Below are 142,234 nucleotides of genomic sequence, written 5' to 3'. Positions count from 1 at the left end.
CTCCAGCCCCGCCCCTGGAAAGGGCTCGTGCCCTTTTGCCCTCTTCAAAATGGTTCCGGGCTTCTGCTTTTGCGCAAAAGCGTCCCGCCAATGTAGATGCACTTTTGCGCAAAAGCGCATCGTTCGTAGAATGAGTCCCGGACCAATGTAGACGCTCTCTTGCGCAAATACTCTAACACAAAAAACTCTTGCGTTAAAAGTATTTGCGCAAAATTATGCCAGTGTAGACATAGCCCTAGTGATCTCAGCCAGTTCTGGATATACTGTGGTACGCAGTATTTCATTCTACCAATATCAAGGTTGTTGCTTTCAATGTTACTGCATATCCTTTCCTGTATTATGGGGCATAGTGAATAGCAGTGCCTAACCTACCTCCCCTGCATTGTTTGTTGCTGTGCACAATTAGCATGCCCCTTCTTTGTCTGCACTCTCACTAAACAATCACAGGTTTCACTCTCTCTCCATATGCCAGTCATTCCAGGCGTCTAATTCTTTCTGGCACACTCCTCAGAACGCTAGCTCTGCTTTCTCCTTTGAGATTGGAAAATTGGTAAGGAACACACCACTTAAGGTGAGAGCATGCCATTAATTTATAGAATGATTTTAAATCATTACTTTCCATCAAATGCCTGTGCACACTCATAGCTTGTTTGCTTTTTTGACAGCCACTGCACAATGAGCAGTGGTTTCCGTGAGCTGCCCACAATAATGCCCCATCTCTCTCCCAAGTTATTACAACTGGTTTAGAGGGAACACTGATGCAGACAGTCCTGCTGGCAAAAACACATTCCTTTGGGGGAATCTGGGTTAATTATGCCAACAGTAGAATGTTGGTCAGTTTAAGCTGCATCACCACTAGGACACATTGCCAGCATAGCTAGACTGGTAGAACTATGCCAGCAAAGTATTTGTAGTATAGATTATTTGAGCACACCCCCTGCAACCAACACACTGATGACCTAAGGAAATTTTGTGTTCAAGTCTCGAGGGGAAAAACCAGCTCACAGACACATGATGCCATAAAGACATCCCCTGAGTGTCCCTTTAGCACATACCTGGGAAAGCCCCGTCCCCCCAATAACCCACCCCACACATTTTTAATAGACAAGAATGGTTGTGTGGCTCAGTAGCCTGTGAAATGGCACAGCAGCTCCAACACTAACAATGCCACCTTTCATTTATCCCACTGCCATTCCTGTTAATTTGCACCATTTACATCAATTCCCCACTAACCCAGGAGGTTCTGCACACATGTGGGAGGGCGATTTCATGTAACAGGACTAAAAAGGGTTAGAAATGCAGCCAGCTTAACAAAGTGAGAATCATAGCATCATAGAGTACTAGGACTGGAAGGGATCTCGAGGGGTCATCGAGTCCAGTCCCCTGCCCCCATGGCAGGACCAAGTACTGACTAGACCATCCCTGAGAGACATTTATCTAACCTGCTCTTAAATATCTCCAGAGATGGGGATTCCACAACCTCCCTGGGCAATTTATTCCAGTGTTTAACCACCCTGACAGTTAGGAACTTTTTCCTAATGTCCAACCTAAACCTCCCTTGCTGCAGTTTAAGCCCCTTGCTTCTTGTTCTATCCTCAGAGGCCAAGATGAACAAGTTTTCGCCCTCCTCCTCGTGACACCCTTTTAGATACCTGAAAAGTGCTATCATGTCCCCCCTCAATCTTCTCTTTTCTAAACTAAACAAACCCAATTCTTTCAGCCTTCCCTCATAGGTCATGTTCTCTAGACCTTTAATCATTCTTGTTGCTCTTCTCTGGACCCTCTCCAATTTCTCCACATCTTTCTTGAAATGTGGTGCCCAGAACTGGACACAATACTCCAACTGAGGCCTAACCAGTGCACAGTAGAGTGGAAGAATGACTTCTCTTGTCTTGCTCACAACACACCTGTTCATGCATCCCAGAATCATATTTGCTTTTTTTGCAACAGCATCACACTGCTGACTCATATTCAACTTGTGGTCCACTATAACCCCTAGATCCCTTTCTGCCGTACTCCTTCCCAGACAGTCGCTTCCCATTCTGTATGTGTGAAACTGATTGTTCCTTCCTAAGTGGAGCACTTTGCATTTGTCTTTATTAAACTTCATCCTGTTTACCTCAGACCATTTCTCCAATTTGTCCAGGTCATTTTGAATTATGACCCTATCCCCCAGAGCAGTCGCAACCCCTCCCATCTTGGTATCATCTACAAACTTAATAAGCGTACTTTCTATGCCAATATCTAAATCGTTGATGAAGATATTGAACAGAGCCAGTCCCAAAACAGACCCCTGCGGAACCCCACTTGTTATGCCTTTCCAGCAGGATTGTGAACCATTAATAACTACTCTCTGAGTACGGTTATCCAGCCAGTTATGCACCCACCTTATAGTAGCCCCATCTAAGTTGTATTTCCCTAGTTTATTGATAAGAATATCATGCGAGACCGTATCAAATGCCTTACTAAAGTCTAAGTATACCACATCCACCGCTTCTCCCTTATCCACAAGACTCGTTATCCTATCAAAGAAAGCTATCAGATTGGTTTGACATGATTTGTTCTTTACAAATCCATGCTGGCTGTTCCCTATCACCTTGCCACCTTCCACGTGTTTACAGATGATTTCCTTAGTTACTTGCTCCATTATCTTCCCTTGCATAGAAGTTAAACTAACTGGTCTGTAGTTTCCTGGGTTGTTCTCATTTCCCTTTTTATAAATGGGCACTAGATTTGCCCTTTTCCAGTCTTCTGGAATCTCTCCTGTCTCCCATGATTTTCCGGAGATGATAGCTAGCGGCTCAGATACCCCCTCTATCAGCTCCTTGAGTATTCTAGGATGCATTTCATGAGGCCCTGGTGACTTGCAGGCATCTAACTTTTCTAGGTGATTTTTAACTTTTTCATTTTATCTTCTAAACCTCCCCCCTTCCCACTAGCATTCACTGTTAGGCATTCCTTCAGACTTCTCGGTGAAGACTGAAACAAAGAAGTCATTAAGCATCTCTGCCATTTCCAAATTTCCTGTTACTGTTTCTCCCTCCTCACTGACCAGTGGGCCTAACCTCTCCTTGGTCTTTCTCTTGCTTCTAATGTATTTATAAAAAGTCTTCTTGTTTCCCTTTATTCCCATAGCTAGTTTGAGCTCGTTTTGTGCCTTTGCCTTTCTAATCTTGCCCTTTCATTCCTGTGTTGTTTGCCTATATTCATCCTTTGAAATTTCTCCTAGTTTCCATTTTTTAATAGGACTCCTTTTTTACTTTTAGATCATGCAAGAGCTCATGGTTAAGCCAAGCTGGTCTTTTGCCATATTTTCTATCTTTCCAACGCAGCAGAATAGCTTGCTTTTGGGCCCTTAATGTCCCTTTGAAAAACTGCCAACATTCCTCAGTCTCGATTCCCATGGGACCTTACCTATCAGCTCTCTGAGCTTACCAAAATCCACCCTCCTGAAAGGAGTAGGAACAGGGGCAGAAGCCTCAGTGGAAGAGGCACCGGGATGCAGTGCCTCCTCACAGGGCAGGGGATCAGTAGTGGTGGTAGGGGAAGTTAGTCTCTCCCCAGCGCCAGGCCCTGGTGGCACACGGAACGCTGCACAGGAAGCGCATAGTGATGGGAAACAACTGGAACTCCCACCCACTAGAAGCACCCAGGGGCTCAGTGGCCAATGACTGAGGTGCTGCTGATGGCTGGTGTGACGGGGCACAATGACCCCACCACCGGGTCGGAGCCACGGTGGAGTGGCGCGGTCAGCCGCCCCCGCGCCACTGAGGCACATGCTCGAGCTGCGTGCCGGGCGTTTTAAATGCCGGCGTCGCGGAGAGCAGGGGGGAGGGAGGAGTCAGGCCGCCATCCGGGAGGACGCCAGCTTGCCCTACAGAGGACGGGAGCGTCCCGCCCTCCGAAACTACAGCCAAGCAGGCTGCGGTCGGCCCTGAAGGGGCCAGGCCCAGAGGAGGGCCAGAGGTGCGAGCGCCTGTTCCAGGAGCTATCCCAGCCGTCCGGACGCCAGGAGGACCTGCAGAAGCCACCAGGTGCGACCGGCTGGGGAGAGATCAGCCCACGGAAGGAGCGAAGAGCGGTGACCCTTGGCGTGGGTAGGAAGGGGCCCAGAGTGAGCAGAGTGACCCGAGTGGTTGGCAAGTTTCAGGGATTGTCCCCATCAGCCATGTAGCGGCGGCTGCCCCTACACCTTTAGGGCTCTGGGCTGGGACCCGGAGGAGTGGGAGGGCCCGGATTCCCCTACCCCCGCCCAGCAGTGAGACAGAGTCTGCGGAGACGGGCGGAACTGATAACCAACTGACTAGTTACTGCACACGTACTGTTCATAGGGCCGAACTGAGGACCCTGAGGGTGGTCAAGGGCAGCCAAGGGGTAAGGACTGGTGATTGCAGTAGACGGTGGACCCTGGGATTGTGCTAGGGGTCCGCACGGGGCAACTGAGGTAATCCCAATAGGGGGGCGGGGAGGAAAGGCACAGCGGGGCAATGCAGAGGTCCCTTGCAGGGAGGCCTAGGGGAGAGTGTCACAGTTGGCCTTGTCTGAAACTCTCCCTGAGGGCCTCCCGGATGCACACAGCCCCCGATGGGCTTGCCAGAAGGCAGCGGTGCACAGCTGCTCAAAGGCCCTTGCGAGCTGCTCGGCCTCTACCCTGCCACTCTGGCAGGAACGTCTCCCCCCTTGTTCTTGCTCAGATAGTGCAGGACACAGCAGGCCACCACCACCTGGGAATGTTCCACATGCTGAGGTCCAGGTGGGTGAGCCTGGTGTTGAAATGTTCCTTCACAAGGTCTAGGTGTCCAGTGCAGGGCTTCATCAGCCATGGGAGCAAAGGATAGGCTGCATGCGTCGTGGGGGATGCATGTCCACGTCCCTGATCCTGATGGTGCGGCCAGGGAAAAAGTGCCGGCGTGCATCTTCTGGAACAGACTGGAGCTCCTAAAGACGTGGGCGTCCTGCGCCTTCCCCGATCGCCCGATGTTGATGTTAGTGAACCAGCCTTGGTGGTCAACGAGGGCTGCAGGACCATTGAAAGGTACCCCTTCCAGTTGATATAATCGGAGGCCCGGTGGTCGGGGGCTGTCAATGCGGCCCCCCGTCCCACAGTTGGGGAAGCCCATGGCAGCAAAGACAGCCATGATGGGGTCCACATTGCGCAGGATGGTGTTGATGGCCCTCACCACCTGTAGAAGGATACAAACATAGACTCACATGGTTGCCATAGCCCTCAGGAGGTCCCTGAACCAAACCCCCTTCCCACACCAGGCCCAACCCCAGCTTACCCCATCCCCAGCAGGGCTTTGTGAAGGCGGGACTGCAAAAACTCCAGGGAGGGAGAGTCCACTCCCCCTTCCCTAGGGAACTCCATTCCAGCAGTTCACCACCCTCCTAGGACACTAGGAAGAGAGGCATACCTGCATGAGCACAGCCTTGACGGTCAATCTCCCCACACCGAACTGGTTCCTAAAGGAGCGGTATCTGTCCAGCGTGGTGAGCTTCTGAAGTACCACAACACGACGCTTCTGGTGGGGATGGCGGGTTGCATGTGGGTGTCCCATCGCCGGAGGGCAGGGGCAAGCCACTTGCACAGCTCCAGGAAGGTGTCCTTCTGCATACAGAAGTTCTGGAGCTACTGCTCCATGATGAGCCGGCCCCACCAGTCAAAACTGGTGTCCCAGAGTCAGAAGCAGCGGTGCACGGTGTGCAGGGGATGGTGGGAGGGGCTGTGGTGCATGAGCAGCATGTGGAGTGGAGTGAGGATGTGCCCCAGAGTGAGCTGCTGGTCCTGGTCCTGTTCCTGCAGTGCCATGTGGGCAGCCTGCAGTAACTGCACCAGGAGGTGCGGCAGCAGGTCCAAGAGCCAGTGAGTGCTTTGCAGCAGGTCCGGCTCCATGGCTGGAGTGCTGTGGTGTGCGCAAGGGCAAGCAGAGCAGGTAGTGAGAAGAGGTTGCTGTCCCTCGAGGAGGTAGGCAAAGGTGAAGCGCCCGAGACACGACTGTACAGGGGGGTCCCTTTAAGCACGAGCCTCAGCTAGCCTCAGGCAGCAGCTAGGAAGCGACTGCTGTCCTCATGCCCTGCCCAGAGTGCTTCTGAGGGGCTTTAAATGTGATTCAGGTGCCAGTCAATATGGACGCTCTATTTAGCTACAGCTCTGCGCTATTTCAATGGGCATTTGTAGTGTGGACGTGGTATTTCGAAATAGCTATTTTGGGAGTTGTTGTTCCGAAATAGTTTATTTCAAAATACGCGTGTAGTGGAGACAAACTCTCATTGTGTAGCTGCAAATTTTTCCATTAGAAAATCCAAATTCTAGCAGTTCCCAGGAAGACTAGCAGGAGAACCCTGCTGAGAAAAGGGGTAGCAATGGCAATGCCTTTCCCAGAGGAAAATCTGAATCTCTGTGCTTGGGTGTTGGTGAATCACAAAGATTCACTGAGAAAATGCAGGTATATTTGTAACAGTTACGTCTGCACACTCATTGTGATAATAATTCAAGACCTTCAGCTAGTTTTTTACACGGGTTTGCTGTTCACAGGTAACCCTTTAGTGTCCTCTTCAGTAAATAGCACCTTGATGCACGCTCTACCACATTCACTGCACTGTTGCGTCTCTGGGAGGAGTTAAACAAAGCAAGCACAGTCCTGGTAAGAGGAAACACTCTCCAACTGCTCTGAGAACAGGATGCTGCCCTGTCAGCTCCACTCTTGTCTTTGGCTCTTGAGGGTATCACTGGTCTACAATTTTTTAGAAGTCGTCTGCTTCAGAGATACAATGTGCTATTTATTATGTATGTTGATGTGCTGAATTCAAATATGACAATTAAAACAACTGATTGGCTACTGTTTCCAAGATATTTAAGTTTTTACATTTTACGTCTATGTATATTGTGTAGATAGTAGAGTTTTAATCATAAATTGTAAACCTAGGTCTTTTCATGTGTTTATGGTTGCTTTATTTCATGTGTTTATGGTTGCATGATATTTCACCCGTCCTGTTTATGTAACACTTTAAAAATCAGCAAAAAGGTTATATAAATACCCTTCTCTGTGGGGTACTGGGCGTATAGCTGATGGAATGTTTGGATAATGCACAGTCCACTTTCTCTTCTTTGACACACCTTTCCCAACTGGAGGCACCATGCAGAAGTAACAATTGCTGATATGATCTGTTGGCTCTCTCCAAATCATTGGCACTGCAAAAGGCATAGATTTCCTTTTCCTGTTCAGCCACTGGCGAAGATTTGTTGCACAAGTGTTGCAGCATATGTGTGGGGCCCACCTCTTGTCCTGATCGCCAATTTTGCAGCCAAAATAAAGGTGATAGGCTTTCTTAACCCAAAAGTTACTTCACCACAAACATAGCAGAAGTTATCTGCACTGTTCACACAAGTACGAGGCATCTCTGCTCACTTTGGCTAAACAGAAATGTGTCCCTTTGCAAAATCAAACATTGACAAATAAGAGAGCACGACACTGTACGATTTCTAGAGCTGATATAGGGCAATTTGTTCAGCGGAGTGATGCAAGCTTCATTATGATTGCATCATCCATGACTTCTGGGAATAACATGATGCAATTCATATCATGTATGACGCAATACCAGCTTCAGATTGCATCATTCATTGTTTTGCCTAAAAAGCAAGTACTGTCCAAACCCAGTCATAGATTTATTCATAGATCCAGTCAAAGATGTATTTTAGTCATTTCTGGTTTAAATTGAGATCCCTTCCCTTTATAACTCACTTATCCTCCGCCATTCGCAAGTCAAGGGTCGTATATACTGACCCAATAGCATATCTTGAAAACTAGAGCCAATCAACAATTTTAAGCATCATTTTCGTTCTCAGTGACCCATAATTAGTAAAGTTTGACTGCATTTATTTCAGAAGGACAATATTAAGAAAAAATAAAAAATAATATGGGAAATGTATAGACATGAATATATACTCTCTTTTCCATTAGCAAGCGTTGATTGGGTCTATAATTTTAAATGAATTAGATGGAGGCAAAATTAATTTAATTAACCTTTAGTACAAATGTGTTCTTATTGAACCAAACAGGCAACTGCACTGGAAACCAAGTTCCATGTTAATTTGATTACAGGCTTGATTTAAATCAAAGAGAAACCCAAGCAACAAGGAGTGTTTGGTATGCAGTGGCCACCACTGTGTGATCTCAGAACACTGTCTTTTGCACCACCATGCACAATTTGGGGGTGGGGGGGGGTGTCTCTGTTTCTGCATTGAGGCTTGGTCTACACCTAAAAATTAGGTTAACCTGGTTATGTCAGGCAAGGGTGTGAGAAAAACCACACCCCCAACCAAGACTGCTATGCTGACCTACTCTGCGTTCATGTGACACTAGAATGCTTTGGTTGATATAGCAACTGTTGTTCAGGAAGGCGGTGTTCCTACACAATGGAAAAACCTGTTTTGTCACTCTAGGCTGCATCTACAGTATGGGGTTATGCCAGCACTGTCTCCATAGTATACACAGCCTCAGTTTCCCTTCTGTATAGCAGCCAGAGACACCCTATAACCCAGTGCACCTGTGTCACGCCAACTGGACTGCAACCTTTTTGCCTGAGGGAAGAGACCAAGGACATGGATTCTGTTTATACAGAAACCCAAACAATCAGCAGGGGTGAGAAAGGCTGTCCAGGAAAAGGACAGATTGTTCAATGGAGGGTTAGCAGAATAGCATGGTTAGACAGCTGGCCTGGGGACTCTTGCCCACTGAAGTATTTGCAGTGGGCATAGACTCACTTGACTCATACCGAATTGTGAGCCACATTATGATTGCTGTATCCACCCGTGGGACAATTGGCTCGCTAAATGCCTGCACATGCTTTAGCAAACCTTCTGCCAGACAGCACTACTGCTAAATCAGGTCTGGTGGACATCTGCCCCACTTCTTGCTTATCACAATGGAACACCAGAAAGGAAATTGGATGGTGCAGGACACACACACACACACAGGAATCTTTGAGCAGCTGAATGGAAGTAACCATATCTCAGTGAACCCACTCCTTACTACTGTCAAACTGCAGGTGTGGCAGCCATTGTTCACGAGTCCCTGGGAGGGAAGTGATGGAGAATGCAAGGGGATGAACCAGCTGGATGAGTCCTCAATAACACCCACTTCTCAGAAGTCCAAATAAAGTTGGATAGCCGGCCCCAAGACAGAAGGACCAGGCTGTCCAGCATGTTCTGAGAGAAACCAGGAGACAGGAGAGTGTCACACACTGTGCTTCTCAGTGGCCCCTCCGACAGCCCCCAAAGACCACTTCTGGAGGAGGGAAGTACCAACTGCTGCAGTAGCAGAAAGTAAAGCTGTTGAGAACCTGCACCCCCCCCCCAATTCTATTTGGGTGTGTCTAGACTACATGGCTCCGTTGACGGAGCCATGTAGATGAGTTTACTAGACATAGCAAAATGAAGCGGTGATTTAAATAATTGCACTTCATTTACATCAAAATGGCCTCCGCGCTGTGCCAACGATAAGCTGATCCAGGCATACCGGATCGGTCGACAAAGGCTTCCCTTATGCCTCCTGCAAGGAGGTTTACAGGATCTGTCGAAAAAGGCTTTCTTTCTCGACAGATCCCCCTCTAGACTGCCACTTTTTGCCGACAAAGTGCTGAGTTGGCAAAATGTGGTGGCCATTTTTATGCAAATTAGGCACGGGATATTTAAATCCCTGCCTCATTTGCAATGTCGACCTGCCTAATCTGCATCCCTCTGCCGACAGAGAGCTGCAGTCTAGACATACCCTACATGTGGAGCCCCACACCCAGCTAGATTTCATGAATGCGCCCAGACCCTCTCATGAATCAAAATAGTGCAGAGTTATAGCGCAATAGCGCGTCCACACTGATTAGCGCCTGAATTGCATTTAAAGCCCCCTGGAAGCACTCCGGGCAGGGCATGAGGGCAGCAGTCACTTCCTGTAACTGCTGCCTGAGGCTAGCTGGGGCTTGTACTTAAAGGGGCTCCCCTCTACAGTTATGTCTCAGGCTCTTCTCAGCTGTGTCTAGACTACATGGCTCCATCGATGGAGCCATGTAGATGAGGGTTGTAGGCAAAGGCAAATGAAGCGGCGATTTAAATGATCGCGGCTTCATTTAAATTTACATGGCTGCCGCGCTGAGCCGACAAACAGCTGATCAGCTGTTTGTCCGCTCAGCGCGCTAGTCTGGACGCTCTCCTGCCGCCATCAAAGCCCTTTGTCGGCAGCCCAGTTATTCCTCGTGGGATGAGGTTTACCGGGGCTGCCGACAAAGGGCTTTGATGTCGACAGGGAGAACGTCCAGACTAGCGCGCTGAGCGGACAAACAGCTGATCAGCTGTTTGTCGGCTCAGCACGGCAGCCATGTAAATGTAAATCGCGGCTTCATTTGCCTTTGCCAAAAAAACAAATCTACATGGCTCCGTCGACGGAGCCATGTAGTCTAGACATACCCCTCCATTGCCTACCTGCTCCAGTTCCTGGCACTCCTCCTCGAAGTTCCTGTTCAGGGAACAGAGGCACTCAAGGTGTTCCTGTACAAGGTTGTTGCCTGGTCACCTTCTCCTGCAGCTCTTGCAGGGTCGGCAGGTGGTGGCAGCACACTCACAGCTGGTCCAGCTATGAAGAAAAGTGACAAGGGCAATCATCGCAGGAGACACTGTGCATGAAGCCTAGCCCTAATCTCTGAGCTGGCACCGAAGGTCTCAGTTCAGACACTGGCGATGTGCTTCCAGCAAGGCCATATGTTGCCTATGTAGCGGGCACTTTCCTGCAGGGTCACTGACATCCCAGGGGACCCTCACTACCCCCACGGCCCAGGGACAAGCAAGCATTGGAAGGTGCCAGTCAGGCCAGGAGCCTGCAGGTGGGAGCGATGGGGCGGCTCAGCTTCCCTCCATGTCCTGAACATCCGAGTTTAGCAGTGGTGAACTTCTATCCACAGTGAACTTCTATCCCTGCCCGCTGGATGGGGGGGAGAAATGGTGTTGGGGGTGTCTGTGAGTGGCAGATGCCACTTGCTGGAGAGAGTGCTACTGGGTTCCCCATCTCTTCCTCCCCTGGCAGGTTCCCATTCAGTGGATTAGTGTGCGCTGCATCACCCCACTTGACCAGCAGTGGATGCTGCCTGAGAGTGCAGGCATGAGCCCTTGCCATGTGCAGTACTGCTGTGAGTTTCCAAGACCCCATCCTCCTTACTGGTGGCTTGTTGTGGGAAGGTGTCCCACCACAGAGGGCGGAGTAAGGCAGGCCTGTCCAGGAACCTTGTGAGAAGGAGCGAGGGGTGTGTGACAGTGTCATGGTGCTCAGTGCTCCGGACAGGCGCTCCATGTGCACCCACGTTCACAGGCGCGTTGTATGAGCCCCAGGCCAAGAAGGCCGAGCGAGGAGCACGCAGCTCCCTTGCCGCCCACCCCCACGTGTGTATAGGGGAACTGATAGAACGCACCTGAAATGCCTTTCTCGGCTTCGTCCAAGCCCTGGGAGACATCCTGGGAGGAGGAGACTAGCTCCAGGCAGATGACGAGCTCCTGGCTGGTGGGCATGGCGTCCTGGCTGGCCTGTTCCTCCTCCTCCTTGTCATCAATGTCATTCTCCTCCACAGTCCCGCTCTCATGCAGGCTGATGATGGGTGTGTCTTGGCTGGTGTCAGGAACAGGAGGAGTTCTGACCAGCACCCAGTGACTCAGAGTTTGCCTTGCACCCTGAATCTTCTCTGGCCCATCACAAAACCCCTTTCCAGGCAAACAGACAGACTCCTTAGGTAAATGGTTAGAGACGTTCTCCTTCCCTTTGCAGCTTTCCACACATATACTATGAAAGTTATGTGTCTCAGTACACACAAGGGTAGGATCCATTCCCTCTTTGATACAAGTTTCCACCTTTGCAATAGGCACCATAACTACCTCATGCTCTCCTTTTGCCCTAGCTAAGGTAACACCCCAATCACACAGAGTTGTTTCACCCTCTTCCAGCAACACACCAGCAACAGGCAAAATGCCAGGACCAGAATTGTTTGATCACCGGGATCCTGCCATGACACTAATTGGATTTAACCAGGTTACAGCATCATTCTCCGCAGCAGACACAAACTTAGGGCCATTCCCTTCCTGGACTTCAGCTGTATCCAGAACCAACTCTGGGACAACTGCACTATCCTCACACATCACAGGCTGAGAGGTACCGTCTTCAGACACAGGACTGGAAAGAAACCCTTCCCCCATAGGTATGCTGATCGTTTTCCGGGACAGTCCCAATTTTTAATTGCCTGTCCCGATGCAGCAGTGAAATGTCCCGGAAAGCCCCGAAGCTCCGAACGCAGCTAGAAGCAGCTGCACGTTGCTGATTCCCCTCCCCCTCCCTCTCCCTCGGCTGGGGCAATAGGAGCCTGGAACATTTCCTGGAGCCATTCCCTGTTGCTCAGGAATCTGCCAATAGGAGCAGTGCCTGTTGGAAGCACATGAAAGCAAGTCAGTGGCTGGAGGGAGAGGGAGGCGGTTGCAAGGAACTGGTGTGTGGTTCAGCTGGGCTGTGGGGGTGGGGGGTGGGAGGCGCGGTGCGGGGAACTGGCACGTGGCTCAGTTGGGCTACTGATGGTTCCTCTGATGCCGACAAGTCTGTCTTCACCCATGCCTCACCCTTCCTTTCTTGGCCATCTGGCTCTGAGGATAACCTTTGCACCTTTATCTCGACACATACATAACACTTTCACACATAAACAATCCTTACAAGGACTTTCAAAGAAAAGCATAATACCACAGCATCTCATATTGGGCAAAGCAAAAGGCATTGTAAATCAAACAATTAAAACTCCAGCCTTCAGCATTCCTCTAATCTCATTAACATAGACACAATACCAAAACTCTGTCTCTCTTTACTTACTAAACTCACTAAACTTAAAAAAAAAGAAATGCATATTTAACTAAAGGGCTTGCTTGATTAATAAAATGTTAAATATGTTACTTACATTACTACATTATTAAACCTAAAATGCAAATATAAAAAGATATAACATTCTCACTCCAACACCCCATCTCCCTCTCAAATCCTGCACTCCAGCCCTATCCCACTCACTGGCAGCCCTGTCCCACACACTGAACCCCTCATTTTTGTCCCCACCCCAGAACCTAAGGGGATCCATAAAAGCCAAGGCCAGTGAGCACAGCTCCTGCTCTGGGGCTGAACCCCACACCTGCCCCTTCTACTCTGACCTGCACCACATTCTAGGGGGCAGGTCAGTCCCTTCCCCCCCCAATAGTGGACTCAGGTCTGGAAATGCCCATCGTCGCCCTCCTGGGGGACAAAGACACAGAGGAGGAGGAAGAGGAGGAGTTGGACGAGGCCAACACCATCACGATGCTCACCCTGGAGCCGGTACTCCACACCCTGGATGTCTCCCAGGCATTGTCCAAGGCTGGGGAAGGCACATCAAGTGAGTGGCAATACTTTCCCTACACACACAGGGTGGAGGTGGTGGACGGTGAGGGGCTGGGACGTGCTCCTTGTTTGGACTTCTCAGCCTGGAGATCGTGCAGCAGGCTGTGCACGTGGGTGCATGTGGAATGTCAGTCTGGGGCACACAGCCCCAGGAGGCTATACCAGAGGACCCTTGTGCTATTGGCCACAGGGTCTTGGGAGGCCTGCCACACTCCTGACACTGGGGTGGGACACCCTCCCATCACAAGCCACCACTAGAAGGAGGCTGGGGACATGGAGGCACACACACACTCAGGAGTGCTGAGCATGGCACACAGGCATGCTCGGGGCAGCACCTGCTCCCAGGGACAGCACAGCGAGGCACAGGAGCATCTGCTGCTCACACATACTTCCCCCCAGCACCCTGCCTCCCTCTCCTCCAGCAGGCAGGGATACAAGTTTTCTTCCCATGGGATGCTGCCACTGCTGGACCCAGCGTGTGCGTGGCATGGAGGAAAGCACAGCCACCCCATGGCCCCCCTCCCTCCTGCAGGATCCTGGTCTGCCTGGCACCTTCCCATGCCTGCTTGTCCCCAGTATGTGGGGATAGTGAGACTCCCCCCCCCCCGGACATCTGTGCCTCTGCAGGAAAGGGCCAACTGTCCAGGCCCCAGGTGGCCTTGCTCCAAGCACATTGCCTTCACCTGAGCCGAGAACAGTTGGTCTCAGCTCACAGATGAGGGCAAGGGTTCAGGAACAGTGTCTGCAGAGATGACTGACCGTCTCTCTCTTCTCCACAACTGGACCACCTTTGAGAGGGGGGCGGTCGACACCACCTGGGACAGCCTCCCAAACCCGAGTGACCCGCTGGTGCACGAGAACCCAGGATGAATTTGAATGGGAGCACATCTCCACACAGTGAGCCCTGCAGCACACCATGGACTGGAGGACATCCAGCTTCTGTGAGAGACCTGGCAGGAGATGCTGGAGCAGGGCCGCACCATTTGCATAACTATACAAGCACTCATCACTGGCATTGTGCCTGCCCCAGCTCCTGCTTCTTCCCCTAGCCCCCCTCCCCCTCTCCATGGCCGCCAAGGTCCCTGCACCCAAGGTGGTGGGACCACCAGATCCAGGTGCTAGTCCCAGCCTCCCCTCTTTCCCCCCTCTCCTCCTCTCTCCAAGGTTCTTTCCCCAGTCCCTCCCCTGTTACTTCCAACCCCCCCCCCCCCCAAAAAAACCCAAAGCATTTATTTTTTCCAAAACAAAAAGTGTGCTTTATTGTCTCTGTGGGATAGCAGGGGAAAGGGAGGGATATGGGAGGACAGGCACAGAAGGGCAATGCACAGGCCCCTAGTGGGGAGGTCCAGGGGAGAGTGTCACTGGGGACCTTGTGAGAAACTCTCCCTCAGGCCTCCCAGATGCGCACCCCCAGTTGATGGGCCTACCAGATGGCAGCTGTGCACAGCTACTCAAAGGCCCTACAGAGCCAGCCAGCCAGCCAGCCTCTGCCCCCGACCCTGGATTCATTATCCAGGGCAACAGAGGGTAGGCTGCATCCCCTACAATGCACATCGGCGTATCCATGTCCCCGGCCCTAATGGTGTGGTCGGTGTTAGAGAAGAAACAGGCGACCCAGGAGTGGATGGAGTAAAAGGAACTGCTTTCTTGCCCACGCATGTTTACCTTGGACATTCAACACAATGTTCGAGTGGTCACATTGTTATTAGTCAGAATCTTTTATCTATTTTAGTATGTTAATTCACGTCTATCACTACTTTCCCTAAACCTTATTTAGTAATGTTAAATCCCATAAAATGAATATCAATAAGCAAATTACTATTTATAAATGTAAACAGGGTCAGGATAAGCTCTACCCTGACATCTGGTGGTGAATTGTGGCGAGTGGTGCAAAATGACTTCAGAGGTTGATCTTGTTTGCATAGGCACACCCACCCGGCCTAGTATGAGCTCACAGCAGTCCAAATGGTCACTTTGGCCGCTGTGGGATCCCCAGTCTCTCTGTTCTTGAGGCAGGGGGGATAAAGTGTTGTTACCCTGATTATGTGAATCAAGGACAGTGGAATAGTGGAACTGTTTTATGACCGAGGGATTCGCCATCAACTAAGTAGCACTCGCTAGACAAGGGGCATGGGTTCCAAACCCAACAAAGGGGGAGAGGCTGGGGATAGGTGTTTGTATATGCCCCCCAAAAAAAATCTGAGGGCCTGAAACATCAGCTGCACTCTTGTCTCTCTCCACTGTGGAATATCAGAGCTAATTTGGATTCTATTAGGAGTCTAGTTACAGGCTGCTGAGCTGACTTCACTTTGGGCTAATGGTGCACTAGCATTGAGGCTCCTCTACTACGAGCTGAAATTGCTAAAGAACTGAAATCTGCTATGAGCTGAAATCACTGAGTACTAAATTGCTGAGCTGCTAGCAGAGCAGTTTGTGGGAATGACCCAGCGGAGCAGCTGGCAGGAACAACCGGCTGGTGGAGTGGAATGAGACGGAGAGGCAGAGCAGGGCAGTTTGCAGGATGGCTGGAGTAGCTTGTGGGACAGCAGGTGGAGTGTGGCGGAGTGACTCATGTTAAAGGCAGCAGCAGAACCTTGCGGAGAGGCGGGGCCGTCGGCAGACCACGTAAGGTGTATCAACCCCCCGCCCCACCCAGGTTGGGAGGTAAAAACCCTGCCAGGTGAACTTTTGAACCCTGTGGCGCCACTGACCCAGGACAGAGACTTTTGGGGTGTCGGACTTTGGGACTTTGGGTGATTTTTGGGATGCTGGACTCAAGAGACTCTTGGGCTGCGTCTAGACTGGCATGCTTTTGCACAAATACTTTTAACAGAAAAGTTTTTCTGCTAAAAGTATTTGCACAAGAGAGCGTCTATACTGGCATGTATCTTTGTGCAAAAGATTTGCTTTTGTGCAAAAGCACCCGTGCCAGTGTAGATGCTCTCTTGCGCAAGAAAGCTCCAATGGCCACTTTAGCCATTGGGCTTTCTTGCGCAAGAAATTAACGTGTCTGTCTACACTGGCCCTCTTGCGCAAGAATACTTGTGCAAGAGGGCTTATCCCTGAGTGGGAGCGTCGGAGTATTTGCACAAGAACCACTGATTTTGTACAGTACAAATTCAGTGCTCTTGCGCAAATACTCGCGGCCAGTCTAGATGCAGCCCTGGACTATGTCTATACTGGCAGCTTCTTGCGGAAGAACAGTCGTTCTTCCGCAAAAACTTGCCGGCTGTCTACACTGCACGAGCATTCTTCCAGAAGTAAATTTACAGTCTAGCATTGTAAAACAGGGCTTCTTCCGGAAGAGTTATTCCTCTCCCCATGAGGAATAAGCCCTCATGTGCAAGAGTTTTTCCAGAAGAGGGCAGTGTAGACAGGCAACATGAATTTCTTGCACAAGAAAGCCCTGTGGTTAAAATGGCCATCAGAGCTTTCTTGCGGAAGAGAGCGTCTACACTGCCATGGATGCTCTTGCACAAAAGCACATGCCAGTGTAGACACTCTCTTGTGGACGAGTTTTTGCACAAGAACTCTTCTGCAAAAGAGTTCTTGTGCAAGAAGCTGCCAGTGTAGACGTCGCCTTGGGGTATTGGACTCTTGGGGACTTTGGGTGATTCTTGGCTGGTGGTGGGTCTTTGCTCATGGTTTGGTCTATGAATCCTAGTTGTGGTGTTTTCCCAATTTAATGCTGATGTCAGTTACCTCATGTTATTAAAGATTTGCTGCTATACCAAGGCTCTGTGCTTGGGAGATTGGAAGAATTGCCTCTTTGAAGCTCCCAGGGGTGTGTGTAAGATTTCCCAGGTCACTGCGTGGGGGCTCGAGCCGGTTTTGCATTACGTTGTTGGGAGGGGACCCCTAGGTACTGAACCCGGCCCTTGCTGCTATTAACTCGGCCTAGCAGAAGGGTTACATATAATTTCTAATTAAATCAATAATTTCCTATACTACAAACTAACAGGTTACAGAGATTACAAGGAATCTGACCCTGAAGATGTTATGCAGAGCCAATGCGGATAAGCAAAAGACACAACAAAGTAAAGCAGCTCCATACTTATCTGGTTTCCTAGGCTACAGAACAGAGAGAGCAAGGTTATATAGCAAAGATAATACTGGTCTCAACTGGACCCTATCTTCCCAAACTACAAAACAAAAAGAAAAGGCATGTTTAAGGATAATGCTGTGGCTGACACCTGAACGACTAATGGAGAGCCATTTCAGACCTATTAATTTTTTACACCCCCCCCCCAACAGTCAGGGAAAAAAGGGCCAGCATGCAGCTTCTGGAAGACGTGCAGTTTCTGAAGATGCGAGCATCGTGTACCTTCCCCAACCACCCAACGTAGATGTCCATGAACTGCCCGTGGTGGTCCGTGATGGCCTGCAGGACCATTGAAAAGTATCCCTTCCCATTGATGTATACAGATGCTGGTGGTCGGGGGCCTAGATGGGGATATGGGTGCCACCAATAGCACCCCTCCCGCAGTTGAGGAAGCCCATGGCAGCAAAGCCGGCAACGAGGGGGTCCATGTCACCCAGGTTGATGATCCTGCGCAGCAGGATGGTGATGATGGCCCTCACCACCTGCAGAAGGAGACAAACAAACAGAGAATCACAGGGTTGACACACACACACACACACACACACACACACACACACACACACACACCACACAAAGGCACCAGGCTGAATGAAAAGAAATGCGTGGAGCAGGGACCAACTCAGTGCCTTTGCGCGCAGCTTCCCTAGGCTGTGCAATGCAGAGCAGCAGCTGGGGGGATGCAACGAATCAGTAAGCTCCTTGTAGCCCATTGGGGGGCTCGCGGAGGGGTTCCTCCCCCTCTGGGTCAGTGGGAGGCCACTCCGCCGATGTCCGTAGAGCCCCTTTTAGTCCTAGGCCTCAGGCCAATAGTGAATTGATTTTAGTATTGTGGACCAAGCCCCAGTTCATGGCGGGTTGTCAGGCAAACACAGTTTTAAAGTCCAGCCCTAGTTCAGGGAGGGGTAGCAGGCAAACAAACAGTTTTAAGGCCTGTTTGAAGCATCCAGTTGGATCCCTTTGCTCAGGGTCAGCAGTGATCCGCACTGCAACGTGCTGACCACCACTGTGGCCTCACTATACTGGGACCAGCTCTCCCTGGGCCACTTCCATCTCCCCCTCCGTGAGTACCTGGGTTTCCAACAGGTCTGCCAGGTGGCTGGGGTCTGTCGGCACTGTCAAGTCTGCTGATCCAGGCCACTCTTCAGTCCCCAGCCTCTGGTAGGCATGGGGATCTAGGCCAGTCCCCAGCCTCTGGCAGGTGCAGGAACACCAGGCAGTTATCCATTTCCTCTGCTGGCTGGGCCTTTACTGACCTCCTGGCCAGGCCTTTGATAGTCCTGGCCTTGCCTCCTAACTTCTGGTCAGGTGAGGGAGTGGGGCCAGGCTCTGCCCAAAAGGGCACGTGGAGGGGTTCCTCCCCATCTGGGTCCGTGGACACCCCCTCAGTGCTTGGCTCCAGCAGAAGAAAGAGGGTAGCTACTCCTTTCCTCCTGTGCTCTGGAGCACCCTCCCTTCTTCTCTACCCTGTCCTGCTACTGCTCCTGCTGTCTGGCACTCTCCCTGGCCAGCTCTCTCCTGTGGCTGCCTGCCTGCTTTCCTCCTGTTGCTGGCCCTCTCCCTCCAAAGACTGCTGTCACCACCCACAGCTTGCTGCTGTCTGGGGGGGGGGGGGGGCTGCTGGCCTGCCCCCCCCCCCCCCCCGAAGGGAGATGTGAGGAGGACCCCACCACCAGCACCCGCCACCCAGAGACCTCCCCTGGTTGATTGGCTGCCACCTGCCCGCTGCTGCCACAACACCTGCAACCCTGCCGAGGAGGAGGAGAACGACCACCATCTGGACTGTGGAGGGGGTTTGTTTTCTGAGACTGAGTTTTTTTAACATCTGTGCTCTAGGGGTGGTGGTAAATTGAATTGCTGTGGGGAGGGCTGGGGGCAGAGGCAGGGAGCCCTCCCCTCAGACATGGATCACTTCCATGTCGTAGTCCTGCAGGAGCCAGCTCCGCCTTGTTCTGCTGCTGGACGACTATGAGGGGGCCGGCGTAGGCCCACCCTCTGTGGTCATACCAGCCCTGCCACTCCCCTGTGGCTCTGCCCAGGGTCTCTCTGGGTGGGCCCATGAGCTCAGTGAGCCCTTCCCAGAAGGCCAGGACGTCCTTCACCCCCAACTCTCCATCCAGGGAGGTCTCCCTCTCCCATAACTCTCTCAGCAAGCCCAGGGGGCCCCTCCCCCTTCTGCACCATGGCTCAGTTGGGGAGAACCTGGTGGATCCTTGGGGTACATCCCTGTGTACAGACAGCAGGTGGGACAGGTACTCGTCCCAGTCCTGCGGGTGCCAGTGCATAAAGGCCTTCAGCATCTGCTTCAGGGTCCCCTGGAACCTCCCCACCAGCCTGTTAGACAGGGCACCATACGCTGGTGTCCAGGAGAACCAGGCCCCGTGCTTCTGCCACAAGCACCAGAGTGGGGCCGACATGAAGTTGGACCCCTGGTCCGTGAGGACCTCCTGGGGGAACCCCACCCTGCTGAAAATGGTCAGTAGTGTGTCTGCCACCGTGTCTGCCTTGATAGAGGGCAGAGCTACGGCCTCGGGGCAGTTGGTAGCCAAATTCACTGCTACCAGGATGTATTTTTTCCCTGTCCGGGTCGCCTTGCCTATAGGCCCCACTATATCTATTGCTGCCTTCCAGAAAGGATCCTCTATGATGGGCAGGTGCCTCAAGGCGGCTTTCCCCCACTCTTGGGCTTTCCGAGCCCTCTGGCAGGAGTGGCAGGCCCGGCAGTACCACTGCACAGCCGCAAATATCCCGGGCCAGTAAAAAGCCTGAAACAGCCTCAGCCGGGTGCGCCGAATACCCCGATGCCCCGTGAATGGGACGTCATGGGCCAGGTGCAGCAGCCTGGGGCGATATTTTTGGGGAACCACCAGCTGCCGCTGGACCCTCCACATCCCCACCTTCCCTGGGGGGAGCCATTCCCAATACAGGAATCCCCTCTCCCACAGGAACCTTTCCTGGCAGCGTCTCCCCAGGGGTTGAGCTGCGCCGAGGGCAGTCTGGTCCCTCAGCTTCTGTAAGGAGGGATCTGCCTGCACCTCAGCCTGGAATTCAGCAGCTAGGGCAGGGACAGAGACCTGTTCCCCCCGCCCCCCACCTGGGTACAGAGTCCCAGCCCTGCTGGGCCCCGTGTCTGCTGGGATGGGGCCCTGCACCCCCTGCAGGGAGCCTTCCCCTGGGTCAGGGTCGCCAGCCCCTCGCTGCCTCTGGCTACGGGTGGTTACCAGAGCATTGCAGGGTGCTTCTGGCCAATCCTCTAGGTCTCCCCCCATTAGCACCTCAGTAGGCAAGTGCTGGTGCACCCCCACTTCCTTGGGGCCCTCCTTGGCCCCCCACTTCAGATGCACCCGGGCTACGGGCACCTTACACGGGGTTCTGTTTATGCCCTTCAGGGTCAGCTGGGTGTTGGGCACCATGTGGTCTGGGGCTACTACATTGGGCCGGGCCAGCGTCACCTCCGCCCCCATGTCCCAGTAGCCCGTCACCTTCCTGCCATCCACCTCCAGGGGCACAAGGCACTCGCTCCGCAGGGGCCACCCTGCCCCCACCCGGTACACAGAGAAATCCGCCTCTGGAGCATCAGGTCTCCCAGAGGAGCTGGACTGAGCAGCCTCACCCTCTGAGCTGAGAGTGACCTGGAAGCCTTTGCCCCTGGGGCAGCCTGCTCCTCTTCTAGCCCCACTCAGTTAACCCCAGGAAGTCTCGAGTTGTGGAGCCTGTCCTGGTGACTGGGGCACTGAGCCCTCTTGTGGCCCAGTTGCCCACAGCGATGGCAAGTCACATCCCGTGGGTCTCCTAGGGCTGGCTCCATCTGGGAACTGGCTGTCTCTCTGGGGGGGCAGATGGCTGGACCCTCTCTCTTGGGCTCGCTCTGTAGGTGATTTCCTCCATTGCTCAGCTGAGAACTGGTCTCTGCATGATTCCCTTTCTCTCTGGGACTCCCTTTCAGACCCGGACCGGTTATCCGTGAACTCATCAACCAGCCTCCCCGTGCCATGGGGGTCCTCTGGCTTCTGGTCCTTGAGCCACAGCCTCAGGTTGGGCAGGCATGCGTCATAGAACTGTTCCAGGATCATCAACTTAACCAGGTCCTCTGCGGTCTGGGCCCCCACCCCAGCAAGATATGACTCCACAGCAAGATATGACTCCGCCAGCCAATAGAATAGAGAGGGTTTATCGCTTCTCAGAGATACAGCACGGCCCGGGTTTGATGTGGATATAGGAGTAAGGGGCAGGCAGCCTTAGACCCCTTGAGGGCAGGGGTACACAGGCTCCTGATCCCCCAGTGCTTGACTTAGTCTGTTTTCTTCATGTTCAACATGGACAGCCCTTGGTGGGTAAAGAACAGGTTAGGAACTATTTAGAAAAGCTTAAACATACACAAACCCATGGGTCCGGACTTAATGCATCCGAGGGTGCTGAGGGAGTTGGCAAATGTCATTCAGGAGCCTTTGGACATTATCTTTGAAAAGTCGTGGAGATCGGGAGAGATCCCAAATGATCGGAAAAAGGCAAATGTAGTGCCCATCTTCAGAAAAGGGAAGAAGGACGATCCAGGGAACTATAGGCCGGTCAGTCTTACCTCAGTTCCTGCAAAAATCATGGAGGGGATCCTCAAGGAATCCATTTTGAGGCACTTGGAAGAGAGGAAAGTGATTAGGAATAGTCAGCATGGATTCACAGGAGGGCAAGTCATGCCTGACCAATCTGATTAGCTTCTATGATGAGGTAACTGGCTCTGTGGACATGGGAAAGTCAGTGGATGTGATATACCTTGACTTGAGCAAGGCTTTTGATACGGTCTCCCACAATATTCTTGCCAGCAAGTTAAGGGAATGTGGACTGGATAAATGGATGGAAAGATGGATAGAAAGGTGGCTAGAAGGCCGGGCCCAGCGGGTAGTGATCAACGGCTCGATGTCAGGATGGCGGTCGGTTTCTATGCGGAGTGCCCCAAGGTTCGGTTCTGGGACCGGTTTTGTTCAACATCTTTATTAATGACCTGGATGAGGGGATGGATTGCATCCTCAGCAAGTTTGCGGATGACACCAAGCTAGGGGGAGAGGTAGATACGCTGGAGGGCAGAGATAGGGTCCAGAGTGACTTAGACAAATTGGAGGATTGGGCCACTAGAAATCTGATGAGGTTCAACAAGGACAAGTGCAGAGTCCTGCACTTGGGATGGAAGAATCCCAAGCATTGTTACAGGCTGGGGAGCAACCAGTTAAGTAGTAGTTCTACAGAAAAGGACCTGGGGGTTACAGTGGATGAGAAGTTGGATATGAGCCAACAGTGTGCCCTTGTAGCCAAGAAGGCTAATGGCATATTAGGGTGCATTAAGAGGAGCACTGCAGATCCAGAGATGTCATTATTCCCCTTTATTTGGCTCTGGTGAGGCCACATCTGGAGTATTATGTCCAGTTCTGGACCCCCCCACTACAAAAAGGATGTGGCTGCATTGGAGAGGGTCCAGCGGAGGGCAACCAAAATGATTAGGGGGCTGCAGCGCATGACCTATGAGGAGAGGCTGAGGGACTTGGGTCTGTTTAGTCTGCAGAAGAGAGGAGTGAGGGGGGATTTGATAGCAGCCTTCAACTTCCTGAAGGGAGGTTCCAAAGAGGATGGAGAGAGGCTGTTCTCAGTAGTGACAGATGGCAGAACAAGGAGCAATGGTCTCAAGTTGTGGTGGGAGAGGTCCAGGTTGGATATTAGGAAAAACTATTTCCCTAGGAGGGTGGTGAAGCACTGGAATGGGTTACCTAGGGAAGTAGTGGAGTCTCCATCCCTAGAGGTGTTTAAGTCTCGGCTTGACAAAGCCCTGGCTGGGTTGATTTAATTTGGATTGGTCCTGCCTAGGGCAGGGGGCTGGACTTGATGACCTTCTGAGGTCTCTTCCAGCTCTATGGTTCTATGTTTGCTCAGCCAAGACTAAACACAAACCCCCAGCAACTGGTCCCTTAGCCCCCAGGCAGCTCCGCCTCCTCCATTGTCCTGCTCCCAGACCCAAGGTGAATCTTTTGTCACCTGGACCCCAGGAGGTGAGACTCTGACATACTTCCACAGTGAGTCATGCCTGGCCTCTCCCCCCTCATGCAGAGATAGCTGCAAAGGGGGGGGAGACTGAGGTACACCCCCACACACACACACTACAGCACCCCCCACTACATCACACCCTCCTCCTCTGCCTCCAACCTTGCAGAGAGGAGTGGATGCTGGCTCCTGATGCCATTGGTTTCCCATTCATGTCTTGCCTCCTCTGGCGCCCTCCCTCCCTGCAAACAGTCCAGCAGGAGGGAGTGGTTGCCTTACCCATCCCCCTCCCTCCCCAATCGTGACCCCCCCCTTTTGCACCCCTGCCCTCCCTTTGGCACCCCTCTCCTCTGCTTCAGGTTCACAGAGAGGAGTGGTTGCTAGTTTCCCCTTCCTCAGATTCCCATCTGTACCCTGCCTCTGCTGGCACCCTCCAGTGGGAGGGAGTGGTTGCTTTCCCCAATCGCAAACCTGCCCCCCCACGTCCCCCTGCATCCCTGCCCCTCTCTCTAGCACCCTCCTTCTCTGCCTGCAGCTAAGCAGGGAGGAGCGGTCACTGTTCCCTTCCCTCAGTCTCCCTCCAATTTGGCACCCTCTTCCCCTGCATCAGTCTTAGCAAGGAGGAGTGGTTAGCCTGCCCCCATCCACTTCTCCAACCTTACCCCTCCCTTCCATTGACACCCCTCCCTCCCCTGCCTGTTGCCCGGTGGGGAGGAGTGGTTGATCCACGCCCTCCTTCCATATGATCTGTGCCTCCTCCACCCCACCCCCCGCTGTGATGGAGGAGATCCCTGCCCCCTCTCCCAACCCCATTGACCCCAAGGTTCCCCTAGTGCCACTGAAGATCACTGCAGCTAACCTCCCGACCCCCGGCCCAGGCTCCACCGCTGCCATGGCCAATGCTCCCCCTGATTCAGGAGGACCCTCCATTTTGGCCAGTAAAAAGGGCCATGGGAAGAAAAACGGCAAAGGCCCTGCCCGGAAGGCCAAACCCTCTGTGGCTGAGGCTGCTCTGCCTACTGTGGCCCCAACACCCGCTGCAGCCCCTCCTTCCCCCGTCGTACCCCCAACCAGCTCTGGGGGGCGTTCCACCTGCAGCCCCCAGAGCGTATGCCTAGGTGGCTGCTGCCACCCCCCCATGTGCCGCCGCATCTTCAGCCCTGATCGCCACCTCCAGCTCCATCCCTGGTGGCCAGGGCCCCTTCCCCACCCTCACCAGGAAGCACAGTGTCCACTGCCTCCTGGTCACCACCTTGCCCCACGTTGAAACATACATGTGGGCGTTGACGAGGGTGGTGGGGTCCTCGGCCATGGTGGCAGCCTCCAAATGTATAGAAAGGTCGTCTTCTTCCTTTCCTCGGTGACTGCCACCCAGGAGGCTGTGGAGAGGGGCCTGGTGGTCGGGGGGGGAGGGGGGGTGAATGTGCTCCTCGAGCCACTGGAGGACCTGGGCGTACGGGTGGTCCTCACCTCCGTCCCACTCTTCCTCCCCAGTGCTGCCCTGCTGCCTGCCCTCTCCACCCTGGGAAGGCCCTGTGACGGACCAGGCCGAGTCTTGGCACAGCTGAGGGCCTCCGCTCAGGGTGAATTGCTCAAATTTGGGGCTCCTTACAGCCCCCAGACTGGTGACCTCTCCACACAGGCCACAAACCAGTCCCACAGAGCGCTTCAGCAACCTGCCTGAAGCCTCCCGAGCAAAACCCCTCTGACACCCCAGCAATATCCGTGCCCCAGATGGCCCCGGGCCTATACACAGGTGGGGGGTCTTAGCACCCAATCCTACCTACCCCGAACAAGTTCTGTCCGGTTCCAAGAAACCAGCCACAGATCCCTGGTCAATTTACCCTCTGGACCTTACCCACAAATCACGCTGGGCCAATCCTTTAGAATCTATATCTAAAGGTTTATTATTACAAGAAAGAAAAGCATGAGAGTGAGGTTGTTAAAGAATATTACGTTACATGCACCGAATCTCCCAGTCCTCGATGCAGGCTCTAGCAGAGATGTTGCAGTTGCTGGCTTAAAAGTCCTTGTTGCGCATCCCAGGATCAGGATGGGTCCACAGGTCTTTCCGGCTCTTCGATCCCTGCACTGCTGCCTCTGGGATGAAGTGCTGAGCTGAGTCAGCCACATGGCATCTTGTGGCGGGGACCACCCGCCTCCGCTCCCTTTCCCCTGGGGAACAAAGCGTTAACCCCCTGCCCAGCGGCCTAGTCCAGTACTCGCAGCAGGCCCAGCGGCCTAGTCCAGCACTCGCAGCAGGCCCCGCGGCCTAGTCCAGCACTGCGGGGTGGGGTAGGGGGGTCCGGGCCCTCCCTCTCCACTGGACCCCAACCCAGGGCCCTGATAGTGGTGGGTGGTTCCCACCACTGGCTCAGCGGGGGATCCTCCCCCAAAACATGCTAAGCCCACTGGGGGGGGGGTTTCCCGGCCCCTTGCCCTGGGTTGCTTCCTACCCCCAATCTGGTAGCCGACGGAGGTCCCACCTGGCGATGCTGGGTTGCCGGCAGCGTCTTCGTCCGACGGGCTTGTCCCTGGGGCAGCGGCACCGGGCGTTCTGCAGCGGGGCGGGTGGCCAACGGGCGTCGGTGTTGAGGGCGGGCTCGCCCCGGGGCTGGTGGCAGAAGCAGCAGCGCCTCCTCCGGCTCTGGATCTGGCGGCAGGTCCGGCGGCGGGCCTGCAGCTTGGGCTGGAGCTCCTGCCTCCCCAGCGTTCTGCCTCAACTGAGCAGCCCAGCAGTCTTTTATAGCGAGGCTGCACTTCGAGCATGCCCAGTAGGGCTGTGGGGGAGGGGCGTGTTCTGCCCAATAAATGGGCTCCCCTTCCTCCTGCTCAGTGCGGGGCAGGTTAGCCCCGTCACACATCTTTATACATCCTTCCTGGTCTCTTCTTGGCTACAGCAGGTCACCTGGCTAGCGGCCTATCCCTGGGTATGTCTACACTACAACGTTAATTCGAACTAACTTAGTTCGAATTAGTTAATTCGAACTAAGCTAATTCGAACTAACGGATCTAGACTAAAAAAACCAGTTCGAATTAGCGTTTTGCTAATTCGAACTAGCATGTCCACATTAAGTGGACCCTGAACCAGGCTTAAGGATGGCCGGAAGCAGTGCCGGCAGGGCATCAGAGGAGGACTTAGAGCGTGAAGATGCTGTCTCAGGCTAGCTGAGGGCTGCGCTTAAAGGGTCCCGACCCCCACCCCGGACAGACAGTTCTCAGGGGTGCCCCGCTTGCAAAGCAGTCCTGGCTTGGAGTGCCCGGAGTACCCATACTGGGCACATCACACCACTCGGCCATCAGCCCGGCTGCACTTGCCGCAGGCTGCCATCTGGGGAGAGGGGGCAATCGGGGGGCTGCAGGAGAGATTCCACCCCAAAAGCCTGCAGAGCCAGCCCAGTCCGCCCCATCGGGGGCTCGTACCCCATTCCTCCCTCACCTCCTTCCACTTACCCCTCCCTAGCCCCTCTTCTTGATGTACAAAATAAAGGACAATTGTGTTCAAAAATGGAATCTGTCTTTATTGAACAAAACTGGGGGAGACTGGGAAAAGGAGGTGGGAGAGGGGAAGAGAGAGGCTGGGAGAGGGGAGGGCAACTAAAATGATCAGGGGTTGGGAACAGGTCCCATATGAAGAGAGGCTAAAGAGACTGGGACTTTTCAGCTTAGAAAAGAGGAGACGAAGGGGGGATAGGATAGAGGTCTCTAAAAGCAGGAGTTGGGTGGAGAGGGTGCATACAGAAAAGTTCTTCATTAGTTCCCATAAAGAAGGACTAGAGGACACCAAAGGAAAGGAATGGGTAGCAGGCTTCAAACTAGTAACAGAAAGTTGTTCTTCACAAAGCAAAGAGTCAACCTGTGGAACTCCTTGCTGCAGGAGGCTCTGAAGGCTAGAACTAGAACAGAGTTTAAAGGGAAGTGAGATCAAGTCATGGAGGTTGGGTCCATGGAGTGGTATTAGCCAGGGGGTAGGAGTGGTGTCCCTGCCCAAGGTTTGTGGAAGGCTGGAGAGGGATGGCACGAGACAAATGGCTTGGTCACTGTCTTCGGTCCATCCCCTCCAGGGTCCCTAGGGTTGGCCGCTGTCGGCAGACAGGCTACTGGGCTAGATGGACCTTTGGTCTGACCCAGGACGGCCATTGTAAGCTCAGGGCTCATAGTCGGGGGTCTCAGTGGACCCCCTTGATTTTCATGCAAACCTGCTCCTGGGTGGCCAGGCTGGCAGCTCTCCTGCCCTAGATGGCCACTTTCCTGTGCCTAGTGCGGAGGTCGTGGACGAGGTCCACGATGTCCGCACTAGACCAGGCGGGTGCCCGCCTCGTGCGGCCCCGGGCAGGCTCCTGGGAGCCGCCAGCCTGGTCCCGGGAAGAGGCGGAGGGCTGGGTGGCAGCGGGTAGCTGGTTCGTGCCATGCCAGGTGCAGGGTCTGCTGGCTGGGTGCTGGCAGGCTTGCACCTGGCACGGGCACCGTAGCCAGCCCGTGCCCCTTTAAGGGGTCCGGGGCCGGGAGGGGGGCAGAAGAGTTTCCCTGGTGGTGCCCAGAGTGGCCACCAGGGAAAGCTGGGGAGGGCTAGCCTCCCACTAGTTCGAATTAAGGGGCTACACAGCCCTTAATTCGAACTAGTAAGTTCGAACTAGGCGTTAGTCCTCGTAGAATGAGGTTTACCTAGTTCGAACTAAGCGCTCCGCTAGTTTGAATTAAGTTCGAACTAGCGGAGCGCTAGTGTAGCGCCTATCAAAGTTAATTCGATCTAACGTCCGTTAGTTCGAATTAACTTTGTAGTGTAGACATACCCTTGGTTAGGTGGATCCCATCTCTTCCTAACAATCCTTGTTCCTGAACAGCGTCCCATGGTCGAAGAAACCAAAGCCCTCTCTGCGACACCACCTGCGCAACCACGCATTTACGTCCTCAACTCGACGATCCCTACCTGGACCTTTTCCTTCAACAGGGAGGATGGACGAGAACACCACTTGCATTTCAAATTCCTTGATCCTTCTTCCCAGCGCTACATAATCTTCAGTGACCTGCTCAATGTCATTCTTGGCTGTATCATTAGTTCCTACATGGAGAAGTGGGAAGGGGTTGCAATCCGAAGGTTTGATCAGTTTTGGAAGACTTATTATTTATCTTTTTTTCTTGGATCTCAGGGAAATTGAGACCGGACAAGTGTCTGGAACTCACAGAGATAGGTTTTACAGAGTTTACTCTACTGGCCGGCTCCCCATCTCTGCACTCAGAGTGTTAGGCTGGGGAAATGAGCCATGACAACCCCACTTTGTATCTGAGCCATAAGCTGTACCCATGAGAGGCGCTGTACTCCATAATAGAAAAGGATGCTCTTGAGGTGAAATGGTCTGTGGAGGCCCTGAGGTATTACCTTTTAGGGAGTCAATTCATGCTAGTTACAGACCATGCACCATTAAAATGGCTCCACACCATGAAAGACACCGATGCGTGAATCATGTGCTGGTACCTGTCACTCCAGTCTTATGCTCTTCAGGTGGCACACCGGCCAGGGAAGGCTCACACTGTCAACTTCTTTTCACAGGCTGGGGAGGACAGTGAAGGGGCATACAACCAGGAACCCCTCTTAAGGTGGAGGGTGTGTGACAGGGTGTAGAAGCCCCACACCGGGAAAGCTAGGCTTAACCAGGCTCACCTGACTGAAGGAGCCCTGCCTGCACAGCCCTGCTGGGCATGCTCAGACTGCAGCCCAGGTATAAAAGCCTGGAGAGTGGCTGAGTCAGGGCTGGCTGCCGAGGAAGCAGGAGGGGCTGCTGGAGCTCTTGCAGGTGAACCACCAGAGGGACTGGAGCTGGGAACCAGCCAGCAGGTCACTGGCGCCACAGAGGACCTGGAGGAAGGACCCTGGGAGGGAGTTCAGTGGAGTACGGTAGGAAGTAGTCCAGGGGAGAGATTGTGTCCTGAGAAGCACAGTGTGTTGCCATGGGATTCCCTGCTGAGCGAGCAGCGGCCACTGCGGAGGAGAGGGCGGCAGGGTTAGCGATGGGACTCAAGACAGGGCTTACCCCAGGGAGAGGTTCTCTCTTCCCCTGCTGTCCAGCCCCTGTCTTCCCTCACCCTCCTACGGCTGCCCTTGTCTCCTGGCTCTTCTCCTATTCAAATCCAGCCCTCCTCCTCCGAGAGCTGGGAGCTTGTCATGGGGAGGTGCCGCAAGCGAGCCTGGCATTCCACCCCATCTACTGAAGGGGAGGATACCCTCCTTGTTCCTCTAGTGGTGGACATCAGAGCTGGCCCCTCCTGAGCCCCCAGACGCTTCACAGTGCCAGGGGGTGACCGCGGTGGGTGAATGCCTCCCTCCCGGAGTCCCTGCAGGGGGAGACCATGGAGGATACTCCCTCTGCCCCCTCTTTTACTGTGCCTGCTGTACCTCCAGGTTTGGGTAGAGGGACTAACGTCACACCACCTTAATGTTTACACCCTGACATCTGGCCCGGAGAGGCTCCGCTTCTTCCAGCGGGAGTCTGCCTTCCTCAACTCCCTGGATCCTCATGAGTGCCTGGTCCTGGGCGGGGATTTCAACTGCACCCTCAAGGACCAGGACCGCACGGGGACCGAGCAGTGCCAGGCCACTGCAGACATCCTCAGGGAGATAATAGACCAACACTCCCTGGTGGATGTCTGGCGTGACCTCCACCCGGACGAGGATGTGGCATTTACCTTTGTCCGGGTGGAGTGTCAAGTGTCGTTTCACTCCCGATTGGACCGCATTTATCTCTCTCGTCGTCATCTCTCTCAAGCCAACTCATCCAGCCGGCCCCATTCTTGGACCACCACTTGGTGGCAGTGACGGCCTCTAATTCTTCAGAGAGGAATTTCCACAGTAGCTTGCTGGAGGATAGTGATAGAGATGTAGCCGTGTTAGTCTGGGGTAGCTGAAGCAAAATGCAGGACAATGTAGCACTTTAAAGACTAACAAGATGGTTTATTAGATGATGAGCTTTCGTGGGCCAGACCCACTTCCTCAGATCAAATAGTGGAAGAAAATAGTCACAACCATATATACCAAAGGATACAATTAAAAAAATGAACGCATATGCAAAGGACAAATCACATTTCAGAACAGGAGGGGGATGCGGGGGGGGGGGGGGGAGGAAGGAAGGTAAGTGTCTGTGAATTGATGATATTAGAGGTAGGGAGAGTGGGATGTCTGTGAGTTAATGGTATTACAGGTGATAATTGGGGAAGCTATCTTGGTAATGGGTAAGATAGTTCGAGTGTTTGTTCATTCCTTCCCGGAGAGTGTCGAATTTTAACATGAATGACAGTTCAGAGGATTCCCTTTCAAGTGCAGATGTAAAAGGTCTTTGCTGGAGCATGTGGGCTTTGTAGTATCCTTCTGGGAATTCTGGCTGGCCTGGTGGGGGCAGCAGCCTGCCTTTCCCTCGGCGCACCGGTGGTAGGATGTTGGAAAGGTGCACGTGTGGCTCTTCTGTCGCGACTACACCTGGGGGGCCAGGGGGTTTTAGAGCTGAAGAGGCATCTGGCCACCGGCCCCAGAGATCCATCCCTCTGCAAGAGAAGCGGGAGGAACTCCGGGCCCTCGACGACCTTTGTGCCCGGGGCGCTTTTGTTCGATCCTGCATCCATCTCCTCCGGGACATGGATCGCGGCTCCTGCTTCTTCTATGCGCTGGAGAAAAAGAGGGGGGCTAAAAAGCACATTGTCTGCCTTCTAGCAGAAGATGGCACCCCCCTCACGGATCCGGTGGAGAAGCACGAGAGAGTTCGAGCCTTCTACGCCTCCCTTTTCTCCCTGGATCCAATTGACACCCACAGTGTTCTCTGGGACAAACTCCCCGCAATCAGCGCGGGCAACCAGGACTGGCTGGAGCTGCCTCTCCTCTCTGGCCAAGTTCTCGGAAGCCCTCCGTCTCATGCCCGCCAACAAATCCACGGGAGTTCTACCCAGTGTTCTGGGACGTCCTCGGCCCAGACCTTGCCAGCATCTGGCCCGAGTCCTTGGAGAGCGGGGTCCTCCCTTTATCATGCAGGCGAGCCGTGCTCACCTTGCTGCCTAAGAAGGGGGACCTCCACAACCTTCGCAATTGGCATCCCATCCCACTCCTCAGCACGGACTATAAAATCATCACCAAGGCCATCTCACTAAGATTGCGGTCCATGCTGGCGGACATGGTCCATCCAGACCAGACCTACATGGTCCTGGGCCGCACCATCTTTGATAACCTTTATCTGGTCTGGGATCTCCGAGGGTATGTCCGAACTAGGGGGCTAGTGTAGGCGTTTGAAGTTGCAAATGAAGCCCGCGATTTAAATGTCCCGGGCTTCATTTGCATCTTCCCGGGCGCCGCCATTTTTAAATGTCCCTTAGTCCGAAGTCCATGCCTGCGGCTACACGTGGCATGGAGTAGGTAGTTTGAATTAGAGATCCTAATTCGAACTACCTACTCCATGCCGCGTGTAGCCGCGGGCACGGACTTCGGACTAAGGGACATTTAAAAATGGCGGCGCCCGGGAAGATGCAAATGAAGCCCGGGACATTTAAATCGCGGGCTTCATTTGCAACTTCAAACGCCTACATTAGCCTCCCTAGTTCGAACTAGGGGGCTAGTGTAGACATACCCCTAGAGCTCGGGTGTAGGGATGGTCTGCCGTTCGCCCTCCTGTCCTTGCATCAGGAGAAGGCGTTCGACCGGATGGACCACGGGTATTTCCCGGGCACCCTGCAGGCTTTCGGCTTTGGGCCCCCCTTTGTGGGGTTTCTCCAGGTGCTGTAAGCTTCTGCAGAGTGCTTGGTCAAACTCAACCGGACCCTAACGGCACCGATCAGCTTCGGGCAGGGAGTACGTCAAGGCTGTCTGCTGTCGGGTCAACTGTATACTCTGGCCATCGAGCCCTTCCTCCGTCTCCTTCACAAGAGGTTGACAGGGTTGGTGCTCTGTGAGCTGGAGATGTGGCTGGCCCTTTAAGCATATGCTGATGACATGCTCTTTGTGGTCCAGGACCCGGGCAACCTGGCACAGGTGGAGTCCTGCCAAGCGGTCTATTTGGCAGCCTCCTCCGCCCAGGTTAACTGGGTCAAGAGCTCTGGCCTGGTGGTTGGGCTGGGTGGCAGGCGAGCTCCCTCCCACCCATGCTTCAGGCCATCCGGTGGAGCGTGGGTCTGCCGCTCTATCTTGGTGTCTCGCTGCTCTGACCCTGTCTCAGCCTCTGTGAGGTCATATTCTCACTGTAATTGTATTAAGGGACTGATTTTTTACTGTTTGCAATTACAGTGGAGTCTCGATTATCCAACCTAAACGGGACTGAAGGATGGTCGGATAATCGAAATGTCGGATAATACGGAAAATACCTTGCGGGGTCCAAGGTATTTTCCCCGTCGGCTGCAGCTCTGCAGACGCTCAGCTGCTTCATGGGGAGCCGCGCTGCCCCCGACCTCCCTTATCTCTCCCGTCCAGCTGCGGGGCACAATTGCCTTGGGTGGCCACAGGCAGGTCGGATAACACAGAATGTCAGATAATCGAACTCTAGAGTACCAAGATTACTTTTTTTCCTCCTTTTGTGTGTCCCATGTACTGTTTGTTTTTTTAAAATCTTGGTTTCCTCCCCAGTCCTCTCTTCTCATTGGTTCAGTCAATGAGTGGACTCCCTTTGCACTCTACAATACAGGTTTGTAGTCGGTTTGCCTGTCCGGAGGGGTTCCTCCTCCTCCGTGTCAGTGGGCAGCCAGTCAGTGCCCCACTCCACTCCCAAGAAGGAGAAGAGGCAGCAGGGAGTAAGAGCTGCCCTCTTCCTTCTCCCCCTGCTCCTGCTCCTGCCTCTGCACCGGCCGGAGCCCTCCCCACCCAGCTGCCTGCCTGCCCGTCTGCTGAGGACTGCTCCCCCAGATACCGCTCCAGCCACTGCTCCTTACCACCACCACTGCTACCACCACCACCAGCTGCTGCTGCTGCCTGAGGGGAGAGGGGGGGCCTACCGGCCGCCCTCCCTCTCCCCTCCACCACTCCGGAGGAGAAGGACCCCACCAGCACCCACCACCCAGAGGCCTGCCCCACCTGGCTGTTGCCCGCCTGCTGCTGCTGCTGCACCACCTGCACCCCGCCGAGGAGGACAAGGACTGCCAGTTGGACTGTGGAGGGGGTTTGTTTGTTAAGACTGAGCCTTTTATCTGCTCCTGGGGTGGTGGTGGACAGAGACACCAAGAGGGGGGCTGGGGGAGAGGCGCAGAGCCCTTCCCCCAGTCCAGCTGCCCCCCCATACCATCCCCCCCCACCAACCCTTGCACCACCAGGACTCGCCCCTCGGTGGGGCTGGCTGTTCCCCCCGTTTGTATCACCTGGGACTGTCTTGCTGCAGCAGTGGGCGAGGACTGAGCCTCCCACAAGCTCTTGTGGGTGTGCTCCCCCCCCCCTTGGACTTGGCCCCCCTACCTTAGTAGTGTCTGGTTGGGGGCCCCCCTCACCCTTGGTTTCCTCGCCCTATTCCCCTTTGTAGCAGCCTTGCCCACCCCACTCTGTTAGCCAGTTCTGTTCTCTCCTCCCTCCCTCCGTTTGCTGACCAGCCCCGCCCAGCTTCAGTTTGTTCTACCCGCCCCGCCCACATTTGGCCGGTGCTCTGTTTCCCAGCCCTTGCTTGCCTTGCCCCGCCTTGTTCACCCAATACCCCTGCCCCCAGCCTCCCAGTAGTCCTGTAGCCCCACCCAGAGTTCCGGTCCCCGCCCCGAGTGCTTGTGCGCCCCCCGCTTTTTAGTTAGTCCCCCCCCTGCACATCCCCCCCCTCAACAGCCCCATAGTCCCCTTTGTACCCCAGTGCAGCCGGCCCCCACCCTGCACCCACTACCTTGCTTCCTGTCTGCCCTGCTAGCACCCTCCTCCTCTGCTCCCAGCCTTGCAGGGAGGAGTGGCTGCTGGTCTTTCAGGCTCCCTAGTCTATTACCCCTGGTAGGACCCTCCCTCCCAGAAATGGGTCGGTGGGAGGGAGTGGTTGGTTCCCCCCTCCCCCGCCTATTCCTTCCCCCTCCCTCCCCAATTGTGTACCCCCTCTCCTCGCGTGTCCCTCCCCTACAATAGCGCCCTCCTCCTCTGCCATAGTCTCAGCAGGGAGGAGTGGCTGCTAACCCTCCCTTTCCACGGTTGCCTTCCCCTCAAACTCAGTGCCCTCCCCTCTTCCACAACCTCTCCTTTCACTGACGTCCTCCTCCCCTGCCTGCTGCTTGGCGAGGCGGAGTGGCTAGTCCTCACCCTTCCTCCTTGTCATCTGTGCCTCCTTCCGCCCTCTCCCCATGATGGAGGAGGCCCCTGCCCCTAGCGGCCCTCAAACGACCGCTGCGGCTGACCTCCCGCCCCCTGGCCCGAGCCCCACCGCTGCCACAGCCGATGCCCGCCCGGTGCAGGTGGACCTTCTACCTCGGCCGGTAAGAAGGGCCGGGGAGGGAAAAAGGGTAAAGGCCAGGCCCAGAAAGCTACACCTCCTGTGGCCGTGGCCGTCCCGCCCACTGCGGCCCAAACGACTGCTGCAGCCCCTCCACCCCCTGTTGTTCCCTCCACCGGCTCTGGGGGTGATCCACCTACAGCCCCCAGAGCGTATGCCCAGGTGGCCGCTGCCGCCCCCCCACGTGCCGGGTCATCTACCCCTACTGCCGCCTCCAGCTCCATCCCTGGTGGCCGGGGCCCCTTTCCCACCTTGACCAGGAGGCACGGCGTTCACTGCCTCCTGGTAGCCGCCTCGCCCCACATGGAAACGTACGTGCGGGCGTTGGCGAGGGTGGTGGGGGCCTCGGCCGTGGTGGCGGCCTCCAAAATGTACGGCAAGGCGGTCTTCTTCCTTGCCTTGGAGGCTGCCGCCCAGGAGGCGGTGGAGAGGGGCCTGGCGGTGGGGGGCGTGCACGTGCCCCTCGAACTGCTGGAGGACCTGGGTGTATGGGTGGTCCTCACCTCCATCCCGCCCTTCCTCCCTAATGCCGCCCTGCTACCTTCCCTCTCCACACTAGGGAAACCCATCTTGACCATCAGCCCTCTCCTGCTGGGCTGTAAGGACCCCGCCCTCCGCCACGTCCTGTCCTTCCGCCGGCAGGTACAGCTGCAGCTGCTGCCGGCGGCGCGTGGCAGGGAGGCGCTCGAGGGGTCCTTCCTGGTGCCGTACCAGGGGGCCCTCTACCGAGTCCACTACTCCTCGGGGGAGACCCGATGCTTCCTCTGCCGGGTGATGGGGCACGTCCGGAGGGACTGTCCCTTGGCCGAGTCGGAGGAGGCGTCCGGGCCCCCCGGGGCCCGTAAGGGCGCCGGTCCCCCTGGTAGTCCGGCCTCCGCAGACGCCCCTCCTTCAACCGACGGCCCTGCTCGGGAGCCGGAGGTGTCCCCTCCGGCGTGCCCGAGCGGGCAGGCAGGCCCCGCCTGCCTCCATTCGATCTGTGGCGCAGTTGCTGCTGGGCGAGGGAGAGGGCCCCCTCCAGGTGGAGGTGCCCCCCCTTTCCCAACCCTTACCACAACGCGTGTAGCCGCGCGGCACGGGGTCCGAACTAGCCGGCATTTAAAAATGGCGCCGGCCGGCTTCATGCAAATGAAGCCCGGGAAATTCAAATCCAGGCTTCATTTGTAACTGCGGATGACTACATTAACCCCGCTAGTTCGAACTAGCGGGGTAGTGTAGACATACCCTGGGAGAGTTCTCTGCAGCTACAGAGAGGGACAAGCATGTCTCTCTCTCTCTCCAAGACACCATTCCTCATTTTCTGTAAGTAGGGTAAAGTTTAGGTAGTTAAGTAGATAAGGCTTTGGTATAAAACTTCCCCCAAAATCTTAAAAACCTAGATCTTGGGAATAAAACTTCCGCTGCCACCACCCAAATGTTGATAAAGAAATCAGGGGAAAGATCATTTGGGAAATCTCACCCCTATTATAAAAATCAGGGCACACAATTAACCACTGCCAGGTTAATAAAAAGAAAAGAAAGAACTTTTATTATTGCAACAATATTCCTGTTGCAAACATAATGACTAGATGGGAAGGTAACAAAATATACTCATGGAGCAACTCCATGGGCCTAGAACTTAGTTACAAAGAAAAGCCAAACATCTCTTAAGCAGTGCCAGATATCGGATCCCATACCCAACCCGTAAATCAATAAAACCTAATGAAACTACCTAAACTTTTCCCTACTTACAGAAAATGAAGAATGGTGTCTTGGAGAGAGAGAGACACATGCTTGTCCCTCTCTGTAGCTGCAGAGAACACACCCAGAGAGCCAAAAGGGAGAAAGGAAAAAACCCAAAATCCTTTGTCCCAGTTTGAAAGTCCCACCTACATTCCTACTGGTCACTCTTCTGCCGTGACTACTCCCGGGGCGCCAGCCGGCGGAGGGATGCGGCGATAGAGCAGTTGGAACGGGAGGTCTTGAAGCTTGAGAGGTGCCTGGCGTCCGCCCCCGAGGATCCACTCCTCCGCGAGGCGTACCGGGAGAAGCGGGAGGAGCTCCGAGCCCTGGAAGATCACAGGGCCCGGGGCGCTTTTGTCCGATCCCGCATCCACCTTCTTCGGGAGATGGATCGCAGCTCCCACTTCTTCTATGCCCTGGAGAAAAGGAGGGGGGCAAAAAAGCACGTCACCTGCCTCTTGGCGGAGGACGGCGCCCCCCTCACGGATCCGGCGGAGATGCGTGGAAGGGCCAGGGCCTTCTACGCCAGTTTGTTCTCCCCGGATCCGACCGAAGCCGACGCCTGCAGGGCGCTCTGGACCGAGCTCCCGACGGTCAGCGCGGGCGACCGAGACCAGCTAGAGCTGCCTCTCACTCTGGCCGAGTTCTCAGAAGCCCTCCGTCTCATGCCCAACAACAAAACCCCGGGCATGGACGGGCTGACCGTGGAGTTCTACCACGTGTTCTGGGACGTCCTCGGCCCAGACCTCGTCACCGTCTGGGCCGAGTCCCTGGAGAGCGGGGTCCTCCCTCTGTCGTGCAGGCGAGTGGTGCTCGCCCTGCTACCGAAGAAGGGGGACCTCCGCGACCTACGGAACTGGCGTCCCGTCTCGCTCCTCAGCACAGACTACAAGGTCGTAGCAAAAGCCATCTCGCTGCGACTGCGGTCCGTGCTGGCGGACGTGATCCATCCCGACCAGACCTACACCGTCCCGGGCCGTAGTATTTTTGACAACTTGTATCTGGTCCGGGATCTCTTAGAGCTCGGGTTTAGGGACGGCTTGTCGTTCTCCCTCCTGTCCCTGGACCAGGAGAAGGCGTTCGACAGGATGGACCACGGGTATCTCCTGAGCACCCTGCAGGCCTTCGGCTTCGTGCCCCATTTTGTGGGTTTTCTCCGGGTGCTGTACGCCCTCGCGGAGTGTTTGGTCAGGCTCAACTGGACCCTGACCGAGCCGGTCAGCTTCGGGCGGGGGGTACGTCAGGGGTGTCCGCTGTCGGGCCAGCTGTACGCTCTGGCGATCGAGCCCTTCCTCTGTCTCCAACGTAGGAGGTTGACGGGGTTGGTGCTTCGGGAGCCGGAGCTGCGGCTGGTCCTGTCGGCGTACGCCGATGACGTGCTCCTCGTGGTCCAGGACCCGGGCGAGCTGGCGCGGGTGGAGGCTTGCCAAGCCGTCTACTCGGCAGCCTCCTCCGCCCGGGTCAACTGGGTCAAGAGCTCTGGCCTGGTGGTCGGGGACGGGTGGCGGGCCAGCTCCCTCCCACCCGCGCTACAGGCCATCAGGTGGAGCGCGGGTCCGCTGCTCTATCTGGGCGTCTATTTATCCGCCACGCATCCTTCGCCGCCGGAAAACTGGCAGGGTTTGGAGGCCAGGGTGGGTGAGCGGTTGCGGAGATGGGCAGGAGTGCTCCGGTGCCTCTCCCTTCGCAGGAGGGCACTGGTGTTAAATCAGCTGGTCCTGTCCATGCTCTGGCACCGGCTCAACACCCTGCGCCCGGCCCCGGAGGTCCTGGCCAAGCTCCAGAGGGCAACTTTGGAGTTCTTCTGGCCAGGACTGCACTGGGTCTCTGCAGGGGTCCTGTCCCTCCCCCTGGAGGAGGGGGGTCAGGGCCTGGTCTGCATGCGTAGCCAGGTCCGGACCTTCCGCCTCCAGGCCCTGCAGAGACTCCTCTTCAGTGCAGGTAGTCCGGCATGGGGCACCTTGGCGCGCGCTTTCCTCCGCCGCCTCCGAGGGCTCCGATACGACCGGCAGCTCTTTTTTATCCACCCGAGGGGTCTTCCGCGAGACCTCTCAGAGCTGCCGGAATTCTACCAGGACCTCCTCCAGACCTGGAAGCTGTTCTCGGCGACCAGGTCCGTTGTGGCCTCCGAGGGAGCAGACCTCCTCGCGGAGCCCCTGCTCCACAATCCAGCCTTGTGCGTGCAGGTGGCGGAGTCTCCCTCGGTGCGCCGGAGGCTGATCCTGGCAGAAACCACCATGGTTGGAGACGTCCTGGACTACGACAGGGGGGACTGGGTGGACCCCCGAGCACTCGCTCAACGCATGGGGCTCTCCACCCCCCGAACCCCTCTGCGCCTACTCCAGGAGGTGAAGGCGGCTTTGCCGCGGCCCGCTCTCGACTTCCTGCAGCGGTCCTTGCGAGAGGGTACGCCCCGCCCCCCCCCTTCCTGCAAAGCCTCCGTCCCTTATTATTGGGTCCCTGTTCCTCAGGCCCCCCCGGCCTCCCCATCCTTGGACCCCCAGCCGGCTGTAAAATCTGCAGCCGGTCTGTTTTCAAACCGCGCCAAGGCAACATTTGTACACACTCGTGCTCCACACCCTGCATTTCCCCACCCTCGTGTCCCGCCCTGATACCAAATGGCGGGACTATCTAAGACCCATAGAGGGTGGGGAACCCCGGTGGGCCAGCGTCTATTCCGATCAAATCCCGCGGCCCATCGGGGATATTAGTTGGCGGCTCCTTCACGGAGCCGTGAGCACGGGCGTGTACTTGGCGCGGTTTACCCCAATCCTGGATGCCTGCCCCTTTTGCGGCATGAGGGAGAACCTGGCGCACGTTTATCTAGAATGCGCCAGGTTGCAGCCCCTATTCCGGCCCCTCCAGAACCTCTTATTGAGGTTCTGGCTGCACTTTTCCCCTCACCTTTTTATTTATGCACACCCAATCCGTGGCCCCACAAAGTCGCGAGACCTCCTCGTCAACCTACTTCTGGCCCTAGCAAAGGCTTCCATTTACAACAGCAGGAGTAGGATGTTGGACGAGGGGGTTCTCTGCGACTGTGGGGCCTATTTCCGCTCCTCCCTCGTGTCACGAATCCGGGCAGAGTTCCTCTGGGCGGCGTCCACTGGCTCCATCGACAGCTTTGAGGAGCAGTGGGCGCTGTCCGGGGTTCTCTGCTCGGTGTCCCCATCCGGTTCCCTAGTTATAAACCTTTAGCCTGCACTCCTTGCCCCTTTCGTTATTATTTGTCCCCAGTAATTAATTGGACACGGGTCCAGTCGTTCCTCCCGCAAGGCTGGGGGAGGGGCTTTTAGAAAGTGGGCGAGCAAAGCCCGCCCACTCGCCCGTCCATCAAATACCCCACTACAAGGTTATTCAGAGTATTTGCTTAATATGTGTTCATTTTCCAAGTATTCTCTTCCCTGCTTTTCATCAACTCACTTTTCAAGACTCATGACACAATTATCCAAATGTCTCCTTTACTGAAGCCAGATTTAAAACAATTCACTCTCAGCTGCTCTAGAATCACCATTAATTTCACCTTTTCCCCATTGACTGTATTTCCCTCTACTATTTTTACTTTTGGTTGGTACATCTATTTTTGTGTGTCCCATGTGCACAAGGCCCACATGGGGCAAGGGTACAATTCAAGGTTCTGAGCACTTGTGCTAGGTTAGTTCCAGACAACCAATCTTAGCATATCGGAAAGTGAGCTAGTGACACCAAACAAGGGAAACAGGATACATTTCAGTTTGTCACTGATGGTGTCATAAATGGGAACGGCTAAGGAGAGTCTGACTTATCTGAAGAGTGAGGAAAGGGTTAAGCAACTGGAGGATTGCTACTGGGGAGGGGGGATTCGAGCAGTCAGCCATTAAAAATGGGAAAGAGGGGTTTTTCTCTCTCTTCTTTGTTTGAGATCAGAGCAGCTTCTCTCAGGTATTGAGGGAGATGGGAAACGCTTCTCTCTCTCCAAGAACCGACTTCTTGAAATGTGTAAGCAGGGAAAAGTTTAGCTAGCCCATTAGGGTTTATTGTTTTCCTTGTTTGGGGGTTTGGAAATCATTTCTGAGCTGGTTAATTGTTTTCTCTATTGTAATTAAGGATTACAGCCCAGGGACTTTCCCTGAGTCTAAGTTAATTCATGGCTAACTACCACCTAGCCAATTTACTATGCTTGCAACAGTAGTTTTGTTTTGATGATAAGAGTTTTCTTTTGATTTTGATTAACCGGTATTGGTTGATTGTTGTATCCTTAGGACTAAAGTGCCTAGTGACCCGGGAGGAGTCCATTGTTCTCTGCGGATTCCCTCTTTGTTTTCCCAACTCCAAGCAAAACAGAGGTTGGGGGCAGAGCTTTACCTTAGGGGAGGAGATTCCCAAGTGATCTCTCTCCCAGGAAAAGGGTTTTTATTTTATATTTTCTTTTAATCACTTGGGTGGTAACAGCGCAGAACCAGGTTTTTTTTGGTTTTTTTAATATCAGGGGGACTGAGATTGAATAAGTTTGTCTTTGGGAATCAGAGACAGGGTTTGCAGTGTTTATTCTGCTAGCCGGCCCCCATCTCTGTATGCAGAGTGCCAGGTTGGGGGATTGAGCCGTGACAGATGGTGTCATGAATAGGAGCTGCTAAGGAGAGTCTGACTTACCTGGAGAGTGAGGAAAAGGTTAAGCAAGTCTGGAGATGCACCTGAGGGAGGGGGCTTTGGGCATTCAGCCAATGAAATGCAGATAGGAATTTCAAACCGAGAGAGGGTTTTTTTTTCCCCTCCCCCTCTTCCTTTCTTTTGAGATCAGAGCAATTTTCCCCAGGTAATAGGAGAGATGGGCTCTCCCAGGAACAGACTTCTTGAAATGTGTAAGTAGGGGAAAGTTTAGCTAGTCCATCAGGGTTTATTGTTTTCCTTGTTCGGGGGTTTGGAAATCATGTCTGTGCTGGTTTAATTGTTTTCTCTTTTGTAACTAACCATTACAACCCAGGGATTTCCCCTGAGTCTATTTCACTCCGTGGCTTTTAACACCCAGTCATTTATTATGCTTGCAACAGTAGTCTTGTTTTGATAATAAAAGTGTTTTCTTTTTGTTTTGATTAACTGGTATTGGTTGATTTTTGTGTCCTTAAACCTATGTGTCTAAGTTACCCGGGAGAAACAGAGCCCCATTGTTCTATGTGGATTACCTCTGTTTGTTTTCCCAACTCCAAGCAAAATGGAAGTTGGGGCAGGGGGGAGAGTTTTGCCTCAGAGAGGGGGGTTCAAGTGACCTCTTCCCTGGAAAGGGGCTTTTTTTTTTTTTTTAAATTTACACTTGATGGTGGCAGCAAACCAACAGTCTTTCTTTTGGGTCTCAGGGAAACTGAGACCAGACAAGTTTGTCTCTGGGAGGTACAGAGACAGGTTCTTACAGAGTTTATTCTGCTAGCTAGCCCCCATATCTACATTAGAAGTGCCAGGTTGGGGAACTGAGATGTGACAGATGGATACTAGATTAAAGCTATGGTCACTATGAATCAGTCTCTCCCAAAGTCTCCCACTTTTATAGTCAGCTGTGATAATACAGCAGCATTTCCATTATTAAATGCAGACTCCATCAGAATTCTTGAGGTTACTTTTATCAACTGATTTTTTTAATAGTGTTTCATTAAAGTACACTAGCTGCTTATTGTTTGCGTTCTTCTCTTAGCAGCATTGTGGCCTGTTGTGTATTATTAGAGTGCTTTTGGGCATCCCCGATTTTCTTCTATGATGGCAGATTTTAATATTTCCTCCCAGTGCTCTTTACTTGCTAGATTTCTTCATTCTTCACAACTTACTGTCTTGCAATCTCACTCACTTGTACTGCTGTGTTCAGCAAATCCAAAGAATAGCACCAGGCTTTTTGATTTCCTGGTGTTTCTCCCTTCCTGGAATCCACAGACATCCATGCACAACTCTTGTGAGGTGGGGAAGAATTATCATCTCTGTTTTACTGATGGGGAACAGATGCTGAAAAGAGTTAAGTGATGTACCAGAGCTGGGATTTGAATACCAGGACTGTAGCTCTGTAGCTACCAGGTTCTGCCAACCACAAGGCAAGATTTCCAGCACCCCCAAGCCTAGGTGAAACCTTTTCCAAATTCAGAGCCACTCATATATATAGACAGACACACACACACACACACACCACAACAGAGGGGTCATTTTCAAATTATTTATTAGGAATTTAAAACTGAAATCTAGAAAAAGGGTTACAGGTGTGGCGAGAACAAACACTGGAGTATAATAACTTAAAGCTATGTTTTGAAGTCAGTATTTCTTTTTAAAAAAATGCCCACCCTCAAACTGAAACCCCAGCCTCTGGGCAGCAGCAGCACTGGCTGGAGAGTGAATCACAGCCCAGTGGCAATACAGTGGAGCTGGGAGGTGTGTGGAAGGGGGCACAGAAGCAGCTCGGCGCATGTACCAAGAGGGAGGAAAGCACTGTCTGCAGACCCAAATTTAAGTATACAGAATAAAAATAAACCCAATAAAATTCAGCTCTTCTTTCATTAGGAAATATTAAAAAAACAAAAACAAAAACCACACAGACTCTTGCCTTGGTAACAAAAATTATTGCTTTGTGTTTTCAGTACTAACCCATTAAAGTACCTCTTACTAAACAGAACTCTCCAAAAGTATTGCTGGGTCAGGCACGGCCCATGCTGCTGGCCTCGGAGCTAGCCACAAGGCTGCAAGGAAAGCGGGAAATGGAAGGGGGAAAAGGGGTCCATGTGGATACTATTGTTAGGCCCTAGAAAAATAGGCCTAGTGCAGTTATGCTAAAGCAAATGTAACAAAGATTTCTGGGTAGTCCCTGGGCAGAACTGGAGATAGGTTCAGTCAGGGATGCACCCTACACACTTGCTCAAGTTGCAAAATGAGATAAGTAAGAAGCTGCATTTTTGTACCTGCTGTGATGAGGAACAGCTTGTTTTGAGAACTGATAAGGAGACTCCCTGTTTCTGCTCTCCCCGTTTGTTCCAAACTCCCTGTTTATGTTCTCCTTTGGCCATAACAAACTGTCTCCTTGTTGCCCAGTACCTGTCTTTTGGGCTGATAAGAAATTGCTGATGCATTATGAATTGCTTAAAGCCATGATGTATAGTTGACCAGGTGTGCATGGATACTAAAAGTTTCTAACCGATAAAGGGGGGTGGGTCGCTTGGGCAAATAGTCTATGACGCGACGGAACTGTCTATATAAGCCTACCCGTTAATGAAATCGTGGCTGGTTCTCTTTGGAGACTGGCCAATCTCTAGTGTAAGTGCGCACTATTCAATAAAGAGCTTGTGATTGGATCTTGCTGATGTTGCCTGTCTCTTTGCGGTCAGACAACGAACAGAGGCCGTCCGGGTTCGAATCCCCGACACTATAGACCAGGGCTACTCAACACGCGGTCTGCGGCCCGTTTGTTTGTGGCCCGCGGTGCAGTTTAGGTTTATGTGGAGCTCAATACGCGGCCCGCGGGTGGGAGCCAAAACAAAAAAGGAGTCAATATAATGGTCTTCTGTTGAGATGCATTTTAGTAGTTAAATTCCTGGACTGTCATTGCTCATGAAAAGTGCTGTCATATGGGTAGAAATCGGGGAAATGTTGCATTTCATTAATATCAGCAGAACTGACGGAAATGGGGCCTGTGTGTTGTGTAGTCCTGCCTTAATCTTTGTATTCATGCCTGTCAGTGTGAGAGAAGCTATTTGCATATACATACAGCCACACTTAAGTTGCAGCCCTTGGCATGTGCTGTGAGTGTCATTGTGGCCCCTGGGGCTTCCAAAGTTGAGTAGCCCTGTTATAGCCTCTTCTCCCAATCCTCACTTACTGGGGCTTACTTTGGGCGAAGAGAGGGAATGATTTTTAAAATTTAAGATGAAGCTGCATTATTTCCTTGGGAAAAGTGTTAGGCTGCATCTTAATAAAACACTTAATCACCCCACCCTTAACAAGGTCTTTGGTTCACTTGAAACAAATCCAGACCCAAACATGCCCCTTAAATTCCTCCTTTGAGGCAACCCCACAGCAGAGGCCACTTGTTAACAAGGGCTTGGGCAGCCTCAGGAGAAGGGACCATATAATCAGTTTACAGAACAGAGGACAAACTCCCACAGATTCCAGAACACAGAGGAAAGCAAAATGGAAAGCCGTGATTCTAGAATTCATATGATCCCTGAGAAGCCCTTTTCTCACCTTTCCCCCATAGATCACCACCCCTAGCACTTTTTTCTTCCTAATTAAAAAAAAGACTTTTCCCCACACAATGCTGTGCAATTCAGAGAACAACCACCCCACCATCCCATCCCCCTGACAGTGAGCCCTTCCCAATGCCCTGCCCCCTAGAGGATGATTCCCTTTCCCACCACCTTGACACAAGCAATACTACTTGGAGAGTCAATCCTTTCAAAGTAATGAAGACAGACAGGCAGTAAGTCCTTTGCCTAGCCAAACCAGATGCTGGCACTTAGGGAGCCCACTGGTGGAGTCTGTACATCAAGCAGCTGAAATCAGCTTTAACCGGCTCAGCAAAATAGCCGATGGCTGGTAAGTTTCATTCCCTTCTCCCCCTGATTCATATCAGAGGTCTTAAAATCTTACAGTAAAAGGTGTACAAAAAAGAAAGGAGTCCTGTCACAGTTCTGCTGGAGAATATTGCTCACACTGAGGTGCCAGGTTCAAGAACCTGGAGCTGCTCCTTGGAGTCAGGCTGCAACTAGGTTCACCTCACAATATTTACATATTATACACTAGGAAAAATACAACCCAATGTAAAACTAAATCTAGGAAAACAAAAATACTTTCAGCTGTAAGGGTAGTGTTTTTACTTAGCAAAATATACATTTGTTTTGTTCTGAAACCATGTCCTGCCTTTTCAGATCCTTGGAGCTTCACACATTTGAAAGCCTCACATTTAGAAAACAAAAACTAAAAAATGGTTTCTTTAACAAACAAAAAAAAGTGTCAGTTCTGCTCAGCCTTCTTTCTCTCTCTCTCTTACCTTCAGCACTGCATTCACATTACATACTGTCCTTTAAAAAGGTTGACAACAACAGAATTGAAAAGATTCAAAACAATTTCAAAGCCAAATAAAAATACTAATTAAAAACTACCTAACACGATCACAAAAAGTCAATTTATAAAATGTGTCTACTAGTTCAGGAAAGAGCAAACAATGAAGAGGAGGGTCAACCCACCCCCCAAAAATCTCTCTCTCTATATATACATTTTTTTTCCTGCAGGACAACAGCGTGATGTCATCATGTCCTTTGTGTTGTCCCCCCCCCGCATTCAGAGGGAGAAGTGGTGTCCGTGGGTCAGGGCAGAACAGGAACCCTTCACCATTGGGACTGGGGTGATTTCTCCCCGCCCTTCAAGAGCAAGGCTGGGGCTTGGTGTGGGTGTGGCAGGTGGCAGGGCTCCAGTGGGAGAGGGTCCCAGCCCAGCCTGGTCATTCTCCTGGCCCCTCCTCAAGGGTTACCCTGGGCTCCCTGCTGGCCCCCTGCTCCCCTGCAAGAGGGTCAGGGGACGGTGGCAGCGTCTCATGACACTCTGGGGCCCTGGCAGGAAGCGGCTCCAGCTCCCCGCTCCACCGCCTGCTGCCGGGCTCTGACTCCTGTCCCAGTTCCCAAAACCCTGCACCCCCAGCCTGCTCAGTCATGCCCCCCAAGCTGAGATCCCACATCCCCAGCCTACTCACTTACCACCCTCTTGAGACCTTGCACCCTGAGCCCCCTCACAGACCCCCTCCACTGAGACCCCGCACCCCCAGCCCACTCCTGCTCCCTCCCCCCCAGCCAGACACCTACCCCTAGCCTGCCCCCTCCCCCCTGGCCAGAGACCTACCCGCAGATAGAGGGGGGCTGGCTAGCATAGCGAGCAGGGGGCACAGCCCCCTAGTAAATATTTAAAAAAACCCTACTAGCTAATAAAATAAATAAAGAAGAATCGGTGGGCTGGGGGAGGGAGAAACATAAACCATCAGTGGTTAGGAAGAAAGTGAGATGATCTCTGTGGGTTCAGTCCAGTGTGGTCTGTTCAATGGGAGAGATCAGGTCAGGTCAGCAGGAGCCTGGCAGCCAGCCGGCAGTGTGCAGTTTTATTCAGTAAAAAGGAAACCTTGGCTCATCTCCCAAGGCTCACCAGATCCTCCAGCCCGCTGTCCTTGGTTAGGTCACTGGGGAATCTGCAGGAGACCAGCAGAGGTGGAGGGTACAGGGGTTGGAGATAAACCAACAAACACTAACAACTTATTTTTTGTCTTGTCTGACACAGCCATGGGGGTTACCCAAACTTTCCCCAACACACGATTGTGCTGGCACCTGGGCAGTAGCATGAAGATTGCGCCTGACTGGCAATGAAGTGGAACACAATGCAACTGCCCCTATTTTTAACCTGAGGGTGTGGGCCAAAGGGACAAGCCCCAGCATTGCAATGCAGCCTGGCTTCTTGGGTCAAGGAGCACTGTATGCTAAGACCTGTGGGCTCCCTGCATCAAACTTCTGTATTTAAAGAAGAGGCTAATTACATGCTGCAAACTGAACTCAAGCTATCCCTGGTTGAAGAGAGGCAGTCACACCTTTTCCCTGGAAATATCTGCCCTACTCATTTCAGCCACCAAACTTCTGACACTTTTGAGGCATGCACCAGTATCCTCCAATAGCTTCTCTTCACCCCCTTCTAATGAACACTGCTGGAACTGCACGTAGGGTTTCCCCCTCTCCCACCTGGGTGTGGAAGCCTCTTTTCTCTCCACAGACTGCCTCAATGGAGAGGAAACACCATTCCAGAGATGCAGCACTCTCAGCAGCAGAGAGATTTGCAGAGTTAGTGGCATGCAGGGCAGTGCTAAAGGTGGAAGGGGCATGTCCTTCCAGAGTGCCAGGGAGAGCGCTCACATTGCCTTAGGATTTTGGCCAGTTGTGCATGTCTATTTCCTGTCTCCATCAACTCCCCAATTTCTACCAGGTCTCCATACTATCCCCTCCATTTCCCCCACTCCACACCCTTCCCACCTACTGCTCCCCCTTCTCCCTGCCACCACTGGGCACAGCCACTTATTCTTTTGGCCTCAGAGACCTGGCCTCCTTGCCCTCACCTTCAGATGAAGTCCCTGAATGTCAGCCCAACTAACAGGAAACTCTGTCACTGAATAAAATCCCCTCCTTTGCAGGCTCAGGACAGGCCAGTCCTATAGCTTCACTCCTCTCACACCCCTCCTACACCCTTCTGTTCAAACATCTTACCTCCCGCCTCCTTGGTCGCTAGCTTCAGTGGTACCCATTGGTAAAAGCTGTTGCAATCAAGGGACCCTACAGAGAAAAGGTTCAAATTCCACGATTAGACAAACAAAAGGAAAAGGGTTGAGTTCATGACTGTGATTTGTCCATCCTTCCCTCCCCCCACAGGCCTGACTGGGATGTCAGTCAGCTCCCTGAATGTACTATTCCTAAGGACGCTGCAACCTCCTTTAGGGTATGTCTACACTACAAAGTTAATTCGAACTAACGGACGTTAGTTTGAATTAACTTTGATAGGCGCTACACTAGCGCTCCGCTAGTTCGAATTTGAATCGAACTAGCGGAGCGCTTAGTTCGAACTAGGTAAACCTCATTCTACGAGGACTAACGCCTAGTTCGAACTTACTAGTTCGAATTAAGGGGTGTGTAGCCCCTTAATTCGAACTAGTGGGAGGCTAGCCCTCCCCAGCTTTCCCTGGTGGCCACTCTGGCCAACACCAGGGAAACTCTATTGCCCCCCTCCTGGCCCCGGAGCCCTTAACGGGGCACGGGCTGGCTACAATGCCCGTGCCAGGTGCAAGCCTGCCAGCACCCAGCTAGCAGACCCTGCACCTGGCATGGCTCGAGCCAGCCACCCGATGCCCCCCAGCCCTCCCCCTCTTCCTGGGACCAGGCTGGCGGCTCCCGGGAGCTTGCCCGGGACCGCAAGAGGCGAGCACCCGCCTGGTCTAGTGCAGACATCGTGGACCTCGTCCACGACCTCCGCACTAGGCACAGGAAAGTGGCCGTCTAGGGCAGGAGAGCTGCCAGCCTGGCCACCCAGGAGCAGGTGTGCATGAAAATCAAGGGGGTCCACTGAGACCCCCGACCCTGAGCCCTGAGCTTATAATGGCCGTACTGGGTCAGACCAAAGGTCCATCTAGCCCAGTAGCCTGTCTGCCAACAGCGGCCAACCCTAGGGACCCTGGAGGGGATGGACCAAAGACAGTGACCAAGCCATTTGTCTCGTGCCATCCCTCTCCAGCCTTCCACAAACTTTGGTCAGGGACACCACTCCTACCCCCTGGCTAATACCACTCCATGGACCCAACCTCCATGACTTTATCTCACTTCTCTTTAAACTCTGTTCTAGTTGTAGCCTTCACAGCCTCCTGCATCAAGGAGTTCCACAGGTTGACTATTTGCTTTGTGAAGAACAACTTTCTGTTACTAGTTTGAAGCCTGCTACCCATTCCTTTCCTTTGGTGTCCTCTAGTCCTTCTTTATGGGAACTCATGAAGAACTTTTCTTGATGCACCTTCTCCACCCCACTCATGCTTTTATAGACCTCTATCATATCCCCCCTCCATCTCCTCTTTTCTAAGCTGAAAAGTCCCAGTCTCTTTAGCCTCTCTTCATATAGGACCTGTTCCAAACCCCTGATCATTTTAGTTGCCCTCCCCCTCCCACCCTCTCTCTTCCCCTCTCCCACCTCCTTTTTCCAGTCTCCCCGAGTTTTGTTCAATAAAGAGAGATTCTATTTTTGAACACACGTTTTCTTTATTTTGTTCATCAGGAAGGGGGGCTAGGGAGGGGTAAGTGGAAGGAGGTGAGGGAGGAATGGGGTACGAGCCCCCGATGGGGAGGACTGGGCTGGCTCTGCGGGCTTCTGGGGGTGGAAGCTCTCCTGCAGCCCCCCAATTGCCCCCTCTCCCCAGATGGCAGCCTGCGGCAAGTGCAGCTGGTCTGATGGCCGAGTGGTGTGATGTGCCGAGTGTGGGCACTCAGGGCACTCCAAGCCAAGACTGCTTTGCAAGCGGGGCACCCCTGAGAACTGTCTCTCCGGGGTGGGGCTCGGGTCCCTTTAAGCACAGCCCTCGGCTAGCCTGAGACAGCAGCTCCACACTCTAAGTCCTCATCTGATGCCCTGCCAGCACTGCTTCCGGCCATCCTTAACCTCAGTTCAGGGTTCACTTAATGTGGACATGCTAGTTCGAATTAGCAAAATGCTAATTCGAACTAGTTTTTAGGTCTAGATGCGTTAGTTCGAATTAGCTTAGTTCGAATTAACTAATTCGAACTAAGTTAGTTCGAATTAGCGCTGTAGTGTAGACATACCCTTAGATATCTAACTGGAATCAGGTGGCCCCCATGCCACTGTGTGGAGGGCTCTCAGCACCCTGAGATTTACATGGAGTGATACAGCCCTCACTGTACAGATCTCCCACTCAGTGGAAATATGCACTCACTGGACTGTCTCTTCAGAGCTACCTAATATCCCCCAGCAGAGTCATATGGAATCCCCAGGCCTCTCCCAGCTGTAGTTCCACATTCTATAGGAAAACATGTAGTTAGCAGATGTTTACTCTGCACTCTCCCCCTCCCTGCCCAAACATTTATTATTCCTGGGGATCCATGTGCGTTCTACCCTGGGGAGTTGTGGGTTTCATTCTGACGATGAGGATGGTTGTGGTCTTTCTGAACACTTAGGGGCACGGAGTCCGAACTAGCGGACATTTAAAAATGGCACCCGGCGGAATCCCGGGCTTCATTTGCAACTCGGGTTGATTACATTACCACCCTAGTTTGAATTAGGGTGGTAGTGTAGACATACCCTTAGGGTGATCAGCTGAGTCATGACCAAATGCTGGGAAAGCTGTTTCCACAACTCATGAGTCTCACCCTTGAGGTGCCCGTTCCATCTACCCAGAGAAGTGTAGCTGTCATGACCAGGCTATGATCAGAGTGAGGTAACAAGCCCTTGGGTAGCTTGGACCAATTCTGTGGAGGGCTTGGATGACTGGGACCAAGACCTAGCACTTGACTTGGTGTTCAGTGGGGAAGCAGTGTCGAGAGCACAGAGCTGGGGTGATATGCATGCAGCAGCCTGTTCAGTAAGCCAAGTAGGTTGTTGCATTAGGAACCAATTGGGATTTTTTTAAGCTTAGTGTTTTTAAGCTTACAAACAGTATATTGCAGTAACCAAGCCTTGAGGTTGCCTGCAGCCCTCGTGGTTTGGGTATTCAGAGCTGTAGCAATCACCATCCCAATTTCATGACTGATACACACCTCACCTCCTTCTACTCCCCAACCTCAACAGCTGGTGTGAAACACTCACCCCTAAGCTGTGGCCAAAGCCAGTACTTGGAGCTGGACTTGCAGCACTGATGTAACTGCTAAGCCCTGAATCCTGATTGGCTGCTCCATAAAGCTCTGCCATTGGCCCAGGACTGGTAGTGCCCAGAAACCCACCAGTGCGGCTCACAGTAGAACCTAAGGGAGGAAGCAAAACTATATGGTTAAGATACCAAAAATGCAACCCCGTCCCACCCCCCTCCTGTAGCCCAATGCAAACCTCGGTCAGGTTGCTTCACCAGGTAGGAAAGTGGCAGTTACCTGTCCCTCGCACTACTGCTGCTGCAGCTGTGGCCGCCGCCATTGGTCCATACGCAGTAAGAGGAATTGCTGAAAGAGAAGGAACAGTCATCTCATAGTGGCAACAGGGCAGCTTCCTTAGCAGGCATCTTCAATTCTCTCTGGGAAAGAGAGCTGCCAAAAAGGCGCATTAGCTTGGCATATGTTACCTACTGTACTTGGGGTGGATAAGTGGGAGAAGCGTCATACATGATATGAATTGCATCATGTTATTCCCAGAAGTCATGGATGATGCAATCATAACGAAGCTTGCATCACTCCGCTGAACAAATTGCCCTATATCAGCTCTAGAAATCGTACAGTGTCGTGCTCTCTTATTTGTCAATGTTTGATTTTGCAAAGGGACACATTTCTGTTTAGCCAAAGTGAGCAGAGATGCCTCGTACTTGTGTGAACAGTGCAGATAACTTCTGCTATGTTTGTGGTGAAGTGACTTTTGGGTTAAGAAAGCCTATCACCTTTATTTTGGCTGCAAAATTGGCGATCAGGACAAGAGGTGGGCCCCACACATATGCTGCAACACTTGTGCAACAAATCTTCGCCAGTGGCTGAACAGGAAAAGGAAATCTATGCCTTTTGCAGTGCCAATGATTTGGAGAGAGCCAACAGATCATACCAGCAATTGTTACTTCTGCATGGTGCCTCCAGTTGGGAAAGGTGTGTCAAAGAAGAGAAAGTGGACTGTGCATTATCCAAACATTCCATCAGCTATACGCCCAGTACCCCACGGAGAAGGACTGCCGGTTCCTGATGCACCAGAATCATTCTCACTTGAGTCAGACGAGGAAGAGGAAGAGGATGAAACTTCTGGTCCTGAACCATCAGTGTCACAGGACCCACATTTTCTCCCATCCTCCTCCTCTGAACCACACCTCATAACACAAGGTGAACTGAATGACCTTGTCAGGGATTTGGAACTACCCAAGAGTAAGGCAGAGCTCTTGGGCTCCAGACTACAGCAGTGGAATCTCCTGGCAGGTGATGTTAGGATTTCCATGTTCCGTGACCGTCAAAAGGATCTTGTCCCATTCTTCTTCATGGAAGGTGATCTTGTAGCCTGCAACAACATCGATGGTGTGATGGCAGCCCTCAACATCGTTCACGATCCAGATGAGTGGAGACTGTTCATTGATTCATCGAAGACGAGTCTTAACGCTGTTTTGCTGCATAATGGCAATGTTTTGCCATCGATTCCAGTTGGTCATGCAGTCCATATGAAGGAAACCTATGACAACATGAAACAACTTTTGAGGTGTGTGAGGGGTTCGGGGTGCGATCACCCCCTCTCCGCCCGAGAGGGGGGGTCTGCGGACCCTTTCGTCCTCTTTTGGTCCCTCGTCGGGCCCCGGGTCCCCGCTATGGGGCCCGAGCCCTTGGGTGCGATCACCCCCTCCCAGATGGAAGGGGGGGGTCAGTGAACGCTAAAGTAGTTACCCGTCCTTGCGGGATGGGGCCGGAGCCCCTAGTCCGAGGTCTCCCCCCTCGCGGGGTCCCGACTCGTGCTTTGCTCTCGCTACGGTTTTTAGGAGCGGGATGCTCCTCCTGGAGAGGGAGGGGGACCCGGTCCCACCCTCTCTCCGGGTCCCAGCCCGGGGCCCTAAGCGTCGGGGCCTGCTAGCGCCCCAGCGTGGTGGACGGGGGTCACTCCCTCCGTCACTCCGCTCCGACCCCCAGAACTTACCCTGGCTCGGTAGCTCGGATCCTGGGTCGTCCGGGCAAAGTCGCTGGGGAGAGCTCCCTTGGCCGTGTTCACTCTCGGCTTGGCCGTTCCCTCTGAGTCCGGCGTGGTGGGGTTCGGCCCTCGGCGGAGGAGGGGCTGGTCGACCGCCGGCGGTGATGGCTGTCCCTATGGCCCCGGGGCCAAGGTCTGGCCGACCGCCGGCCTGGGTGGCGCTCGGAGTCCGTCCTCGGTCGGGGGCCGCTCCTCCACCGCTGCGAGAAGGCTGCCCCCAACCGCGCCGGCGGCGAGCCTTTTCAAAACGGCCCACCGCGCCGGCCGCTGCCCGGGGCCCCTCCCCTTCCGGCAGCGCGTTGGCCTCCGCCCCCACCGCACGCCTGTCTCGCTCCACCCCACCCCGCCCCCGCCCCGCGGGGCCTCAAGGGAGGGGCCAACGCTTCCCTGCCAGCGCAGGCGCGGTGGCAGGTGGGCCTGCTAGCTCCTCTGGCAACGCTGGGGGGCTTGGGACCAGCCGCCAGTACCCGGTGGGTGGTGGCTCCGGCCGGCCTCCCGCCGGGGCAGTGACGGCCTGTCACAAGGTGCATAAACTATGACCAACATCAGTGGCAGCTTTGTGGCGATTTGAAGGTTGTTGCTCTCTTGCTTGGTCTGCAGACTGGATACACAAAGTACTGCTGTTTTCTCTGCGAATGGGATAGTCGTGCAAGAGATTCCCACTACATCAAGATAGATTGGCCACTCTGACAGTCATTGGAGCCTGGGAGGAAAAGTGTTCAGCATCCACCACTTGTTGAATCAAGGAAGATTTTGTTACCACCCTTACACATCAGGCTGGGTCTGATGAAGAACTTTGTCAAGGCCATGGTCAAAACACAAGCAGCTTTCAAGTACCTCTGTGGAAAATTTCCAAGGTTAAGTGAAGCTAAGATAAAGGAAGGTGTCTTTGTTGGTCCTCAGATTCGTGAACTTCTTCGAGATGATGCATTTGACCACTTGAAAGTAGGAATAAGAGATCCTCCGGAATAGGGCTTTATTCTGGAGGATCGCGCCAGTCTGGACGCTCTTTTCCGGCTTTTCCCCAAGCCGGAAAAAAAGCGGCGGCCATGTTTATTTAAATCCCGCAGGGGATATTTAAATCCCCCGTGCATTTCCCTATTCCAAAGTTCTAAATTAGCATGGCTATTCCGAAGAAGGGGCCAGTGTAGATGTAGCCATACTGTGCATTCTACAGACCTTTAAAAATGTGGCCATGGAAGGAAGATTCTATGGGAAAAGCAGCACCAAGAATACACAGTACACAAACTCAGAGGTCTGAGGAGCTGGGAGAAAAATTAGGGCTGTGTCTACACTGGGCCACTTATTCCGGAAAATCAGCCGCTTTTCCGGAATAAGCTGCGAGCTGTCTACACTGGCCCTTGAATTTCCGGAATAGCAACGATGCTCTACTGTACAAAATCAGCCGCTATTCCGGAAAAACTATTCTGCTCCCGCTTGGGCATAAGTCCTTATTCCGGAACACTGTTCCGGAAAAGGGCCAGTGTAGACAGCCCAGTAGTCTTTTCCGGAAAAAAGCCCCGATCGCGAAAATGACGATCAGGGCTCTTTTCCGGAAAAGCGCGTCTACATTGGCCACAGATGCTTTTCCGGAAAAAGGGCTTTTCCGGAAAAGCATCTGTGGCCAATGTAGACGCTCTTTTCCGGAAATACTTATAACGAAAACTATTCTGTTTTAAGCATTTCCGGAAATTCATGCCAGTGTAGACGTAGCCTAGGTGTTTATACTTTGGGGAAATAGTCTTTTGACCAGTCCTTACAGAAATCTATCACCCGGCCCCCCATTACACTGTGCTCAACAACCACTACTGAGGAGTGTAGCTGGGAGCTCCACCACACTCAGGGTATGTCTACACTGCAGCATTTTTCTGGAAAACCTATACTTACGTCCACACTGCTATTGCGTTCTTTCGACAGAAAGTCAAAAGAATGGAGGTGTTTTTCCGACAGCGGTAAACCTCTTTCTGTAGGTTTACAGAAGAAGCCTTTTTCTGAAAAAGTTTTTTTGGAAAAAGAAGTGTGTGGACGCAGAAGAGGGAGTTTTTTCGAAAGAAGAGGCCTCCAGGAAATAACACAGGTGCCCTGGTGGCCACTCCATCCATACTAATCACAACTTACATGAGAGATAGCGTCCAATCAATGTGGACGCTATCTTTCGAAAAAGCAGATTGCTTTTTTGTTGCGCTTTTGCTGTGTGGATGCTCTCTTTCAAAATAAGCTTTTCCGGAAGAGCTCTTTCAGAAAAGCTTCTTCCGAAAGAAGCTTGCAGTCTAGACATAGCCTCAGTGCTCCTATACCATTTCCTGCATAGAGAACCTGGGACTTAGGTAGCTGTGAACTTCACCATACCCAGTGCTGAAATATTATTCCCTAGATTAACTCCCAGGATCAAAGTAGCTGCAAGACCCCCCAGCTCCAGTGCCCTGCGCTACAACAACTCAGGCTGGGACTAGAGTAGTGGATTTCTGAGAATTCACCTTGCTAGCAAGAAGTTTGCACAAATGATTTAGAATAGAGATTAACACCTGGCTACAGAACGAAAACAGTAGGGAACAGCAGCAGCTCAGAAGCTAGAGAATCTGGGGATTCAAGCCCACTTGCCCTCATCATACATGACTTGCATCTCTCATCTGCTCCTGTGGGATATGCATGGTTAGTCCCCTCTCCACCCCTCGCCCCCAGACCCTGCTTTTGATGTAGCTAGTGCAGATGGAAGAGGAAATGAAGAATGTTTCCAGTCTCACTGCACCAAGCTATGAGGCAGCGACACCACTGGAATAACCCAAAACTCCTTCTCCCCTTCCAGCTCGTGAGTTTTAGGAAATCAGTGGGACTGACCTGTGAGCTCGGGGAGGACGGGGGCACTCGGGAGAGGGGTCCGCTCTACACGGAATTCTAAAAACGAAATGTAAGACAATTTAGGAACTTGTAAAAACTCCCCCGAGGGGGATCTCGCAGAGACACAGCAGAACTGGGACTTTCTGGATGAAGCCCAAGGCCAGAGTTGGACAAAGTCACTTCAGCTCTTGACCTTTAACTCCTTATTTTCAATGAATTTCAAGTTGGTATAAGGTGCTGGATTGACCGCGCTGGAGACTGAAAGCCTTTGCTTACCCCAGAACAGAAACAGCACATGCAGGAGCAGTGGAAGCTTTCCTTACACTGCCCAGCCCAGACGATACACCTTAACTCTGCCCTGGAAGCACCATCTCTAGGGTTGAAAGGGGAGCTGTCTGTTTGGCCCAGCCAATCCTTGATCTCTCAGCCACAACTGCCAGTTGAGCTGGTGGTGACTGTGACAAGAACACCTGGTTCACTAGGATTGAGACCCAGTGCCTGGATTCACGCAAACAACCAGACAGCAACTCTCAGTCGCCACCAGTGTAGGCTGGACTCAGACTGTCAGCCTAGAGGTGAAAGGTGCCAGAGCCTGTTGCCAGTCCCCTAATGTGAGGCCTTTCTACATAATCCACTGGGGGTTAGAGACAGAGGAGGGCAGTGGACAGAGTTGCCACTTGTCCTGAGAACAGCACGGCAGTCTTTTATAGGATGGCGCTGCATTCCACTCTGCTTGTGTGGGAAGGGGAGGGAGAGCAGGCAGCCAGCAGGAAGTTCAGAGCAGCTGCAGAGCATCATCAGGGTCATAGAAGTCATAGAATCATAGAATCAAGGGGTTTGGTTCGAACTAACGTGTCCCGGCGCGCACTTCCTGGTTCGAATCAGCTGTTGAGCGGAGCAACGTGCCGGCAAAATCATGCTAATGAAGTGCAGGATATTTAAATCCCCGCTTCATTAGCAATTTCGGTCGCCTACATCTGCATCCCTAGCTCGAACTAGAGAGCAAGTGTAGACATACCCTCAGTCTCTCCTCATAGGTCATGCGCTCCAGCCCCCTAATCATTGTGGTCACCCTCCGCTGGACCCTCTCCAATGCGTCCATATCCTTTCTATAATGTGGGGCCCAGAACTGGACACAATACTCTAGATGTGGCCCCACCAGAGCCGAATAAAGGGGAATAATCACTTCTCTAGATTTGCTGGCAATGCTCCTCTTAATGCAACCTAATATGCCATTAGCCTTCTTGGCTACAAGGACACACTGTTGACTCATATCCAACTTCTCATCCACTGTAACCCCCAGGTCCTTTTCCGCAGAACTGCTACTTAGCCATTCAGTCTCCAGCCTGTAACAATGCTTGGGATTCTTCAGATTGTTGAACCTCATCAGATTTCTTGTGGCCCAATCCTCTAATCTGTCTAGGTCACTCTGGACCCTCTCCCTGCCCTCCAGCGTATCTACCTCTCCCCCTAGGTTAGTGTCATCTGCAAACTTGCTGAGGGTGCAATCCATCCCCTCATCCAGGTCATTAATAAAGATATTGAACAAAACTGGTCCAAGAACAGATCCTGGGGCACTCCGCTAGAAACCGACCGCCATCCTGACATCGAGCCGTTGATCACTATCCGCTGGGCCCGACAGTCTAGCCAGCTTTCTATCCGTCTTACAGTCCATTTATCCAATCCATGCTCCCTTAACTTGCTGGCAAGAATATTGTGGGAGACCGTATCAAAAGCCTTGCTAAAGTCAAGGTATATCACAACCACTGACTTTCCCATGTACACAGAGCCAGTTACCTCATCACAGAAGCTAATCAGATTGGTCAGGCACGACTTGCCCTTCGTGAATCCTGATCACTTTCCCCTCTTCCAAGTGCTTCAAAATGGATTCCTTGAGGATCCCCTCCATGATTTTTCCGGGGACTGAGGTAAGGCTGACTGGTCTGTAGTTCCCTGGATCGTCCTTCTTCCCTTTTTTGAAGATGGGCACTACATTTGCCTTTTTCCAGTCATCCGGGATCTCTTCTGATCTCCACAAGTTTTCGAAGATAATGGCCAAAGGCTCCTCAATGACATTTGCCAACTCCCTCAGTACCCTCGGATGCATTAAATCCGGACCCATGGATTTGTGTATGTTTAGCTTTTCTAAATAGTTCCTGACTTGTCCAGGCAGTGATGACCTTATCTGGGCTTCAACATGAGGCACGGGGTAGGTTGGGGAATTTACACATAGGTAGTGGTTTGAAGAGGGGTTTACTGGGGCTCTATGAGGTCTGGGATACAGCTCATGGCATTTCCGACTCTCACATTTAGGGAACGTCAAGCCCATTTCATGCCTGCAGGGTTCAAGTTCTGTACTCTGTTTTCAGAAAGGTGGTGACTCTGGCAAAGACACAGACACATAGAGGCAGCAAGACAGGCAAAGCTGCAAGGACCTTCTGTGTAACAGCAGCCCCACAGAGGAGCCTAGCAGAGAGGGGGCAGTGCATGAACCTGGGACTTTTCCTGTCATAGGAGTGAGAGGATAACAGCAGCAGGCATTCACATGGTGGCAGCCTCCTTTCTAACTAGCCAGTTCCCACTGATTCCAGGCCTCCTCCCCCTCCCATCTTCACAGATTCAGAGAAAGACCAAACTAGGGCAAGGGTAAAACAGGCAGAGTGGGTCACATTCCACGGGTTTCCCTTAGCATCAGGAGAAACTGGAGGAATGGGCAGGAAGAGGCACTTACCAGGAAACTGATAAGTGTAGCCAGGCGCAAGGCCCGTGTAACTCCGAGTGGCGTAAGTGGCAGCTTGAAAACCTGGATAACCTGCCAGCAGAGAAGAGGGGATTGTTACACAAAACCCCACAATGCCACTTGCCAGCCCCAGTTCTGGGTGTTTTCCTATAGCCTGGACCAATGAACTAGGAAAGAACCAAGTGACATGGCAGTTGAACAACACACATTTGCACACGTGCATGTGTACAGTGCAGAAATTTAGGTCAAGAATTTAAAGACATTGCCTTGTTGTGGTTCCAGACATTGTTACCCTGAAAGGATATGTACAGATTGGAAGGGCTTAGGTTGCAAGTGATGATGTTCAAGCAAGAAAGAACCAAGACTGACTCTCAGACCCTAAAAGGAGTTAATTGAGCTGGAAACCCGGGGTGTGGGGGGAACCCATAGCTTTTCCTTTGTAACCTGAACACATCTGCTCTGAAGTCACGGAGAACAGGTCCCCACAATGCCACACATAGACGATCCCTTAAGGAGCATCCCACATTAAGTGGCTGGTTTGATTTGTGACCTGGAATGGTTGCTTTCCCTACAGGAGGGAAGTTGATGGTATACAGATTGCACTGGATTCTCAAGGACATTTTTATCTCCTTTGAAAACCAGTGAGCCTTTTCATTAGGATGATACAGAGAGAACATGCTCTGCCTGTGTATCTGAAGTGATTATGCTCTCCCTGCTAGCCAACAGGAGGAGGATGACAAATACTATTTGGGGCTTTTGAAGCAAACATTTGTGGTAAAAGTCTGACCTAGTACAGCAGTAATACACCTGGGCTGTGTCTACACTGGCATGAATTTCCGGAAATGCTTAAAACAGAATAGTTTTCGTTATAAGTATTTCCGGAAAAGCGTCTGTGGCCAATGTAGACATGCTTTTCCGGAAAAGAGCCCCGACTGCCATTTTCGCGATCGGGGCTCTTTTCCGGAAAAGACTACTGGGCTGTCTACACTGGCCCTTTTCCGGAACAGTGTTCCGGAATAAGGACTTATGCCCAAGCGGGAGCAGAATAGTTTTTCCGGAATAGCGGCTGATTTTGTACAGTAGAGCGTCGTTGCTTTTCCAGAAATTCAAGGGCCAGTGTAGACAGCTCGCAGCTTATTCCGGAAAAGCGGCTGATTTTCCGGAATAAGTGACCCAGTGTAGAGACAGCCCTGGACGTGGAAAACTCAGCTTTTGGCTCAACTGTGTTGCCAAGGCACATATAGCCCTTTATTTGTGTCAAGCCATAGTGTATATCTTGTCCTATACATCTTGTTTAAATAAATTACAAAAAGGACAGGAATTCCAATTACACGTTAGAACGGGAATGCAGTTGGGAGAAATTCTTTTTGTGACTCCAGCTCTAGAACCGTGTATCTACAGTTCTACTGTGCTGCCACCAGGTGGTGAACTGTGATCATAAATTAATCCCAACCCTCATCCCACCTTCAATGTGGCTTTTCAAAATGGGGTCTGATGTCACAGATCCCATCTCTTCTTGAACAGCCTGAGCTACCTCCCACATTGTAGCAGAGCCGCACTGTCGCTGCTGAGTCTGATTGGGGGGGGGGGGGGCGCTAGAGAGAAGGGTGCTCTATTGCAACACTCACCCAGCATGCCAATCCCAAGCATGAAGGCATCCATCCCATAAGGCATCACTCGGGACCGCCCTCTCGCAGAGCCAGTGGGGGACATCACTTCCTTTGGCTGAGCTTTTTTACATTCCACCTGCCACAAAAGAGAAAGTATTGGGCCGCAGCCTGGACTTGCACAACTCAGAGCACATACAGTCCTGCAGGCCAGAAGGATAGCCTTATTGCATTAAAATGCTGCGCGTGCTCTGTCCCATACACCATTCCCAACCCTTACTCGCACCCTAAAACCACTAACCCTGCCCATAGCCTCCCCTGCACTGTTAGGGTATGTCTACACTGCCTCCTTGCAGGAGAAATAACGGTAGTTCGAATTAGGAGCTTTAATTCAAACTACCTAGTCTGTGCCGCGTGTAGCTGCGGGCAGGTAGTTCGAACTACGGGGCATTTAAAAATGGCGGCGCCCGGGAACATGCAAATGAAGCCTGGGATATTTAAATCCCGGGCTTTATTTGCAAGTTCGATTGCCTACATTAGCCACCCTAGTTCTAACTAGGGTGGCAGTGTAGACATACCCTTACTCTGCTAGAGAAGCAGCATGGTGGAGTAATTAAAACAGGAGACAGGTTCTGTCCTTGCCTTTCTCTGTGACTTTTGGCAAGCACAGCCTCAGTGTCCTCATTTGTTAAATGACGATACCTGTCTCGCAGGGTTGGAGAGAGGTTTAGCAAAAACTTGCACAGCACTCAGGGGTCACAAAGTTACAATTTCCAGTTATGGTTCAACTACACTTCCTTTTGAGCTCCAAATACCAGCAGTGGCTCTCCTCCTTTTTGAACTTCTCCTCCCTAAATCTGTGGCAGTGATTTCAGGGGTCCCATCTGCCTCCTAACTGTCCTAGTACTTCTCCCCATCCCTCCATTGCTGGCTTTGCTCTCCACAGAATTGCACAATTGGAAGGGACCTCAAGAAGTCATCAAATCCAGTCCCCTGCACTCACAGCAAGACCAAGCACTGTCTAGATCAAGGGCGAGCAATAATGTTTAAAGGGGAGCCAGAAATTTATGAAGTCAAGTGGCAGGGGGCGACGCTGCCTCAGGCAGAAGGGGTGGGGCAAGGACACTTCCTGTGCTCCCCTGCCCACAGACCCTGATTGGCCTGGGGATGGGGGAGCACGTGAAGTCTTTGCCCCCTCCCCCACCCTGCAAGGGGCATGCGATGCCTAGAGTGAACCGCCAGCTGTTTTGAACAGCTGGTGGTTCACTCTAGGCGCCGTGCATCCCTGGCGGCAGGAGGAGACTTTGCATGCTCCCCCCACCCCCAGGCCAATCAGGGCCTGGGGGCGTGGGAGCACATGAAGTCTCTTGCCCCTGGTGCCCGCCCTGCAAGGGTTGCGCGATGCCTAGAGAGAACCGCCAGCTGTTCTGAACAGCTGGCAGCTCCCTCTGGTGCTGCACACCCCCCAGTCCCCAGGTCTCATTGGCCTGGGGAGCAACAGGGTGGCTGTGGGCTGGATTCGGCCCATGGAGGCTCTCTTGCCCACCCCTGATCTAGATCATCCCTGACAATGATGAAGATTCTGCAATCTCCCTAAGCAATTTATTCCAGTGTTTGACCACCCTGACAGGCAGGAACTTTTTCCTAATGTCCAACCTAAACCTCCCTTGTTGCAGTTTAAGCCCATTGCACACTCACCATTTTGTTATTGATCTCATGGAAGTGGATTTCACACACCTTCTCCACAATATCTTCACTCTCAAATGTGATGAATCCAAACCCTAAAGAAAAGGGGAACACTTCCTGTTCAGGGCATAATTCTGTGTGATCAGTGCCTGCCACCTGCCTGTCCCACATGACCAGAACAGGAGAAGGCAATCTAGAGGTTACTGGGGTGGGACAGTAGGGTCTTGGCAATATTTCCACTTCTCTGGCTCCAGCAATTCCTGCACACATGCAGCAGTCATATAAGGAGCAAGGAAATCACTGTCCTCTCCCAGATTTCCCGCTCCCCCCAGCTCTATTTTGTTGCCTCCCAACTTCATTAAAGCCCACACCACTTGTTGCTGATGGATTTATTCTACTAAGCTTTGCTATTTTTCCAAGATAAACTAAATGGCTTAATGATGAATACTACAATAGTGAGTTCCAAACTAGGTTCAATCCAGCAGACATCCATATGAACAAAACTGTTGCCTACCCATGCCTGTTCACTATCGAAATGAGTTTGGTGGGTCCTAATCCAATCCCCAATAGACAAGCACCCACATCACAAACACCACCACCCCAAAAGGTGATAATCAGCATGTCATCTTCCAAGTCCTAGCTGTACATTCACTAGTCCTTACAGCCCTGCATATGACAGGCAAGTATCAGCAGCACTATTACTGGGGAAAAAAACCAGGCATGGAAAGGTTAAGTGATTTGCTCAGGTCCACCCCATCCATCAGTATCTGAGGTAGGACTAGAACTTGGAAGTTCTTGATTCCTGACCCTATGCTCAGAGGGCATCCCTAACTGACCCCTCTGTTGCCAGTCTTGGCAAACGACTGACTGGGCTCTGGAGCCCAAACTTTATTTTCACAGTCAGGGTGGCCCTTTATGGGAAGAGCTGTGGCATGACAGTGAGGGACTTTGATTGAGTTTGCACTGCAGCTGCCCCAGCTGTGGCTAGATGGCTTTCAGCCTCTAGGGCTGCTGAGTCAACTTCACCAGGGCTAAAAACCAATTAAACACAAACACACTTTTCTATTTTTCTGTATGTTCCAAGCTGGACTGCAAGAAACGTCTCTTTCTGTGGGTATGTCTACACTACAAAGTTAGTTCGAACTAACTTTCCTAGGCACTACACTAGCGCTCCGTTAGTTCGAACTTAATTCGAACTAACGGAGCGCTTAGTTCGAACTAGGTAAACCTCATTTTACGAGGATTAAGCCTAGTTCGAACTAGCTAGTTCGAATTAAGGGCTGTGTAGCCCCTTAATTCGAACTAGTGGGAGGCTAGCCCTCCCCAGCTTGCCCTGGTGGCCACTCTGGCCAACACCAGGGAAACTCTATTGCCCCCCTCCCGGCCCCGGACCCCTTAAAGGGCCACGGGCTGGCTACACAGTTTGTGCCAGTTGCAAGGCTGCAAGCACCCGTGCCAGCAGACCCTGCACCTGCCACACGATGAGCCAGCCACCCGAGGACACCCAGCCCTCCACTGCTCCCCAGGACCAGCCTGGCAGCTCCCAGGAGCCTGCCCGGGGCCGCAAGAGGAGGGCGCCCGCTTGGTCAAGTGCGGAGATCGTGGACCTCATCCAGGTTTGGGGGGAAGCCTCCAATGTCCACGATCTCCGCACTAGCCACAGGAACGCGGCCGTCTACGGACGCATGGCTGCCAGCCTGGCCGCCAGGGGCCACCAGCGCAGCCGGGAGCAGGTCCACTGCAAAATTAAGGACTTGCGGCAGTCCTACTCCCGGGCCTGCCAGCCACGGGCCGACCCGGAGGCCTGCCCCCACTTCCATGCCCTGGACCGCCTCCTGGGGGCTCATGCCGTCCCTGCCCCCCGGGACGTGATTGACCCCGGGGCAGAGGGCCCGCTCCTGGAGACGGAGGAGGAGGAGGAGGGCTCTGAGAGCCAGGAGCCTGCCGCCAGCCTGCCCGGGACCCGGGACCCCCGAGGCACCCCACAGAGCCGCTCGCCTGTGTCGTCCGAGGCCGGGGAGGCGTCCACCTGTGAGTACCATCGTGTTCCCCTTATGTGTACGGGGGGCTGGGGCGAGAGGGAGCCCCGGGAGCATGCGCCTGGGCCTTGCCCACCAAGGAGCAGCAGCTGGGGATCCTGCAGGGGCCCTGGCCTTGCAGAGGGGAGCTGGGTTTCACACACCTGGGCCCCTGGGGTAATTGACCGCTGGTCTTGTTGCACCACAGCTGCAGCACCTGGGCCTGCAGGGCGCACCACACCGCCTGCAGCAGCTGCCCATGCCCGGGCAAGCAGGAGAGCCAGGAACGAGGAGGAGTTCCAAAGGCGGCACCTCCGGTTCATGGACCACCAGCTCCGCACCCAGGACCACTGGGTCCAGGAGGACCTGAGGCTGCGCCGGAGGAGTCTGGAGGCCCTGGAGGAGCAGGGCCGTGCCCTGCGATGCCGCCTCCAGAGCCTGCTCGACCGCTTCCCATTTCCTCCTCCTCCTGCTCCCCCTGCTCCCCCTGCTCCCCCTCCTGCTCCCGCTCCTGCTTCCTCCACACCCCCTGTCCCTCCTGCCCCCCCCTCCACAACCATTTCCCACCGACGCCCCCAGACCCGCAGTGTGGCGAGATGGGAGAGGAAGCCGGACTCCCACCCCTGAGCTTTCCTTTCCCTTCCTCCCTTCTCTCCACTTCCCTTCCAGCTCCCTCGTGCCAGGTTTCCCCCTCCCCTCTCCCACCCTCATTCCTCCCTTCCACCACCCACTTATGTGAAATAAACAGACATTTTTGTTTCAAAAACAGGTGTCTTTATTTGACAGTAGGTAGGGAGGGGAAAGTGGAAGGGGGTAGGGTGGAAGAAGGCCCCAGTGGGGCATGCAGGGAGAGTTCAGTCCTCCTCCTCCTCCACCAGGAAGCTCTCCCGCAGGGCTTCCCAGATCCGGACGGCCCCCCGCTGGGCTTCCCGGATGGCGGCGGTGCGGGGCTGACCGTAGTGGCCAGCCATGCGGTCAGCCTCAGCCATCCAGGCTGGCAGGAAAACCTCCCCCTTCCGCTCACACAAATTGTGGAGCACACAACATGCTGCCACCACGGGAGGGATGTTTTGCTCGGCCAGGTCCAGACGGGTGAGGAGGCATCGAAAGCGGGCTTTCAGTCGCCCGAAGGCCCCCTCCACCATGATGCGGGCCCTGGTCAGCCTGGCATTGAAGGCCTGGCGGGAGGGATTGAGGTGCCCCGTGTAGGGCTTCATGAGCCAGGGCTGCAGTGGGTAGGCGGCATCCCCCACCAGGCACACGGGCATGTCCACGTCCCCGACCCTGATGTGGCGGTCGGGGAAGAAGGTCCCGGCCTGCAGCCGCTGGCACACGGAGGAGTTGCGGTACACCCGGGCGTCGTGTGCTTTGCCGGACCAGCCCACATTAATGTCCGTGAACTGTCCCCGGTGGTCACACATGGCCTGCAGGATCACGGAGAAGTACCCCTTGCGGTTCACGTACCGGGACGCCTGGTGTTCCGGGGCACGGATGGGGATGTGCGTCCCGTCGATGGCCCCACCGCAGTTGGGGAAGCCGAGGGCGCCGAAGCCCCGGATGACGGCGTCCGGTTCGGCGAGGCGGACCACCCTGCGGAGCAGCACCCGGTTGATGGCCTTGACCACCTGCGGAGAGAGACACAGCAAAGCGCCAATCAGTGGGGCTCCCGGGTGGCTGGGAGCGTTCGTGCCCTGGCAGTGCCCCGCGCCGCACTCCCGGAAGCAACCCCCCTGGCAGCGTGTAGTACGGCTGGGACAGCCCGACCCCTCTGGTGCGGGGCGCTTTCGCCTCCTCCCGCCCCCCCTTTGTCCCTGGGGCGGCCCATCCCCTCCTCGTAGCCCCCCTCCCCCCCGTCTCGGTGGCCGACGAGTGCCGTACCTGCATGAGCACCGCTCCGACGGTGGATCTCCCCACGCCGAACTGGTTCCCGACGGATCGGTAGCTGTCCGGCGTGGAGAGCTTCCAGAGGGCGATGGCCACCCGCTTCTGGAGGGGGATGGCGGGTCTCATGCGAGTTTCCCTTCTTTGCAGGGCAGGGGCGAGCCACGCACAGAGCTCCAGGAAGGTGTCCCTCCTCATCCTGAAGTTCTGGGTCCACTGTCGGTCCTCCCAGCTCTCCAGGACGATGCGGTCCCACCAGTCGGTGCTGGTGTCCAGACGCCAGATGCGTCGGGGCACGCCGGTGCCGGGGCGCCGCCGCGGCTCCTCCACGGCCCCCAGGGCGGCCAGGCGGAGAGGCAGGGGGCTGACGTTCCCCAGGTGGTGCCGGGCAGCCTCGAGCCATTGCTGGCAGGCTTGCAGCAGCAAGTCCAGAAAGTGCAGCAGAAGGTGCAGGGCGAGCTGTGGCTCCATGTTGCCACCTGCGGCGGCCCCCCCGAAGGGAAGCACCGACACAGACGGGCACAGAGACCAACGCTTTGCTGTCCCTCGGCGAGGTTGGCAAGCAAGCAGGAAAAGCTGAGAACCGGCTGTCCAGGGCTGGTCCCTTTAAGCACGAGCCTCAGATAGCCTCAGACAGCAGCCACACAAAGCAACTACTGACCTGATGCCCTGCCAGAACCGGTTTCAGCTGCCCTTAAATGCCCCCCTGCGTCCAATCAGTGTGGACGCGCTAGTTCGAATTAGCAAAACGCTAATTCGAACTAGTTTTTAGTTCTAGATGTGTTAGTTCGAATTAGCTTAGTTCGAATTAACTAATTCAAACTAAGTTAGTTCGAATTAGCGCTGTAGTGTAGACGTACCCCCAGAGCTTCTCCTTTCTCTCCAAGTAGACATTTATATAGCCCCATCACAAGCTGGTATCTGGGTGCCTTGGGAACTCAAGAGAAAGTACTCTACATTAAAGCCAAGAAGTTGCCAATACCAGATCAGGTTATTGGTCCATCTAGCCCTAGTATCCTGCCTTAGGCAAGGACCTGGTGGTTTCAGGGGTGGGGAACCATTTTTGAGTTGGGGGGCCACTGATCCACAGAAAAATCAGTCAGGGGCCCCACACAAGTGAGAAGCAAAATATAAAGAAAAACAAACCCTCACTGAGGTGGCCCCCAACTAAGAAGGAGAAAGACACTCCCCACATTCCCCTCACACACCAGAGCCTAGGGAGCCCAGGCTAGATTTTGTGTCCTTCAGCTCTGCAGGGGAATGGAGCGCCAGCATGGGCTCCCAATGCTGGGGGGGGGGTCCCTGAGCCTCAGGGGTCAGATTAAGGCAAACTGGGGACCGCATCTGGCCCCTGGGCCTCCGGTTTCCCACCCCTGGTTTAGAAAAAAGCAGTCCTTCCTACCTCTTCTGTATTGCTCTACATAAGAGCATAAGAATGGCCATGCTAAGTCAGACCAGTGGTTCATTTAGTCCAGTATCCTGTCTTCCAACAGTGGCTGGTGGCAGATGCTTCATAGGGCATGAATAGCACATGGCAATTACTGAGTGTGATCCATCCTCAGTCATTAAGTCCCAGCTTCTGGCAGTTGGAGATTTAAGGACACCCAGAACATGGGGTTGCACCCATGACCATCTTGACTAATAGCCATTGATGGACTTATTCTTTATGAACATATCTAATTATTTTTTGAACCCCGTTATATTTTTTGCTTCCACAGCTTCCCTTGGTAATGAGTTCCACAGGTTCACTGTGCCTTGTGTGAATTATTTCTTTATATTTATTTTAAACACTTGATGCCTATTAATTTTAGTGCATGGCTCCTGTTTCTTGCATTACATGAAGGGGTAAATAACACTTCTTTATTCACTTTCTCCACACCATTCATGATTTTATAGACCCCTATCTTTTTAATCTTTCCTAGTCTGTTTTTGTTGCCCTTCACTGTATCTTTTTCTAATTCTAATGCATTTTTAAAAGATGGGGCATGCAGTACTCAAGGTGTAAGAATGCCATGGATTTATATATAGTGGTATTATATTTTCTGTCTTATTATTTATCTTTTTCCTAATAGTTCCTAACATTGTTAGCTTTTTTGACTGCCGCTGCACACTGAGTTTTGAGAGAACCAACTACAATGATTCCAATATCTTTTTCTTGAGTGGTAATAGCTAATTTAGACCCCAACATGTATGTATGTATAGTTAGGATTATGTTTTCCAATGTGCATTACTTTGCATTTGTCAACACTGAATTTCATCTGCCATTTCATTACCCAGACACCCAGTTTTGTGAGATCCCTTTGTAACTCTTTGCAGTCAATTTTGGAGGTCACTATATTGAGTAATTTCGTACCAACTGCAAACTTTGGCACCTCACTGTTTACCTCTTTTCTAGATCATTTGTTAATATGTCAAACTGCACTGGTCCCAGCACAGATCATTGCGAGACCCTGCTACATACTCTTCTCCATTGTGAAAACAAATCATCCATTCCCACCCTATCTTTTAACCAGTTACTGCTCAATGCGAGGACCCCCTCCTTTTCTTATGACTGCTTTCTTTGCTCTAGTGCCAATTCCTGTAGAGGCCAGAAGTGAAGGATCTGATCATTTATTATGGGGCTAGCCATCCCACTCCCCCCAGGGTGGGGCTGCAGTGGTACATCTCTAAAACCAGGCAAAAAAAATCACTTGAAGAGTAAGAAAATAGGATGCGCTGAAGGGCACCCTGGACAGCAAGAGTGAGCATGTAAAGCTGGGAGAGAGCCACAAGCAGAAAGAGCTTCTGAAGCAGACAGACACACGATGTAAGTGCTTAGTGCTGTACATGAACATGGGATTGGCCCAGAAGAGGAGGAGGCTGAAGGAGGCTTGCAGAACCCTTTAGCTGTGTCCTCAGGTTGGTGCACACCACTGTGGTGTACTCCCAAGAATGGTAGCCAATTAGAGGGCACGTGTACAAGAGAATTGGGCACCTCCAGAGCTGAGTCTCTAACTCCTGTGTGACCTGAAGAGCTTGAATACCAGGCTCCCACTCTGTAACCAAACTCCACAAATGGGATTTGACAAAAAGGTGACGTGGGAGCACAACTAGGCCTAGGGCTGAGGAAGGGGTCAGCGGCAGGCCCTCTTCTGGGTCTTGCGTCAGCTTCCCCAGGGTTCAGATTACTCAGTGGAAGGTAAGATGCACAAGACACACACAGATGACTGGAGCCACATAGGTAGCTGGGGAGGGGAGGACACTGCTTCCTCTCACATATCAGCCACTTGGCAAGTTTACAGCACAGGAAACGGTCTGGACAAAAGCTCTCTGTGCTGCGAGGTACTCTGCGAAAGGATGCAGATGCTAAGGGATGGGGTGATGGGAGGTGAAATAAATAGCAGCTGGGACCGTCATGCCCTGCTGCTGGCTCCTGGACGCTAGCTCCCCTACATCCCCATCACCATAAGCACACATGCTGCTCCTCTCGTTACGCAATCCCCTGCCAGCTCTCCCCAGCCACCCCCCATGCCGCCAGGGGCCTGTCCTCACCTCGGTGTCGGTTGGTCGTCTTGTCAAACATCAGCATCGCATCATCCACCTGCAAGGGGCACAAAAGAGGAAAGGGCTCAGATGAGGTTATTACTGAGAAAGAGCTCTCCCCTGCTTTCCTTCCTTCTGGCCAGCCCAATGCCAGAGAGAAATAAGATGTCCCCAAAGCAGAACCTGACACAAAAATTAACTAATTGTGTACCTCTGGGAGGCCTCAACCCAACAACAGGACAGGATTTCCCCCCACATTAAAGCTTTCCCGTTGTACTGAAGGCAGGGGCTCCCAGCCTGAACTAATAGGCCCATCACCATCCAAACATTAGGATGCTAGAACAGGCTCCCACCTAGTCATGACTGCCCCTCGGAAGGGGAGGCACTTTGCTTCCCACTGAGCCAGGAAGTGCCCTGGACAATTTGCCTGCAACTCCACAGAGGGGCACAAAGCACAAAACATATTGTTCTGAAACCAGGGTCTCAAAATGGAGAGCGAGCGAGTCTGTCTCTGCGTGTGTGTCTGTGTGCATGCACTGAAGCCTGAGAGGAGAGAAGGAACACAGGGCCTCACAGAAACAGGGAAAATGGAGGCCTCAAGACAACAGAGACTCTGCTTGGGGACTCTGGGAAACCACCTCCACCCCAAAGGAGCTTTCCTTTTAGTGAGGTTTCCCACTGCTGGAGGGTGTAATTAGAGCACATTTACTGCAAAGACAGAGCTAGTGCTGCCTACTGCACGGCGGGAGGGGAGACATCAACCATCCCCCTCCCCCCAAACCTGAGGCCACTCTCCCCTAGGGACGTAAGTGACTAGTCGACTATACGATAAGCATAAGCTTATAGGATAGTCAACTACTGATGCGACCAGTTGCTTCCTCCCCTTGCTGCCTCTATCAGAGAGAGGCGGGGGGGGGGGGGGGAGGAGCAGGAGCCGGTGCTGGGGGAGCCGGCTTAAAAGCCGGATCCCCCCAGCACCGGCTCTGTGGGGGGCAGGGACAGTAGAGGCACAGTGGGAAACAGCATGAGTGGGGACTGAAGCAGTCTCTGCTTGTGCCACTTCTGCTGCAATTCTGCTTTTGAAATGTACAAGAGCCCTGCAGGATCTCTTGTATATTTCAAACGCTGAGGGGCCGCAGGGAGCACAGGGTCCTCGTTGGTCCCACACTTCCAGCGGCGCTGATAGAATCATAGAATCATAGAACCATAGAGCTGGAAGAGACCTCAGAAGGTCATCAAGTCCAGACCCCTGCTCTGGGCAGGACCAATCCCAACTAAATCAACCCGGCCAGGGCTTTGTCAAGCCGAGACTTAAACACCTCTAGGGATGGAGACTCCACTACTTCCCTAGGTAACCCATTCCAATGCTTCACCACCCTCCTAGGGAAATAGTTTTTCCTAATATCCAACCTGGACCTCTCCCACCACAACTTGAGACCATTGCTCCTTGTTCTACCATCTGTCACTGCTGAGAACAGCCTCTCTCCATCCTCTTTGGAACCTCCCTTCAGGAAGTTGAAGGCTGCTATCAAATCCCCCGCTCACTCTTCGCTTCTGCAGACTAAATAGACCCAACTCCCTCAGCCTCTCTTTGTAAGTCATATGATCCAGCCCCCTTGTCATTTTGGTCGCCCTCCGCTGGACCCTCTCCAACGTATCCACATCGTTCCTATAATTGGGGGCCCAGAACTGGACACAATACTCCAGATGTGGCCTCACCAGAGCCAAATAAAGAGGAATAATGACATCTCTGGATCTGCTGGCAATGCTCCTCTTAATGCAACCTAATATGCCATTAGCCTTCTTGGCTACAAGGACACACTGTTGACTCATATCCAGCTTCTCATCCACTGTAACCCCCAGGTCCTTTTCTGCAGAACTGCTACTTAGACCAGTAGTCCCCAACCTTTAGAGGCTCCCGGGCGCCCGGGGGCGGAGCCACTCACGCGCCGGGCGCCCAGGGGCAGGGCCGCGCGTCCTGGGGCACGCCAGGGGCGGGGATGCCCTTGCACCCGGCGCCTGCATGTGCCCCGGGGCTGGGGCCGCCCAAGCGCCGCGCACCAGGCGCTGGTGCGTGTCGCGTGCCTGGGTCTGGCGCCTCCAGTGCGCCACGCGCCGGGGGCGGGGCCGGCCCAGGTTGTCGACGGGCGCACACAAATGCGTTGGGGACCACTGACTTAGACCATCGGTCCCCAGCCTGTAACACTGCTTGGGATTCTTCCGTACCAAGTGCAGGACTCTGCACTTCTCCTTGTTGAACCTCATCACATTTTTGTGGCCCAATCCTCCAATTTCTCTAAGTCACTCTGGACTCTATCCCTGCCCTCCAGCGTATCTACCTCTCCCCCCAGCTTAGTGTCATCTGCAAACTTGCTGAGGGTGTGTGACGGACCGGGCTGTGTCTGGGCACAGCTGAGGGCGTCCGCTCAGGGCGAGTTGCTCAAATCCGGGGCTCCTTACAGCCCCCAGACTGGTGACCTCTCCAAACAGGCCACAAACCAGTCCCACAGAGCGCTTCAGCAGCCTGCCTGAAGCCTCCCGAGCAAAACCCCTCCGACACCCCAGCAATATCCGTGCCCCAGATGGCCCCGGGCCTATACACAGGTGGGGGGTCCTAGCACCCAATCCCACCTACCCCGAACAAGTTCTGTCCGGTTCCAAGAAACCAGCCACAGATCCCTGGTCAATTTACCCTCTGGACCTTACCCACAAATCACGCTGGGCCAATCCTTTAGCATCTAACAACTAAAGGTTTATTAACACAAGAAAGAAAAGCCTGAGAGTAAGGTTGTTAAAGGATAGTACGTTACATGCACCGAATCTCCCAGTCCTCGATGCAGGCTCTAGCAGAGATGTTACAGCTGCTGGTTTAAAAGTTCTTGTTGCACATCCTATCATCAGGATGGGTTCACAGGTCTTCCAGGCTCTTCGATCCCTGCACTGCTGCCTCTGGGATGAAGTGCTGAGCTGAGAACCAAAATGGCATCGACCACATGGCCTCTTTATACCCCCTTCCTGGCCTCTTCTGGGCTCAGCTGGTCACCTGGTCCTCAGCCTCTCTCTGCTGGCAGCTCTTAGGTCTCCGCCCTCACGCTTTAGGTGTGTCCTTGGCCCATCAAGTGCGATTGTTCCACAGGGCTTTGCTAATCAGCCTGTCCATAGCAATGCTTAACCACATTCAGAGAAATATTCAGCTTCCACACAGATTACAGATTCCTATCTACTCACACAGACATTATACACTCACATAAATAGCATACACAGGATCAGCAAACAATAAGCTCCCATTCAATACCCCACACGGCTCCCTTTTATACCAATTTCTGGGACCAACACCCCTACCTAGGGGTGCAGCAGCGATCTGGCTGCTTCCCTCCAATTCGGTAATGTGACAGGGTGCAATCCATCCCCTCATCCAGGTCATTAATAAGAATGTTGAACAAAACCGGCCCCAGAACCGAACCTTGGGGCACTCCGCTAGAAACCGACCGCCATCCTGACATCGAGCCGTTGATCACTACCCGCTGGGCCCAGTCTTCTAGCCATCTTTCTAGCCATCTTACCGTCCATTTATCCAATCCACATTCCCTTAACTTGCTGGCAAGAATATTGTGGGAGACCGTATCAAAAGCTTTGCTAAAGTCAAGGTATATCACATCCACTGACTTTCCCATGTCCACAGAGCCAGTTACCTCATCATAGAAGCTAATCAGATTGGTCAGGCACGACTTGCCCTTGCTGACTATTCCTGATCACTTTCCTCTCTTCCAAGTGCCTCAAAATGGATTCCTTAAGGATCCCCTCCATGACTTTTCCAGGAACCGAGGTAAGACTGACCGGCCTATAGTTCCCTGGATTGTCCTTCTTCCCTTTTTTGAAGATGGGCACTACATTTGCCTTTTTCCAATCATCTGGGATTTCTCCCGATCTCCACAACTTTTCAAAGCTAATGGCCAAAGGCTCCACAATGACATTTGCCAACTCCCTCAGTACCCTCAGATGTATTAAGTCCGGACCCATGGATTTATGTACGTTTAGCTTTTTTAAATAATTCCTAACTTGTTCTTTCCCCACCAAGGGCTGTCCACCTCCTTCCCATACTGCACTGCCTAATGCATTAGTCTGGGAGCTGACCTTGTCCGTGAATACAGAGGCAAAGAAAGCATTGAGTACTTCAGCTTTCCCCACATCATCTGTCACTAGGTTACTACCCTCATCCAGTAAGGGCCCCACACCCTCTCTGATCACCTTTGTCATGTATGTTTAGCAGCTCTTTAAAATTAAGCCATAGCAAAGGCACAGACAGCTATGTTTAAGAGGAAGTAGCCTAACCGCAGACTACATGGATTGCCTTTTTTGCTGTTAAGGAGGAGTGTATTAGGGAATGTGTTATGAAACATGATAATTTAGGATAAGCAGTAAAATTTGTAAGAGTAAAAATCGTCATCTAATTCTCTAGCTCTTAAGCAACACACCAAATTTCATCTAAGAGAAAAACATTTTTTGCATCTACTTACAACATCCTCAGCTAATTCACTAGCCCTTAAGGGAAAAAAATTTTTTGCATCTCAAATTAACCACAGAACTGAATAGACAATGAGAGATTAGGCCATAAATACCCTGCAGTAACAACTGCGGGTACCTCATAATCTACAACTCATTCTGGAAACTGAACTCATGTGCTGCTCTCTGACAACAAGAGGCAGGAGGTCCATACCGAGGCAGGCATCATAACAGCATTCGTCGTCCTCTACCTGGCCAGTAGAGAGATGCTGCTACACGTGATCGGGTGAGTCAAAAAACTTAACAAAAGACACTGAAAAACTTAACAAAAAGAGTTTAAAAACCTAACAAAAAGATTCTAAAAAAATCAAGAGAAACAAAATAATCTCGATAAGCTATAAGATCAAGGATCCTTATAGTTGCAGTTCTTTTAAAAGTTAATCTAGAAGAAATTAAAAAACTAAATAACGAATTAGCTGACGTCACTAAGTATCCTTGTAATCACACTAGCAGAAACAATTTGTTTTTTGTATTTTTCTTTTATTCGTTTTCTTTTAAGCCTTAGCTGTTATCTTTTGACTTTGTTATTCATTAAGTGGCAACATCAATAAAGTTATGCTCATTGATTAAGACACAAATTGGTATTTGGTCTAAATTTATTGACAACTTCCCAAGTAAGTAAGGGGCCAGACTAGAGTTCTGCACAGTCCTAGCGAACCCAAGGGAAGGGGGCGGTTTGCTTAAACGTGACCACTCACGGCAACCTTCTTCTTGCTAACATGCCTGTAGAAACCTTTCTTGTTATCCTTCACATGCCTTGCGAGTTGCAATTCCAATTGTGCTTTCGCCTTCCTGATAACCCCCCGGCATTCTCGAGCTATACATTTAAACCCCTCCCTAGTTATCTGTCCAAGTTTCCACTTTCTGTAAGCTTCCTTTTTGTGCTTAAGTTCACCAAGGATTTCCCCTGTAAGCCAATCTGGTCTCCTACCATGTTTGCCTCTCTTGCTACGCGTCGGGATGGTTTCTTTCTGTGCCTTCAATAAGGCTTCTTTAAAATACTGCCAGCTGTCCTGGACTCCTTTCCCCTTCATGTTAGCGTCCCAGGGGATTCTGCCCATCAGGTCTCTGAGGGAGTCGAAGTCTGCTTTTCTGAAGTCCAAGGTGTGTATTTTACTACTCTTTTGAAATGGCTTCCTTTTGAAATGTACAAGAGCCCCACTGTGCTCTTGTACATTTCAAAGGCAGAGGTACCCTTATAGAGTAATCAAATAGTTGCTGGAAATCCCACTGGCTATTCGATCAGTTAATTAATCTACATTAAACATCCCTACTCTCCCCACCCCCTTAGCCTTCCCTTGCATATGCTCTGCTTGGTATTTCCTTGTAGAGAAGCAAATCTGTGCAGCTCCAAGTCAGATCAAGCAGATTTAAAAATACACTCTAAGCCCCTGTGCATAAACCACTACGTAAACCTGCCCCACTGACCCATGCTCCTCGCTAATACCACTGCCTTAATCTAATTATGAAATTGGATGTGCAAGTGCTCAAGGGAGGGGCAACTGTATCTGTCCAGCAGTGAGCCAAGGCCTATCACCACCTATGTCAACGACAGCTAGTGCCACAGAAATAAAAACTAAGCAATCCAAATGTAGTGGGGCACTATTTTGAACACTGGGAGTGGGAAGTCATCAGCCCGCCCACTTCTAAAGCACCTCCCACAGCCTCATGGGAGGGGCGACTAGACCCAGGACCAACTGATTACGGGGGACAAACGATGAAAAAAGGTCAGGGTGTGTGGGTCACAGGTGCAAAATGAGGGAACCAGACAGGGACACCGAGCAGAGAACCCCGGACAGCGCCCACTGCTCCTCAAAGCTGTCGATGGAGCCAGTGGACGCCGCCCAGAGGAACTCTGCCCGGATACGTGATACAAGGGAGAAACGGAAATAGGCCCCACAGTCGCAGAGAACCCCCTCACCCAGCATCCTCCTCCTGGTATTGTATATGGTGGCTTTCGCCAGGGCCAGGAGCAGTTTGACGAGGAGGTCTCGCGACTTTGCGGGGCCACGGATGGGGTGCATATAAATAAACAAGTGAGGGGAAAAGTGCAGCCAGAACCTCAATAAGAGGTTCTGGAGGAGCCGGAATAGGGGCTGCAACCTGGTGCATTCAAGGTACGTGTGCTCCAGGTTTTCCCTCGTGCCACAAAAGGGACAGGCATCCAGGATGGGAGTTAACTGCGCCAAGCACACACCCGTGCTCACAGCTCCATGAAGGAGCTGCTAACTGATGTCTCTGATGGGCCATGGGATTAAGGTGGAATATATGCTGGCCCATCGGGGATCCCCACCCTCTATAGGTCTAAGATAGTCCCGCCACTTAGTGTCGGGGCGGGACACAAGGGTGAGGAAACGTATCGTATGGAGCACGAGCGTGTACAGGTGTTTCCTAGGTGAGGTTCAAAAGAAGACCAGCTGCAGATCTTGCAGCTGGCTGGGGGTCCACGGAACAGCGGCCCGATAACAAGGGACGGAGGATTTGCAGGAAGGGAGGGGCCCTCTCGCAGGGCTCTCTGCAGGAAATTGAGAGCGGGCTGTGGCAAAGCCGCCTTCACCTCCTGGAGTAGGCACAGAGAGGTTCTGGGGATGGAGTGCCCCATGCACTGAGCGAGCGCTTGGGGATCCACCCAGTCTCCTGTCGTAATCCAGGAGGTCCCCAACCTTGGTGGTTTCTGCCAGGATCAGCCTCCGGCGCACCGAAGGAGACGCCGCCACCTGCATGCAGAAGGCTGGATTGTGGAGCAGGGGCTGCATGAGGTCTGCCCCCTTGGTGGCCACAATGGACCTGGTTGCCGAGAACAGCTTCCAGGTCTGGAGGAGGTCCTGATAGAATTCCGGCAGCTCTGAGAGGTCTCGCCGAAGGCCCCTCGGATGGATGAAAAAGAGCTGCTGGTCGTATCGGAGCCCTCGGAGGCGGCGGAGGAAGGCGTGCGCCAAAGTGCTCCATGCCGGACTACCTGCACTAAACAGGAGTCTCTGCAGGGCCTGGAGGCGGAAGGTCTGGACCTGGCTGCACAGGCAGACCAGGCCCTGGTCCCCCTCCTAAAGGGAAAGACACAAGACCCATGCAGAGACCCAGGGCATTCCTGGCCAGAAGAACTCCAGAGCTATCCTCTGGAGTCTGGCCAGGACCTCCGGGGCCGGGCTCAGGGTGTTGAGTTGGTGCCAGACCATGGACAGGGCCAGTTGGTTCAGCACCAGCGCTCTCCCATGCAGGGAGAGACACTAGACCAATCCTGTCCATCTCCACAGCCGCTCACCCACCCTGGCCTCCAAACCTTGCCAGTTCTCCGGTGGACCCGTGCTCCACCTGATGGCCTGAAGCACGGGTTGGAGGGAGCCTCCTTGCCACGTGTCCCCAACTGCCAGACCAGAGCTATTGACCCAGTTGACCCGGGCAGAGGAGGTCATCGAGTAGACCACTTAAGAGGCCTCCACCCACTCCAGGTTGCCCGGGTCCTGCACGACGAGGAACACATCATCAGCGTATGTTGAAAGGACCAGCCACAGCCCCGGCTCTCGGAGCACCAACCTCGTCAACCTCCAACGGAGAAGACAGAGGAAAGGCTCGATCACCAGGCCGTACAGCTGGCCCGACAGCGGACACCCCTGAGGTACCCCCCGCCCGAAGCTGACCGACTCGGTCAGGGTCCAGTTGAGCCTGACCAAACACTCCACGAGGGCGTACAGCACCCGGAGAAAACCCACAAAACGGGGCCCAAAGCTGAAGGCCTGCAGAGTGCCCAGGAAATACCCATGGTCCACCCTGTCCAACGCCTTCTCCTGGTCCAAGGACAGGAGGGTGAACAACAGACCGTCCCTACACCAGAGCTCTAGTAGATCCTGGGCCAAGTACAAATTATCAAAGATGCTACGGCCCAGGACAGTGTAGGTCTGGTTGGGGTGGATCACGTCTGCCAACATGGACTGCAGCCGCAGTGAGATGGCTTTCGCTACGGCCTTGTAGTCCATGCTGATGAGCAAGACGGGATGCCAGTTGCGAAGGTCGTGGAGGCAAATAGGCAAAGAGGATGTTAGGAATTAAGAAAGGGATAGAAAATAAGACACAGAATAGCTATGGTATGCCCACATCTTGAGTACTGTGTACAGATGTGGTCTCCTCACCTCAAAAAAGATATTTTGGCCTTGGAAAGGGTTCAGAAAAGGGCAACTAAAATGATTAGGGGTTTGGAATGGGTCCCATATGAAGAGAGGCTAAAGCGACTGGGACTTTTCAGTTTAGAAAAGAGGAGACTAAGGGGGGATATGATAGATGTATATAAAATCATGAGTGGTGTGGAGAGGGTGAATAAGAAGAAGTTACTCACCTTCGTGCAGTAACGATGGTTCTTCGAGGTGTGTCCCCATGGGTGCTCCACGTCTGGTGTCGGGCTGGTCCTGGCGCCGCAAATCGGAGCTTTCCAGAGCTGTATTCAGCCGGACCGCGCGCACGAGCCGGTTTCGCGCCTTTCATCTGCCGCACGCAGTCCGGCGCCCACCAGTTCCTCTCACCGCCTATCTGCAAGACAGAAAAGACGAGATTCCGAAGCGGGGAGAAGGGCGGGTCGTGGAGCACCCACGGGGACACACCTCGAAGAACCATCGTTACTGCACGAAGGTGAGTAACTTCTTCTTCTTCTTCGGGTAGTCCCCGTGGGTGCTCCATGTCTGGTGACTCCGAAGCAGTAATCCCAATTAGACATGGGCTTCGGAATCACGATTCTGATGACCAGGCAGTACTGCTAGAGCTACCGCCGAATCGGAGGCGAGATGCTGCACGATTGCGTAATGCTTTGAAAAGGTGGTGCTAGAAGACCAGGTCGCCGCCCGTCAAATGTCACGTAAAGGGACTCCTTTCACAAAGGCCACTGACGCAGCAACTGCTCGTGTCAAATGAGCCCTAGGGTGCGATAAGAGCGGCTTTTTACGAATAGTATAACAAGTCGTGATACAAGAGACAACGAGTTTGGAAATACGTTGGGCCGATAGGGGCTGACCCTTGGAAGGCCCTGATGTGGAAACAATGAGGCGATCCGTCTTGCGAAGAGTGCGGGTTCTATCTATATAGAATGCCAAGGCTCGATGGACATCCAGAGTATGTAGGAGAGCATCACGGTGCGAAGCATGAGGTTTTGGATAGAAACATGGTAAAACGATTGGCTCATTTATATGAAATTCTGTGCAGACTTTAGGCAGAAAGGCTGGATGGGATCTTAATATTACGGATTCCTTATTAAAGACTGTATAGGGGGGCGTAGACATCAATGCAGCTAACTCGCTCACCCTACATGCCGATGTTACCGCAAGGAGGAAGAGTACTTTCATTGTAAGCATTGGCATAGGTACCGTAGCCAGTGGTTCAAACGGTGGCCTAGTTAGGACATCCAGAACCAGGTCAAGACTCCATGTAGGTGGCGGAGGCCTACGTGGTGGGTTAAGGTTAGCCAGGCCTTTAAGAAATCTAGTCATCATGGGATGGGAGAAAACCGACCAGCCTTCGACGGGGTAGTGAAAAGCAGTAATCGCTGCCACATGGACTTTAAGTGATGACATGGAGAGTCCAGTCGCCTGTAGATGGAGTACATAGTTCAGTAAAATATGTAGTGGTGAAATAACGGGATCTAGGTGCTTAGGAGCGCACCATCGAGCAAAAATGGACCACTTGGACAGGTAGGTTTTTCTGGTGGAGTCCTTTCTGCTGTGTAGCAGGACACGCTTCACCTGGTCTGAGCAAAGATTCTCAGATGTGCTGAACCATCTATCATCCACGCTGTTAGGTGCAGAGTGTCCAGCTTCGGATGCATAAGGGAGCCTTTCTGTTGTGTCAGTAAGTCTGGCAGGTAAGGAAATCGGTACGGTGCTCGGACAGAAAACTGTAGGAGAGTTGAGTACCATGGCTGTCTGGGCCACGCTGGGGCTATGAGTATCACTCGTGCCTTGTCCATCACGATCTTCTCGAGTACTCTGGGAATGAGCACAACAGGGGGAAATGCATACAGAAGTGATGTCCCCCAGTGGAGGAGAAATGCATCTCCCAGGGAGTGACTGCCCACTCCTGCTCTGGAGCAGTAAGCTCTGCATTTCGCGTTGGTACGTGTGGCGAACAGATCTATCGCCGGACAACCCCGGAGAGGTAAGAGGACGTCCGTGTGAATTACCCACTCGTGGTCCTGATGAAAATGTCTGCTCAGCGCATCCGCAATGGTATTGTTCACACCGGGTAAGTATGACTATAAAAGTAAGACAGACTATAAAAATGTCGTTTCGAATGCACCACGTCCAAAGGCGGATCGCTTCTGCACAAAGGGAGCGAGAGCGGGTGCCTCCCTGCCTGTTCACATAATACATCGCCACGATGTTGTCGGTGAGAATCCTGGTGACAGTGCCCCTTATATGCAACTTGAAGTGTCTGCAGGCCCGAAACACCGCTCGGAGTTCGAGAAGGTTGATATGGAGCATCATCTCCGTCGTGGACCAATGGCCTTGGATTGTTTCTACGCCCATGTGGGCACCCCAGCCGATGAGAGAAGTGTCTGTGGTAATCTCCCTTGACGGCTGTGGCGTATGGAAGGGGACTCCTGACATCATGTTGTTGGGGTTGGTCCACCAATGCAGGGAGTCCTTGACATGTACGGGTAGCGCTACGGTTTTGCTGATGCTGTGCTTGGCAGGATTGTATACTGTTCTCAACCAGTGTTGCAGGAACCACAGATGTAACCTTGCGTGGCACACAATGATTGTAGTCGCCACCATATGACCCAAGAGCTGTAGGCATACGCGCACTGGGAGCATCGGAGACTGCAAAACCGTTCTTACCAAGTCTTGTATGATTTGAAAGCGCTCGGCTGGCAGGTGAACTCTCTCTGACCGGGAGTCGAGCCGTGCTCCTATGAAGGTTAGGGTTTGTGTGGGTTGCGGACGTGATTTTTGAATGTTTACGATGAAGCCGAGGGAGCCGAACAGATGTAGAGTTGCGGCTACCATGTGATGAGTCTCCGACTGAGTGCGGCCCTTGATGAGGCAGTCGTCGAGATAGGGGAAAATTGAGACCCCTGTCCTGCACAGATGGGCAGCCACTACCGCCAGCATTTTGGAGAATACTCTTGGGGCTGAGACAAGGCCAAACAGAAGTACCCTGTACTGAAAGTGGTCGTCCCCCACTACGAATCGCAGAAATCGTCTGTGAGCTATGTGTATTGTCACATGAAAATATGCGTCGTGTAAATCTAGGACTGCGAACCAGTCTCCTCTGTTTAGTGCTGGTATGATCTTGGCCAGCGTGGTCATTTTGAAGCGCTGCTTCCGTATGAAATGATTTAGGCCTCTCAGATCGAGGATAGGTCTCCACCCCCCGGACTTCTTGGGAACTAGGAAATACCTGGAGTAGAAACCTTTCCCCCGGAACTCTGCAGGTACTCGTTCTATGGCTCCGATCTCTAGGAGGTGAAGAACTTCTCCTTGAAGAGCAGCCCCGTGAGATGGGTCCCTGAGCAGAGACGGGGTGGGAGGGGTAGTGGGAGGAACTGAGGTGAAGGGGATCGTTAGGCCTGATGATATGACCTCTAGGACCCATCGGTCCAAAGTAATGGTGGCCCATTGGTGAAGATATGGCCTCAGACGGTGATAGAAGAGGCCGTCGGCAGGCTTTTGTGTGTTGACCACTGGAGACGTGTTCGAGTCCTTCGCACAGAAGTCAAACCTGCTGTTTCTGAACAGGGTGAGCTGATGGGCGATTCTGTTGCTGGCGTTTGCGTTGAGGACACTGCCTAAACCTAGATTGGTCAGGTCCGTATTGCTGTTGCTGCTTGTAGGATGAATAATCATATCTCCTCTGAAAGGGGTAATACCGCCTGCGTTTGAAAGGCGGCGTGTACATCCCTAGAGTTCGGAGGGTAGTACAAGAGTCCTTGCCAGAATGAAGAATGTCATCTGTAGTGGAGGCAAACAGCTTTTGGCGGTCAAAGGGCAAATCTTCCACTTTAGACTGCAACTCCTTAGGGGCTCCCGCCGACAGTAGCCAGGAGGCTCTACGCATCGCAATACCTGTTGCCATGGCCTGGTTGGCTGTATCCGCAACATCAGCGGCGATTTGAAGCGATGTTCTGCATGCCGTGAACCCCTCTTGGACGACTGCCCTAAGAAGAGGTCTCTTGTTCTCGGGAAGGTGCTGCATAAGTTCCGGAAGCTTGGAATAATTGTCAAAATTATGATTTGACAACAGGGCAGCATAATTGGCAATTTGGAGGAGCAAGGTTGAGGAAGAATAAACCTTACGCCCAAAAAGGTCTAATTTCTTAGTATCCCTATCCGGTAGGGCATTCTTGAAGTGGGGCATCTTACTCTTGTGGCGAACCATGTCCACTATCAATGAATTAGGCTGTGGGTGATTGAAAAGGAAGCCTAAACCCTTGGACAGAATGAAATACTTTTTATCTGCTTTTTTGTTGGTAGGCGGTATTGATGTTGGGGTTTGCCAGATTTCCTCTGCTACCTCCAAAATAGCATCATCTATTGGGAGGGCAATCCTTCGCTGCTGTTTAGGGTGTAAGTTCTTGAACAGCTTATGTTGTTTCACCTGGTCCTCGATAAGTTGTACCTCCTGAGATTGCGCGACTTGTTTAAAGAGATCTTGAAATTCCTTCAGGTCGTCGGGAGGTGTCATCTCCACCGAAGTTACCGGTTCATCCCTGGCCGGCACAGATGAGCGGGCATCAGGAGAAAAGTCTGGGTCAGTTTCTGAGAGTTGCCCTTCCTCAAAGTCTGACATTTGAGATCTAGGGAGCGGAGAACATGGAGGTAGCGTATCCCGGAGCGGAGACTGCTTCCGAAGCTCGGATTGTACGGAGCGTGGGCTGAACGACTGACAGGAGCAAGGCGATCTGTGGTGAGATCGAGAGTGCCTGTGATGAGATGACTCAGCGTAGTAAGGTCCATGATAGTGCAAATAACGTCGGTCAGAGCCTGCAGGTGATGGCCGTCTGGGAGACCTAACACTGCTATGCTTGTCATAATAAGCGCCCTGCGGTGAACGGATCGGTGAGTGCGAACATCTTGACGGAGAACAAGATCTAGAGCATCTGTGGAGTGAGCAGCTGCGGTCCCTATAATAATGACGGCGAGATGACACGCTTCGTCCATGGTATTCCTTCTGAGCCCTTGTATGGTATGTGGACGTAGAAGGGTGAGGGGACGGTTCAGGAGAAAAAACCGGGGAGGGAGAAAGAGAGACCTCCTGGATATTTGATATAGGTGCTGCTGAACGCTGCTCTGAGCATGCAGAGTGATCTGCTGGCTGCAATGAAGGAGGCACCTGGGCAGCAGCATGCTCCTCTGGTGCCGGTGCTGCGGACAGCTCCTTGTGAGGAGGAGTGACTACAGGGATCCCCCAGGCGGATGCGGAAGTCCTCGGTGCTGTTGTAACTGGCCCTTTAAGAGGCTCTGCTGAAGGCATCGGTGCTGAGGGCTGTCGGCACCGGGAGGAGCAGGCTGGCTTTTTTGAAGTAGGTGCACGGGTCAATCTGGAGCCCGAGGTGCCCGGCTTATCACCTGCGCTCACCCACGATTGCGGAGCCATTGGCAGGGAACGAGCAGGAGAAGCTCTCTTCCTTTCAGGGGACGGCACAGCTGGGGAAGGAGCTCTCCGTTTTTCTGGCGTGGGGTCCGAGGCAGACGAGCCTGTTATGTTTGCAGGCATGAGAGCCTTATTAAAGAGGATCTCTTTCAGACGTCGCTCCTGCTCCTTGCGGGCTCTCGTCGTCAGGCTGGCACAGTGTGTGCACTTTGGGGGATATGAGCCTCCCCCAGGCAGAGGACACAAGCAGAGTGCCCATCAGAGACCGGCATTGGCTCCCCGCACGTAGAACATTTTTTAAACCCAGGGGAGCCCGGCATTTTAGCACCGCAGAGGAGTGTGCGTTCGCAGCTCCTTGAATCTGCCGGGTTTTTTTTTTTAACTACTAAGTTAAACCGCAACAGTAATGAAACAAAACAGTGTAAACTCAAACTGAGAGGAAACGTCTCTCTTCCCTCCATCTGTTAGATGTTTCAGGTTCTCTCTATTTTTTTTTTTTTAAACAAAGAGCCCGCGACTAAGGGCTAAACAAGAAACGGGATAAGCAAAGAAATACTAATTAAATGGTTCTAAACTTCCCCTCAGCTAGCTGCCTGAGGAGACAGGGGGAGCTCCGTGTGCGACCCAAGGTGGATGAGAGGAAACTGGCGGGCGCCGGACCGCACGCGGCAGATTAAAGGTGCGAAACCGGCTCGTGCGCGTGGTCCAGCTGAATACAGCTCTGGAAAGCTCCGATTTGCGGCGCTGGGACCAGCCCGACACCAGACGTGGCGCACCCACAGGGACTACCCGAAGAAGAAAGAAAAGTTATTTATTAGTTCCCATAATAGAAGAACTAGAGGACACCAAATGAAATTAATGGGTAGCAGGTTTAAAAGTAATAGAAGAAAGTTCTTCTTCACACAGCGTGTAGTCAACCTGTGGAACTCCTTGCCAGAGGAGGCTGTGAAGGCTAGGACTATAACAGAGTTTAAAGAGAAGCTAGATAATTTCCTGGAGGTTAGGTCCATAAAAGGCTATTAGCCAGGGGATAGAAACGGTGTCCCTGGCCTCTGTTTGTCAGAGTCTGGAGATGGATGGCACGAGACAAATCGCTTGATCATTGTCTTTGGTCCACCCCCTCTGGGGCACCTGGTGCTGGAACAAGGCAGCCCCTAAGGAACTGGGGACACGAATACCACCCTGAGGGCCACCCGCAGCTAGCAGGAATGTGACGGCCCCCACGGGGGTGGCAATAACAGGGGGATGGGGAGACAGTGGAGGGGGAGCGGGCAACGCGATGGGGTGGAAGAGGGAGTAGGATCGGGGCCGGACAATAGGTCGGGAGCGGAGATGGGGATGAGGGTGGTAGTGGGAGAGGGGCTTGGAACGGGACTCGATTCGGGGCTCCATAAGGGCTCATACAAAGCGGTGAGATTGGGACCGAGGGGATGAACGGGGATGACGGGAGGGTCAGGACAGGGAGGGGGACCCAAGCTTTGGACAGGGGCTAAGGGAGGGTCCCGCAGGTCTAGGCCACTGGGCTGCGGCACCTCCCAAACAGGGTTGGGGACTCGAGAGGCAGAGGTGAGGAGGGGACCCGCACCGACACCGGGTGCAGATGGCAGGGCAAAGTGTATCTCTGCAGCCACAGCATCTCCTAGGACCTAGAGTATTGTTTTCTGGGTCCCCAACAGGGAGGAAAGGTGACCGACCCGCCTCAAGGGTGGAGGAGGGGGCACCCTCAAGCCTGGGACCCGGCCGCTCGGTGCCAGCCATCACCACTGATGTCTCAGCGGCCTCAGACGCAGCGCCCGAGTAGGCCGGGCCAATGGGCAACACCAGGGGCACCCCAAGAGTGAGGACGAGGTAAGCTGTCTGAGGCATGGGGGGAGGGGAGGGGGCGGCACAACAGAGTCACCACCCAGAATGAGGCCCGTTGGCAGGAGGTCGTCCTTCACCTGAGTGAGCAGGGTCAGACCCAGGGCCTCAATCTCCTCCAAGATGGAGCTGCTCTCCATCCCCACAGCCCCAGAGTCCTCCCTGTCAGTCGCCCAGGCAACAATTACCTCGGCAGTGACGATGGGGGGCACAGATGGGACAGGGGCCAGGGGAACTCCACCTGAGGCCTCCTTGAGAATGGGCTCCATAGGGGGGACAGTGCCGACCCCCTCGCTGCCATGGCTTCCTCCTCGGCCGGAAGCTCCCGCTGGAGACCATCAAGGGCGTTTTCGGCAGCACTGGCCCCACTCGGTATTTTGCGGAGGGGGGCCTTCCCGCCCTACTCGTCAGAGGGGGGAGATTGAGCCCGTGGGCCACGGGCTCTGCGCTTCCCCCGGACGAGCGTCCAGCCCTCCAAGGTGTAGGGCTGGTCAGCAGGGGCAAGGCCGGGGGCTGCAGATGTTTTCCGAGGGAGTTGGGGAGGCAAGGGAGGGAGAGAGGGGGGTAGGGAAACCTCCCCCTGGGGGAGCCCTCTCCCTCGCCCAGCAGCAACTGCATCACCCTCTCCTCGGGCCCCGCCAAGTTGGGTTCTATGGAGGCGGGGCCCGCCTGCTCGCTTGGGGGTATCGGTGGAGGGGCGCCTCGGGCACCTGAGCAGATCCGTCGGTTGGAAGGGCAGCTGCAGAGGCCGGACTACTGGGGGGATGGTGCCCTCCTGGGCCCCAGGGGGCCAAGACACCTCCACCCGGGCCAGAGGGCAGTCCCTCCGGACGTGCCCCATCTCCTGGCAGAGAAAGCACCGTGTCTCCCCAGTGGGATAGTGGACCCGGTAGAGGGCCCCCTGGTAGGGTACCAGAAAGGACCCCTCCAGTACCACCCCGTAACGCGCCGCCAGCGGCATCTGCAGTTGTACCTGCCGGCGGAAGGATACTACATGACGAAGGGTGGGGTCCTTACAGCCCAACATGAGAGAGCTGATGGTGGAGATAGGCCTCCCCAGCATGGAGAGAGCAGGCAACAGGGTGGGACTGGGGAGGAAGGGCGAGACGGAGATGAGAACCACCCGTATGCCCAGGTCCTCCAGTGGCTCGAGGGGCACGTGCACGCCCCCCACCGCCAGGCCCCTCTCCACCGCCTCCTGAGCGGCGGCCTCCAAGACACGGAAGAACACGACCTTGCCGTACATTTTGGAGGCCGCCACCACGGCCGAGGACCCCACCACCCTCGCCAACGCCCGCACGTACGTTTCCACGTGGGGCGAAGAGGGTACCAGGAGGATGGAGCTGGAGACGGCAGTCAGGGCCGATGATGCGGCGGCACATGGGGGGGCGGCAGCGGCCACCGGGGCATACGCTCTGAGGGCTGCAGGTGGATCGCCCCCAGAGCTGGTGGGGGGAACAACAGGGGAAGGAGGGGCTGCGGCAGATGGCGGAACCGCAGTGGGCGGGGCGGGCTCGGCTGCGAAGGGTTTGGCCTTCTGGGCCGGGCCTTTGCCCTTTTTACCAGCCGAGGTGGAGGCTGCTCCTGAATCTGAGGGAGTGGCGGCCATGGGAGTGGCGGAGCCCGGGCCGGGGGCCGTGAGGTCAGCTGCAGCGGTCTGCGGGGTCGCTGGTGGGGGGGCCGTGGAGTTAGTGGCATTGGGGGCAGGGGCCTCCTCCATCCTGAGGGAAAGGTTGGACGGGAACACGGGCAGGAAAGAAGGGGGGTAAAGGTTAACTCCTCCACCCTGCCACTCAGCAGGAAGAGGAGGGGTGTGGGTCAGTGGAAGGGAAGGGTTGGGAGGGAGGAGGTCAAGCCAACCACTCCCCCTGCTGGGATAAAGGTAGGGAAGGAGGGTGCTCAATTGGAAGGTGGGGGGGGTCAGGCGAGGGGTATCAGCCACTCCTCCCCGCTAGATTGAACGTTGGGGAGGAGGGCACCGGGCTCGGGGGGGAGAGGACGTCCAAGGGAAGGGAGCAGCAGCCACTCCTCCCCACTGGCTGTAGGTGGAGGAAGAGGGTGCACGAGAGAGGAGCAGGAAGGGGGGGGTCGCAATCAGGGGGCAAGGGGGAGACAACCACTGCCCCCCACTAAGTTGATTGTAGGGAGGGAGGGTTGTGGAGGCAGGAAAAGGGAATAAGGGAATTTGTGTGCAGCCATCTTGGTCTTGTTAACAAGAGAGCAAGAGTCAGGCTAAGTCTGTGGCCTGACAACGCGAGATCTGTAATTAGACGCTGCCTTCGCCTCTCGCCTCCATACGGAGATAAGGGTAGAACGCTGACTCTGGCAGGGACCTTGAGATAAGGAGCATCTGGGTGGAACTAAGAGATAATTGTTAGCCATTGTTGCATAGTATATAAGCTGCTTCATAACTGTTTGTATTCGAAGATCTGCCGGGGGGGGGGGGGGGGGCTTCCCCCCATCCCAATCAGGCTCCCATTGCAATATTGCTTGAATAAACTGCCTCTGGCTACTTGTTGCTTACAAACGCAGCGTGAAGGCTTGTTTTCTTCCACAGGGTGCTAGTGGAGGAAGGGCACGGGTGGGAAACTGAGGAAGGGGGAACTAGCAGCCACTCCTCTCTGCGAGACTGCAGCAGAGGAGGGTGCTAGAGGAAGGGGTAGGGACAAAAAGAGGGGAGTTTGCGATTGGGGAGGGAGGGGTGTGGGGAAAGCAACCACTCCCTCCCGCTGGACTGTTTGCAGGGAGGGAGGGCGCTAGCGAAGGCAGGACACAGATGGGGAACCCAGGGAGTCAGGAGCCAGCAACCACTCCTCCCTGCAAGGCTGGAGACACAGGAGGAGGGCGCTGGTGGGATGTGGCAGGGGACTTGGTAGCGGGTGCAGGGCAGGGACCAGCTCCTCGGGCTGCACTGTGGTACAGGGGGAACTATGTGGCCATCAAGGGGAGTACAGTGTATGGGGCGGGGGGGGTGGGCCAGGTGCACTGGGCAGCAACAAAGGGCTACTGGGAGGCTGGGGGAAGGAATAACGCTGGGTGAGCAACGGGTGGGCCAGGGCAGAGCAGCAGCTGGGAGGGCGGGGCACACACTACCAGCAGACTAACCCGGGGCGTGGCGGGCAAGGGAACTGTGCAGAGCTTGGGTGGGACAGGCAACAAACAGACTCTGGGCCTGGGTGGGGCAGGTGAGCAAACTCAGGCAGGGAGGGAGGGAGAAAAACTGGGTTGGCAGGGCCGAAGGGAAAAACAAAACAGGCTAACAGGGTCAGGCAGACGGGGACGGGGGAGGCCAACTGCTGTAGTGCGGGGTGAACAAGGGTGAGGGGACCTCCCAGCCAAATGTAGCCGAGGGAGGGGCCCAAGACCAAGGGAGGTGAACACGCCCACAAGCAGTTGTGGGGGCTCGGACCCTCACCTGCTGCTTCAGGGAGGCAGTCTCAGTTATTAATTGGGCGGAGCAGCAAGCCCTGCCGAGGGGTGAAGACAAGTCCAGGTATCAAGGGGGGGAGGGGGCAGCTGGACTGGGGGGAGAGCTCCGTGCCTCTCTTAGCAACTCAGTCCACCACCACCCCAAGAATGTAGATGGTACAGCTCAGTCCCTAGAAGCCCCCTCCACAAGTCCAGGTGGTGGGTCTCTCCTCTTCTTCCTCCTCGACGAGGCTGGTGATGCAGCAGCAGCGGGTGAGTGGTGACTGACCGAGGCAGGGGGTGCTGGTGGAGGAGTCCTCTTCCCTCTCCCTCTGGAGTGGGGGGAGGCAGGCTGGCAGGCCCCCCCACCCAGGCAGCAGCAGCAGCAGCGGTGGTGGTAGAAAGCAGCAGCAGCTCCAGGGGAGAACGTCCAGCAGGGGTCTCAGCAAGTAGATGGTGGCTGCGCAGAGCAGGGCAAGCTCCAGCCCTTGGGGCAGGGGCAGGAGCAGGAACAGGGTGGGGGGGAAGAGAACCAGGAGTGACAGCGAGACCCTGCTCCTCCTCCTCTGGAGCCAGGCACTGAGGGGGTGCCCACTGACCCGGAGGAACCCCTCTGGGGCTATGTCTAGACTGCAAGCCTCTTTCGAAAGAGAGCGTCTAGACTGCACACGGAACTTTCGAAAAAGCAAGCCGCTTTTTCGAAAGAAAGCAGCGAGTGAGTCTGGATGCTCTCTTTCTAAAAAGCCCTGTTGGCATTCAAGAACGCCTTTTTTCGAAAGAGCACTTTCTAAAGAAGGCGTTCTTCCTCGTGGAATGAGGTTTACCGCCGTCGAAAGAAAAGCCGCGTTCTTTCGATTTAATTTCGAAGGAACGCAGCTGCAGTCTAGACGCAGGTGAAGTTTTTTCGAAAAAAACCCTGAGTCTGGACACAGCCTGGGTGGCCTTCCTGGCTACACCAGACAATATGGTAGAGATGCAGGGACACCCGGGTGGGAAGTGCCTAGCCATGTGCTCAACTGCTGTCACTAGGCAGGGCTGGGGGTTTAGACAGGGGGCTCACACTCTGCTAGGAATGCCAATCCCCCAGCCTATTTATGAGGTGAGTCAAGATTATTTGTCCCTTTCCACAGATAAAGAAACTGAGGCACAGAGCAGCAAAGTGACTTGTTCAAGATCAGTGGCAGGAATGGAAGCCAGGGGATGCTGAGTTTGTAGCTCCTGCGGAACCAAAGACCAGGCTCCTTTTCAGCCCTGAGCACATTCCCAGCGGCTCAGGCCTTTCCTAGCACTAGGCACACATTTAACTCACAAACAGCTAAGTCAGGGGTGGGCAATAATTTTTGACAGGGGAGCTACTCCAAGATTTTGGGAAGAGGTCGAGGGCCGCACTCTTCCATGATATTAATGGAGGAGGTGCAGGGTCTGGGATGGAGGTTGGGTCCAGAGGGGAGCTTGGGGTAAGGGACTGGGGTGCAGGAGGGAGACTGGAGTCTGGGAGGGAGTTGGGTGGAGCAGGTGGTTGTGACCTAGGGCAGGGGGCTGGGATGTGACCTAGGGTAGGAGGGGATTGTGATCTGGGGCAGGAGATGGGGGGGGGGGGGGCAGATCTGGGAGGGGGTGTGGGTGTAAGAGGGGGACAGAGGGTTTGGGTATGTTGGGGGGGGGGGCAGAGAGTTGGGGCAGGAAAGGGGTGGGGTGCCAGAAGCAGGCTGTGGCCAAGAGACTTACTTGCCAGCTGCCAAACGAGCCTGCCTGCCTGCAGACTTAAAATGTTTCCCTGCCTGCTTGCCTGGCCATGTGCTTCAACTGAGCCCAGGAGAGGGGGTGTGATTCTTCTTAGCTGCCTGTTGTTCTAACAAGCAGTTCCCATTGGCCAGTTTCTGCCAGAAACCGGCCAATAGGAATGTGCTGGGGGCAGGGCGGGGCGGCTCCTAAAACTTCCCCCCCTCCAGTTTTAACACAGAAAGGGAGCCCTGCAGCCACATTTCTGCCCGGCACGCAGAGCTGCTGGGGAGCCTGCCTGGGGCTCCCTGCTGCCTCCGTGGGACGCATCTGGTCTGCGGGCTGTATTTTGCCCAGGCCTGGACTAACGTGTGTCCTTAATAGGTTTCTGTGTCCACAGCAACACAGGGCAGGGGAGGCAGGATAAGTAGGGCCAACTGGCCCCAGCAGCCAAGTTCACATGGCCAAATGCTAAGTGTGAGTGGCAGCCCCCTTGGCAGGCAGCTATTGTTGTGGCTGGCTGTTGGGTGCCTCTCTGGGCGGAGCCCCCGCTGGGATCCTTGCCACTCCCCGGCCCATTCTCCTGAGCCTTTCTTCTCCTGGTTGAACAAAAGAGGCTGCCTGGGGACAGCTCCTCTTGGGGCCTGATCACCATGGTAACCCTGGCCCCTCCAATCCCAGCTGCTGGATCAAATTAGTGTGAGCTCTAATGCTCTTCTGCGAAGCGCTCAGCACAGACACAAAGACACCCTGCTGCAGCCAGTCCCACCAGGGGCCGGCCTCGCAGACCTGTGTGAGAGAGGGCCTGCACCCCTCCCCCAGATGCACACAAAAAAAGCCTTTCAGTGTCACCTCATTCACCTGCTGACACCTGTGCACACAGTGCTTGTGCAGTACTACATCTCATAGGGAAGTGGTTCTTAACCTGGGGGTAATTTGGCATATTTCAAGGGGTAATAAGTTTAAAATACAACGTGTTCAATTTTGTTCAACATAATGTATGAGGAAACAAAATACAATAAAAATGATTAATCATAATTTTTTTTGTCTATTGCCATTTTAAAAAGGAGGAGGGGTACTTTTGGTTTATTGGTTAAGCTTAAGGGGGAACAGTGCCAAAGAGGTTAAGAATCACTGTCAGAGAGCATACCCAGCACAGATCTATCCTCATACCCTATGCTCATACCCTATGATTAGGGGTTTGGAACGGGTCCCATATGAAGAGAGGTTAAAACGACTGGGACTTTTCAGCTTAGAAAAGAGGAGACTGAGGGGGGATATTGTGGAGGCAGGAAAAGGGAATAAGGGAATTTGTGTGCAGCCATCTTGGTCTTGTTAACAAGAGAGCAAGAGTCAGGCTAAGTCTGTGGCCTGACAACGCGAGATCTGTAATTAGACGCTGCCTTCGCCTCTCGCCTCCATACGGAGATAAGGATAGAACGCTGACTCTGGCAGGGACCTTGAGATAAGGAGCGCCTGGGTGGAACTAAATAACTGTTAGCCATTGGTGTTTGTAATGGGAAGGAGACTAATTGTTATTGTTATTATATCTAATAGACAGTATATAAACTTCTTCATAATTGCTTGTATTCGAAGATCTGCCTCGGAGAGGGGGGGCTTCCCCCCTGTCTGAACCAGTTTTTCCCTTGCTGCAGCTCATAATAAAACTGCCTCTGGCTACTTGTTGCTTACAAACTCAGAGTGAGGACAATGTTTTCTTCCACAATTTGGTGCCGTGACTCGGATGGCAACGCCCGACTGAAGACAGCGACAGCGGCTGCAGACCATCCCCCTTCACCCCCATGGCGCCAAACGAGAGGTAAGAGACCTTTTGAAATCTCTACTGGGGTGTGGAGGAGGACTGCCTGTAGGGTCGTCTGCTTCTTGTGGGCTCACGCCAGCCGAACTTCTTGAATCTGCAACAAGGTCAGACGCAAAACGGTTCCAGGGAGGTTGTTTTGTTATCCCCGAGTAGGCCTAAGTTTACGCAGTGCTGGGAACTGCTGTGGTATTGGTGGTGCCGCCCCGGGTACGGGAAGAACGTTATATTGCGTCCGGACATAAGGCACCTAAGTTTATGCAGTGCTGGGAACTGCTGTGGTTCTGGAGGGAAACGTGTCGTTTGCCACCCAAAATATGGACGAGGTCCATAATGAGAGATGCATCTAAAAGTGGGAAAATTTCTGTGTGAAAAGCATGCTGAGTGTGAATGTAATGAGTGGAGTGTGAATGCCGCTGCCCAGGTCTCTGAGAAGTAAGCTGATTCCAGCCACACCAGGGCTCTCCCACAAGGGAGTTCTGAACGCAAGGGGGGTCAGCCGAACCTCGAGACCGAGCGGATATGTGAGGGAGTGACGACTCCCCTTATTTCATGAGCTGCTGATAAGGTCTGACACTCTAGACCCAGCAGACCCCTTCTTCGGAGTGTGTAGATTTAGTTTCCTATAAGCCACTGAACGGACGGGGAGTGGACAGGATGCTCCCCTGAATGACTAAAATGGATGGGGATCAGTCTAAGCATACCCCCCAGACCGCCGAAAGGCACCCCTGCGTACTACATGTACGTGCATCATGGTCCAAGGACCTGTAAGCATTTGACAGATTGACAGAGAAAGTAATTAAAGCCCTGAGGGATGAGATTGAAGCTCAGAAAAGCAAAAATCCGTCCTGCAATGAGAAATGTAACTTACATGCAAGTGCACAGCCTCTCCCAAGCTTAGGGGGGAATTTGGCCCAACATTACCCCCTCCACTCCTTTCTATGCCCAGCCCTATATGGGCCCTTACCACACATTACTGAAGATAGAGAGGAGGCACAGAAGATAATTGAAAGTTGTCAGATCTTCCCTCTGGAAGAACGGGCTCTAGTTACAAATCTGTCCGATCCAAAGCAAAACACTGAGTTTTGGAAGAGACTTAACAGCTTGTGGGAAGTATTCCTCCAAATTCTCAAGGAAGGAATGCCTGCCGACCATCAAGCCATATTGGCCCTAGGCATTTTGGTTGGAAACATATACACGGAACACAACGCAGGAGTAGGAAAGGGCTGCCAAGCAACTTTAGGAGACTCTCAAGCCCTTGTTAGCGAATAGATAACTACAGCCTCTCTGGCTGGAATCGCAGGCTACCCAAGGATGTTTCTCAACGCACAAGTGGGGGCCGTCCAGAAAAAAAAAAACAGTTAAAACCTTTCCCTCACACACTGTTATAATTAGCTTGAGGGTGTGGGAGGACGTAACCTAAAAGCCACCCTAAAAGCCAACTAGTGGGAATTGAATTTGAAGATGTAATTACTAGAAGCTAAATCTGCCCTAACAAGGAGACACATTCTGCAAAATAAATCTCCTTACAGAGCATGGTCAAGTGATCCACCCCAGAGTCAGCAGCATAGATCAACTGCTGCAGCATGGATGTTATGAAAACCCTATACTGAGAAGTTTAAAATTAGTAATAGCTGACTGCAATAATACACATTTGGATTTACCTACTGAAAAGAATTAGGAGGTGAGGGGGCTAATGGGAAAGCCCATCCTCCTTACCACATTAATACTGGACAAACATGTGTCATTGAGAAGGGTCATTTAGCAGGAATCAGGACAGATCATAAGAAGGAATTAAGCGATTGTTGTAATATATGAAGGGAAACCTGCTTTAAAAAGTGACTCCTTGTTTCTTGCAGCCTTTTTCAATAATCCAGGCAAAGAAACAATCAAATTTAACTATTTGGCTACAGACTCTTTTGTTAAATCTGCAAAAGGAAAAGAAGGAATTCTATTGACACTTAACTGGTTAACTGTATAAAAGAATGAAATCTATACATTCAATCCTTAAGGTTAAATTTACTCTTTAAGAAAACAAATCTTTGTTTTAAGAATCCAAGCCCTGAAACTTCACTGTGTCTCTGTTCAAGGCTGAGTTGATAACACTTTTGGCTTGCTTTCAAATCCAACATTATATGTGAATACAGGCTGCCTGGCTATTTCAAAGGAATATAAAACACCTGTCCCCTCAAGTAAATTGTCCAAATACAAACAAAATATTTATAAGCGCCCATTTAACAAAATTTAATGTCAATATTATTATTACTATAGTCTTAATAAGTAACAGTGTATATGATTCTTTTCAGGAAAAGAAAAGCTTTTTGCTTGCTGGAACAATAACTAACCAACACCTTGTGCTAAGGAAAAGCATTATAGCTTCACACATTAAGCCTGATCTGTGGTACCAGAGGGAAACTGAGGCATGCCACTGTTGGGGAGGGCTAGCAACTCAGAGGTAATTCCAGGGAGTGGAAGGTCACAAGTACCGATGAAGCGCCCTTGTTCTCGTAAAGTTATAGCTCACTCGCCCATGGAAGTGGTAAGGAACTACCTGTAACCGGTTCCCCTAACAGATCTTAGGCAGTATTTTAAGTTATAATAGGCCACCCCGACGGAGGTAGAAATGTTTTCTTGTCTTTCAGATCATCAGAAAGCGCTGTTGCCAGCTGAAGAAAAACAAACAAACAACAACAACAACAAAAAACCATGGTTCTGTGTCATGACACAATAAGTTTGTGTTCTGTCCAAGTTTGTCTTGTGTGTCTTAATTGTAATACGTATTGCAAATATTGTTGTGTGTAGGATATTGTTTTAATAAAAGGATCATTTGAGTAAAGCAGAAGCATTAATTTAAACCATCAAAATTAATAATTAGGCCCAATAAATTGGCAACTTTAAAATTCAGTGAAAAGATAATAGTTTGGAAATTGTTTAGGCTAGGAGAATGTTAACAATGTCTCCACAGGTGAACAAAAAAGGAACTAGAAAGAAGCAACGAGTGCATCACGTGAACAGAAGGACTGGAAGTAAAGTACCAGGCCCTCCCCCACCGGACTGGTTTTGCTTTAATGGCTACACAAATGAAATATTTAGCTTCTGCAAATTTGCACACCAACCATAAAGTGGTTTGGCCAGAGATAATAAGAAATCTATAAGTAACAACACGGGCAAGTGGGACATCAGCATTTTTAAGTAAAGATGCCCACAACAATGAGGAAACTAGTAACCTCACCATTGCAATAACAGCTACTTGCCCTGCTACTCATTGGTGCCTGATGCCTTAAAAGGCCTCAAGAATTATGGAATTGCATGGGTCCTATTAACAATTAAACATCTGTGAACCATGCTTGGTCCTATAAGAGAAACAGTGACTCTAGTCAACGTAACCTCCTTCAAGTCACATACATAGAACAAATACACGCTAATAGCAATGGGGAATACACGGCCTTGGGCCGCCCCTCATTCACATAATTATTTTGTTTATTGTAACAACATGAACACTACGAGGACAAAGAATACACAGTCCTCTGAGTTAAAGTTTGTATGGAATATTGTGAGAAAGAAGCTAAACACTGACATTAGGCTACTGAAGTTGGACCTACTGACTCCCACTGGGGCTTACCACTTAAAGCCCAGACAAAGGTAACCCCTGAGGCATAGCTGTCATTTGTTAAACAATAGCCATTGCTAACTTGCCCTCATTTAGATATTATTAACCAGGTCCTTAAGGACAAAATAGAGCCTCCCAATTGTGCATCATGCCCTGAACAGACCCGTCTCAGAACCAGGACAACTGTCACTGGTCCTTACCTTGGTGATGTTCCACACTGGTATAGACCAGCTGTGCGCTAGACTGGCTAATCAAATTAGCAAGTGCCTGATTAAGCAACAAAGAAGCTTAGCAGATACCATCGCAGATTGGTTTAGGCCTGGAAACTCTGTCAGCAACACTTATGTCATAGCCCAGAAATTGTATAAGAATCCAAGCTGGTAGATACAGTAATATCCAATGCCTGTAAAGGCCTAGACACCAGCCAAGCCAACCGATTGATCCTGAATAGTTTGAAGGATCTGTCCAGCTCTGTGTCCATTTCACTAAACCTAACCAGATATTTGGACCAGAGATTAATTAGATTGTTAATTAATAGAACTAAATTAAAGGTATTAGAAAGCCAGTATTGAAGAATAGGATAGCTTTGACCACCCAGCCCTTATGGTGGTGAGTCCCCATCTCCCCCGTGCCTACCCATGGGAGTGGGGAAGTAGAGAATCCATGAGGACCCAAAGGCCCACCTGGACAGGGCATAGTATAACAGTTTGTTTTTAGCCCCTCTGGAGATTCCTCACTCAGATCAGATCAGAATACTAACCTCCCTGCCTGTACCAAAGCAGGAGCATATAGATAGATCGAGAGTATTGCTTATTCTGAAGGTGTGGGAGCCTTCCTATACCCAGAGATTGTTGCACCCACTTTGATAAGGAAATTTTATGTACCTGCCCATTTAACATCATGACGAATCTGCCTAGGTTTAATGTAGTTGTCTCAGAGAAACAAAAACATCGAGCTGGTCCAAATAAACGGTACCTACTGGTGTTTGACTACCCAGACAGATCACTCCATCCTGCCCCTCTACATATCCATCTGTGTGTATAACAGCCCCTCGCTGGATGATCCTGACCGTTGATGGAATGCGGCTCTATCGCACTTCGGCAGTGATGAGTAACCTAACATGAGATTCTGAGTAGCATAGCAGAAGTAAGTACCCAAAGGAAAGTTTACTAGCCCTGCAGGCGAAGATCGAAGAGTTAGTAGCCAATGCCCAAAGATATGTTGGGGCTGGCCGTCTGAAGTACACACAGATAGAGAAACACCGTAGACCATGCCAAACACCTACCTCTGCAGCACTCAACCAGGCAGTAGAAGTCAAACCTATAATGATGGGCAGCGCCAGTAAAGCGATGAAATATCTTAAAGATGGATTTAAATAGTGTTTGCCAAATTATGTGAGAAGTTTTGATTTTAACATTTATAATAATGCTGGTGCTGTACTCTTACTTCCAGAGTAAATTAAAACCCCTTAAATTGTATTTAACCTTGTAGGTTAAAGAGAACCCCAAAGTCAAAAGAAAAGAACTATAGGAGTAAACTGAGGCAGTCCATGGTATCTTGCTGAGAACTGACAAACTCAAAGTATTAAGCCAGCTTGGGAAGTAAAACAGTTCAACAGTTACTGTGACCCTGGTTTCCCTGGCAACCACATTCCAAAAGAGCCTCACTTTGATAAAGCTGGTACCAAACAACCGCACGGGATTGTTTTTATGGTTTTTTTTATTCCTAAGAAATAACCTTGGTTCCAAAGGAGCTAGCTGGCTTTTAGCTCAGAGAATAGAGACTCGTATGTCCATCAGCGAAAGACTGCTCTAGAAAGACCTTTACCAAGTTTTGCTAACCACCAACACCGCTGTGAAGCGCCAAGAACTGACTGTTGGCCAATGCTTCTCACTGCAAAAAGATCCCTCCATCTCGAAATGATCCTACCCCGATTGCTGATAAGCCTCTCTCTTCTGGTCCTGCTTTCCCACCTTTTGGATACCAGAAGAACCAAAATATTACAGGGTGATGTGCTGGAAACCTCTCCCCTGCATGATGCTGAACCACGACTGTTTCAAGCAAAAAAAAAGAGGAAAAGTCCACTCCTCTGACACCGCCAAAGCCCAAAGATTCCTGACTACAAAAGGACATTAAGAACTGACCTTGGTGAAAGAAGCGAAGTATTGTATATTGCCAAGGAGAAACTTGTGGGAGTGGTTTGGGTTTCTCCCTTTGATCTAGACTCTGTGCTTATGGACAGGTACCATCAGCATGTACCTGCCCTCCCTAATTTGGTTACTAATTATGATATGTTGTATGATGTTACTAAAATTAGAGAACAGCCCCATCATAGAGTTATATTGAGGATATTAATGATTATATTGCTTTTGCTTATTAAAAGTTTCATATTTGATTGTTGTAAAAGATGTAGTAATAGAAATAGCTTTTATGTTTGTACTAATTATGTAACGTTTAATGAAAATAAAGGTTTAGATAGTTGTGCTGTAAGCACAAAAGGGAGGATTGTGGAGGCAGGAAAAGGGAATAAGGGAATTTGTGTGCAGCCATCTTGGTCTTGTTAACAAGAGAGCAAGAGTCAGGCTAAGTCTGTGGCCTGACAACGCGAGATCTGTAATTAGACGCTGCCTTCGCCTCTCGCCTCCATACGGAGATAAGGATAGAATGCTGACTCTGGTAGGGACCTTGAGATAAGGAGCATCTGGGTGGAACTAAATAACTGTTAGCCATTGGTGTTTGTAATGGGAAGGAGACTAATTGTTATTGTTATTATATTTAATAGACAGTATATAAACTGCTTCATAATTGCTTGTATGCGAAGATCTGCCTCGGGGGGGGGGGGGGGGGCTTCCCCCCTGTCTGAACCAGTTTTTCCCGTGCTGCAGCTCGTAATAAAACTGCCTCTGGCTACTTGTTGCTTACAAACTCAGAGTGAAGACAATGTTTTCTTCCACACCCATAATAAATATTCGTAAGATACCCAAAGATTTCTTCCAATCAAAGATGGTACCCTCAGCAATCTTGGGGTGTTAGGCCCAGTTATGGAAAATGGGTTGCATATCCGGAGCGCTTTGGCACCAAAAGGGGTATTTAGGCCTAGTGACTCAGGAGATTGGGCCTGCAGAATCGGCATGCAGCTGAGAAAGCTATCTGCCCCAGGATGCTTACTTATATAAGCAGGTTCAGGATAAGCTCTACCCTGACATCTGTTGGTGAACTGTGGCGAGTGGTGCAAAAAGACTTCAGGGGCTGATTCATTTGCATAGGCACACCCACCCTGCCTAGTATGTGCTCTCAGCAGCCAAATGGTCACTTTGGCCACTGTGGGATCTCAAGTTTCTCTGTTATTGAGGCAGAGGGGATAAAGTGTTGTTACCCTGATTATGTGAATCAAATAGTGGAACTGTTTCGCCATAAACAAAGTAGCACTCGCTAGACAAGGGGCATGGGTTCCAAACCCAGTCTGATTGAGAGAGGCTGAAGATAGGTCTTTGTACTGGGAGGAAAGTGGATTTCCTGTGTCTGAGAACCCAACACACCACTTGCTCCTTCTCTTCTTTTGCTGGTTTCACTGTAGGCCAATGGTGTACTTGCACTGAGGCTCTTCTACTGCAAGCTGAAATCACTGTGTACTGAGGGGAGCCTGGTGCCATACTGCTGAAGAGCTGAAATCTACTATGAGCTACTAGCAAAGCAGATCATGGGACAGCTAGTAGAACAGTATGTGGGGGTCACTGGTGGATGCAGGTGAGTGGCTGGTGGGGATGACCGACGGGCAGCCAGTGGAGCAGCTGCAGGACCTACCAGCTGGTGGCCGGGGAGCATGGACTGAGGGGGGCTGGCGGAGCAGACACTGGCGGAGTGGCTCACAGGACAGCAGGTGGAGTGTAGCGGAGTGATTTGCGTCAACAGCGGCAGCAGAAACCTACGGAGAGGCAGAGCCACCGGTGGACCACATAAGGTGTATCAAACCCTGCCCCCTCCATTGCACCCAGGTTGGGATGGTAAAACCCTGCCAGGTGAACTTTTGAACCCTGGGGCGGCACTGACCCAGGACAGAGACTTTTGGGGTGTTAGACTTTTGGGGACCTTGCGTGATTTGTGGCTGGGGGGTGGGTCTTTGCTCATATCTGGTTTATGAATCTGAGTTGTGGTGTTTTCCCACTTCAATGCTGATGTCGGCTACCTTGTGTTATTAAAGATTTGCTGCTATACCAAGGCTCTGTGCTTGCGAGAGGGGAAGAATTGCCTCTCTGAGGCACCCAGGGGTGTGTGTAAGATTTCCCAGGTCACTGGGTGGGGGCTCGAGCCGGCGTTGTATTATGTTGGTAGGAGGAGACCCCTAGATATTGAACCTGGCCCTTGATGCAATTAACTCGTCCTGGCAGAAGGGTTACATTTTTGGGGGCTTGTCTGGGATTATCTGGGTCAGTACCCCTCGCCAGCACATTATGGGCAATCCGTTAAATTGGGAAAACCAAAAATTATTGTTGTTGGTGTTTTAATCGGTTAGATTCGGGAAAATTTACAGTTTGCACAATGGCCTTACACTTGCTAGAGGTCTGGTGCAAGGGGATGACTCTTAATCCTTAGAACTGTCTTCTGGCCGGAGGTGTCAGAGATGTTTGATGAGGGCTCGATAGAACCTATGTTAAGGACATCCACTGAGTACCTGAGTAAGTGCAAAATGCGTGGGCGTATGTTTGTGAGGGAGCAGGGGGCTTTTGCTGTATTATGTGAGCTGCAATCGGCTGTAGACCCTCTGCAGGTCTCAGGCACAATAGCAGTGGAAGAAAGCGAGTGGACAGTGATAACCACTAGGAGCCAGCCCTTACCTGCCCCTGCCTCAGATGTAGAGTTTTTAAAGAAAATGTCAGCCTGTTTGTGCAAAGAGGGAAAGACTTTGGCTGATATGCCAGGTCTGCTGGGCCTTGACCCGGGAGTCCCACCCCGGGTGGCTACTCCATCACCTGATGACTGGGTGAAGGCTCTGGGGCAGGCATTAGAGAAGGTTGTGCCACCCCACCCTGAGTCAGGCCCCTATCACAAACTGAGGTTGTTTTCTAGGGGTCCCACCCCAATACCTGGGGAGGAGGCATTTGAACCTTGGCTGGAACACACCGAGATGCTGCAGGAGTGGGTGGTGCCTGATGCTGAAAAGAGAAGGCGATTAAGAGTGCCTCAGGGGACCAACCCTAGATGTGATTCTCACCCTGAAGCTCAGTAACCCTGGGGTCAAGGTGAAGGACTGTCTAGAGGCCCTTGATCATGCCTTTGGGAGAACCGAGGGCTCAGAGGATGTTTATTGCAAGTTCCTCAGTGCCAAGCAACAAAAGGGGGAGAAGGTTTCTGCCTATATCCAGAGGTTGGAGAAATTGTTACAGAGAGCCATCATGAGGGGAGCAGTAGCAGTAGAGCAAATGGACCGGACTAGATTGACTCAGATTGTGAGAGGAATTCAATATCAGAACCCGATCCTTCTTCAAGAACGGCAAGACAATCCACCCAGTTACTCTCGGCTGATAAAAGAGGTCCGAGAGGAAGAGGAGAGGCAGGCAGCTGGTGTGGTTTGGGAGGTGCAGCCACACCTGGCGACAGGCACAATACCCATACAAACGCCCACAGTACTGATGGGCTGTGTCCACACTGTCCAGTTTTTCCCGGAAAATCAGCCGCTTTTCCGGAAAAACTTGCCAGCTGTCTACACTGGCGCTTGAATTTCCGCAAAAGCACTGACTTCCTACTGTAAGAAATCAGTGCTTCTTGCGGAAATACTATTCTGCTCCCGTTCAGGCAAAAGTCCCTTTTGCGAAAAGCTTTTGCGCAAAAGGGCCAGTGTAGACAGCTCAGATTTGTTTTCCGCAAAAAAGCCCCAATTGCGAAAATGGTGATCGGGGCTTTTTTGCAGAAGAGTGCATCTAGATTGGCACGGACGCTTTTCCACAAAAAGTGCTTTTGCAGAAAAGCGTCCGTGCCAATCTAGACGCTCTGTTCCGAAAATGCTTTTAACGGAAAACTTTTCCGTTAAAAGCATTTCCGGAAAATCATGCCAATCTAGACGCAGCCATGGTGAATTCTCAAGAGTAACTTACCCAACGATTGCAGGCCCTGACACAGCAAGTGGCCAAACTAGAGAATACCATTGATTCAGCCAATATCTCAAGGTACAAGGCACCTTCTGCTACCACAGTCCAGAAGACTATATTTAGAGCCTCTGCCCCACCCAGGCAACAAGGGAGAGGACAATCCTTCCTCTGCTACCGGTGTGGCCAGGGTGGGCACATCGCCTCAAGGTGTCTCAATGCAGAGAATCCCACGCTAGTTTATCAAAAGCTGAAGACCATTTGGGGAGAGTCGGGAAATGGCCCCAGGGCCTGGGAAGGGAGCTGCCCAGGCCTGCAGGGTGTGGAGGCTCCCCTGGAAAGAGCCATGCAGCCCGAATCCCACCAGGATTGATAGGACCTCGGGCGGAGGTCACTGTAAAGGTTGAAAGGACAGAATGTAGAGCCATGCTTGACACGGGATCCCAAGTGACTATCATATTCCAGTCTTTCTACCGGTAGGTGCTTAGGCATCTGCCTATACAGCCCCTTAAAGGGCTTGGCCTGTGTGGCCTCAGCCTGGATGAATACCCCTATCAGGGATATATCCTAGTACACCTGGAATTCCCAGAAGATATCGCTGGGGTAAGACAGGAGGTGGATACTGCTGCTTTAATATGCCCTGACCCTAAAGGGGCCTCTGAGGTGTCCGTGCTAATAGGGACCAACTGCAGCCTTTTCAAGGTCCTTGCAGATTACTGCCGACAGCGAGCAGGGGACCAATATCTGAACACCCTGGTGATACACACCCATTGTGCTGCAGCCTATAGAAAAATTGAGGACACAAGAAAAGCAATGCCTGACTGGCCAGTGGGAGCATTGAGGTATGCGCGCCCGGTCCCCTTAGTAGTGCCTGCAATGACAGAAAAAGAAGCGATTGTCATGAGTACCTGCCTGAGAGGCAGTAAGTGAACATTGGCAGTGGAAGAACAGCCGACCGAGGGAGGGCTCCCTGAAGGAGTACTGGTCCTCAGTGGTGTCATAAGCCTGCCTGCTGAAACCCAGGAAGAGGTGACTATACTGATTGCTAATGAAACGAGCCGTGAAGTGTTTGTAAGACCAGGGCAGAAGATTGCAGACATATTTGAGCCTGAAACCATTGAGAGACCCCAGTGTGAAGCTGAAGCACCGCTGTTGGATCCTGCAAAGTTTGACTTTGGGGACTCACCGTTGCCTGAGGAGTGGAAGGATCGCCTGACGAAGAAGCTTGGCGAGAGATCCAAGGTATTCTCACTGCATGAGTGGGATGTGCCAAGGGGATGGAACACCACATCAGGCTTCAAGATCCCCGACCCTTCAGGGAGAGGTCTAGGAGGATCGCTCTCTCAGAGATGGAAGATGTACACCATCATCTTCAAGAGCTGATCGCGAATGGTATCATTACAGAGTCCCACAGCCCCTATGCCTCACCTATTGTGGTGGTTCGTAAGAAGAGTGGGAAAATCCGGATGTGTATCGACTACCGCACCCTAAACGGGCGCACTACAGTTGATCAATACACCATGCCCCGAGTACAAGACGCCTTGGACTGTCTGTTGGGTAGCCAGTGGTTCTCTGTATTGGATCTTCGGAGTAGATACTACCAGAGCCCTCTGGGAGAAGAAGATAAGGAGAAGACAGCCTTCATCTGTCCATTAGGGTTCTACCAGTTCGAACGCATGCCCCAAGGGATTTCTGGGGCCCCTGCCACATTTCAACGTCTTATGGAGAAAGTAGTGGGAGACATGAATCTACTGCAAGTGTTAGTTTACTTGGATGACCTGATTGTGTTTGGAAGAACCTTGGAGGAGCATGAGGAAAGACTTCTTAAAGTGCTTGATAGGTTGGGAGGTGTATGGTTTGAAGTTTTCAATTGACAAATGCCAGTTCTGCCAAACCTTGGTGAAGTATGTGGGTCACATCGTGTCCCAAGAGGGTGTGAGTACTGATCCCAATAAAATAGAAGCTCTCACTACCTGGCCGCATCCACAAAACTACAGAGAACTCAAGACCTTCCTTGGATTCAGTGGCTACTACCACAGATTTGTGAAGAACTACGCTACGATTGTAAAACCGCTGAATGATCTTACCAGGGGATACCAGTCCAGCAAGAACAAATCTAAGACCAAGAATAAGAGGAGACCTCCAAAGCCTCCTGTGCAGAGACACTATGGCCCTTTTGAACCGCTTGGGCCACGGTGGGATGAGAGTTGTGAAAGGGCGTTTCGGGAAATCATTACTCGCCTAACTCAGGCTCCCGTCCTAGTCTTTGCTGATCCAAGCAGACCGTTTCTCCTACATACTGATGCCAGTTTGGAGGGTCTGGGGGCTGTGCTGTACCAGGAAGTGGAAGGCCAACGTAAACCCGTAGCCTTTGCCAGCCGAGGACTGTCTGACAGTGAATCTCGCTATCCCATCCACAAGCTGGAGTTCTTGGCCTTGAAGTGGGCCATCACTGAGAAATTTCGGGACTACTTGTATGGTGCTCAGTTCCAGGTATGGACAGACAACAACCCTCTGACTTATGTGTTAACAAGCTAAGCTGGATGCTACAGGGCAGCGATGGGTGGCCGCCTTGGCTAGCTACGAGTTCAGCATTCAATACTGATCAGGGAGAAGCAATGTAGATGAAGATGCATTGTCCAGGCGTCCGCAGGCATCCGAAGTTGCTGTGATACCCCCGGATGGGGTGAGAGCTATCTGCAGTGTGAGTCGCCGAGAGCCCGAGGCCCCTGAGAGCCTCCATGGGTGTGCTGCAGAAGCTTTGGGCCTGCCCCCTGAATGCGTGTCCTCTGCGTTAGTGAACTACATTGCCCTGAACCAATCTCCCTTGCCCATGCTCCGTGTGGCTGATTGGCAAGAAGCCCAGCTGCGAGATGCCAACATTTGTGATACGCTACTTGCCAAAAGGGATGAGCGAAGCCCAGCGGCGGTTGTCACACCTAACCCAGAGGGTAAACTACTATTGAGAGAATGGACCAAACTAAAACTGATTCGGGGAGTGCTGCACCAAATGACCACCGACCCTTTACAAAAGCAACGGACACAACTAGTGCTACCCAAAGAGTACAGAGCCCTGGCCATGAGGGCCCTTCATGATGACTTTGGACACTTAGGGATGGAGAGGACCCTGGAACTTGTTCGTAGTAGGTTCTATTGGCCCCGGATGGCTGCAGATGTTCGCAGGAAATGTGAGACTTGCGCTCGATGTGTTCAAAGGAAAACACTGCCCACGAGGGCTGCATATCCCAAGAACATCACCAGCAACAAACCTTTGGAACTGGTATGCATTGATTTCTTGTCTCTAGAAGTAGACAGGAGGAACATTGGGAACATCCTAGTAGTGACCGACCATTTTACGCGGTATGCACAGGCATACCCCACACGTGATCAGAGGGCCACCACTGTTGCTCGAGTACTGTGGGAAAAATATTTCTCAGTTTATGGATTCCCAGCCCGGATACATTCAGATCAGGGGCGGGACTTTGAGAGTCACCTTCTAAAAGAGGTACTCAGGATAGCAGGAATTAAAAAGTCTAGGACGACGCCCTATCACCCACAAGGGGATCCTCAGCCAGAGAGGTTCAATCGAACCCTATTAGATATGTTGGGGGACTTTGCGACCAGAGCAGAAGGCAAGTTGGAGCCAACATGTCGCATTTCTGGTGCATGCCTACAGTGCCACAAGGAATGATGCTACGGAAGCCACACCATATTTTTTTATGTTTGGGCGAGAACCAAGATGACCCATAGACCTGTGCTTTGGTGTATCAGAGGATGGAGATAGTTATGAAACTCATCAGCAATACGCATCCCAACTAAGAGAAAAGCTGCAGGATGCTTATCGCTTAGCTACAGCTGCGGCTCGGAAGAACGCAGACCGCAATAAACATCGCTACGATGCCAGGGTACGTTCGCAAGAGCTCCAGCCCGGGGACAGAGTCCTGCTGCAAAATTTGGGTATTGCTGGCAAACACAAGATAGCTGACAGATGGAAGGCAATGCCCTACTTGGTGATAGAACAGCTGGGGGATCTGCCGGTCTACAAGATCAAACCTGAAGAGGGTCCAGGGCACACAAAGACAGTACACAGGAACCTTTTGCTCCCTGTGGGGGAATTGGTAAGCACCCCTTATGAGATTAGCCACGACAGGGCAAACGGGCAGACCAAAGGTGCTAGGCCGAAGCCACCCTCCGCCATGGACAGCCATCCCCCTGCAGTTAACCTACCCCTATGCAGCACACCCGAGAGTGAGTCTGAGGAGGAAGATGCAAGCATGGTGTATCCTGGAAGGGACACAAGATCTCAGGCTCGATCAACTAAACCAAACAAGAGCTCCCCCTCTGCCGCCCTAAACCCCATGGCGGAAGTATTTAGGCCCATTTCTGACATCCCTGTGCCGCTGGTGGGACCCCCGTGTGATGACACAAACAGGTTATTGGACAGTGGAGACATACAGGGGGAGGATGTCCAGGGCACCCTTGACCCTCCACTGTTAGAACTAGAAATGCACGGGCCTATGCCAATAGCCGAGGGGCCAGCAGAGGTAACCTCACCATCCATCACTCAAGAGGATGTTCCTCCCCACCATGGGAACAGATTCTCGACAGGGTAATAAGACCAGTAAAACGGTTAACTTATGATGCACCTGGGGTGATTAGTGAGGAGCCCATACATTTAGCACACAGGCTTGTACAAGCTAAAGTGGGCTTCCTGAGGCCCTTTGCGGGGAACCAGTGAGTGGGTATAGTAGGGGGTGTGATTTGTCGGGACAACAAATTCTTGGCTGGGGGGGGGAGGATGTAAGCAGGTTCAGGATAAGCTCTACCCTGACATCTGTTGGTGAACTGTGGCAAGTGGTGCAAAAAGACTTCAGGGGCTGATTCATTTGCATAGGCACGCCCACCCTGCCTAGTATGTGCTCTCAGCAGCCAAATGGTCACTTTGACCACTGTGGGATCTCAAGTTTCTCGGTTATTGAGGCAGGGGGGATAGAGTGTTGTTACCCTGATTATGTGAATCAAATAGTGGAACTGTTTCACCATAAACTAAGTAGCACTTGCTAGACAAGGGGCATGGGTTCCAAACCCAGTCAGAGAGGTTGGGGATAGGTCTTTGTACCTGGTTGTGGGGGCCCTGTCTGAGGGCCCAAAACACACTGGCTACATCTACACTGGCATGATATTCTGAAAATGCTTTTAATGGAAAAGTTTTCTGTTAAAAGCATTTTTGGAAAAGCAGGTCTAGCTTGGCAGGATGCTTTTCCGCAAACGCACGTTTTGCAGAAAAGCATCCGTGGCCAATCTAGACACAGTTTTCTGCAAAAAAGCCCCGATTGCCATTTTTGCGATTGGGGCTTTTTTGCAAAAAACAGTACTGTGCTGTCTACACTGGCCCTTTTACGCAAAAGTCTTTCGGAAAAAGACTTTTGCCCAAATGGGAGCAGCATAGTATTTCCGGAAAAGCACTGACGATCTTACATGAGATCGTCAGTGCTTTTCCAGAAATTCAAATGGCCAGTGTAGACAGCTGGCAAGTTTTTCCACAAAAGCAGATGATTTTGCAGAAAAACTTGCCAGTCTAGACACAGCCCCCAATTCCTCCTCCTTCCCTCCTCTTGCTGGCTTCACTGTGGGCCAATGGTGCACTTGCACTGAGGCTCTTCTACTGTGAGCTGAAATCACTGTTGCTGAGCTACTAGCAAAGCAGAGCAGTTTGCGGGGGCGACTGGTGGACGCAGGTGAGCGGCTGGTGGGGATGACCGACGGGCGGCCGGTGGAGCAGCTGCGGGACCTACCAGCTGGTGGCCGGGGAGCGTGGACTGAGGCAGGCTGGTGGAACAGACACTGCTCCGTGGAACAGCTGGAGCGGCTCACAGGACAGCAGGTGGAGTGATTTGCGTCAACGGCAGCAGCAGAAACCTACGGAGAGGCGGAGCCACCGGTGGACCACATAAGGGCTGTGTCTACACTGGGCCACTTATTCCGGAAAATCAGCCGCTTTTCCGGAATAAGCTGCGAGCTGTCTACACTGGCCCTTGAATTTCCGGAAAAGCAACGACGCTCTACTGTACAAAATCAGCCACTATTCCGGAAAAACAATTCTGCTCCCGCTCGGGCATAAGTCCTTATTCCGGAACACTGTTCCAGAAAAGGGCCAGTGTAGACAGCCCAGTAGTCTTTTCCAGAAAAAAGCCCCGATCGCGAAAATGGCGATCGGGGCTCTTTTCTGGAAAAGCGCGTCTACATTGGCCACAGACGCTTTTCCGGAAAAGCAGCCTGCCAATGTAGACGCTCCTTTTCCGGAAATACTTATAACGAAAACTATTCTGTTTTAAGCATTTCCGGAAATTCATGCCAGTGTGGACACAGCCAAGGTGTATCAAACCCTGCCCCCTCCATTGCACCCACGTTGGGATGGAAAAACCCTGCCAGGTGAACTTTTGAACCCTGGGGCGGCACTGACCCAGGACAGAGACTTTTGGGGACCTTGGGTCATTTGTGGCTGGGGGGTGGGTCTTTGCTCACGTCTGGTTTATGAATCTGAGTTGTGGTGTTTTCCCACTTCAATGCTGATGTCGGTTACCTTGTGTTATTAAAGATTCCTGCTATACCGAGGCTCTGTGCTTGCGAGAGGGGAAGAATTGCCTCTTTGAGGCACCCAGGGGTGTGTGTAAGATTTCCCAGGTCACTGGGTGGGGGCTCGAGCCGGCATTGTATTATGTTGTTGGGAGGAGACCCCTAGATACTGAACCTGGCCCTTGCTGCAATTAACTTGTCCTGGCAGAAGGGTTACACTTATAAGGTCAGAGAAACTAAGGACTTATTTCTATTTCTCTCTTTTATAATGGCTTCTTTTCCTTTCTTTAATCTTGCTTAAGTCTGCTTTTAGGAATCCTACTAACACTTGCTCCCAGGTCTCCAGGGGAAGGGAAGCCACCCTTCTCCATCCAACCCTAGGATCCTTGTGGCTATGTCTACACTGGCCCCTTCTTCGGAAGGGGCATGCTAATTTTGAACTTGGGAATAGGGAAATTCGCGGGGGATTTAAATATCCCCCGCGGGATTAAAATAAACATGGCCGCCGCTTTTTTTCCGGCTTGGGGAAAAGCCGAAAAAAAGCATCTAGACTGGCGCGATCCTCCGGAATAAAGCCCTTTTCCGGAGGATCTCTTATTCCTACTTCGAAGTAGGAATAAGAGATCCTCCGGAAAAGGGCTTTATTCCAGAGGATCGCGCCAGTCTAGATGCTTTTTTCCGGCTTTTCCCCAAGCCGGAAAAGTGGCGGCCATGTTTATTTAAATCCCACGGGGGATATTTAAATCCCCCGCGGATTTCCCTATTCCCAAATTCAAAATTAGCATGCCCCTTCCGAAGAAGGGGCCAGTGTAGACATAGCCTGTGTGTGTAGGAATTATTATGATTATTATTACTCTTTGTACACTTAGATAAGTTTTGAGTTGACTGTGTTAATGACATCTTGGGAAGGATGTCATGTGATTTGTGTTCTTACTATTGTTTTTGCTGTGGTGATCATAATCAATATTCCATTATCAATAAAGCTGTTTTCTATTTAATTCCCTGAGTTAAGGTGTGGTTGCTGTCCATCACCTGTTGACCCTCAAGAGAGGGAGCCTTGTGGTTCCACTGAACTGTGACTGGGGATAGAGGATGCACTTCGATCTTTTTCTGATCAGATTGGCAGGCCTTAACCATCCAAATTTTACTAAACTCCTTCTCAGGCAACAAAGTGAACTCACAACCCTGGGTTTAGTAGGCCAATGCTCAAACCACTGAGCTATCCCTCTCTCCCCCTCCCCATCCATTGCACTCGGCGTGCCAGAGTGAGGAACAGCACTGACAATGACCTTGGCTTGTATCGTAGTAGAGATAAGTGTTTGAGCCAAGAGTGATGAGGAGTCCTGTGGCACCTTGTAGACTAACAGATTTTTTGAAGCATAAGCTTTCATGGGCAGCTGACGAAGCACCAATGTGTTCGCTTTATAGACTATGTCTACACTTGCGGCTTCTTGCACGAGCAATATGCAAATGAGGCTAAGTATGGAATATTGCTGAGCCTCATTTGCATACCTAATGAGCCGCCATTTTGCAGAAGAGCCTCTTGTGCCAGAAGGAGCTGTCTACACTACCCCTTCTTGCGCAAGAAAAACCCTTTTGCGCAATGCCATTATTCCTGAAAATAATCAGCGTAGCGGCATTGCGCAAGAGGGGTTTTCTTGGGCAAGAAGGGGCAGTATAGACAGCTCCTTCTAGCGCAAGAGCCTCTTCCGCAAAAATGGCGGCTCATTAGATATGCAAATGAGGCTCTGCGATATTCCACGCTTAACCTCATTTGCGTATTTCTCACACAAGAAGCCTCGAGTGTAGACATAGCTTAACAGTGTTTCTTAAACTTTTTAAGACCGAGGAACAACAAACAATTTTTTTTAAATGAGGAACACCAAGGATTTTTTTGTGGAGAAGGAAAAAAAAAAAAAAAAAAAAAAAAAAAAAAAAAAAAAAGGTTGAGAGGGGAAAAACGGTCAGGGGGAAGTTATTGAGAAAAAAAGGTTGCCTGCCCCTTTAAGGGTGGCCATTTTGAATTCTGTTTTCCACAGCACACCAGTGTACTGCGGAACAGTTTAAGAAACACTGGTCTATAAGGTGCCACAGGACTCATCGCTTTTGCAGATTCAGACTAACACGGCTACCCCTCGGATACTTGAGCTAAGTGTGTTTCCTAAGGAACCCAAGCATGTTCAGAGTCCTAGTATGGTGGTATCTGAGACATCAATGAACTCTTTGGGGGTATGCTGAGACATCTGGGCTTCCTCAAACAATTCCACACAATCCTGCATCTTGTCCTTAATAAAGGGAGCTGGTCAACATTCGTTCACAGCATTTTGTATAAAAAGAAGAAAAAAGCCTTTGAAAGGAAAAGCTTTTTTATATTTATTTGTAATTTTCCATTTTATGTCCAAAAAATTCAAATATTTGAAGGGGTTTTTTTTTTTGGGGGGGGGGGGGGGGGTTGCTTGTACCTCACCCTCCCTGGTTTTTCCTTAAATCCCTTTATTCTTGACCAATGGCTAAGATTTTCCCCATGTGCACTTTCATTTTTACTTATGCCAAAGGCAGAGAAAAATCATTCATATTCTTGTTCTCAGCAGCAAAAAGGAGAAAGTGAGGGAGAAAAATTTCAAAGAAAATTTCAGAACACTGATCAAAATGGGAAGATCAGTACAGTGTTGCTGGCTTTGAAACGGGACTCAAGATACTGCCTTTGATTAGACAAACTTACATCTTGCAATAGCTACCTTGGCAGTCTTGACAGCTGGCAATTCACAGATTTTAAGACCAGAAAAAAACACTGTGATAATCTAGCCTGACTTCCTGCAGAACACAGGCCATAGGATCTCACCTAGTAATTCCTGCATCATGCCCATGCCTTCTGGCTGAGTTAGAACCTGTCTTAAATAGGCACCCAATCCTGATTTAAAGTAACAGAGAATCATAGAGCTGGAAGAGACCTCATGAGGTCATCAAGTCCAGCCCCCTGCTCCAGGCAAGACCAATCCCAACTAAATCAACCCGGCCAGGGCTTTGTCAAGCCGAGACAAACACCTCTAGGGATGGAGACTCCACTACTTCCCTAGGTAACCCATCCCAGTGCTTCACCACCCTCCTAGGGAAATAGTTTTTCCTAATATCCAACCTGGACCTCTCCCACCACAACCTGAGACCATTGCTCCTTGTTCTGCCATCTGTCACTACTGAGAACAGCCTCTCTCCATCCTCTTTGGAACCTCTTTCAGGAAGTTGAAGGCTGCTATCAAATCCCCCCTCGTTCTTCACTTCTGCAGACTAAACAGACCCAACTCCCTCAGCCTCTCCTCATAAGTCATGTGCTCCAGCCCCCTAATCATTTTGGTTGCCCTCCGCTGGACCCTCTCCAATGCGTCCACATCCTTTTTGTAGTGGGGGGCCCAGAACTGGACACAATACTCCAGATGTGCCCTCACCAGAGCCGAATAAAGGGGAATAATGACATCTCTGGATCTGCTGGCAATGCTCCTCCCAATGCAACCTAATATGCCATTAGCCTTCTTGGCTACAAGGGCACAATGTTGACTCATATCCAGCTTCTCATCCACTGTAACCCCCAGGTCCTTTTCTGCAGAACTACTACTTAACTGGTTGGTCCCCAGCCTGTAACAGTGCTTGGGATTCTTCCGTCCCAAGTGCAGGACTCTGCACTTCTCCTTGTTGAACCTCATCAGATTTCTTGTGGCCCAATCCTCCAATTTGTCTAAGTCACTCTGGACCCTATCTCTGCCCTCCAGCATATCTACCTCTCCCCCTAGCTTAGTGTCATCCGCAAACTTGCTGAGGGTGCAATCCATCCCCTCATCCAGGTCATTAATAAAGATGTTGAACAAAACCGGTCCTAGAACCGAACCTTGGGGCACTCCGCTAGAAACCGACCGCCATCCTGACATCTAGCCGTAGATCACTACCCACTGGGCCCGGCCTTCTAGCCACCTTTCTATCCATCTTTCCGTCCATTTATCCAATCCATATTCCCTTAACTTGCTGGCAAGAATATTGTGGGAGACCGTATCAAATGCCTTGCTTGAGTCAAGGTATATCACATCCACTGACTTTCCCACGTCCACCGAGCCAGTTACCTCATCATAGAAGCTAATCAGATTGGTCAGGCATGACTTGCCCTTGGTGAATCCATGCTGACTATTCCTAATCACTTTCCTCTCTTCCAAGTGCCTCAAAATGGATTCCTTAAGGATCCCTTCCATGATTTTTCCAGGAACCGAGGTAAGACTGACCGGCCTATAGTTCCCTGGATCGTCCTTCTTCCCTTTTTTGAAGATGGGCACTACATTTGCCTTTTTCCAATCATCCGGGATTTTTCCCGATCTTCACGACTTTTCAAAAATAATGGCCAAAGGCTCCTCAATGACATTTGCCAACTCCCTCGGTACCCTCGGATGCATTAAGTCCGGACCCATGGATTTGTGTACGTTTAGCTTTTCTCAATAGTTCCTAACCTGAATGAGAATCTATCACATTCCTAGGCTTGTAGTGTCAGGCTTGACTAGCAATTAATCTTCCACCTCAACACATTCAGTTGTTTGAACCTCTTGCCCCAGAAGTAGATGACAACTTCCCAGCTTTAAAATGTTTCACTTGCAGCTGAGAGCATGCTTGAGCTTGATGTAGGATTTTGGAAGAACAATCCAAATCTTTCCCTGGGAACGGGCAGAAGGATCTAGGAGTCTGACAAATCGAAGCCACATAGTGTCTGACAAACCCTGGGAGACACTGGTGTCACAGCAGAGGGGGAGTAGTAGTAAAGGCTGTTGTTAAGGTACAAGGGGGACCTTAGAGGACAGTCCTCACCAATTCCTGCCTCTCAAAGTACCAATGTGCTGTGGATCACTGGTGCTGCTAGATATGGAGTCAGAGAGGGGCCAGGTAGTCCCGAAGGAGACTGCCTTCTTTGGAGAAGACTTTCTGGGCAGAGGAGACAACCTAGGTCACCTCAGTTTCTTAAACTGAAGATGTGGGAGAACCACAGAACCAGACAAAAAAGAGGCAGGGTACCCCTAAGGAGGAGATCCTGTGTAACACTTTAATGGGGTTCTCCAGGAGAACACATAAGGTTCCAAAGATGTCACTGTATTAAAATAAGTCTCCCCAGGAAGAGGAACAATAGCTGACTGTTGTGGAACAGTATTTCCTAGGCCTGGATACCATACCATGCTGAACTCAGATCTCATGGGAGCTGAGAACCCTCCAGTCCTGAGGGAGGCACTGGCTTGCCTCAGAATCGCAACACCAAGGAATCATCCCCACCAATAGGATGGCCAGTAGGAGACTATTTTGGAGAGAGCCTCTTTGGAAATGACCCCTCCCCCCAGGAGAAGCAGCTGGGGCTTGGCTTTGAGAATGGGGACATTCCTTGCACAAGAGCTCTGAGGGTGTATATTTCTGTTGGAGTGGCCAGGTGAATCAGAAGGATGCCCTGAAGCTGAGGATCACTCCAATCAACCCAGATCTAAGAGGCCCCTTCCTTGTGGGGAAACTCCTATGATCCAAGCAGGCCAATTACATCAGAGAGTTAACCTAGGTCCAACTACAGGATGCTTTCTGGAACATTCCTTTTTTCCCCAGGAGGCTCACTGTATGAACTTCTCCCTTCAGTCCTGTCCAAGGAACCTGGCATCTTAGCTGGGGGAACCAATCTTTTAAACTTTGGACATTCCCTTTCTGCCTCTGAATTCTCTCTTGGCCTCCACTCTAAGGGTGAGTCTACACAGCAGAGCTTAATTCGAAATAAACTACGCAAATTGAGCTATGTCAACTGCGTAGCTTGTTTCAAAACAGCTTATTTCGAAATAGGGAGCATCTACATGGCACTTACTTCAAAATAGAGCACTCTTCCTCCGACTTCCCTTACCCCTTGTACAATGAGGGTTACAGGAGTTGGAATCAGAAGTCTTCCAGCTTGACAGTATTTTGACATTATTTCGAAATAACTGCCTGCTGTGTAGATGTGGGCTATGTTATTTTAAAATAACACTCATTATTTCAAAATAATGTTGCTGTGTAGACATACCCTAAGGAAGATTTCAAAAGACACATTAACACAGCCCTAGACACTCCTCCACAGAAGGTCTCCTAGAATACTGTGCCGCCAAAGCCTATGACAGTAAAAAGTTCTGCTGTTTTCTCTTTTGGTCCTTTTAGAAGGGGCCCTTACAAGCCATCACAGGATTTCCCCAGGCATGAAAGTCACTTTTTGTGTTTTTATGAAGCAGGAAACATAGGCCAAGAGGAACATTATTTAAAGCCAATCTTTTTATAGCATTTTCTCTCCAGCAAGGCCCAAGATAACCCTGATAAAACAGTCAAAAAGTTAGAAAGGAGAAGTGTGCATTCTCCAAACTAAAACAAACTATACAAATATATTAAGACATGTACAAATGCTCTAAGTCTTACATGACCGAAGGGAGAGGTTGGTTCTGTGATACTCCATTTGGAAGGCAGAGGGACGATTACCAGATATGGAGTATTTGTGCTCTATGGAACTTAAGGCTAAATGGAGAGGAATGTGCCCCTGACTTTTAACTACTGATCAAAACAGTTCTGTGGCCATTGTGCAGGCTCATGACTCCTGCAATGGTACTCTAGAGATATCACCATGGAACAGGACATATGGAGACAGCACATTTACTTTCTGTGTTAGACTACAGAAAAAAATGTAAAGAAGTGTCTAACGTATATATTGATTCCCAGAGCACTTCCCTTTTCTTACAAGACTGACTGGAAGCATTAAGTAGCTGCAAGTTACTGTGATGTATATTTTGTTCATCCCAGGATGCACATATCCATCAGTCCACAAGACAAAGCAAAGGTACCGGACAGCACCATTCCAAGAAGAAGAAGAAGAAGAAGAATCTAACTTTACAGGTGATAAAGAATTCCTGAAAGCAACATTGATATGACACAGCCAATTGGTGATGGCATCTTCTTCTGTTCCAAACCATTTTCTTCTCTCCAAAAGTTAAGGCATTCACACATCATAAAGCTATCTTATACCCTCCCCTGGGGTGCTGCTGGTGCCATCTTTTAGAAAAAAAAAGACACAAATTCTGAAGTCCTCATCTGTCATGGTCATTCAACATTTCATGGCACTTTTTGCAAAAGTTAGGGTACTAACCCCTCTGTGCTGGCAAGATTCCAACATAATTACATTCTACCTTTCTAAAATACCCGACAAGTTCTAACTGCCTATGGTATCCTTCATTTCCTGTCCTAAGTAATTCTGTAATGGTTTTGTGCACTTTAACAGTTGCTGTGCTCTACCCCAGAAGTGGTGGCATAGCAGCAGTAGAGCAAAACACTGATCACCAGGAAACACCCCTTCCTTCCCAGCACAAAGACCACCCTGATTCAACCTCACTCATCAGACTTACCTTCCCAAACTGCTCAAAATACTGTTTCACATCCTCCACATTAGTGTTCACAGAGAGACCCCCCACAAATATCTTCTTTGTCTGTGTTACCATCTGGGAAAGGGGAGGACAGGGACAGAGTTAGCAGAAAACAAGATCTGTCTCTAAAAACCTCCCCTGCTGAAAGCTGAAGAACATGCTACGCACTGTATTCCATGGGAAGACTGTCCTGAGGAGCAGAGTCCCCTAACAAAACACTGTATCTAATGGAGGACATGTTTCAGGCCCCAGAAATTTCATGCTGTGAAACTCCATCGCTCAAGTGCAATCTCAGCACCATCCAAACATCCCCCAATAATGCTGTCTCCCCCCCCCCCCCCCCCCGCAGCATGCACAAGCTCACCAACTGCCTAGGGGACTTGCCAGGCACTGCCACTCTCTCCCCGCTAACCCCCTGGGGACAGATTTAGCATGTTAAAAAGCTCTCCCCTGCTAACCACTTTCACAAACCTCCTAGCAAACACACAGAGTGATGCCATCTCCTTCCCAACCCTCCTGTCACTCACACAGGGCACTGCTGTCACCCTGCCAATCCCCAACACACCCTCCCTCCCCACAGTTTCCTTGAAACGGGAAAGCAGAGCATGGCTGTGAAGCGAGGGGGAGATCTCCATGGCCCATAGGTCTGAAAATAGTGCAGCGTCCACTCCTACAAGCTTCACTCCACTCCCTTTCCTAAGATATCAGATTTAAGGAGCCAGAGCAAACTCCCAGTTAAGCCTTCCTGCGCATTTGGGAGAAGGCAAAGGAAGAAACCCTCCCCTTTCTTGTCCTCCACCCACAGGAACCAGAGGAGACACACGGCTGTTCTTTGAACTGATGCTCCAGCTGCATCCTCCCGTCAGCCCCTTGGCCACACCCCTGCTCTAGCAGGAACACATGGTCCTAATTATCCCAAGGAGCACAGGGCTAATGCGCAGCAATTCCATGGCTTGGAGAGCAGCCTGTTCTAACACTAAAGCACCTTCTGTCACCAAACTGCTTAATGGAATTAACCCAATTCCTACCATGTGCTTCTTGGCTCATTATTCAGGATACCTGCTCACTAATTGTTCTCAGCTCCTGTGCTCTCCCCCCCCCCCCCCAATCATTCTCTTCCTCCACTCTGCAATTCTCTCCTCCCCTTCTCTTCCTCACCAGTCCTTTCTCCCGCTGCAGTACTTGGGGGTGATTGTAGGCTCTCATTCCCCAGCCCAGTTAAATGAGACTTCCAAATCGCTACTCCACTTTGAAGGCAAGTTGCCAATTTGCTCTTCACTCCGCACTTACAAGTTTCCCATTGAGCATCTGAGAGAACCCCCACAGCTGCTCACTTCCACGGAGCATCCACCCTCCTAGTGCAGGTGAGGCCCAACGTCCTTCACTCTCTAGCCTTTTCTAGTGCTGGCACCTGGCCAGTCCACAAAACAAAGTCTTTTCTCCCACACTTTTCCCCAGGTCATCCTACACGTCTTCTGCCACAGATTGGAATGACTTCATGTTTCTTGCAGGCCCTAAGGTTCCAGATGCAGGCTACCAAAGAGCAGAAGGTGATATGTTCTTGAGCAGAGTTCTGCATTTCATCAGCTCCTTCCATGAAGCACACTCAAACCACAGTGAAGTGGAGCTTGAGCGGTTCCAACCCCACTCTGGCAATCACAAGAGCATCTCAAAGCTCCATAATGATTTAGATCATGCACAACAGAATGCAAATCTGGAGGTGGGGCACCAAAGCTCATCATTAAGGTTGGAAGAGATTAAGTCAGTGCCAGTAGATGCACCAAGACACCCTTCCAGCACCCTCTTGACAAAGGCACAAAGAGAATTCAAATTCCTTGAGTTGTCCCTTTTCAATTTGTAAAAGCTGCACATGCTACCTACCTTGGGCTGTGCTCGGCGGGGGAATGCTACTTTTGGGTCAATCTGAAAGAGACATGGGGGAGAGAGCAGGTGAACACACTTCAATTGCCTACATTTCATTCATGAATATAAGATCTCCACAAACTTTTCCCAACGGATCGCTTGCCAGAAACCCAAGGAAGATACCTAATGAGCATAAGTAGACTGCAGACATCTTTTTCATCTAATAGAGGTGCAATCCCTGGAGACTACAGTTCCCAGCATGCAACATTCTATACACATGTGAGCAGCAGCAGCAGTTCAGCACAAGATGGAACACCACAGGCTGGATTAGCAGTCTCTGTTAACCAGTCCTCTGTGTTCACACTGCACCTCAGCCACCCTGCACCAGCAATATCATATTCAAGCGCTCCTTATTCTCCCCTTCACTCTGGCTAAGTGTACAAGAGCTCACCTAGTTAATAGTGGAGCAGGAAATGGTCAGCACACAAAAAAATCAAAGAACTTCATCCCCAAGAGCGTGGATTAACACCCCCCCCCCTCCCTTCACATGAGAAAGGAAGATGTGAATTAAACAGAAGAGTCCCAAGTACAAAAAGTTGCAATATGGACAGATATAGACTCCTGTCATCAAATCACACAGTAAACTACTGCCCCTTCTGCAGGTTATATGCTGTACAATAAACACAATCAGGTCCAATAATTCTACTGTGCTAGATATGCCTGTTTGGTTTATTAATAACCCTGCTGCCCACTGCAGTGCCTCTATCTCAGCACCAATATCCAGGTGGTGCACATTCTGCTGGCCTCAGCAGTGGATGAATGCATGGCTGTACTACTCTTAATACCTCCACAAAATAAACAAGGAAAAGACTAATGCACTGATAACCAAACACCCACAAAGTCGCCCCTTCTTCTGAGCCATGACCTCATTATTTACAGTCCCCACCCCCAGCAACTCTTGTAATGTTACCTTTACACTAGAAATGATCCACATCTACAAATCCACATCGAAAGACCTGTGCTAAAGGAGGGTCTGGTTCAGCCCACAGTTGGAAAGACTGCAGCTGACAGAGGAGCTGAGAAGACTGTCCCATTAACCCAACAACTCAAACAGCCCACAAAGAAACTCCATCTCTCTAGCTCCTCTCCATGCTATTTGTTCCACTTTCCAGGCTGGTTTTTCTCACTTCCTTCATCCTTTCATCTGTCATACAGAATCCAAAGCTCAGTACCTCTTCAAATCACTCCCCTTTACCTTCCCATTGCCACTCTGATTCACAAACTAGAATAAACTCAGCACATAAGTAAACAGAGGTAAAAGTGAAGGACATAAATAAACCTCCCCTTATGAGTGCCAAACACAGAGTGACATACCCTCTTGGTGCCTCATAGGGACATCTGAGCACTTTTCCCTTCTCCTCCCACTTCCTCCCATTCCAATCCTCTGGCTTCCTGGCTAGTACAGAAATCCTCAGTGAATTCTGGGGACAGAGGACAGCAGGAGACCAAGAGACTGATGGCAGATAATAAAGCAAAAATCTAATGTCTTAGTTCTCAGCCAGTGTCATTCAGTTCCTGCCAAGAAGATGCTTTCATACATGGCAAAGTTAAGCCCAGGCCTCATTTTCTCATTACCCTGAGTGTGATAAACTGGGCAGAGATAACATAGCCACCTGGCTAGAGGGGGCAGGCAGTAATTTCACAAATTCTTCTGTACAACTAGCTATTGCTGTTGGCAAACCGAGGCCCGACCAACCAACTACAAATGCATAACTGAAGTTGCTCAGAAGGGAGAGAGTCCAATACAAGACACAAGGTACTAGAAAGGGGCAATTCTTCAAATGCAGGAATTTTCATAATTAAAGGAGAAGTGGTGGTAGCCTCTTCCTATAACCCTGGTATTAAAGCCAAAAATCTGGTAAAGTTTTACTTCAGTATCACTTATGGATGTGATAAAGATTTGAACACAAGGTCTTCAGAGTTCCTCAGATAATGTCCTAAAACAATTAAACCAGTATCAGATAAGGGTTGGGGGTGTTAATTAAATGTCTGTCACTTTAATTGCAAGTTACTAAGCTTTATGGTTATATCCATGGAAGCCCACTGACCTCACAAGTGTAAATGAGGGCACAACTGGGCCCTTCATGACCACTCTTCAGGCCACAGAACATTGTTTAATTCCCATGTAAGCTCATGCAACTCCGTTTAACTTGCGGACATCATTATCTGTGTTATCTATATCCAGTAGCTGGGATCTGAAGTGATTCAAAAAGGCGTAACTGTCATATCTCTAGTGCCAGCTTTGTTACATCAGTTACTAGTGAATCTGAAAATGCCAACAGCATCGCCCCCCTCTCTCTCTCACATATTACTGTTTCTAGAGCACAGAGAGAAACTGAAGGCAGCAACCAGCTGCAGCTTTACAAAGGCATGCAAATCTGTTACCTTGAGCTAGCAAAGCCAACTCTGGTATCAAGCATTTCCATAAATAACCCCTGTAGGCTGCTATCTAGCTTACAAAGAGACATCTGAAATGCACAAGGTTCCCTCCAGAGAATCAGGCCAACAACATTAATTACAATAGGACGAATTGGAAAACAAGCAACAAGTTGTGCAGACATTGTCTACCAAGTGCTGTTTACCAGGACTCCAAAGACAGAGAATGGGCTGTAGTTTCAGGACACTGAGCCTTTTCCCACAAAGTTTTATAAAAGCCTAAGTTAGGATTCAGATGAGTTGGTGTCATTTAGTCCATGACTAACTGCAGAGATTTTCAACTAAAGAGGGAAAAAAAAAACATACCTAAGGCTCCACACAGGACTACAAAATCAGCATATTTTAGGGGTACTGAGCAACTGAACCACACATACAAATCAGACTTAGATCCTAACCAAGCAATTACCAGGCAACATACCCCAAAATATTCAGCCTAGATTTAAACTAAAAAAAAAAGTTCCTGATAAAGAAAGGACCCTAGAGAACCTGCCACCATTCTTACTGCTTCCTCAACACACAATCAGCAAGCCAGGTGCAATAGAGAATTTCAATGGATGGCCAGCTCCACATGTTCTTTACACCACCTTTGTCCCAGAAATGCTGCTGCCGCCATTGACATCCATCACTCGCCTTTAAGAGAGAGCTGGGCCAATCCCACAGAGTCATCATCAGAGCCCATGTTTACAGACTATAAAATAAAACAAGCCGGCTCCCATCCCAAAACATTGCATCATAATCAAAGCAAAACTAACTTTGCACCACTCTCATGAGAGGATGAGATCTTTGGGGGTGCATCTACACAGCACCCTGAACTCAAAATAAGATATGCAAATTGTGTATCTTATTTTGAATTATTTTGAAATTTGGCACATCTACACAGTGCCAAATTTCAAAATAACGCGCTATTTTGAGACATCTAGACGTACCCTAAGACTCCTGGCAATCTGCACGCTGCAAAGGCAGCTGGAATAGGTTTAAGCAGGAGCTCTCATGGGGAGGGAGGTCCTGTATACAAAGGGAATGATCCATGCAGTTAAACAGGAACAGACATAAATCTCACCGCTGCTCATGCTGTAAGCCTCAAGAAAGGGATCTCCCTCTCCCGCTCTCTCTATTCAACTCAGATAAAGAATTTGAAGTCTGAACTGCCTCACTAGAGTTCAAGTTACATGTGGACTTCTCATTAGTTCAGAACTGGAGCTTCCCCCCCTCCCCCGCCCCAAATGTGCCCCCACCACTTGCATCCCCACTCCTGGGGGCAGTATTAAGAAAGAGGAATTTAACAGCACAAAAATAATGAAAACTATTCAGACAAAAGATCTCTAACAATCACACTCAGACATCTAACAACCATCCCCCATATATGGATCCTACATATCTCCCTGATGCCAAGGGCTTACAATACAGAAACTGACAGTCTATGTTGAGAGACCCGAGGATTCTACAAAGAACTGTCTACAAGTTCACCAAGGGTACATATACACAGCACCATTATTTCAGAATAACTGACATTATTTCAAAATAAAGTGTGCTTCTACACACAAAGTTATTTTGACAAAGTCGAAATAATGTCCAGCCAGAGGACTACTTACTCCAACTCCTGTAACCCTCATTGTACGAGAAGTAAGGGAAGTCAGAGGAAAAGTGCTCTATTTAGAAATAAGTGCTATGTAGATGCTCCCAATTTTGAAATAAGCTATTTCAACTTAAGCTACGCAATTAGCATAGCTCAAGTTGCATAGCTTATTTCGAATTTAGCCCTGCTGTGTAGACGTACAGCAAGTGGCTAGAGCAGCCAGTATTTGCAAGAACTGATGCACAACCCTGGGGAATGGAAGCACCTCTGATATCTCAGAGCAGAAGATGGCCCAAAAATGCACCTTCTGAGCACACTAGGACATGATAAACTTCAGGAATTCATAGTCATTGCAAACCTGTATCCTGGGGAAGTCATAAGAGAGCATGAGACAACAACTCCTCAACAATGAGGGGGACATGGGTCTATCTATAGCATCATCAGAGACAACAGGCCTAGTTCTTTGTAAGGGTTAAGTGCCCATCATGGAGGGGGTACATTTATGGCAAAATAGCAGATGACTGGTGCATGCAAGAGATGAGAAAAGCCTACCAAAGGTTGTGGGGTGCTGTATTTCTATAAGGGACTAAGAGAGGCCCTCACCCAAGAGTGTAAGGCTCTGCATGTCCTCTCCACTTAGGGACAGTTGTCCCCATAGACACGGTTACACGGTTAGTTTCACATGGACACATTTTTTCTTGTGCAGTCCTGAATGTATTCAGTCTTTTCAACTCTTCAAGTGCCACAATCAGTTTCTCAAAAGGGATCTTGCAATCAATAGGCAGAATGGAAAATTATAACATGGGATTCATAATCAATACACCAACATTCACAAATCAATCCATACTTGGTAATCCAGAGCTCAGAAGAGCATCGAGTTAACAAACCATCACTGGAATGTAGAAAGGAGGGATAATTCTTTATCTGTAATTAATAGTTTATAACCCCTTATTGGGAATCAAACCACAATCAATTGGTGCTCTAAGTACTGAAGCTCAGTCAACAAATGAATCCACTTAGATGGGAGAAGAAACCTCACCGTCTTGGAGTCCAGTTCATGTCTGGATTGGGCCAGCACCTTGTTCACACCGGCCTGGTCCATGAATGTGATGAACCCAAACCCCCTGCACCCCGAATCCAAGGCAGGAGATGGGAGAGGAAGATGGAAAGAAGGGAGAAAGTTGGTTAAAATCAGGCCTGGCTTTGGTGGGGACCAAAGGAGAAGCAGGGGCCAATCTTCTCACCTGGATCTCTTTGTCAGCGGATCCCTCATCACCAGACACTCCTTCACCTCCCCGAATTGGCTGAAGTATTCCCACAAGCCCTCTGCAACCAGAACACAAGGCCATGGACCCCTGCCCAGTCCCAGCCCCAGCCCCAGCCCCATGGGGCCTTCTGCCCACCATGCAGCCCAACCCATGGAGAAAGCACCTGAAGCCAGGAGCAGACCCTTGGTGGCAAAAAGAGATGCACACACATACACATGGGACTCCCCACCACCACCTTTCCTGGAAAGAGGCATCAAGGGAGCCCTGCAAATTGGGGGCCCGCAGGAGTAACAACCCTGGGCCAGGCAGAGCAGAGCCCAGGGAGTTGGAAAAGTTTGGGTGGCGGGTGCCAGGTCCGAAGTTCGGCCGGGGCTCACGGGGAGCGGCGGCTGTCCGGCGAGCTTCACCTTGCGTGGTTTGCCAGCTCAGTCCCCCGATGAACATTTTGCTGTGTAAGACACAAAATGAGTCGTAAATGGGCGGGCAGGGGGGCAGCAGGCGGGGCGGACTACCCGGATCCAGCGGAGGAGCTGACCCAGCGCGCCGGGTATGCGGGGCAAGGTCGGGAGCGGTTGCGGAAGGAGAGGGGTGCGCGGGAGCGCGTGGCCTGATGCCCAGCTCGGGAGAAGGGGGGCGGATGCGGTTCGCCGGCGGCAGGGTAAGCTCTCAGAGATCGGCCATGTTGGCAGCAGCCGCCACCGCGAAGCTTGTCCGGGCCACGAGCTCGTGGGGAGCCGGGGGCTGGCTAGAACCCAGGGTGGTGGGGGTGGCTCGCTGCCGGGGGCGGCTCCCGCATGCCTACCCCCCGCCGCGCCAGGCGGAGCGGTACCAGGGATTGTGCGGGGAGTCCGGGAAGGCGAGGCCGGGCGGGCTGGCTTCTGTCTCCATTCGCACCGCGTCTCCCTACGAGAAGCAGAGCGACACTCCCGGGGCAGATGAGCGCTGGAGAAGGGGCTGGACGGACAGGCCATGCTGCCCCCTCCCCCGACCCCTCTTAGTCAGGTGGGGAGGGAGGAGGAGGAGGGCCCGGCGAGGACAATCTGCCCGACTCCTCCCACTCCTGGCGGACGGGCAGCCGACGTGCGCAGGAAACCCAGCCTGCTGCTGCCTGCACTGGGGACATGCAGCAAGTCGGGATCGGGAAGAGCTGCGCCTAGACCAGACAAGTCCAGCGGTGCCACAAAGAGAAGGGACGGGATCCACTATGTGCGCTCCCCATTTGCCCCCTTCTCTAGCCGGAGGGAGGGAGGGAGCGAGCGAGCTAGCCTGCCTGCCTGCCTGCGCACGGAGCCGCTACGGGGACGATTCTCACCTGGCCTTGCTGTGGAGACTGCCAAGACTCGTGCAGCTAGAAACAAAGGGGTGGGGGGGCAGGTGTAGCGTCACAAGCAGCTGCTCTCAAAATCGGCTCCCAGTAGCAGTTTCTGACATACGAGTACGTCCGTTGTTGTAACCCATCCATGTATGGTTACAGGGGGAGCTAATCCTGATTGATAGGGGTTCGCTGAGGCAGCCAAATATGACAGTGTGCCTGCCACTGGTCCAGAGGTGCCTTGGTATGTCTACACAGCAAAGTTATTTTAAAATAACTTTACTAACTTCTACACAGCCAAACCACTATTTTGAAATTAATTCAAAATAAATTCAAAATAGCTGAGAGCTTATTTCAAATGTGGTAAACCTCATTCTACGAGGAATAATGCTGAATTTGAAATAGCTATTTAGAAATAAGTGCTGTGTAGACACTTATTTCGAAATAGGGGGCCTCCAGCCCTTCCCAGGGAGCCCTGGTGGCCACTCCAGCCTCAACCAAGAACACTCCTCTCCCTCCCTGGAGCCCTTAAAGGGGTTGACTCTGGCCACAGTGCCTGTGCCAGCTCCAAGCCTGCCAGGGCCCAGAGAAGGCGGGTGCCTTTCTGGTCCAGGGTGGAAATCATGGGCCTTATTCAGGTTTGGGAGGATGCCCCCCAACATCCATGATATCCACACTAGACAGAGGAACACGGCCATCTAGGGCAGGATAGCTGCCAGCCTGGCCACCAAAGGCCACATGCAAACCCAGGAGCAGGTTTGCATGAAAATCAAGTTGGTCCGGCAAGACCCCCAAACCTGAGCTTCCCCTCCCCCTTCTTCCCCTTGCTTCCCCCTTCCAGCTCCCTCCTCCCAGGTTTCCCCCTCCCCTCTTCCACCCTCTCTCTTCCCCTCTCCCGACTCCTTTCCCCAGTCTCACCACAATTTCATTTTCCCCCCCCTCCCCCAGTTTTGTTAAATAAAGACAGTTTGTGTTCATGAAAATACGTGTCTTTTATTTGACATCAGGAAGGGGGGTTAGGGAGGGGTAAGTGGAAGGACTTGATGGAGGAATGAGACACAAGCCCCCAGAGGGGCAGACCAGGGAGGCTCTTAGTGCTCCTCAGGGTGGAAGCTCTCCTGCAAGGCCCCCTGGATACTGACAGCCCCCTGATGGACCTCCCGGATAGCAGCCTGCAGCAAGTGCAGCCAGGCTCGCACCAACACATCCACAAGAAGCACCAGAGTGCCCAGGGGCAACTCTGGCTCCATGTTGCAGAGTGCTGTGGTGTCCCGAGTGATGGCAACCAGAGCACACAGAGACAAATGCTTTACTGTCCCTCATCAAGGTAGGCAAGCAGGCAGGGAAAGCTGAGAACTGGCTGTCTGGGAGGGGTCCCTTTAAGCACAGGCCTCAGATAGCCTCAGGCAGCAGCCATACAAAGTAACTCCTGACCTGATGCCCTGCCGGACCTGGTTCCGTCCAGCCTTAAATGCGATTCAGTATCCACTCAGTGTGGACGCGCTATTTTGAAATAGAAAAACGCTATTTCGAAATGCATTTTGTGTGTAGACATGTTATTTTGAAATATCTTATTTTGAATTAACTATTTCAAAATAAGATATTTCGAGATAACATTGTAATGTAGACATACCCTTTCGGAACAATTATTTTGAAATCTTATTTTGAAATAACGTGTTTACACAAAATGCATTTCAAAATAGTGTTTTGTTATTTTGAAATAGCGTCCAATCAGTGTGGACACGCTGAATAGCATTTAAGGATACCCAGAACCAGTTAATGCAGGGCATCAGGTGTAGAGAATCAACAAATATAGTGCTTTGGCCGCGTGACAGGGCATCCCAAGAACGAAACCAAGCAAGAGTCCTGAGCCAACAATAACAACATCTGCCTGAGTCAACAACCTTCAAGAATGCTGTGTTTGGGACTGGGAAAAAGCAGTTTGTAAAAAAGCAGGATGTGGACTTCTGGGGAGTTTAGAGGGTATAAAGATAGTTGTAATCTTGCAATAAAACGATTTCGTGCTTGCACCGGCCCGAGTCCGTGCCTTCATACACCACAAATGGCACCTGATACAGGGCTTGAAGTGAACGAGTGATTCAAACCGGTGATGTACCCGCGGCTGGACGGAGGATAAGTTGTTGAGAGGAGCTCCTGAAATTACTGACATCACCATTCGCAGGACGAACAGGTGAGCAGCCGCGGACAGAATAACAGTATGGGGCAGTCTGCCACGAAAGAGCAAAAACTGCAGCTTGAGATCTTGCAGCGCATTGTGAAGGAACAGGGGTTTAAGGTTCCCCCTGTACAGCTGGTTCAGCTGTTGGTTTGGATACGAGACCATTGCCCGTGGTTCCCAGAAGGGGGTTCTTATGATTTGACCTTCTGGGAGAAGGTGGGCAAGGAATTGAGAACCTCTGAACATCTTGCATTATCCCTCCCAAAAGGGATCATAGTAACGTGGCGAACTGTTTATACAGCCATACGGGCATTGCATCCCGCCGAGCGGGTCCTGAAGGAAGCGTCGGCAACATTTGATCCCAGGCCATATCAGGACCCAGAGGATCCCTCGTCCCCTCCCCCGAAACCCCCGGGGAGGATTGTGAGCCAGTGTACACCACGGTCCCGGTCTCCCCGGAGCCTGACGACTTGTGCCTCGGCCCTGAGGACAGTGAATCTGAGGACGGCGGGCCCGAGGACCCCTTTGACACAGGGACGGCGGCGGTCGGCGTAGGGCCTGACTCGTACCCACCGCTCGAGCCCGTCAAGGCCCTGGCGGCATCTGCGCCGACGGCGGAGCAAATTTTACAGACTCAGAGGCTACGAGCTGTTTCTCGGTCCTCGATTGTAGCCCCTCCGCCATTTGCCCCAGCATTAGCTCCCGCTTCTTCATACAGGTCCGCAAGCCACACGGTCGCTCCATATGGGCCCCCCTTGGCGGCGCCCTCGCATAATGAACAGGCAGGGGTTTTATCTGAATGCCGATGTGAGGCTCTTCAGCGAGGAGATGTGCAGCTTCTACAGGCTTTTCCAATTGTATATGCGCCCCAACGGCCCGCCCGACATGAGGCTTTGCCATATGAACTTGTAAAAGAGTTGCGCAAATCTGTGAAGGATTATGGATTACAGTCGTCTTATACGATGAATTTGGTTGTGGCTATTTCGGAGTCATATGTTATGGCCCCTCATGATTGGCGCGCGCTATTACGCCTGCTACTTAGCCTGGCGCAGTATGCAGTTTGGGACACCGAGTATCGTGACGGTGTTACGTCGCAAGTTATGGATAATATTACCAATGGGGTAAACGTTGGCATAGATGAACTTATAGGGCAGGGCCAATATGCTACTCCCCAGGCTCAGGCTCAGATGAATCGCTTGGTATTTACGCAAGTCACACCACAGGCATTCCACACTCCCCCATGGGCCAGGCGATTGTTGAACGCACGCACCGCACTCTCAAGACCCTTCTTGATAAACAAAAAAGGGGGAATCCAGTGGGAATGACCCCACAGGAGCGTTTGGACAAAGCTATGTATGTGTTAAACTTTTTAAATCTTTCTGATTTGTCTTTCACGGCAGCACAGCGCCACTTTGGGCGAGACTCTGCGTGGCCGGAGCGGCCACAGGTTTACTACAGACACCTAGAATCCGGACAGTGGCAAGGTCCCGTTCCATTAATCACGTGGGGACGTGGGTATGCCTGTGTTTCTCTTCCCTCAGGTCCCTATTGGCTTCCTGTGTGATTTGTTAAGCCAGCCAGGATTGGTACGCCATCGGCGCAAGAGATTCAACTCGAGAATGAAGGGACCGCTGCCGATCCATAGCGACAAATCCATGACGGTCACCGCTGCATTTTTGTGGTTCCTGTGGAGCGGTTTCTGTGTGCATACTGCGACAGCACATTTGTATTGGGCGCACATCATTGATCCCCCTGTATTCAGGCCTGTGACGTGGTGGGATCCCTCACCGCCCATCAGTAACAATGGTACTGATTGGGTGGGAGGGGTGTGGATACCCCCTACAGCGGAGCAAGAAACCGAGGTCGTTAATGTTACCAATGTCACCTTTGTCACTGACCTCCCACCGCTTTGCTTTTCTACCCTTTATGACTCAGGTTGTGTGCCCGTGCAGCCACAGTTGCACCTAGTGGCGCGGGAGCACGACGGAAGGGTTAACTATACCTTACTGTCACGTTGCTAGATCTTGAGGGGAGCAGCCAGATCACTGATGCACCCATAGGTGGGGGTGTTGGCCCCAAAAATGGTATAGAAGGGAGCCATGTGAGGTATTGAATAGAAGCTTATTATCTGATAATCCTATGTACGCTGTTCATGTGTTTGTATAATGTCTATGTGTGCAATTATTAGCATGTACTTGTATGGACACTGAAGATTTCCCTGCATGTGGTTAAGCATTGGGCAGGGCCGAGCCTGTGGAACAATGGCTCTCAATGGGCTATGGACACACCCAAAGAATGGGGGCTGTCACCTGAGAGCAGCCAGCAGGGAACACAGAGAGGCTGAGGACCAGGTGACCTGCTGCATACCAGAAGAGGCCAGGAAGGAGGTATAAAGAGGCCATGCGGTCGATGCCATTTTGTTCTCAGCTCAGCACTTCATCCCAGAGGCAGCACTGCAGGGATTGAAGAGCCCGGAAGACCTGTGAACCCATCCTGATGCTAGGATGTGCAATAAGAACTTTTAAACCAGCAGCTGTAACATCTCTGCTAGAGCCTGCATCGAGGACTGGGAGATTCGGTGCATGTAACGTACTGTACTTTAATAACCTTACTCTCAGGCTTTTCTTTCTTGTAATAATAAACCTTTAGATATAGATTCTAAAGGATTGGCCCAGCGTGATTTGTGGGTAAGATCCAGAGGGTAAACTGACCAGGGATCTGTGGCTGGTTTCTTGGAACCGGACAGAACTTGTTCGGGGTAGGTGGGATTGGGTGCTAGGACCCCCCCACATGTTTATGAGGCCCGGGGCCATCTGGGGCACGGATATTGCTGGGGTGTCGGAGGGGTTTTGCTCGTGAGGCTTCAGGCAGGCTGCTGAAGCGCTCTGTGGGACTGGTTTGTGGCCTGTGTGGAGAGGTCACCAGTCTGGGGGCTGTAAGGAGCCCCGGATTTGAGCAATTCGCCCTGAGCAGGCGCCCTCAGCTGTGCCCAGACACGGCCCGGTCTGTCACACTTACTGAGCATTCCCGGGATGCACGGAAGCGGCAATGACTCTTGGGAGCCATATGCCCCTGATTTGCCCCACTGCATGATAAAGAGGATATCAGCAGACGCGGCACCGGTTTGGCAGGCATGTCGTGGATGCAGCCCCCTGGTACTCCGGGGCGAATTCGGCACGGTTGTGGATTGGGGCCCTCACGGTATGCTGTGGGATAAAGTGGACAATCGCACTGTCCCCTTCGGCCGGTATAATCATAGCCTTTCATGGCATGGGGGAGGCTCTGCCGGTCCGGTGTTACAATTTATTACTAATGGGGATAACGCCACGGCCTCCATGTTACATAAGGGGGTGTGGCGGATAGGGTTAGCATTTATGGGTTATAGTTTAGGGCAGGCATGTCCAAAGTCCGGCCCGCGGGCCAATTGCGGCCCGTGTTCCGATTTAATACGGCCCCCGCTTCCTCCCCCTCTCCTGGCTCCCCGGTGCTCTTTTGAACTGGCGCGCCCAGCGCGCCGCTCCCGGCCCCGCCACCGCCGCCGCCCATGGCCTCCGCGGTCCTAGAGCCTGCCCTGTAGGGCATGTCCGCAGCCCCGCTCCCCCGCTCGGCTGCGGGTTCGCCCTGCGCCCGGGCCGCCGTGAGGCCGGCGTGCCCTGCGCTCTCCGCCCGCCTCCGACCCTGTGGGCCCTCCGCCTTGGGGCTGAGAGTGCGGGGACGGCCCTCACGCATTTTCACTTCTTCAAATCTGGCCCTCTTTGAAAAAAGTTTGGACACCCCTGGTTTAGGGAGTTTGATTTTAGAGAATTATACATCTAACTATATTAAGCAGCAAGATAATAGTGTTATGGTTTGTACTTCGCATCCATATGTTTTTGCCTTGGCACAAAATGCAAATTTTAGGAGATGTAAATTTTCCCATTCTTGTTATTCTGTTATGTTGTCTGAGGTGCGATATAAGACCTGCATCTCCATGAGTGATAATGTAACCTTTGTGTTCCCTCTTCGACGACGCCCTGAGTTATGGATTCCTGTTAATCTCACACGAGACTGGGAAGGAGATAGTGGTTTTGGCCATCTTACAAGGTTGCTGCAGGAGGAGATTACTAACACTCGTAGACGTACGAAGTGATTTTTGGGGTGGCTGATTTTTGCTCTCGTGTCGGCAATTATTATTCTTGCTTCTGCCACTGCTGCTATTGCCTCTTTAACTCAGTCGGTTAAGACTGCGAAAATGGTAGGGGAAGCTCTAATAAACGTTACACGGGAGTTCCAAACGCAGGAGACCATTGATGAAGAGATATTGGTGCGGCTTGAGGCCCTAGAAGCCGCAGTCATTTGGCTTGGTGATAGGCATGCAGCCTTAAAGACTAGGTTGTCTCTGCATTGTGATTGGGAGCACACTGCTGGAGGTCTCTGTGTGACATCCCTCCCCTGGAATTCATCAGTTCATGATTGGAACCTTGTTAAACACCATTTACAGGATGCCTTTGATGTTTCTTTACGTTCTCATGTTAATTCTTTGCATGCTCAATTAAAGAACCAAATTCATCATTTGTTACTGTGGATCTGTTATTATTTCTAAGTCAGCAAAAAAATAAGAACATAACAAAAAAATCACAAACACTACTAATAGCCACAGATCCTTGGATCAGTAGATCATAGTAGAACTATCTTGATGATGTCTGGAGTAAGCTGGATGAAACATTGGACTGAAACGTCATATATGCATTCAACACCAGAAGCAACAGGATATTACAATTAAAAAATTTTGTTAAGTAAGTTCAATTTTTCTTGCCTTAGCTACAGCAAACTGATTATGTCATCAAAATCTATTTTTTGTTGTATATTAATTTTATATCAGTAAATATGTCAATTTTTCCAATTGCATGAATAATTATATGTTTATGCAAAATTTCAGACTTACGAAGTATCTGAAATTTTCACAAAAGCTTGTTCTATTTGATTGACCATGGTCTATACCTGCTTTCATTTCAACAAAACAAGTTATGTATCATAAACATTTTTAAAGTACCTTAAATTTATATTTAAATTAAAAATCATTTTATATGAGCAAATAATTTTACACATCAAATTATTGTACTATATTAAAACAAGACCTGAAAAATATTATAAAATATACCTAAAACATAATCTATAATAATAATTACAACTGCCCTATAGAAGTACATTCTCTTCGGTGTCCCTGAAAGCTATCAGTTTTCATTTGTGTGGCCCTCAGAGGGCTTCAAGTGTGACATGCCTGATCTACATGTTTGTTAGTCTTTAAAGTGCTACCAGATTATTGTTTTTTAGGCTTTTCCTTTTGTTATAAAGTATCTTTTATTTAAAAAAATAAGTAACCCCAATATACTCACCCCTGCCCCAGAGCCTGGCACCCCCATTCCAATACAACACCCCTTCCCCAGAGCAGGCACCCCAGCCCCCTCCATACCAATGCAACTGTAGGTAAATCTCATTAATCTCTGTATTAATCATTTTCTCATTTTTTTATTTTAACTTTGTATCAAGTCCTTTTAGTTTTGTAATAAGTCTTTAGTTTGCTGTATTATGTCCTTTTATAGAAACTTTGTATACTTTTACAGAACATAGAATCTTTGTATTAAGCCTTTTTACACAGAAACCTTGTATCTTGTAGACTTTGTACCACACTTTGCTAAACTGATTGTCCTGTTGAGTGAATGAGGTGTGAATGGATAAGGCATGAAAGAAAAGCACCTCTGGGCACTTGCAATGGTTGGAGAAAGGTGGAAGCCAGATTCAAGAACAATAAGAACAATGGGACCTGTGAAGTGGGCTCATTGAAAGAAGACTGGACCTATAGATGCCTTGGGAGTAAGCAGCAAGCGCCTGCTTTTGGAAGCTCCCTCTTTGAAGGTGAATGGGGGAGCACTGAAAAAAACCCACCCAGAAGAAGGTGCCATAGATGAATAACTGCATATGCATATGACGACTCTCTGCATGAGAGGGAAGACACTATACAGCTCTAAGGCATCTTGCAGTCAACATGGGAGCATTGATCCGGCTCCAACCCACCCCACCTAACTGATCTGGCCAGCAGTTAGGTGGAACAGCTATTGGTAAAAACAAGACATGGGGGCTGTGCGCGCGCGCTGTATTATATGCATATGTGTTGACTGCTATATGTGTGTATTATCAATAAATGTGGCATTTTGCCTGTTCCCCAAAAAAGATCCCATGCAGTAATTTTAAGTACAACACAACCATCCCTGCCCCAGACAGCCCCCCCAGTAGCCCCCATCCCAAAGGCACTCAGCCTCTTCCCCTGAGCCAGCCCCCCCACAGAGCCATCCCAATACACTCACCTCCCCCCTGCCCCAAAGCCAGCCCCACCATGCACTTCCCCCTCCTCCCCCCAGAGCAAGGCACCCCCAGTGCCGGGGGGAGCACTCTGTCAATCAAATCCTCCCCCCCCCAGCCAGGCACGGAGGAACGTACCCTTCTTCAGAGCACTGCTCCTCCCACCCAGCTGGCTGCTTTGGCTTGCACTTTGGAGAGAGCGGTGCCGGCAGCCACAGCAGCACTTAGCCGGCAGCTCGCAAGAGCAGCGTGTGCCCAGCTCGTTCCCACACCAGCCCGGCGCCCCCATAGCGTGGCGCCTGGGGGCAATTGCCCCCCCCCTTCGTTAGGCCTCTGCCGGACAGCTACCAATCCGTGGGGAACCAGTTCAGTGTGGGGAGATACACCATCAGGGCCATGCTCATGCAGGTATGGCATTCTTGGGCGACTGTCCTAGGACGGGGTGGAAGGAGGGAATGGGCTGCCCTAGGGAAAGGGGGGTTGGGGTGGAGGTGGTGCAAGTCCCCTCCCCGGGAGGGTTTGTTCTGTCCTGCCCGCACAAAGGCCTGCCTGCAGTGGGTGGGATAGCAGGGGGCTGCTCCTGGTGAGTGAGGGAGCAGAATGGGGGAACTCTCAGGTGATTCTCGGGTTGTGTGTCCTTCTGCAGGTGGTCAGGGTGATCAACACCATCTTGCTCCGCAGAATCATCCGCCGAATCATCCACCTGGCAGATGTTGATGCCATCATCGAGGGGTTTAGCCCCCTGGGCTTCCCCAACTGCGGGAGAACTATTGACGGGACACACATCCCCATCCAAGCCCCAGACCAACAGGCCTCCATGTACATCAACCGCAAGGGATACTTTTCGGTGATCCTGCAGGCCATCACTGGGGCCACTTCCTGAACATCAATGTTGGGTGGTTGAGCAAAGCACACGATGCATGGGTGTACCAGAATTCTAGTGCGTGCCGTAGGCTTCACACCAGGACTTGCTTCCCCGACTGCCACATCAGGGTTGGGGATGTGGACATGCCTGTCTGCCTGGTGGGGGATGCGGCCAACCCCTACAGCCCTAGCTGATGAAGCCCTACACCGGACACCTCAACCCTTCCCGGCAGGCATTTAATGCCAGGCTGAACAGGGCCTGCATGGCGGTGGAGTGTGCCTTTGGCCAGCTGAAGGCACAGTTCAGATGCCTCCTCACCCCAGGGCCGTCCTTAGGATTTATGGTGCCCTAGGCGGGATTATTAAACTGGTGCCCCTATGCCTGACTTGCTCTTCCACCCCTAACCCCTCCTGTCATGATTATGAGGGTTAGCCAGCAGCCTGGGGATTAAGGAGTTAACTACACCTAGCCAGGTGGAGTGACCAATAGGAATGTAGGTAGGACTTTCAAACTGGGACAAAGGAATTTGTATTCTTTTCCTTTCTCCCTTTTGTCTCTCTGGGTGTGTTCTCTGCAGCTACAGAGAGGGACAAGCATGTGTCTCTCTCTCTCCAAGACACCATTCTTCATTTTCTGTAAGTAGGGTAAAGTTTAGGTAGTTTCGTTTTAAGGGTTGGGTATGGGATCTGAGATCTGGCACTGCTTAAGAGATGTTTGGCTTTTCTTTTTAACTAAGTTCTAGCTCATGGCGTAATTCCTCCATGAGTATATTTTGTTACCTTTCCATCTGATCCTTATGCTTGCAACAGGAATATTGTTGTAATAATAAAAGTCTTCTCGTTTCTTTTTATTAACCTGGCAGTGGTTACTTGTGTGTCCTGATTTTTATAATAGGGGTGAGATTTCCCAAATGATCTTTCCCCTAATTTCTTTATCAATATTTGGGTGGTGGCAGCGGAAGTTTTCTTCCCAAGATCTAGGTTTTCAAGATTTTGGGGGAAGTTTTATACCAGGTTTGTAGTCGGTTTGCCTGTCCGGAGGGGTTCCTCCTCCTCCGTGTCAGTGGGCAGCCAGTCAGTGCCCCACTCCACTCCCAAGAAGGAGAAGAGGCAGCAGGGAGTAAGAGCTGCCCTCTTCCTTCTCCCCCTGCTCCTGCTCCTGCCTCTGCACCGGCCGGAGCCCTCCCCACCCAGCTGCCTGCCTGCCCGTCTGCTGAGGACTGCTCCCCCAGATACCGCTCCAGCCACTGCTCCTTACCACCACCACTGCTACCACCACCACCAGCTGCTGCTGCTGCCTGAGGGGAGAGGGGGGGCCTACCGGCCGCCCTCCCTCTCCCCTCCACCACTCCGGAGGAGAAGGACCCCACCAGCACCCACCACCCAGAGGCCTGCCCCACCTGGCTGTTGCCCGCCTGCTGCTGCTGCTGCACCACCTGCACCCCGCCGAGGAGGACAAGGACTGCCAGTTGGACTGTGGAGGGGGTTTGTTTGTTAAGACTGAGCCTTTTATCTGCTCCTGGGGTGGTGGTGGACAGAGACACCAAGAGGGGGGCTGGGGGAGAGGCGCAGAGCCCTTCCCCCAGTCCAGCTGCCCCCCCATACCATCCCCCCCCACCAACCCTTGCACCACCAGGACTCGCCCCTCGGTGGGGCTGGCTGTTCCCCCCGTTTGTATCACCTGGGACTGTCTTGCTGCAGCAGTGGGCGAGGACTGAGCCTCCCACAAGCTCTTGTGGGTGTGCTCCCCCCCCCCTTGGACTTGGCCCCCCTACCTTAGTAGTGTCTGGTTGGGGGCCCCCCTCACCCTTGGTTTCCTCGCCCTATTCCCCTTTGTAGCAGCCTTGCCCACCCCACTCTGTTAGCCAGTTCTGTTCTCTCCTCCCTCCCTCCGTTTGCTGACCAGCCCCGCCCAGCTTCAGTTTGTTCTACCCGCCCCGCCCACATTTGGCCGGTGCTCTGTTTCCCAGCCCTTGCTTGCCTTGCCCCGCCTTGTTCACCCAATACCCCTGCCCCCAGCCTCCCAGTAGTCCTGTAGCCCCACCCAGAGTTCCGGTCCCCGCCCCGAGTGCTTGTGCGCCCCCCGCTTTTTAGTTAGTCCCCCCCCTGCACATCCCCCCCCTCAACAGCCCCATAGTCCCCTTTGTACCCCAGTGCAGCCGGCCCCCACCCTGCACCCACTACCTTGCTTCCTGTCTGCCCTGCTAGCACCCTCCTCCTCTGCTCCCAGCCTTGCAGGGAGGAGTGGCTGCTGGTCTTTCAGGCTCCCTAGTCTATTACCCCTGGTAGGACCCTCCCTCCCAGAAATGGGTCGGTGGGAGGGAGTGGTTGGTTCCCCCCTCCCCCGCCTATTCCTTCCCCCTCCCTCCCCAATTGTGTACCCCCTCTCCTCGCGTGTCCCTCCCCTACAATAGCGCCCTCCTCCTCTGCCATAGTCTCAGCAGGGAGGAGTGGCTGCTAACCCTCCCTTTCCACGGTTGCCTTCCCCTCAAACTCAGTGCCCTCCCCTCTTCCACAACCTCTCCTTTCACTGACGTCCTCCTCCCCTGCCTGCTGCTTGGCGAGGCGGAGTGGCTAGTCCTCACCCTTCCTCCTTGTCATCTGTGCCTCCTTCCGCCCTCTCCCCATGATGGAGGAGGCCCCTGCCCCTAGCGGCCCTCAAACGACCGCTGCGGCTGACCTCCCGCCCCCTGGCCCGAGCCCCACCGCTGCCACAGCCGATGCCCGCCCGGTGCAGGTGGACCTTCTACCTCGGCCGGTAAGAAGGGCCGGGGAGGGAAAAAGGGTAAAGGCCAGGCCCAGAAAGCTACACCTCCTGTGGCCGTGGCCGTCCCGCCCACTGCGGCCCAAACGACTGCTGCAGCCCCTCCACCCCCTGTTGTTCCCTCCACCGGCTCTGGGGGTGATCCACCTACAGCCCCCAGAGCGTATGCCCAGGTGGCCGCTGCCGCCCCCCCACGTGCCGGGTCATCTACCCCTACTGCCGCCTCCAGCTCCATCCCTGGTGGCCGGGGCCCCTTTCCCACCTTGACCAGGAGGCACGGCGTCCACAGGAGGAAGGCTCCGGGGCCGAGGGGATGGAGTTGAGGTCAATATTTGAGGAGATCAAGGCCCTGGGTCTGACCCCGCTCATGCAGGGGGAGGACGACCCTCCGCCAGCGGGCCTCGGTCTGGGCGGCGACTCTGTGGCGCCGCCCCCTCCTCTCCCTGATCCCGTGTCCCAGGTGGCTGACCCCGTCCTCACACTCGGGGTGCCCCTGATACTGCCCACTGGCCCAGCCGACTCGAGCGCCGGAATGGATGCTGCCGAGCCCTCCGGGGCGACGGCTGGCGCCGAGCGGCTGGGTCCCGGGGCTGGGGGTGCCCCCTCTCCAGCAACTGAGGCGGGGCAGTCATCCCCCTTTCCCGTTGGGGGCCCAGCAGAAAATGCCATCCTGGCCGACGCCGAGGCATTAACACCTGCCTCTCCATCTGAGCCCGGCGTCGGCGCGGGCCCCCTTCCTGTTCCCGACCCCCAACTTCCCATTCGGGAGGGGCCGCAGCCTGGTGGGATTGCCACGGGGGACCCCTTCCCAGACCCCTCCCAGGATTCTGATCCCCTTCCATGTCCCGATCCTCCCCCCACCCCTGCTTCCACCCTCTACGAACCCATTTCCGGTCCCGAGGCCTGCCCTGTTCCCGATCCCTCTCCTACCCCTATCTCTGACCCATTCCCTAACCCCGACCCACCGTCTGGCTTTGAACCCACCCTTCCCCCCGTCCCTGCCGTGGAAGAAACCCCTCCCCTGACGTCCCCCCCTTCCTTTCCCATCCTGGTCCCCGTCGTGTTGCCCGATCCGTGCCCACCGCGGGCAGCCCTCCGGGGGTTGTTTTTGTATCCCCAGTCCCCAACCCGTTAGGGGCTGCCTTGTTCCCTCCGCTGCCTCCTTCCCTGTTGGGGTCGGGGGCGCGCAGCGCGGCGCCAACAATAATGGCGCCGCGTCGGGGATCGGATCCCTGCTCGCCCGTCTCCGTGGCCTGCGAATCTCATCCGGGGGTCCGGACGGAGGAAAACCCTGGCTCCCCCTCGGCGCTGAGGAGTAAGCTGCGCCAATTCCTCGCGGATAACCGCAGGGCTAAAGGAAAGGTGCAGCTCGCCCTCCAGCGCTGGGGGGACTTCCATCTCATCCTCCAGGCTACTAGAGCCCTGTTGCAGGAGGGGAGAGGGACCAGTAGGCAGGACGACGCGGCCTACCGCCGGACCCGCAGATTCCGAGATGCTCTCCTGACCTTTGGGTCGGGGAGCGGTCTGCTGCGGGGCCTGCGTGAGGCCGCCGACTCGCCTGTCTGCGAGGATCTACCCCAGCCCTCACTATGAATTGTACCACCTTTGTGACACTGAACGCCCGGGGCTGTAGGGCGGGTCTCCGCAGGAGCCGGGTGCTCTCCTTCCTTCGGGAGGGGGGGTACTCGGTGGTTTTCCTGCAGGAGACCCACACGACTCCAGCCGTCGAGGCTGGCTGGCGGCTGGAGTGGGGGGACGGGGTGTATTTTAGCCACCTCGGCGCTCACTCAGCCGGGGTGGCCACCCTGTTCTCCCCTGCCCTACGGCCCGAGGTGCTGGGGACCGCCGAGGTTGTCCCGGGCCGCCTGCTGCACGTCCGGGTACATCAGGGGTGTCCACTGTCGGGCCAGCTGTACGCTCTGGCGATCGAGCCCTTCCTCTGTCTCCTCCGTAGGAGGTTGACGGGGTTGGTGCTCCGAGAGCCGGAGCTGCGGCTGGTCGTTTCACGAGGAGTAACTAGGAAGCCTAGTCCGAACTACATACTCCGTGCCGCGTGTAGCCACGCGGCACGGGGTTCGAACGAGCCGGCATTTAAAAATGGCGGCGCCTGGCTTTATGCAAATGAAGCCCGGGAAATTCAAATCCCGGGCTTCATTTGCAACTCCGGTTTGCCTACATTACCACCCTAGTTCGAACTAGGGTGGTAGTGTAGACATACCCCAAGAGACTTATCCTGTCCTTGATTTAATCGATTGTTTTCAGGGATGCCAACCTTCACCTTTAAAGTTGTCAATTTGCCCCTCCTTAATCATGGATGCACACTTGATGGCTCTTTTGACGGTCAGTCTGTATTCACCCGCATTACCCCCTCCTTTCTTGGCCATCTGGCTCTAACTGTGGCCTTCATGCCTTTATCTTGTCACATACACTCCTCATTCACACACAAACAGCTCTGCTTTTACAGAGACCTTCAAAGAAAAATACAAACAGCTGTGTTTTATATTGAGAAGCAAAAGAGATTGTAAATTAGGCCCTAATCAAAACAATTCACATTGAGACTTGAGCCTTCAGTATAACTCTAATCTCATTAACATAAACACAATACAAAATTCTGTCTCTTTACTTACTAAACTTACTAAACTTTAAAACAAAGAAATATATATCTAACACTGCTCTACAGCCAAAATGCTTCTGAAATAAATGCAGTCAAACTTTACTAATTCTGGGTCACTGAGAACAAAAATGATGCTTAAAATTGTTGATTGGCTCTAGTTTTCAAGATATGCTATTGGGTCAGTATATACGACCCTTGACTTGGGAATGGCGGAGGATAAGTGAGTTATAAAGGGAAGGGATCTCAATTTAAACCAGAAATGACTAAAATACATCTTTGACTGGATCTATGAATAAATCTATGACTGGGTTTGGACAGTACTTGCTTTTTAGGCAAAACAATGAATGATGCAATCTGAAGCTGGTATTGCGTCATACATGGTGGCTGTGTCTAGACTGGCCAGTTTTTCCGGAAAATCAGCCGCTTTTCCGGAAAAACTTGCCAGCTGTCTACACTGGCCGCTTGAATTTCCGGAAAAGCACTGACGATCTGAAAAGCAGGGCGAACCCGCAGCCCAGCGGGGGAGCGGGGCATACAGGGCAGGCTCTAGGACCGCGGAAGCCACGGGCGGTGGCGGTGGTGCGGCCAGAAGCGGTGCGCCGGGCGCGCCAGTTCAAAAGAGCGCCGGGGAGCCAGGAGAAGGGGGGAAAGCGGGGGTGAGGGCTGGAGGAGTTCTCCCTCTCCCCACAGGCAGCTCCAGGCGAGCAGCGGCCGGGGAGGATGGCAGGCCGACCCCGAGGGCGGCGGAACCAGGACGGCCCAGCGGGCCGGAGTGAGGCCGGCCGGACTGGACGCCCAAGGGCCGGGAAGGGCCGAGCCCGGGTGAGGGCGTTCTGAGCCCGGCAGCCGGGATACTCAGGCGGAGCGCAGGGGGCCCCTGAGACTAAGGGACCGGAGGAGGGAGCTACCCTCCCCCGGCGGACTTTACAGGACTGAGACTGGGGCGGGCAAGAGGCTAGAGGCAGGCTGGGGGAGCCCTCTCGCCACACTGGTGGAGAATGTGGGTATCCCGGTAGGGGATCCCAAAAGAGACAGAGTGAGAGAGTGAAAAAAAAGAGGGAAAAAAAAAGTTTTCTGGATTAAGATGGAGGTGGGAGAGCTGCTGAAATGGCTGGTGGAGAATCATCAGCAGCAGCAGCAGACTCAGTTGCTGCAGCAACTTACCGACCAGCAGCAGCTGGTGCGAGAGGTCTCAGGACAGCAACGACAGCAGCCAGAGGCGGGGGCTGGGGGGGCTACCGCCCAAGGGGGGGCCGTAGGCGCGGCCCTGCCGCTGCGGTTGGTAAAAATGACGGCCGACGACGACCCGGAGGCCTTCCTAGTTACTTTTGAAAGGGTGGCCACGGCCGCTCGTTGGCCAGAGGAACAATGGGCAACTCTGTTGGTGCCCTATCTGACGGGCCCCGCCCAGGGGGTATATAGGGGGTTGCCTGCACGAGGCGCCCTACATTACCACAAGGTAAAAGAGGCTATACTAGATCAAGCAGGGGTGACGCCTGACACCCACAGGCAAAAATTTTGGGCCGAGAGGTACCGACCCGGGGAGCGCCCGAGGGCGGTGGTGCAGCGGCTAAAAGAGGCCGCCACCCGTTGGCTGGACCCTGAGCGGCGCTCGGCCACCCAAGTGGTGGACATGATTATCTTGGACCAATTTCTGCAGATACTACCTCCCGAGGGGCGAACATGGGTGAGGCGCCACCAACCCACGACACTGGGCGAGGCCGTAGCCATCATGGAGAACTACCTGGCAGCCGAGGAGGAGGAAAGTAACCGCCAGGGTGCCAAGCCCTCAGGTCGGGGACCCACACTGCCGGGGCGGGTGCGCCCCGCCAGAAGCCGGGGGGCAGGGGTAGCCCCACCCATCCCGTGGGCTCGCTGGGAGAAAAATACCGGGCCCGGAGGCTTGGGGAATTCGGAGCCAGCGCCCCAGAACGAAGCCATGGAACCCCCACCCCGACAAACGGAGAGCACCAAACGGGGCACGTGCTTCGAGTGCGGCCAGGAGGGGCATTTCCGCCGAGAATGCCCCTTTATGGACTGTTCATTCGGGCGGGCCGCACCCGTCAAGAGGGGACCTCAGCGACCTAAACCTACCCGAATTACTATTCAGGTAAGCCTTGACGGACGGGCAACCTGAGCCCTGGTGGACTCGGGCTGTAATCAGACTTTGGTACGGGAGGAGGGGACCCCGAGGGGCGGCGATGGGGGCCCACCCGTGGCGGTTCAATGCATCCACGGTGAAACCCGCCAGTACCCTACTCGCTGGGCACATATCCGGGCATGCCAAGCCCGCTGCCGGGTAGCGGTGGCCCCGAGACTAGCCTACCCGGTAATCCTGGGATGGGATTGGCCGGGGTTCCGGTGGGCCGTGCAGCGTTGGGGCCAGACCCCTAGGGGCAAGACAGCTGTCGCGTCCCGGGATCCTCGGGGACAGAGCGGCCTCGCCGAGGCTCAGGCGGGCAAGACCGCAACACGAAGTAACCGGGCGGAGGAGATGGGCAGAAGTGAGGACTTCCTAAGAGAGCAGCGAGAGGACAACACCCTTGCCCACGCCTGGGAACAGGCCGAGACAAGCCCACAGGATGGACCTCAGCCCCAAGGGAACCCCCGTTTCGAGGTAAGAGCGGACCGACTCTATCGGGTGGCCACTCGGCCGGGGGAGCCGGGAGCGACCCGGCAGCTACTAGTCCCGGCATGATTCAGGTGGCGGGTATTAGAACTAGCCCACGCTAGTCCGTGGGCCGGCCACTTGGGGATCGAAAAGACTTCACAAAGAGTACTCCAGCGATTCTATTAGCCGGGGGTGCACAGGGAGATCAAAGACTTTTGTGTGTCCTGCCCGGAGTGCCAGCACGCTGGGGATAAGAGGGTACCCCGGGCCCCACTCGTACCCCTCCCGGTGGTGGATACCCCATTTGAACGGGTGGCTTTCGACC

At 52.2% G+C, this 142,234-nt stretch overlaps 2 protein-coding genes and 1 long non-coding RNA gene across 4 annotated transcripts; 1 reads left to right on the top strand and 2 right to left on the bottom strand.

The window, feature by feature from the left end:
• Positions 1 to 2,218: 2,218 nt before the first annotated feature.
• Positions 2,219 to 6,179, bottom strand: LOC142823918 (uncharacterized). The gene is made up of 2 exons (XM_075915687.2): positions 5,415 to 6,179; positions 2,219 to 5,183 (listed from the first exon to the last, which is right to left on the bottom strand). The coding sequence occupies exons 1-2, from the start codon at positions 5,556 to 5,558 to the stop codon at positions 4,647 to 4,649; spliced, it is 681 nt and encodes a 226-aa protein (XP_075771802.2). The 5' UTR covers positions 5,559 to 6,179; the 3' UTR covers positions 2,219 to 4,646.
• Positions 6,180 to 42,862: 36,683 nt separating this feature from the next.
• Positions 42,863 to 124,271, bottom strand: LOC102456144 (RNA-binding protein Musashi homolog 1-like). Of its 2 annotated transcripts, XM_075915708.2 has the most exons (15): positions 124,056 to 124,271; positions 123,634 to 123,674; positions 123,203 to 123,284; positions 122,998 to 123,082; positions 117,905 to 117,946; positions 116,006 to 116,098; positions 69,383 to 69,431; positions 61,965 to 62,047; positions 60,288 to 60,405; positions 58,651 to 58,731; positions 55,920 to 55,976; positions 51,311 to 51,379; positions 51,033 to 51,187; positions 47,942 to 48,007; positions 42,863 to 46,881 (listed from the first exon to the last, which is right to left on the bottom strand). In XM_075915708.2, the coding sequence occupies exons 1-14, from the start codon at positions 124,112 to 124,114 to the stop codon at positions 47,966 to 47,968; spliced, it is 1,056 nt and encodes a 351-aa protein (XP_075771823.2). In that variant the 5' UTR covers positions 124,115 to 124,271; the 3' UTR covers positions 42,863 to 46,881; positions 47,942 to 47,965. The 2 variants fall into 2 exon arrangements, with proteins under 2 accessions (XP_075771823.2, XP_075771824.2); XM_075915709.2 differs by lacking the exon at positions 55,920 to 55,976.
• Positions 124,272 to 133,055: 8,784 nt separating this feature from the next.
• Positions 133,056 to 134,797, top strand: LOC149520822 (uncharacterized). Its single transcript, XR_016348241.1, has 2 exons — positions 133,056 to 133,464; positions 133,703 to 134,797. It is a non-coding gene; the product is annotated as an uncharacterized LOC149520822 (long non-coding RNA).
• Positions 134,798 to 142,234: the final 7,437 nt, after the last annotated feature.

The sequence above is a fragment of the Pelodiscus sinensis genome, chromosome W, assembly GCF_052426305.1.
Source record: "Pelodiscus sinensis isolate ZL-2025 chromosome W, ASM5242630v1, whole genome shotgun sequence".
Classification (NCBI taxonomy): domain Eukaryota; kingdom Metazoa; phylum Chordata; order Testudines; family Trionychidae; genus Pelodiscus; species Pelodiscus sinensis.
The sequence above is the reverse complement of the archived record's forward strand: the minus strand, read 5'-3'. Positions and strand labels throughout refer to the sequence as shown.

Bases quoted from the DNA above. Each gene is read 5' to 3' on its own strand.
- LOC102456144 (XM_075915708.2), bottom strand. From the start codon at position 124,114: ATGGAGACAGAAGCCAGCCCGCCCGGCCTCGCCTTCCCGGACTCCCCG. The intron at 123,285-123,633 runs GTGAAGCTCGCC...TTCTGGTTGCAG, and splicing joins GAGCTGGCAAACCACGCAAG to AGGGCTTGTGGGAATACTTC. The intron at 48,008-51,032 runs GTGAGTGTTTCA...TTTTCTCTGTAG, and splicing joins GCTTTGGCCACAGCTTAGGG to GGTCCCTTGATTGCAACAGC.
- LOC142823918 (XM_075915687.2), bottom strand. From the start codon at position 5,558: ATGGGACACCCACATGCAACCCGCCATCCCCACCAGAAGCGTCGTGTT. The intron at 5,184-5,414 runs GTATGCCTCTCT...ATCCTTCTACAG, and splicing joins TCAAGGCTGTGCTCATGCAG to GTGGTGAGGGCCATCAACAC.